Genomic DNA, 136861 nt, shown 5'->3' with positions numbered 1-136861 from the left:
CTGCCATAGCGATATATCATCACAGCTCAAATTTGAACATCTTGCATTAGCTTTGATTGGTTTTGAAAGAAAGCACTTTTAGTTTAAACAACAGAGAGAAAAATACAGCAAATCGATCATCTTTTTAACAGCTCACCTTCACGCATCATTCCTGCCCTCAGGCATTTCTGAAAGCGACAGGCCTGACATGATTTCCTCCGTCTCTTTGTTATCTCACACTCGTTCACCACCGGACAGCTGTACTCAATGTTCCCTGCAACATCGACACACAAACACAAGATCAGTGTTAGATGAGTAATTTTCAGATTGTGGAGAAATCTGCATGCAATTATTCAGGGATACCAAATTAGGTTTTCAATCTCTTATTAATTAGCAGTAGTTAGCATCAGTGAGCAGCAAAAGTCATGAGCACATTTCAGTGTAAATTTCCTCTTCGTTTTGCTGTACATTGTGGAACAAAATCTAACTCTAACGTTCTCTAACAATGTTTTATTTTTAGATTGATGACAGGAAATGTCTTTTTATACTTTAGGTATTTAAGACAAAATGGCACTTAATAGAGTATAGGTGTGTGTGTGTGTGTGTGTGTGTGTGTGTGTATTACCCAATATTCTCACACATAAAGGATTAGCATTTTTTTTCTTTAATCAATGGGCTTTGCTTAAAAGAGGACAAAAACCGGATTAAGGCGTCTGCTCTCCAGCTGCAACGTTTCAAATCAATATATTGATAATTCCCTTATGCAGTATTAAGACTTCAGTGGCCAATTATGGCATTTTCTCAGGCACACATCTATGTTTTTGGAAATTCAGAAGTTGATTTTGCCAACAGCAGTGTTTTTATTGATTGTTAGAAAGATGGAGATCAGATATTAAAGGAGAGAAGTCTGCAAATGGGACAATTGTGTGATCATAACAGCATATTGAGTCTTCACACGCAAATCAATTCGATCTGGTCATCGCGCTGGCTAATGCACTAATTTAGTTAGATATTGTCAGTTAATTAATTAAGAACTGTTGGAGATGTGTGTCAAACCCTCTGTTCTGCCCCAGGGCATCTCATTTTGAGTCCCAGTCTATCAAATTTATTCAGCCACTGTTAATATGTAAGTTTCCAAACTTTTTGTCTGTCTGTCTTTCTCTGTCTGTCTGTCTGACTCTCTGGCCGGAGAAATGTAACTTAGCTCATCTGTTTAATTTCAGTAATAAAATAATTCAGTAATTACAGTAAAACTGATGTTAAAAATGTGAAACTGGAAGGAAATGCTCAGGATTAAAAACTCAATATTACCTTGAATGGTTCTCTTAAAAAAGGCCTTGCAGGCTTCGCAGGATGCCACACCATAATGGTATCCGGATGCAAAGTCTCCACACACCAGACATAGACGCTTGGGCCCATGGCTAAATGAAGGGACATAGTCTCGGTTTAGGATGGAGCCTGTCTGAGACTGTAGTTGTAGCTCTTCATTGTGTTTAGCAGTGAAGTGTGCAGCATCGAGAGATTGGGAAAAGACACTATAACCACTGCTGTCTGATGTGCAGCTCAGGCTGAACGGTGTTAAATTTGGGGATTCTGATTTAATGCTTGGCTCTTGTGGAGAAGGCGGGTCATCAGAGGATGAGGGTTCCAAGAGACTGTGAACGACACAAATTGTTGTGTTATTAAAAGAACATCAATGGTTCCCTGCTGGATGTTAGGTGAGCATTCAATACAAAGTGCAATCACAGTGTATTTATAATATGTATGTTGATTTTTCTGACAATTTTTGTCTGCCTGTCTAAAGTCTCTCTCTGTCTCTCTGTATTTCCAGCCTTCTGTCTATCTGTCTAATTGACCAATTGTTTGTTTGTCTTTCTATAATTCTTTTACATCTATCTATCTATCTATCTATCTATCTATCTATCTATCTATCTATCTATCTATCTATCTATCTATCTATCTATCTATCTATCTATCTATCTATCTATCTATCTAACTGTCTAGCTGCTTATAAATCCATTCATTCATCTATCATATATTCTGTTTATCCTACCCGTGTGTCTATATATACTGCCACTAAAGGAGCTCTACTGATCTATTTACAGAGATCCATCACATATGTTTCTTTTCTTTTTCTTTTTTAAGGGTCAAATGAATAAAAGGTTTGGAGTAATGAAACTATTTTTAACAAGTTGGCAAATTAAGTGAACTATATTGGTATAACTGGAATTATTTAACTATAAGTTAAGTTATTATTTAAATAAGTGAACAGGTACTTTTCCATAGTCAGGTATCTTTTTTCTTTATTTAGATATTGATTTTTTTTATTTTAAAATATATTTTCTTTTTTCTTTTCTGTTCTTTTCCTTCAGCTATAACTGTTGGCAGTTATATCATATTTTATAAAACATACATTGGAATTGTGATTTTTTGCAATTTTCTTTCTTTCTTTCTTTCTTTCTTTCTTTCTTTCTTTCTTTTAAAGCAAGCACTATAGATGTTGTAAACTAAACTTTTTTGCAACCCATTTTTTAACATTTTCTTTAAAAAACTAGAAGGAAATAGAAACATATATATATATATATATATATATATATATATATATATATATATATATATATATATATATATATATATTTCTTCACATAAGGTAACAAAATTTTGTATATTTCTGGTTATTTACATTTCGGTTTTAACGGCACTACACACGAAAAAAATGAAAGATTATAACAAAGTAAAATATTAAATAAATATAAATACATTTATTATAGTATAATTTATAATATAATTTATATATATCATAAATTAATTAACAGTATAATTATAAATAAAAAAGTATAAACTAAGTTCATGAGTACTTTTGACATCACAAGACAATTTCCAATAACTGTAATAATTAGTATGCACTACATAAAAAAAAGTTGAATAAGATAACATACATTATATAATGTAGACTGATAATAAATTGTGAAATGTCGGGTTAATATTTCCCCATGCAATCAAATGTCTCAAGTACATCTGATTAGTTTAACAACATACCTGTTCTGTTGATGAAGAAACTGGAAGTTGTTGCTTAAACAAAAGTCCTGCAACTCCATCTTGTAAATTCAGTCAGGATATACAAAATTAGACCAGGATTCACAAAATGAGAGGTGGAGGATAATGTAAAATAAAAAAAATTAGAAGTACAGAGAGAAACAGAAATAGAAAGATGTAGAGAGAGCAGTGCTGACACTGAAGCTTCAGGCCTATTTAACTACTGAGTAGAGAGGGAGGAGTTTAACACACTAATCCAGATACAGGTGGGTCAAACCCTGCTGATGGGTTCTTCTGCCTGACATATCAACACACTGGACACACACACACACACACACACACACACATAGATAGATAGATAGATAGATAGATAGATAGATAGATAGATAGATAGATAGACAGACAGACAGACAGACAGACAGACAGACAGACAAATAGATAGATAGATAATAGACAAGAAATAACTCACAAGTTTAAATCCAAGTATTTGATAACTGATATGATAATACTTTGAATATATTATGACTTTTTGTTAGAACATTCTTGACACCCATAGAATCTAACAGTTGAAATTAATTTTCCTCTTATTTTTTTTAATTGGGAAATAATTTCACATTACACAGTGAAAAAAAGTTAAACTTTTGTAAATGTGTATTTGTAAAACACCGACTGACAGGAGGATAATCAGACTGACCGGTGTGTGTGGAGGAGGTGCAAGCCATCTTGAAGATCAATTTACTGTCTTGCGTATTACCAGTTTCCAGACTTTGAAAATTGTCTGGTGATTTAAATTATAACACATTTATTACTTATTCAGATATGTAAAGACTTCATCCTTTTTTGGTGCAAGTGGTGTTACTGAAGCAATAAGCATTTAATGCTTGTTAGCTACTTTAACCTGAAAGCTGGTTTGAAGCCTAAACAAACAAAATTTAGATGCATGTCTTGACTGACTGATTTAGTTGGGGGTAAGGATAGACTGTACATTTTGTTTGTCTATTACCATATTGGTGCAGTTCTGTATGTTTTTGCACATGAACTTGTCTTATAAGCTCCTCTGTGTGTGTGTGTGTGTGTGTGTGTGTGTGGGCTGACAGATTTATTACAGTTTTACTCATGTTGTGTGTAAATACATTTCCTTTGTTTAAGCTACTATGAAATGTTTATTTTAAGTAACCTGCTTTAAAAGGCCCAGATCTCCATATTTGGAAATTCTGCTTCATGCTTTCTTCAGGTTTTCATATGTATTTATCTGTTATTAATTTTTGCTTATATAATGCTATATATGCATATAATTATTTGATTAGATTTGGTTTGATTTGTGTGTTGCTCCCCCAGGATACGGACATCTATCTTACTGGACAAACTTGAAATGAGCATCATGTGTCCTGAGAGTGTCCTCATAATTTTGTTCACTATGGGTGTCTGAAAAAAAGTGAATGAGGTCTACACATTCAAAAGAATGATTTATTCAAAGCAGGGAAGTGACCTTTTTTGTTTATGCAGAGAGAGAGAGAGAGAGAGAGAGAGAGAGAGGGACTGTGAAGTGAGTTACAGGCAATTTTGCCAGCTAAATTAACTGATCCTTACTCTGATGTACACACCCCCACTGTACACTTGAATTAGCTTGCTTGCAAACATCCATGCTGTCTTCATTAATTCTAATAGCATATTATTACATTTTATCATCTTTATCATCATAAGTTTCACATTTTATCTTTGAAGAGAATAAAAATGTAGAGACCCTGACACAATTAGTCATATCTCACTTTAGGTATTATGTGCGTGTGTGTGTGTGTGTCTGTGTGTGTGTGTGTGTGTGTGTGTGCAGTGACAGAATTATTACAGTTTTAGTTAAATGAGGGACTCATGTTGTGTGTAAATAGATACATTTCCATCACCTTTTGTTTTAGCCACTAATAAGAAACCAGTCTGATCACCAATCAACCAGCAACATTGTGGCACTTCCTCCATCCTGCTCTTACTGCTGCTTACATTTACAACACAGTGCAGAGTCAACTTTCACCTTATACACAACCATGAAAAAGCTAAAGGATACACTCCATTACCAGTTCCAGCTCAGTATGTTCCATCACATCAGTTTTAATGTTCTAAGCCAAAGCTGGAGCATACCTGTTTCAGTATAATGGTATTGCATCATACCAAAACATCTGAATCATTAAAACCACCTGTCTAATACTGCGCATGTCCCCAGTGTGCCACCCAAACAGCTCTGACCAGTCAATGCATGGACTATAGAAGACCTCTGAAGATGTGCTGTGGTGTCTGTCAACAAGACGTTAGCAGCAGATCCTTTAAGTCCTGTTAAGTTGTGAGGTGGACCTCCATGGACTGGACAGCACATCCTAAAGATGATTAATCGGACTGAGATCTGGGAAATTTAGAGGCCAACACTTGGAAAAAAGCTACAGACTGGAAGAGTAGGAAAACAACTCTACACTGACCACAAAGGATGACCTGAATGTGACCACCAACTCTTTCAAATGTCATGCAACAACCATACGATGATCATCTAATGACCCTCAAGCATGACAAATGGGACAGCTGGGATTAAGGATGGTTTAAAACAAGCTCCTAATGGAAGGGGAGAAATCGTGCAAATAGCTAGAAAGCTAGAAAAATACCCTTTATTAATGAGAAGCAAAGAAAAGTCAGGTTGAGGTTTGTATAAGTCCATAAGGATTGGACTAAAGAGGACTGGAGTGAGGTCATTTAGCTTGATGAGTCCAAGTTTCAGCTTTGTTTAACAGCTGATTGTCTTATGGTTAGACAGAGACCTGAAGAGGCCTACTAGCCACTGTGATTAATGAAAGAAGCGTGAATTAAGCCACATTATCCTGGAAGAAAATATACATCTGCTCGAACAATGTTCCTCAATTCTGAAGATTTTTTGTTTTAAATGTACAGCAGGACAATGCTCCATGCTAAACAGCAAGGTCATTCAAGGTGTGGATAATTGAGACTATGTCATGGCCAGCCCAGTCTCCAGCCCTAAACCGCACTGAAAACATCTGGAATGTGATCAAGAGGAAGTTGGATGGTTGCAAGCCAACAAACAAAGCTGCACTGCTTGAATTTTTAAGTAGCAATAAATGCTCTAAATTGAAATATTTTTATTTGGAATATGAAAGGGCATTTTTTATCTGAAGTGCATAGGATAAAATGAAATTTTTTTTTAATTAATTAAGTTACTTTTACTCAAACACATACCTATACATAAATCCAAAGAAAGTGATCATTTTAAAGTGTTTTTTTATTTTTCCAGAGCTTTATATATGTACTAAACTGTATATATACTAAACAATGCTTAATCTTTTACAAAAACATGTTTTTTCCCTACAGTAACTCACTTCTAAATATTTTTCTTGTAAATTTTATTACTGATGATTATGCAACTGAACAGATTAGATATTAGCGTGCTTCATCTGGCTCATCACACTCTGTGCATGCCAAAGTGTCACCTCAGCAAATCTGCTGCATCACAGATAATCACCGGAATGAACATACTGACACACTGACACAGACACAGACACACACACCTCCATACTCTCTCTACTTACTCTTAGGGACCCTAAATAATGTCCACTGCCCCACTCAATTCAGGTTCATTTTATAAACATTATTTAAATAGATATGTTGAGTTCCCACGTGGTCCAGCAGCAATATTTCACTGCTGCGGCCTGGGTCTGGGAACTGACCAAGCCAGGCCCAAGCCCAGATAAACTGTGAGGGTTGCGTTGAAAGGGCATCCCCTGTAAAACAAATCAAATATGGATAAAGACTGGATGACCTGCTTTGGTGACCCTGAACACAAGGATATCAACAATGTTGAAATATGTATGCTAATGTTTTGTTTTAAACATGATGATATTATCATCAGGTATATTATTTACATTATTAAGTCTTTATTATTTATAATAAAGGGCTGCAGGTTCCACTTATGTCCTTCTACTCTGTTTCTGCCCAACTTGAGCTAATTATTTCAGTCATAATGATTGATCTCATCATATGAGATCAGGGTCAGTTGTTATGGGGGTTGATTACATGTATATAATATACATAAATACACACACAAAACAGAGTAACACTGACCCCGTTTTGGAGTGTTACAAAACAGATTCAGTTCTGACCCACTGAAGGGCCAATCTCTCTCTCTCTCTCTCTCTCTCTCTCTCTCTCTCTCTCTCAGGTGAGAGGATTATCTAGGCCACTGGCACACACCTGTCTTGCTTGTCTCAGGATTTAATCTGTGAGAAAGCACTTTCTCAGCAGCAGACTGAACCAATTTAGTCTCACACATATACAGATGATAGACTGTATATATATATATATATATATATATATATATATATATATATATATATATATATATATATATATATATATATCAGAATGTGAAATGATTACATAATGAATGGATGAATAAATGTTGTATATTTGGGGAAATCATGGTAATTCTAGGATCAATGAAGATAGCTGCCTTTGCCATATCTTAATTCTAGAGTTATTTCTTTGATTATAGAACACATAATATAATAGTGTTGCACCCCCAGGGTCTGTCATGCACAGTGTAAAATACTGTTATTTAAATAGCGTGGAATGCACATCTGCTTGTATTTTATATTTGAATGCAATCTAATAAAATTTGCAGTCAGATTTAATTAACAATTATTAAAAAATATGTACATTTTGTTTTTAATTTCAGGTCATACAGTAGGTTGGCACAATGGCACAGTGGGTAGATTTGCAACAAGGGGTGTGCAGTAAACTACTTGAATCAATAAACATTTTAACAAATGAACACTGACAGGAGCCTTAGATGAGAAAAGCAAAGTTCAAAATAGAGTACAACATAGCAATGAACCCGAGATCAATTTATCAGGATGTCCCAGAATGATCTGATCTAATCCCCAAAAATCCCCTCAATATATATTATATCACTGAGGCTCCTCCCATAATTTTTCTAAATTCCTTGCTCAAAGTTTTCCCAATATGTTCAGGATTCAGTTTTTTAATTTCCCATTGTTTCTGGTTTGCTTGTTTTCCAGTTTGAATAAGCTTCAGTTTTAGGCCTTCTGCTTTCCAAATATTTTCGACTTCACCTGGAAAATGACTTTCCCCAGCATTCTCATACATGCTGAGCTATTCTTCCATTTTGGATCATTTTAGAATGTATACGTTTTTCTTTTATTCATGACATTTGCACAGTTTACTGACTTAACTGATGTATCTGTATATTTATATGTAAAGTTTTAAGTTCACTTACATAGCTGTGTTTTTGTTTGTGGCTATGTGTGTTTGTGCAGGTGCAATCTTTGTATTCTTTAATGTATGTGTGGTTGTATTACTAATGGTGTGCTTACATGTACCTTTACTCTGTATCAACAATTTTTACACATTATATATTGTATGTCTGCTTTTTCAGCTTCTGCCACTAGAATTTCCTCTTCCCTTGAGCAGGTTATACTGACCCAGCACAACATCTACATCATCCTTTTCCACTGTGACTGTAGCTCATGCTTCAACTCAGACGGAGATAGACTACTCCCCTCTCACTCCTGCCAAGTCCCACTAATTACAGTCCTTCCAGTCCTGTCACCTCTTCATGCACTGACCATCAGCCTTAGATTCAATCTAATCAGCCCAAACCAGGTTACTGTCTTTGTTGAGTTTCTCTGTGTCTGCAAGAGATCATCTGGTTTAATTTACACTGTCCACTTACATGCAAGTAGGCTGACTGGCTATGTTAGATTACCAGCAAGAATGAATGAGCATGCATCTATGGTGCCATGTGATGAACTTGTGTTCCACTGCAGTCCATCTGTGAATTCTCCCGCCTTGTGTTCGGTATCCCTGAAATTGGTGCTGGATCCACTATGACCCTGACCAGGATAAAGCACTTAAGGAAGAGAAATGGTGAAAAAAAAGTCACACAATGACTTCCTGGTACTCCTAGGTTGGAACTCATTGTTATTTGATATCACAGTCTCTGCGATTCTAGATATTTTATCTAAATTAAAAACCAAAATATTTAGTCTTGTTTTTCTCCCTCTTTCCCTTTTAATCTTTAAAAGTTTTTTATTCTCCTTCCTTTTAAATCTCTTTTATTTATGTATACATGCTGTGTATATGCATTATTATTATTATTATTATTATTATTATTATTATTATTATTATTACTGCTGATTTTATATTAGTGATTTTTATATTGTTTTATTATTGGTTCAAATTAGCCTTTAAAATCTCTTTTAATTTTCACTGTATAGCACTCTCAGCACTTTTTTAGCACTTAATTAAAAGTAAAGTCTGTGACTTCAGACAAATTCAGCCCCTCCCTTTAGACTTTAAGCCATGACCCCAAAACACACATGCCCCCTGCGGACGCTACAAAGCCTGAATGCCTTCCTCTATTGATTGGTTGGATGTTGGTGGTCCACATCATTTGTCTTCTCTCCCAATCATTTATTCTGACCAAAGCCTGGGGCAACACAGACACTGGAGTTTTATATCTGAGTAGATATTTCATTGACAGCAGCTGGAATGTCAAGTATGGGATTCCCGGAATAAAGTCTTTATTAGGCTGAAAAAATAGTTAAACATGATCAGAGAGAGATAAAATGCTGTTAATTATTTCCTAAATTTCATCAATAACCTAAATAAAAAAGAAATCTTTATAACACACCTTCATTTAACATTAATGTCCCTCAGTTGCCAACTTTTCTCTTGTGTTTCACTTTGTTTAATTCTCACACTTGTCTAATCATTTTTAATCTCCTCCTTACAAGTCAATACAAAATCAATAGAATCTAAAATAAGACTGCTTCCCATTAGGAGTGAATTGTAAGACAGTTTCAGGATCACACCATGTTGTCACCAATGTCAATATCAATATCAATATCAATATTTATTAAAGACAACACCAGAAATATTTTCTGAAATGCTTTCAATCCAATTCAGGATGTCACAGTGTGATAAGTTCTGCACTGCTATTTCGGTCCTAATGAGGACAGACCTTATGAATCTGATATTCCAACGGATCCCTTACAATAATTCTGCATTTCTTTATGCAGATGAAAGGGTAAAATAAAGGGTTTTTTTTTGTGTCTGCATTTATCATATGTAGTCTTTAAGTTCTATGCCTAGTCTCATGTGTTTTAGTATAATATGATCTTAATACAGCATGTGAATGTGCATACATATAGACATATTCATATTCTACTTTAGTTTAAGGGGGAAGCAATTTAATTTCTTGCTTTATTGGGAATAGTACTAATATGGGAGCAGTGATTAATAATGAATTTAAATATACATTATATACACTTCAACATGATATTCAAAATATATGCATAAAAATCAAAGGGCAGCTGTAGAGATAAAGACAGGCTTTCACGTCTCTGTGGTAGTGAGGTGGTGTGCCCTCTTGCAGGAAGTATATCTGCATAGACTGTACTAAACACTGCTGCCATAATTCAATTCAAGTTTTTAAAAAAGAGCATAGGCTGAAGTGTGTATACATTTTTTGGGCCCCTCTGTACTTTAAATGTGCAGACTGGGCCACAAAGCACGTTTACACAATTGAATATCAAAATAGTGCTGTAAACTCATGGCAAATTCTACACTTTATATAGTGTAAATCTTCCACTGGAGGTTTTTTTATTTGTCCATTTTTTGTGTATTTTGTAAATTCTATAGACCACTGTGTGTCAAATATGATTCAGTTCAAATATATTTGTATATCTCGTTTGACAATAGACGTTGCCCACAAAGCAGATTTACAGAAATGTAAAATTCAGGATATTAATTATAATTATATTATAAATTTATCCCTAATGAGCATGCCGGGCCTCCTGGAGGTCCAGCGGCAGGATCCCGCGGCCTGGGTTTGAGCCGGGCAGGGCACCACCCTAGCCACTGAAGAGTTGACTCTCAGTGCCGGTCCCAAGCCTGGATTAAAATGGGAGGGTTGCAACAGGAAGGACATCCGCCATAAAACCTGTGCCAAATACAAATACAAAAACAGCAGACCCTGCAATTGTGCGGGACAAACGCTAGGACAAAAAAAAAAATCCATAACGAGCATGCCAGAAGTGATCGTGGCAAGGAAAATCTCTGAAAGGAACCAATTTCAAAATGGAAACCATCCTCATCTGAAAATCTCACTTTAAAGTGTCCACTGAGTACACATAAATAACTAATGCTCCTGTATAAATTCATTCACATATACATCACAATTTATGTGAAAGAAATGTTTTCACTGAAAACCCTTTTGAGAAAATGGTCAAAGTAAACTCCACATTTAATACGTCACATTAATCCTAACGTATATACAGTATATACTGTATATGTTCATTGCTCTTCAGTTCAGACCTGTATATCAGATACAGTCAGGATATAACATATAACAGGTTTCAGCAGTTTTTAATCACACAGACTGAAGTTCCTGTTGTTGGCGATCTAACACCATGTTTACTGTTGCTATTGTATAATTTTCCACATTAACAAACCTGGAAATGTGGGAACGACAATTTCAGCGTTTAAATGAATTGGCTACATTCTGGCACTTCAGGTTTATTGTTTCTGTTTGACACATTTGGCCTCCTGTTCTCTATTTGATGGCGTCAGTTATGATGATCAAAGGAACCAAAAACACAAACACCACACGCTCGTGTTCAAACCGCAAACACAAGACTGTTGTGTTAAATAGTACTTGTTCGGAAACACTCAACAAAATCTTCTGTGGTTTGTGTTCTTTAACCACATGTAAGAGACCAATATGATAATAATCCATATGAGCAACACATAATGCTTAATGTGGTATGACTCAAGAATCACGCATAAACAGAAAAACTAAATATGGAAATTATGGAAAATTATGTGGTAGGTTTTATGTAACTAACCATTTTAGTGTGAAAAATGATAAATAAAAAATAAAATAATAATAATAATAATAATAATAATAATAATAATAATAATAATAATGTCATATAAAAATATATAAAAATCTTGAATATTGGCAAATTCAATTATTTCCCTTAAGTAGAGAAATAAATAAATAAATAAATAATTAAATATTAAATATAAAATCATTATATGTAGATTATATGTTTCTTATATTATACTTTTCTAGATTTTTTTTTTTTTTAAATAATTAAGCAAAACTCATTTTTAAGTTTATAATTATATATTTTTTCTTGAAATAGGCTTAATAGTCCTATTGGTTACACAGTACTCTCATAATAGATCTATGTATCTTCCTCTTCTTCTTCTTCTTATTATTATTACGTATCTTATATTATGAATTTACCTTTTTTTAAAGGTATAATCTAATTTCAGATCATTTTTCTGCAGTGTTTAAACACATATAACTCACCCAGCTTCTGTTTACCATTACAGCCTTTACCATATACAAACTGATTATGGAAAATAAAATTTAAAACAATAAAAAAAATTAAAAAACAGAAACAGAAAATGAATAGTGTGCAAGACAAATGTTTTCCAAATTTGGGTTCTGATTATTAGGATTTTTATGAGAGCCAAAAGTTTAATGTAGCCATGACTATTTTCAGACTAGCAAGTAACAAGTAGCCTGAGTCACTTCTGTACTACAACAAGCAACAGGCAAGAACAGCTACTTGTGTTGCCTGTGGGCTGCAATGTCCAGTATGTTTTTTTTTTCTTTTTCTTTTTTTTTATGGAAAAATATTAATGCTTCTGAAAAAAACAAAACAAAAAAAACAAAAAAAAAAACAAATTAAATATTGCACAAATCAGTGTGAAAATTTGTTGGTGTACCAGCTTAGCACATGTTATATGCTATAGGTTTGATATTAGCTTTACTAACAAAGCAAGCTAATTGTACAAGCCATGTACACGCACCAAAGATCTCTGCTTTTCATTTTTCTTCTAAATGTCTCTACAGCCATTTAATAAGGGGCCATTGGTAACAGAATAAGATAAAGCCAAGGTTAGAAGTTTTTTGTTAAAGCATGAGAAGCAGTGTGGGAACACTACTATTAAGTCATGGGTACAGCTTTTTTAATAAAAAAAAACAACATAATTATCTCTTTCTTGTGATTTTAATGATCTTTTTTCTACGTCTTACCGATTTAGTAACTTATAGACCAGATAGACTAGATATAACTTATAGACTAGATGACTCATAATACACAATTCTGCCTTCAAGCTCAGGAAGACGCCTGCTTGAGTCTGATGTGGAGTGACACCAAATGATGAGGTTCAAAATGGACGCTTCTTCTGTTTGTAGCTCTGTGATGTTTGAGTTGGTTTGAAATATTGAACAAATCAGCAAAGCGGTTTAGACTGAGTGTATGGAAATGTACAGGAACGGATTGGAAAAGCACCAATCTAACACTATGCATTTTATTTGTTTCATTTTCTTATTCAGGGTTAATCAGGCACCTGCCTAAAACAAATTTGCCTCCTAGAATATAATTTCTTTAGACCTTTTGTCTCTGGTCTCATTTATTAGTTCAACCTTTCTTTCTGAACTGGTCAGTCAAGTATTTACACCTTGTTATTATCATTTATTAGCCAGAATCCCTCTTGCATGTCAATAATGATGATGATGATTATGATGATGATGATGATGATGATAATAATAATAATAATAATAGTAATAATTATTATTATTATTATTGTGCCAGGATGTTTAAAAGTTTTGTCTTCACAGAGTAGAAAGTGGAATATAATCAGAAATACAACCTTTGTAAATTAGAAGAAACTTTTGTGATAAAAGTATATTTTATGTGTTTGGTCTTAGTGGGAAAGCTGATATTCCGCTGCACCCTGGGATCTGCTGGGATAAACTCTGAGTGATTTAATGAGCTTGTGTGTGGGTGAGTGAAGGAGGTGGATTGGCCTATAAAAGGCTTAAGGGCTGTATTCACATAAACACACAGAGTATTAGGGTTAGGGAGCCTGATAAGCAGGTTAGCAGTTTACTTGCACAACGTCTATGAGAATGAAATGAGTTGATGTTACTTGTTGTCTATTATACACCAATTTGTTTGTAGTTGTCTTGTAATAAATGCTTTGTAATTTGGTTTTACAATACCATGCACTTTATTAGGAACCCCTTTCCATCTACTGTACATATTCATGCCATGGATACAAAGATCAGATTTTTTCCATCCTGTGATGTTTGATGTGAACATGACCTGAATCTGCATGATTTTTAGCGTTGTGCATGCATAAATGTCCAGGTGTACAGGTGTTCCTAATAAAGTGCACAGTTAGTGTAAAATCTATAATATACAGTAGTAAAGTGCACATTACTTCTTCTCTGATTTCAACTATGTTGCTGTTTACGGACAGCGAGTGGACAGGAATTGGACTGTGTTTTAGTTTGGCCGAACTGCACCACACTGGGGAAAGTAAAATGCAGTTCATTAAGGGATTATATTCATTTTTGATCCAAAATCAGTATTTCTTTCCATAAAAAAGTGTTTGAAGAGATAATTTGATATCAGTAACAGTGAAGGTTTTCTTTTCTTTCACATTTTCCTTGCATAACACATAAAAAGCACTAATTTCTGTATATTGCATTTCACGGATTGGTGTGACTGCTTTTATGTTGGAATCTTTTGTATAGTTTACAACTGGGGTGTCCAATCTTATCTGCAATGCACCGGTGTGGGTGCAGGTTTTCATTCCAATCGAGCAGAAGCTACACCTGACCCCACCTGTTGATCTTGGCTTTCAGTAGCCTCAGGTATGGCTTCTGCTCGGTTAAAATGAAAGCCACACACACACACACACACAGACCAGAACACCTAGCAAGTCATTGCTTATTATGGGCATGTAGTGTTTGAAATACTTCTTCTTCTTCTTCTTGCTTGCAGTTTTGCTAATTCAAGAAATTTTCCAAAAAAGAAAAAGAAAAACCCTCAAGATGCAAGTTGCATGACAAATTCTGAAATAAAACTGCAGCAAAATAAAGGATATTTAGGAACAATAATAAACAATTAAAAAAAACAACCCAATGAATAAGAAATTCTGGATAGACTGTATATAATTCCATGCTCCCTCCATACCCCTACCTCCTAGTCCCACCTGACCCCTAAGGACCCTATTTAGTCATGAAATCCATCATCTGGGGTTAGGAAATGTGATACAAGAAACATGAACTGTAATATTAGCAAATTTATTTTCGACACCTCCGAATTAGCCATACCAAAAATATAAGGCAAGACAATGAACAAACATCTGTAAAAAACAATTATCCACTGTAAAATTTCAAAAGGCCACAAATACAGTGCAATGTGTTACACATGGGCGAGTCGCAACCGTACAATCACAAACATTAAGATTTAGATAAGCTTTAGACTTCAGTGACACTGAAATTCATTCTTCTAACATAACACCTAATGACATTCAAATACATGTGCATTCATAACCGCTTTCAGATAAACCCTACTGAACTGTCTTTACTGAATCAGCATCTGTATGACACACAGCCTACCTTTAACAGAGTAAAATATATTGTGCCTAAATGTTTTCTATGTTGCATTTGTGTAACCTCTAGAAAATTAGATATAAAAATAGATAAAAAAAACAATTTACAGCCATAACAGATAAAAACTATACTGTCTATAAAATAATCCAGTAAAATAGGATATAGTTAATAGCTAATGTTTGCTATAAGTGTGTGTGTGTGTGTGTGTGTGTGTGTGTAGTTTGGTTAAGCAGGTATGCAGTAGTTCGGTCTGCGTGATGCGATGAATCCCCTCAGACACACACATCTATACGAACCTTCTGTGTTTACGCACCGTGCATTTATACACTCTGGAAAGGTTGGGTCCTCACACTCATCCACATCTGCAGCACAGCAACACACACACACACACACACACACACGTCATTATTTCTGTTGCATTTAAATGCATTTTAATATTGTGTTTAAATAATAAAATAAATATGATACATTATAAAATAAAATTATAAATGTTTTTAAAACAATTTTTAAAACCCTATTTTTATTTTTTTATGCTTTTTATTTTTCTTATTTTTTGCTACTTTTGGTTTTGGCAATTTTATATATCATTACACAATAATGTATGTATATATATATATATATATATTTTGACTGTAGATTTAAATAACCATAATATAAATAACTGGATTCAGAAACAGTTAGAAATAAGAGCAGTGTTACCTAGACAGGTCATCGAGGAGATATCGAGCTGATATCCATCATAACAGTCACAAGTGTATCCTTCACCTACACGAACACAGCGGCCATTTTCACAGCCCTGCAGTATACCACACTCATCCTCTGGCAAGCCAGCGAATGACTCATAGCGCCCTAAAACACACACACACACACACACACACACACACACACACACAGCTTTTAATACTGGACTATGTGATATCACTTATCTGATGGGCGGACTTGCAAGGAAATATTGAAAAGTTTGAAAAAAGTAAAAAAGTTGTAGTGTTTAAAAAGTGTAGTGTAATTATTAAAAATGGCTTTTATGGTGCTTTTTTAATAATTAAATGCCTTTTTAAATGTTAATATTAAGTAAACTGAATATTACTTAAAACAAATATAGCACAGATAAACATGAAGCAAATTTAATTTAAAACAAATAAATTAAATAAGATAAAAAAAAAAATGATATGAAAGCTGTGTGTACACACTTTCATAGACTCTCTGTGGTCTTTCACTTCCTGGTCTTCTATCAGTGAAGGGTGGGAAAGGGGCGGGGCCTCTCCATGACTCCTCATCTTCCTCACCTTCAGCAAGGGGGCTGGGGACAAAGCGTGAGCCATAGAATCGCTCGTTACGAGGATCTGGTGCGAATGGCGGAGCAGCAGCTGAGTCATAATCTTCCTCCTCATAGTAACGTCTGGGGCTGGAACAAAAAGAATAACTTAATGTAGTGTAATTTTATTAATGAACTAATTATGATTATTATTAAAATTATTACTAATATTAGTAGTAGCAGTAGTTAATGTCACTGCTTGCCTACCCAGGAGGCACGAAGGGGGTATATGAGTCAACAGGGCGTGTCCTCAATCCAGGTCTACGTCCAGTCCCTACACTGTAGTCATCGTAATCGGACGTACGAGGTGCCTCTGGGTAAATGGCGGCACCGTACGGACTTCCATAACCCCCTCCTCCCCCTGGCAGTGGACCAAAACGCTCTGCATACCGAGGAGAATTTGGAGGAGGACCGAAAGTGCTGCACATTGCCTCATATTCCTCTGAAAAAATAAACAGAACACATTTGATGAGCCAACTCACAAACACACACACACACACACACACACACACACACATGCCATGTGCTTAGCTGAATACAATCATCTGCATAACCAAATTTCAGAAAAATCTGTTTTAGTTAGTGCTTTGAATCACAACACAGGATGTTTACTGATATGATTCTCATGACCAACTCATTAAAGTGAATGAACTGAAACATTTGTCTTATACTTAATAATATAAATAAAAATAAAAAAAATAGTTTCATTCACTTCTAAACATCTGAAACACCACTATCAAAAAAATGTAGTGCAAATACAATGAGAATTTATGCAATTGTGTGTGTGTGTGTGTGTGTGTGTGTGTGTGCTTACCCTCATCTCTGCGGGGACACAGAGCACACTGAAGCCCCCATGCTTCACCGTATAAACAGCAACACTCTGTAAACGTCACTTGGATTCCTCTCAGGAGTCTCTGACACACCAGATCAGCTGTTATATGCTGCCAGCAGAACGACAGATTCTCATCTAGAGAGAAAGAGAGCAGACAGCATTAATATAGAAGCACAATAAATAAAAAGATTGCAAAAGGGGGTGGCACAGTAGAGCAGAGGGAATGATTGACAACTCATAGCTCCTGGGTAATGCTTTTAAACCCCGAGCTCAGTCAGGGACTGATTATTATCAGTTCAAAAACCCTACTGGAGAGTAAATATAGTATTAAAAAAAATGCTCATTTAAGTATATCATAAAGAGTTAGGTCTTTAGTTGTTGTTTGATGACAGACAGTGACTCAGTTGTTCTAAAGGAAGTTCATTCCACCACCTAGACACCTGAACAGAGAAGGTATGTTGGTGCTGGTCTGTTTTTCTGCTTTGTAGGTGAACATTAGTGGTTTAAATCTGATGCAGGCAGCAACAGGAAGCAGGAGGAAGCACAGCAATTGGGTAATGCGGGAGAACTTGGCAAGGTTGAAAACAAGTCATGCAGTTGTGTTGCGAATTAGTTGCAGAGGTTTAATGGTGCACAGATGCAGATCTGAGTTGTAGTAGTCCAGTATCTAAATGATGACAACAAGCACCTTTGTCCTCACCTCACATCAACTGGCCTGAAGGTTAGCCCTATATGTGAATATATGTATGCATGATGCCATGTGATGTACTGGTGTTTCTCTCTCTCTCTCTCTCTCTCTCTCTCTCTCTCTCTCTTTATTTCCAGCTTGCCCAGAGTGTTCCAAACATCCATTTGATTTTGATCAGGGTAAAGCAGTTACTGAAGATGAATGAGCATATGAATGAAATTTCTGTCTTTGTCTAATGTCGTGCTGTGAAAGTTCAAAGAAACTGGAGTATCTACAGGAAATGGCCAAGTAAGTGGGAAGAACTTGTAGAAGTAGTAGTTACTAAGTAGAGAATGTTGTAAAACTCAACATTACAGCTTACCCACTGCCCAACAGCACCTTCAGCAAGAGACCAAAGAGTAATAGAGACCAATTGCCTTCAAATCTTTACACAAACAAAAGGACCAACTTTTCACCTTTCTACAGCTATGTCATACCAAATCAATTTATTATTATTATTATTATTATTATTATTATTATTATTATTATTATTTGTGCATTGTTATTTATAATGCCTTTAGAAATGTGGCAGATTTTATTTCACAAAAAAAAATATGAATGAAAAATGAACTATTCAAAACTGTAATAGTAATAAATAAAATAAATAAAAAAAATAAAAATAAATAAATAAATAAATCATAACTGTCAGTCCCTTCCGGAATTTTACGATTTTGTGATCGCAGAAATGAATGCAAACTCTGAGATATTTAAAAGAAGAATCCTGTGCATGCAATTCAAGTAGTTTTCCACAAAAAGCACACAAAACTCCACACAAAAAAAAACCTCAAATCATTTTTGCCTGCAAAATTCAGCTCCAAACAAACTGCAGGAGGGACTGAATAATAAACTGGTAATTTCCCCTAATTGCTCTGTGTTAATGTCAGACTTGCAATATTCCCTAATCATGACCTAAAATATTTCTGACTTGTAATAATGTCAAACTGGTAATACTCCCCTACTTGTAATATTTAATAATTATACTTCACAATGTTTTAATCTTCTCATAGGTAATATTACTAAACAACAACAAAAGACCTAATTGTTCATGTTTAAATATACCATCTTTTTTAATTCTAAGTTTAACAATTTGACAGCCCTTTAAGTATTCGGACATACACTATATTGCCAAAAGCATTCGCTCACCCATCCAAATAATCAGAATCAGGTGTTCCAATCACTTCCATGGCCACAGGTGTATAAAATCAAGCACCTAGGCATGCAGACTGTTTTTACAAACATTTGTGAAAGAATGGGTCGCTCTCAGGAGCTCAGTGAATTCCAGCGTGGAACTGTGATAGGATGCCACCTGTGCAACAAATCCAGTCGTGAAATTTCCTCACTCCTAAATATTCCACAGTCAACTGTCAGCTGTATTATAAGAACGTGGAAGTGTTTGGGAACGACAGCAACTCAGCCACGAGGTGGTAGGCCACGTAAACTGACGGAGCGGGGTCAGCGGATGCTGAGGCGCATAGTGCGAAGAGGTCGCCAACTTTCTGCAGAGTCAATCGCTACAGACCTCCAAACTTCATGTGGCCTTCAGATTAGCTCAAGAACAGTGCGCAGAGAGCTTCATGGAATGGGTTTCCATGGCCGAGCAGCTGCATCCAAGCCATACATCACCAAGTGCAATGCAAAGCGTCGGATGCAGTGGTGTAAAGCACGCCGCCACTGGACTCTAGCGCAGTGGAGACGCGTTCTCTGGAGTGACGAATCGCGCTTCTCCATCTGGCAATCTGATGGACGAGTCTGGGTTTGGCGGCTGCCAGGAGAACGGTACTTGTCTGACTGCATTATGCCAAGTGTAAAGTTTGGTGGAGGGGGGATTATGGTGTGGGGTTGTTTTTCAGGAGCTGGGCTTGGCCCCTTAGTTCCAGTGAAAGGAACTCTGAATGCTTCAGCATACCAAGACATTTTGGACAATTCCATGCTCCCAACAGTTTGGAGCTGGCCCCTTCCTCTTCCAACATGACTGTGCACCAGTGCACAAAGCAAGGTCCATAAAGACATGGATGACAGAGTCTGGTGTGGATGAACTTGACTGGCCTGCACAGAGTCCTGACCTCAACCCGATAGAACACCTTTGGGATGAATTAGAGCAGAGACTGAGAGCCAGGCCTTCTCGTCCAACATCAGTGTGTGACCTCACAAATGCGCTTCTGGAAGAATGGTCAAAAATTCCCATAAACACACTCCTAAACCTTGTGGACAGCCTTTCCAGAAGAGCTGAAGCTGTTATAGCTGCAAAGGGTGGACCGACGTCATATTGAACCCTATGGATTAGGAATGGGATGTCACTTATGTTCATATGCGAGTCAAGGCAGGTGAGCGAATACTTTTGGCAATATAGTGTATATGTCTTTAACTTAACTGAAATAAAATGAGCAAAAAGCAGGGAACATAGAATTGATCGGGTTGGTAATTAATGCTATTAGCTTTTGCTTGTTTTGTTCATATGGTGAACAGCACAGCACAGATTTACAGTAAAATACTTAATGCAATCATATGAATGAACATCAGTGTGTCTTACCCACAGTGAGGCCTGAACTGTTGACACAGGAGCGCTGTGTGTCATCCAGCACTAGAGGTGGCTCACACGTGCAGTAGTATGAACCGAGTGTGTTCACACACACACCGCCTGGACACATATCCTCACTCTCACACTCATTATTATCTACAAACAAAGAGACACATACAATATTCATATTCAGGTTCATATTCATATTATTTTCTCTTTGGTAATGTACTCAATAAAGCCTCTTCTTAAAATACCACATCAGTTTTTCAATTTCAATGTAAATTTTTGCAGATAGTTACTAGCTGGAATGTCAAAACTATCTGAGAATTATCCTCAAAACCACAAAATGTTAAATGACAAAAGGACAGAAAAGAAAAACAAAAGAAAAAAGAAAGCAGTAGAATTGATTAGACCCACTACAACCAGTACAACCAGTGTGTATGATTAACCCCAGCACATGCCAAAATGCAGGGAAATGATGTGGATGGATACCAGTATTAAATCACCCACCATAGCCATAATTAGGTTCCGTTTTTGTTTTAATATTTTTATTATATGCTGCATTTCTAAACTGATCTTATTGGCTGTGAGTGATTTATTTAATGATCTACAGTCAGTAGGCTTTCAGGTATCAAAATGTATAGTGTTATGCCAATTAATAATACATATTCTGTCTTTATATTGAAAGCAGATTTAGATAGAAACAGCACATATATACTGTATATATAATTTCTTTTAGTGTTCACTTGACTGTATTATCCAGGAATGAAATCTCTGCAGGTGAAAGAAAGCATTGCGGTACGAAGGAGAGTCAAACACAAATGAGTCATGCCTTGACTAATATATATTTCTCATACAATCTGGATCTCAAAGACATGAACTGCTGCATGAAAAGAGGGGAAAAAACACAAAAGAGGAAGAAACTGAGTAAGAACAAAGTTTAGATTTAGAATGTGTCAGAATGCATATGGTAGATTTTATAGAGACAGGAAATAATATCAGTGTGTGCCATAAGCACAGAGAATTCTTACCTATACACTCCAATAAGTCCATGTCGTAGTAGTTTCCACTGGGGCAGTAACACGAGTAACCAGGGATGTTGTTTACACACACACCACCCTTACACACATCCGGGTCGAAGAGTTTACACTCGTCCACGTCTGCCGTGATGCCACAACACACCAATCAGCAACAACAAGCACAACAATGCAAACACATATACACAGGGCTTTGTGTTGGAAGAGTTACTATTTACAATATAAAGTGTGTGTGTGTGTGTGTGTGTGTGTATTACCCCTATAGCCAAAGGCCCCTACTGCAGAAGTCACATAGCCACGTCCACTCGGACACATTGCTTGGAATTCAGCTGAGGAAAATATCAAACAGGTGTGTACAAACGCTTACTTGCCAGTTTATTAGGTAAACCTACAACATAGGTCACTTTGTAAGGCTACAGTTACTGACTATAGTCATGTAATAGTGTGTGTTGTGCTGGTCCAAGTGTATTCATAAATACAGTACATGTGTACAGTGAGGAGAATAAGTATACAGACACTGCATACATAATATCCACTTCAAACGTACAAATGTACACACAAAACCCCTTTTAACTTCTGGCTTATACATATGAATATAAAGTATGTATTCATAAACATAATCAGTGAATGGAAAATAGTGTACAGATGTCACAAATGACCAACATTAGTACACTGATGCAAAATGAGTGTAAATAGAGCTTGTAGATGACTACTTTAATTATATTTTAAGAAAAAAATTAGTAAATAATCTGCCATGTTCACATTCATTACACAAATCTAGGGTGTGTTTCAGTTTGTGCATTCACTTTACATGGCCGTCAATGAGGACTGGCTTCATGTATGATCAGTCTGGGCTGGAAAGAAATCCACCCCAGCATATACCATTCTTTGTATTTGTTCGAGGTGCTGTTAAGCCACCCCTGATTATTATCAAACAAGTTGTGTTTGTGTGTGTTTGCTTACAGGTTCCAGTTTGTGGGCAGAGAGTGTACTGGCACTTGCGTCCCCAGGCTCGCCCCACAGTGCAGCAGCACTCCTGTACAGTCGTATTAGAAGACAGGACTGAACACTGATCCCTCTGATCCACGTTAAAGTAACACTCTATTTGCTCTCCTGGCTGAGGAAGTGATGATGACTCTGACCCTGACCCTGACCGTGACACACACAAAAACAAACAAGGAGATCAGGCACATACATACATACATAGGTGAGTTTCCGATCCACAATTATCTGATCATGGTGCTATGTTTCATTTTGAATTCTATAATAATTCTCATATAATCTATACACACATCAAGCTGCTACATAATCAGTCTGGTTTAGATCATATTCAGACACTGCAGCATGTGATATCTATATTTATTTATATTCACTTTCCTCACTTCCCTCCACTATTCTTATTATCATCTTGCTGTAACACTTTAGTTTCTCCATTAAGGATGACTACAATTCTAATTAATTCAATATTCAGTACAGAGGAAGTGCTCTGTATACAGTTGCTACAGTACAACACCACTGTTTTTGTTAAACTGTAATAATGAGAGCTAATGTGTATGATAAAATAGCACTTAATGAAGAACTGGTTCTGGATACTGAAAATAATAATAAAATTAATTTGTAGCATTTAACCTCAAGTGCCTCCTCATTGATTTTACTGCACCCTCTTAGGCAATGAGCTGTTAAGAGGAGAATACACCTATCAGCCATAACAGTAAAACCACTGAAAAGTGAAGTGATCATACAGTGGTACATGCCAAGGGGTGGGGTATATGAGACAGAAGTCAGTTCTCAAAGTTGATGTTTGGAAGCAGAAAAAATGGGCAAGGGTAAGAATCTGAGTGACACGAGCCAAATTGTGATGGCTAGATGACTGAAAACAGCAGGTCTAATGGTACAGCCTAGTGTACATTGACTAGTACCTACTAAAAGTGGCCCAAGTAAGGGCAACTGGTAAACTGGCAACACTGTCAGTAGATTAGATTAGATTAGATTAGATTAGATTAGATTAGATTAGATTAGATTAGATTAGATTAGATTAGATTCAACTTTACTGTCATTGTGCAGAGTACATGTACAGAGCCAATGAAATGCAGTTAGCATCCAACCAGAAGTGCATAATTTACAAAAAGATGTACAACTATAGGGGTGATATGTACAGGAGAATGGATGAATCATGGTGCCCAAGACTCATTAAACATGAAGAGTGAAGGTTAGATTGTCTGGTCGGATCCCACAAAAGGGGTACTGTGGCACAAATTGCTGAAAGAGTTAATGCTGGCTATGATAGAAAGGTGTCAGTACACACAATGCATCACAACTTACTGTATATAGGACTGGTTCAGAGTTCCCTTATTCACCCCATGCGGATGTTACTTTGACACATAAGTACACCAAGTACACCCCTTCAAGGCAACATTATTCCCTAATGACATGGAGAAAGAATTCACAGTGTTGTCGTGGCCTCTAGATTCCCCAGATCTCAATCTGATCAAGCATCTGTGGAATGTGCTAGACAAACATATCAAATCATTGGAGACCCCACTCACAATTTACAGGATGTAAATGATATGATACTAACGCAATACTAAAGCTTCATGCTTGGAGTGTGAGGTCCATGCATTGATGTATCAGAGTTGTTTTGGTAGCGCAAAGGGACCTACACAATATTAGACAGGTGGTTTTAATGTTATGGCTGATCAGTATTTATTTTTGAAATAAAAATAAGTTGAATAGCTGGGAGTGTTCAGTGTGGAGCAGTAATGTACATTCCCTGGACAGCTGGCCATTCTTTCTGTAGATATATGATGTATTTCAGACCTTAGTTATTAGTGGGCACTCTAATGAAGGCTCATTGGGTTACTGATCATAAGGGTTTAGCCTCTCTGCTTCAGGGGTGCAATAACATGGCTGACCCTGGACTCTGACCCCAAGTTCCTAAAAAAGCTGGGATATATGAAGAAAAATATTTCATTCTACTGTAATATACTGTTTATGTGACAAATAAAGGCTTCTTTGATTTAAGTGGCTGTTTTTTCAGGAAGGTACACTAGGGGGTAGTAACGTATTAAAGCCAGCCCTTGTGTGTGTGTGTGTGTGTGTGTGTGTGTTACCTGTAGTTACACACTGTCGTGTAAGTGGGTCAAATTCTTCGTGCCGTTTCTCACATTCACACATGAATGAACCTTCAACATTCCAACAGCGTGCCGCTCCGCACACACCCACCATCACTACACACTCATTAATGTCTGCACACACACACACACACACACTCTATAACACTACTATTCACATTAGCATTACTGTATTATAGTTTGTTATTACACCTCCTTTTACCATGTAATAATTATAAATAATGGTAATGAAAAGGCATATATAAGTGAGCACAAGATTTACAAATGTTTATGTGTGTAACCTACCCACACAGGATCGTCCGTCTGCCGTTGTCTCGTACCCCTGGTCACAGATACACTGATATGTTCCAATCAGGTTTCGACAGAACATGTGCTGGCCACACACACTCTCGTTTGCACACTCGTTAATGTCTGAGAGACGGAGAAAGGGTCAGTGTGACTAAATTCCACAAAAACACTAGCACATACTGTAATTCTGCAGTGTGTGCATGTGTGTGTGTGTGTGTGTGTGTGTGTACTCGCAAACCTTATAACGTGGGGACGTTGACCTGAATACACAGGACCTGTGTGAATGTGTGTGTGTGTGTGTGTGTGTGTTTAATCTTACCCACACACTCTCCCGTAGCTGTGATGCTGTATCCTGGTTCACAGGTGATGAAGCAGCGAAACGAGCCAATGGTGTTCTCACAGCGCTGAGAACCACACACACTCCCACCAGAGTCCACACACTCATCCACATCTGAAACACACACACACCCAGAGGATTCAGAGATTTTCTTTGTATGCACACAACACACTTGATTTGTATTTGGTTATATCCACAAAACTCCATAAATGTCCAGATCTCACAGCCAAGATGTCGATGAGCGAAAGTCAAAAATAGATCTGTTCATAGAAAGAAGTGACATTTAATTTCACTCACATTTATTCCAATTAAAATATTATTTACAGAAGAGACACAGAGAAACCGCTATGCTCTTTCTTTCTTTCTCTCTTTCTTTCTTTCTGATAAAGTTTTATACAATGCCATTTCATCTTAATTGAGTGACCAATTTGTATTTGTTTTCTCATCAGTACCAGGTCTCCCAGAATACACTACTGCTACATTTGCAATCACTAGACACACACACACACACCTGACAATTACCAAGTCTTACTGTGTTTGTTTACCTCGCTACTACATTTTGTCTGTCTTATTTATACTGTTTGTGCTTTGCCTGACCCTCGTCTGTTTACTGACTTTGACCTTGCCCTTCATTTTGTCCACCTGACTGTGGGTTAATAAACTATACACACCTGTATCTGAATCTGTCTCACCTCACATTCTGAGACAATCTAAATTTCAGTAATCCATGCAAATGATAGTCTGAAGTCAATCGCTCAAACATTTTTCCAGAAATAAGAAGACCAAATTTCTTGTGTGAATACTTTACAAATTAGTATAATTTAGTATAAAATACTGAACAATTTACAAATTAGCTGGATAAATGAGGACCAGTGTGTGCAGATCCAGGTGACACTATGTGTTCTCTTAGAATTTCCTGTCACTGCATGCTATCCATAATATTTTTAATTTGCAAGGAAAACTATAATACTCAAGTGACTCAACAGCTAAGGCTCTAGGTTATAGATCAGAAGGTTGGGGTTCAAGCCCCAGCACCTCCAAGCTGCCACTTTTGGGCCCTTAAGCAAGGCCCTTAACCCTTTCTGCCCCAAGGGAGCAGTATCATGGCTGACCCTGCGTGGACCCCAGCTTCCTAACAAGCTGGAATTTGTGAAGAAAAGGATTTCACTGTATATTTTACAAATAAAGGCTTCTTTTTCTTCTAAGCTAGCATAAACAGTGTTCATTATAACAGTAATTTTACTGAGTTGAATAACAAGCCACCCCCTTTTAATTGTATAAGAACTCCAATAATCATAATACTTGTAACATAAGTATGTTAGTGTCTAAATAAGTTTAAACAAATAGTTTACCGCTGCCTGTTGATATTTAATGTTAATGTTCTGTCCCTAAAACTAAAACTAGCTAGCTACCTACCATAAATGGTGTGTTAATGACTGTTCATCTGACTTTCTGAATGTCTAGCTCAAAAATTGGCCTCAGCCGTATACCAAGCACACACTAGGGGCAGTCATGTGATTGGACACATTTGTAAATGGACACAGTGGAGAGACCACTATATATCCAAGAAAGTGTTTGTGTGTGTGTGTGTGTGTGTGTGTGTGTGAGAGAGAGAGAGAGAGAGAGAGAGAGAGAGAGAGAGTTACCCAGACAGGCTGTTTTTTCTGGATTGGCAGTGAAACCAGCTTTGCAGTCACATGTAAATGAACCATCAGTGTTTGTGCAGCGTCCATCCTCACACACTCCATCCCGGGTACACTCATCCACATCTGGACACACACACACAAAATATTTTGCCGCCAATTTTTAGATTTTGCATACAGTAACACATATCATGCATCATAAAGATGTCTTTAATTATTGACTATATTAAATGTTTTGGCCATATTGTCCCACCCCCTTATATACAAGGCCTCTGAACAGTACATAAAACGCTGGGATTATTTCTAGTTAAAACTGTGAGAAATGATGTTAATTAGATGTAATAATATCAGTACATGCCCAGGCAGAGCATTAAACACATACTGAACACGTACCAATACAGAGCGTTCCATTGGTACTTGTGTGGTAACCCTGAGAGCACACACACATGTAAGAACCATCTGTATTCACACACTCTCCTCTAGGGAAGCAGAATTCCTCCTCCAAACATTCGTTAATGTCTGTTATACCCAATAAAAAAAAACAAAATACATTCATTTCTCTAGCCAGAGTGCAGTGACAGAATCAGTATCAGGTGTTAGAAAGATTAAGATCACGACTGTAGCAGTAATGCTTCAGCTCACGAAACAAGAGAGCTGAACTATGGCTGTGTTAATGGGATAAAACACCAAATTAGATTTAGACAGTCTGTAAATTCAAGCCTTGTAAATACAGACAATCCCATGTCTCTGACCTCGGCACTGGCGTCCAGGTCCTGCAGCACGGAACCCGGGCAAACATTCGCACCTGTAGGATCCGTCAGTGTTCACACACACACTCCTCGGCCCACATATTCCAGAGTTCTCACACTCGTCAACATCTAAAACAGAGATGGGGTAAAATAGACCATTAACACACATGTACATTCATTTGCAATGATTTTAATGGTGTACTGTATGTACGGTTTGACTAATGAAATAAGAAATAAGAACAGTGCATTCATGCTGTTGATGGATTCATTGTGTGTGTTCTCACCTGTACAGGTATTTCCCTGCAGTTTGAATCCAGAGCGACAAACACACATGAAGCTGCCAGGAGTGTTTTCACACCGGCCATTAGAGCATGGGGAAGGAGTGTGACTGCACTCATCCACATCTGCACAGACAAACATACACACCTTATTCGCACTGCTTATAACATTATTATATTATATTATATTATATTATATTATATTATATTATATTATATTATATTATATTATATTATATTATATTATATTATATTATATTATATTATATTATATTATATTATATTATACAGTGCTGTGAAAAGGTTTTTGCCCCCTTCCTTTTTTATTTTTATTTTAATTTTTTGCATATTTGTCACACTTAAAAGATTCAGATCATCAAACAAATTTTAATATTACACAAAGATAATGCACGTAAATACGAAATGCAGTTTTTAAATGATGATTTCATTTATTAAGGGAAAAAAAGCTGTCCAAACCTGCCTGGCACTACGTGAAAAAGTAACTGCCCCCTAAATCTAATAACTGGTTGTGCCACTGCAATCAAGCGTTTGTGATAACTGGCTATGAGTCTTTCACATCGCTGTGGAGGAACTTTGGCCCACTCTACTTTGCAGAATTGTTTTAATTCAGCCACATTGGAGGGTTTTCGAGCATGAATGGACTGTTTAAGGTCCTGCCACAGCATCTCAATCGGATTTATGTCCGGCCTTTGAAACCTTAATTTTGTTTTTCTTGAGCCATTTAGAGGTGGACTTGCTGGTGTGTTTGGGATCATTGTCCTGCTGCATAACCCATGTGCGCTTGAGCTTGAGGTCACAAACTGACAGCCGGACATTCTCCTTCAGGATTTTCTGATAGCGTGCAGAATTCATGGTTCCATCAATTATGGCAAGTCGTCCAGGTCCTGAAGCTGCAAAGTAAAATGTGAGACGAGTCTTTGTGTTCTTTTTGGTCAGCAATGGCTTTTGCCTGGAAACTCTCCCATGGATGACGTTTTTGCCCAGTCTCTTTCTTATTGTTGAATCATGAACACTGACCTTAATTGAGGCAAGTGAGGCCTGCAATTCTTTAGATGTTGTTCTGGGTTCCTTGACCTATGACCTGCTGGATGAGTCGTCCTTGCGCTCTTGGAGTAATTTTGGTAGACCCTGGGAAGGTTCACCACTGTTCCAAGTTTTTTTTGTGGATAATGGCTCTCGACTGTGGTTCACTGGAGTCCCAAAGCCTTAGAAATGGTTTTATAACCCTTTCCAGACTGATACACGTCAACTATTTTGTTTCTCATTTGTTCTTGAATTTCTTTAGATCGCGGCATGATGTGTTGTTCTTTAGGCGTGCTACACTTTGTCAGACAGGTTCAATTTAAGTGATTTCTTGATTCAACAGGTCTGGCAGTAATCAGGCCTGGGTGTGACTAGTGAAATTTAATTTTCATTTTATTTATTTATTTATTTTATTTTTATTTTATATTTTATTTTAGCTTTCTAAAACAACGTTAATCACAGTTCTTTCATGACTTAACAAGTCATGACAATTTTTTTTTTTTTTTTTTTTTACCATAGGGCCAGGTAGGTTTGGACAGCTTTTTTCCCTTAATAAAAGAAATAATAAAAACTGCATTTTGTATTTACTTGCATTATCTTTGTGTTATATAAAAAATTTGTTTTAATTTTAATATACTTTTAATACTTTTACATGTGACAAATATGCAAAAAATTTAAAAAAACAGGAAGGGGGCAAAAACCTTTTCACAGCACTGTATTATATTATATTATATTATATTATATTATATTATATTATATTATATTATATTATATTATATTATATTATATTATATTATATTATATTATATTATATTATATTATATTATATTATATTATATTATATTATATTATATTGAAAAGGCACTCTCGAGTCTCATTTATTCTATCTCATCATGCTGGGATTTGAAAGACATGTAGCCCAGCAGCCTCATGCCTTAACAACTAAATGCTAACTATTAAACTATTAAATACTCTCCAGTCTGATTTATCAAAGCATGCATAAAGCAAGTTTGAGTGTATAGAGCCATGTGTCATACAGTCGCTTTACTATATCACCAATATGCATACTGGCTGCCTAAGTAATAACCTCTGTTATTGGGTGGTGGAACTAGCATTCCATTTGACAACAAATCAGTTTTCTTGCTGCTAAAATGAAACATTCTGGAGGAAGATTTGGCATTTGTACTTAAAATTCAGCAGTGTGTATATGCATCATTTCATACGAGATGAAGGAGAAGCAGTGTGTGATCATTGCCATTGATCATGTGCGCGCTATTGTCTTCACTCCAGTTGGTCATTGCTGCATCAAGTCTCTCCATATTTGGATGAATTTAAACTTTTCTCTACTTTATCGCATTACTGGACACACCTACATTTAGTCGGGAATATGTCACCGGAAGCTGGTAGGATCTCTTTGAAAAAATGAACGGTCTCTGGGTTTCTTTATCACTCTGAGACACTGCATGTTGAAATTACATGTTCAGTTGTGGTGCTTAGAGAGTGACAGCAAGCTTGTAACTAACAAGCTAATACATGTATTTGTACCAAGTTGCTGACATACTGTATATTTCATCAAAATAGCTGGAAAGTGTAATAATTATAGTCAGATTATAGGTTACCTTGACACTGGCCGTTAATGACCTCAAAGCCTGGACTGCATGAAACACACTTGAAAGAGCCAACCGAATTCACACACTTTTGTCCTGGACACTGAAGCTCGTTCTCACACTCGTCCACATCTGAGCATGCAGGGAAGACATACACGTTAATACTATACACTGATCACTTTCTATCTTCAACTACACGGGAAAAAAACTTATGATGAAAACAGAAGCAAACTTAAAGTAGTTTTGGTAATAAATGTATACATGACAAATTATTTATATATTTATACACTACACAGACCAAATATATTTGGACACCTGACCATCACAGCCATATGTGGTTTGTCCCCAAACGATTGTTACAATTGTATACAATGTCTTTGCATGCTGTAGAATTTACTTCTTATTATTCACAATTATATCATAATTCATATTCATATTTAATTCATATATTTTTTTCTTATAGAGCAGGTTTGATTTAGTTTACATGCTAATTAATACAGTCATGTACTTAAGGTGATTGTTATTCGTACATGAATTTATGAGAATCATGTTGTAGTTAAGGTTAACTCTTCATTAGTTCATGATTATTCCAGGCCTTAACTTATCATTAGTTCATATTTAAGTCAGTTTTGAGGTATTAGAGCAGTACTGGTGTACTGTTATTGTGTTACCGTAAGAATAATAGTAATAATAATGATAATAATGGTAATATTAGACTAATTAGCCCTTCCTGAACCATCACAACTAAGGTTATACAAATAATATCACTATCTTGAAACATTACCTATACAAGCATTTGCTTCCAATCTGAATCCAGGTCGACACACACACTGGAAACTTCCGGGGGTATTTTCACAGCGTCCGTTAGCACAGAGTGTGTTCTGAGCACACTCATCCACATCTAACACAAAAAACAACATCAGCATACAAGACAACACACTTTACACCTCGCCCCTGCTGATTACTGGTTATACAACAATACATATATATATATGTATATGTATATATATATATATATATATATATATATATATATATATATATATATATATATAAAATAGTGTTTAGTTAGGGAAGAAGCTCTGAAGGTAGGCAGCATTTTTGTGAGGTCTGATTGAGACAGGTTAAGAAACCTTAAGTTAAAGTTGATTTGTCATTATCTTAATTTTGATCATCAAGTGTAGAGTTTCTTTAAATTTCCTATTTTCCACTGGCTTCTTGTAGCAGCCTGCATGTGATTTAAAACAATGATAACTGCCATACCAACACCCATTTACCTCAAAGCTATCACACCCCACACCGCACTACACTCCCTCTGATCCTCTAGCACGGCTTGACAGATCCCATCATCTCTCAGGGTACAGGGAAGGCATGCATAAAGACCAGGTGTCCAGGTGGTGGAATAAACTTCTCCTAGTTATCTAAACAGTCACTCTTCCTGAAGCACTTAAATTAGTACTTAAAAGAAGTGTTTATGCCTTGTGTGAGTTATACTATGCTATCTCCAATAGTGTTTTTAGACTGATATTACTCTTAGTCTCTGAGCTAATGAATCAGAATGAGGAGATCAAGCGGTTAAGGCTCTGGGTTGTTGATTGGAAGATTGGGGTTCAAACACCAGCACTATCAAGCTACCACTGTTGGGTCCTTGAGCAAGGCCCTTAACCCTCTCTACTCCAGAGGCACTGTGCCATGTCTGACCCTGTGCTGACCCCAACCTCCAAAGTTGTGATATGCGAAGAAAGAATTTCATTCTGCTTTAATGTATATGTGACAAATAAAGACTTCAATTCTATTTAGGGCGTCTACCGAATGCCATAAATGTAAATTATTTCATTGCCATTGCATGATTACGTTTGCAGTTGCTTGGATTTGAGCGGCACCCCTGCTAACAGGTAGCAACAATCGTTGGACATGGATGTGGATTATGTCCAAACAGGCATTAGTTTGCTAACTAGCTAAGGTAGTTGATGCAGAGCTGCTAGTTAACTAATGAAAGTTGATAAACGTCACATGCAGAATGTGCTGGAAGTGATAAATCCAATATTGTGATTAAACATGCCAAACACTGTTGCTGACCTGTGCATTGTCCATTCTGAAAGCTGAATCCAGCTCCACAGGATGTGCACTGGTACGAACCTGGAGTGTTCACGCACACCTGACCACGACACTGCAGACGGTTCTCGCACTCATTTATATCTACACACACACACACACAAATATGTATGGTAGGCATCTCTCTCTCTCTCTCTCTCTCTCTCTCTTTGAATGAGTATTTTACCTGTGCATGTGTTGTCTTGAAGCTTGTATCCTGTATGACACACACATCTGTAGCTGCCAAGTGTGTTCTCACAGCGGCCATTGTCACATGGGGCAGGAACCTGACGGCACTCATCGACATCTAAGAGAACAGATTATATGAATATTATTCAAATGCTACAACTAAATGAATACCTGAATAAAGAAATTCAGAGACAAATGTATTTACCTGTGCATCTTCTGTTGATTAATTCAAACCCGGGATCACATGACACACATCTATATGAACCCAGAGTATTAATACATCCCTGACCAGGGCACTGCAGAGGGTCCTCACATTCATTCACATCTAATACAAACACAGATGCATATGTGTATACAGTACCATCAGATGCCATTTATATTTTGGGGGCAATCAAAGTTCTCTAAAATGAAATGACTGGTTTTTGGAAATCTGTCAAAACTTGTATTTCCAAGGACATCACAAAAACAAGCATTCCACCCCTGGGGCACTTTGTTATGTTAGCATATTTTAGCTAGTGTTTTTCTCATTAGTATTACATTATTTTTAAACTACTCAATGATTTAAAATATGTGTTAAATACCACTAGCAGCTCTAATAATTAAAGCTAAAAGTATAGAGATAAAGGGTTTTTTTTTTTTCGACAGAAAGATTTCAATCAGATAGATAGATAGATAGATAGATAGATAGATAGATAGATAGATAGATAGATAGATAGATAGATAGATAGAGACTAATTTTACAAAACATGGATTCAAACTAAATTCTTCAAAACTACACATATATCATGTTACCATAACATGTTTCCTGTATAAAGCCAAATTTCAGATTTTATTTGGGATTTTGATGGTACTCATTCAGGTCCGTGGGGTTTCTTCCTCAGACACACTTTTTCCAGTTCAGTCTTTAAACTTTCTATGGGATTCAGAGCAGGGTTCTGTTATGGCCACTTCAAAACTTTCACTTTCCCATCTTTAAGCGATTTTGTTACAGCTTTGGAAGTATGTTTAAGATCACTGTCCTATTGAAAGACCAAGCTTTCAACTTTACAGCTGATATCTTGGGCTGTAGCTTCAGTATTTCAAGACAATCCTCTGGTCATCAATTTTCTCTTCAGTATCTATTCCTGTAAAACATTCCCACAACATGGTGCTACCACCCCCATGCTTTACAGTTGGAAAGTTGTTCATCTGATTAAAAGCCTCACCATTTTTTCCACCATGTATAGCGCTAAGTACTATTTTTGTTTCATACAAGAGAACATCCCCAGCAAACGTCACCCTTCCACTGGGGCTGTGCCATTCTTAGAAAAGGAGCATCTCTTAATAGTTGGCATCTTAGACATCTCTTAAATGTCTTAGAGTTTAATTAAACCTTTTGAACAAAAGCTCATTCAAGCCTGGGAGTTCATTTGTGACCATTGCATACAACTGAATGTACAGATGCTTGTGGTACCTTAATTTGTTTGGAAATTGATCCAAATGAGGAAAAAGAGTTGTGGAGGTCGACAGCCATTTTGAGAGAACTTGGCAGGGTTGCTTAAATTTTCCCATGGTATTAAAATGGCACTGGCTCTGTTCCCATTTAACTCCAAACTATGACCACTAGCCAATCAGAAGTTCTTAAAATCTCATCATCCAGACTTGTTAGAGATACAGCCAACATTTCATCCACTGGAATCCTGATATAGTGCATTAAAGCTGAAATAAAATTGTCTCTAATTGATTGATTTAAACTTACCCGTGAACAAAGTAGATGCCCTAAATGATTTGCCAAAAAGAAATGTTTGCTATCATGAAATGTGTGATATACATTACAAATGAAGAGCCAATGATTATAAAAATTCAGAATGTAATTCAGACAGTCTGTGCTGTACCTGTGCAGATGCTACCCTGTTGCTTGAACCCTTTATTACACACACATCTGTAGCTGCCAGGTGTGTTCTCACAGCGGCCACTAGAGCAAAGCGATGGACGCTGACGACATTCATCAATATCTGTGTGACATGAGAAAATAAGCAATAAGGCTAATGTCAAAAATGTAATGAATTGTTAAGTAGTTGGTAGAAAAAGGAAACATGTGGATTGTAAGGTTGAAATCAGGCAGATTTTTACTTGTTAAATATGCAAGATGTCCACAGCACATATTCTGCTGTCATTTAGAGTGTCGCTTGTGCACATCTGCAGAAATTAACATGTGACACTGTGTGCTAAATGATTTAAAAAAGTAATATTGGTATCTCAAACTGTGTAATTACACTACTGAATACTAATATTAATGTTTCTTATTACAGTGTTTAAAAACATTTAAACCTAATAAAAGGTTTGTTTTGTGTGTCACTCTGGGTTTTCTAAATTACTAAAAACTTTTAAATGTAAGGTTAGAGTTTTCGAGACACAACTGAGACACAGCCCACTGAACAGAGCTAGTAGGTTGCTTAAGGTTTGTGTGTTTTTAAAAAGTTGCTTAATCCTGCATTGTGGTGCCAAAAGTGTGCAGTGTTGGAATAATGCAGTATTAGAATGTTATGGCGAGATGTTAAGGACTGACACCCAATCAGAAACTGTACAGCGAGTGCCTCATTTCACATGAAAACCAGGATGTAGCAACAATTAATAAAAACGGCTCGGTAGCGCCAGACAGCTAAACCCAGAATGTCATGAAAGTGTGTGTGGATAAAGTATAAGCAGTGTGAAACATGAAACCAGACAACCCAGGATTCCATTTATCTGGGGTTTACACTGACCCAGAGTTAACTATCTCAAACGTGAAAGCCATAATGAGAAACTGGAGACCTTGTAACTCAACATTTTTTCATTTTCAGTGTAAAGTTTTCTTTACCCCTGAATGAATAACTTGACTGTGCATTGATTTAACACACCTGAGCACTGGCCGTTAAGGAGACCAAATCCAGGTTTGCAGGACACACAGTTGTAGGAACCTTGAGTGTTTATGCACTCCTTCCCTGGACAGCGGAGTGAGTCATCACACTCATCGATGTCTGAAACACACAGATCTTGCAGATGACCTGAACTCTATAACATTATGAGCTGCACATCTTTAGAGGTTCATATATGTCATTGTTGTTCAACAGAAATCGGTGGTGTGAGACACTGGGATTAACTGGGAGTAAGAATTAAAGTAGCAGAGATGCAGAAGGTGAGTTTACCCGTGCAGGTGTTGTTCTGCAGTTTGTATCCTGTCCTGCACAAACACCTGAAGCTGCCGAGTGTGTTCTCACAGCGCCCATTAGTGCAAGGGTTCGGGATCAGGCGACACTCATCAATATCTGTAATATATTAAAAATGTGATTGATTATCATTATAGTATTTTGAGATGGAATAGGTTGTCACTAAAAAGTAGAACATTAGTAAATGTGGAAACAGTGTGCCATTCCTGTAAAGAGAAAGTGGCCGCGATTTGAAGGATAAGCTGAACAAGCACTCATCTGCAATGCTTGTAGATCATCATTTTATCCACAATTCCAGTCCTACTTTCTTCTACTTGGAGCCCTACATTTCTTTATCTAGCTTTAGAATGCTTTATGCAAAAAAAAGGTTCTTTTGGCTAAAGTTTCATTATGCATGCATTTACTTTTTTTTTTGCTATATTTTGTAATTGTCATTTACGTTGCTTGTTTGCACTGTAGAATAAATTCTGAATTCAATATATATTGCATGCCATATTTTATGCTTGATTACTACTATTATAACAAGAAATTACTCAAGAATGAATTAACCCACAAAAATTTCCAAATCAAACCGTTTCGCATGCTACAAAGGATCCTGTAGGGTTCTTTTGATTGAATCTTTAAATAGAGATCTATATAGAACCTTTCAGGGGTTCCATATATGAAGTGCCAAATAGAGCTCTTTAAGGGTTGTATATAGATTCTTTTCTTTTCTTTGCAGGTCTGAATTTGCATTTTTGGTATACTCACTATACACACTTAATTTAACAACTCTGAATATGACTCTAACAGAGAAAAATGTTGGCAGAGAAAGGTTTAGATGAAATTGTTAAAGAAAAATTGGCAGGAATCTGTAGTTTAGCTCAATAAAATACCAACCCTATGTTCCAGTACTTGTTTTAACACACCCAACTTCTCTTATCTATATGCCCTCCAAAAAATGCAGATAAAAAACATGTTTAAAAACATGTCAACTCCTTGTAGTGCCAAGCTGAAGTTTGTTTCATTGCTAGTACACACCTGTGTTACATTTCGAGTCATAAGACATACTGTAGACAGTATTAGAAATTGAAGATGCTGTTAACACTTGCTGACCTGTGCAAAGGTTTTGCTGGGCATTAGTCCTGTAACCTGAAGGACACACACACTGAAAACTTCCCAATGTGTTCTCACAGTAACCAGCCAAACACGGCCTTGGAGACAACAAACATTCATTTATATCTGTGAAAACATAAACAGATACATTTCCTTTCATTTTATTAAGAATGTAATGATAACATTGATACACAATGCGTGATAGTTTTAAATTCAACTAAATTCATTTCATTTTTTTTCATTTGTATTGTACTTTTAAGAAAAGACAAAACAGCTTTACGGAAAGATATAAATTTAGCATATAAATCTATATAATCAATTATTATTAAAAATTATTATACATTTTTAGGCTGGTTAAAAATTACCAATGGCATACTGCACAAAAAAGGCAGAAAGTTGGTTTTCAAAAAATAAAATAAAATAAAATAAAATAAAATAAAATAAAATAAAATAAAATAAAATAAAATAAAATAAAATAAAATAAAATAAAAAATGTAATTAAATAATATTTAAAGTAATATATACTCTACTATGTGAAACATAGGAGGATTTTAGGAGTTTTAGCTTCCTTAGGTCTATCTGTCAGGCTAATTATCTGATTAGTAGAGTAGAGTAGTAGAGAGTACTTCATTAATCCCCAAGAGGACATTTAGTGTCACAAAACCCACAACACAAGAGCAACATTGAGGACAAAGTTTGAGTGCACGATTAATTCGCAAATGTCACAAATAAGAAAAAGTATTTATACAATAGCTTTTAGGTTATTTGCAGACAGAAACTGTAGGGAAAAATATATAGTCTGGTAGTTTAAAACTGTACATTAAATATGTATGATGAGCAGTTTGTAAGTGTGTGACTAAAGTATTTTTAATTAAAGACTAAAGTGTTTTTAATTAAGCCATAAATAAAATGATGGTGTAAGAATGTGCAGTGACACTGTGTAAAAATTTCATGCAATATGCAGCGTAGGAGCAAAATAGATACTACGGCTCAAGTAGATACTCTATATTGCCAAAAGTATTCGCTCACCTGCCTTGACTCGCATATGAACTTAAGTGACATCCTATTCCTAATCCATAGGGTTCAATATGACGTCGGTCCACCCTTTGCAGCTATAACAGCTTCAACTCTTCTGGGAAGGCTGTCCACAAGGTTTAGGAGTGTGTTTATGGGAATTTTTGACCATTCTTCCAGAAGCGCATTTGTGAGGTCACACACTGATGTTGGACGAGAAGGCCTGGCTCTCAGTCTCCGCTCTAATTCATCCCAAAGGTGTTCTATCGGGTTGAGGTCAGGACTCTGTGCAGGCCAGTCAAGTTCATCCACACCAGACTCTGTCATCCATGTCTTTATGGACCTTGCTTTGTGCACTGGTGCACAGTCATGTTGGAAGAGGAAGGGGCCAGCTCCAAACTGTTCCCACAAAGTTGGGAGCATGGAATTGTCCAAAATGTCTTGGTATGCTGAAGCATTCAGAGTTCCTTTCACTGGAACTAAGGGGCCAAGCCCAGCTCCTGAAAAACAACCCCACACCATAATCCCCCCTCCACCAAACTTTACACTTGGCACAATGCAGTCAGACAAGTACCGTTCTCTTGGCAACCGCCAAACCCAGATTCGTCCATCAGATTGCCAGATGGAGAAGCGCGATTCGTCACTCCAGAGAACGCGTCTCCACTGCTCTAGAGTCCAGTGGCGGCGTGCTTTACACCACTGCATCCGACGCTTTGCATTGCACTTGGTGATGTATGGCTTGGATGCAGCTGCTCGGCCATGGAAACCCATTCCATGAAGCTCTCTGCGCACTGTTCTTGAGCTAATCTGAAGGCCACATGAAGTTTGGAGGTCTGTAGCGATTGACTCTGCAGAAAGTTGGCGACCTCTTCGCACTATGCACCTCAGCATCCGCTGACCCCGCTCCGTCAGTTTACGTGGCCTACCACTTGGTGGCTGAGTTGCTGTCGTTCCCAAACACTTCCACGTTCTTATAATACAGCTGACAGTTGACTGTGGAATATTTAGGAGCGAGGAAATTTCACGACTGGATTTGTTGCACAGGTGGCATCCTATCACAGTTCCACGCTGGAATTCACTGAGCTCCTGAGAGCGACCCATTCTTTCACAAATGTTTGTAAAAACAGTCTGCATGCCTAGGTGCTTGATTTTATACACCTGTGGCCATGGAAGTGATTGGAACACCTGATTCTGATTATTTGGATGGGTGAGCGAATACTTTTGGCAATATAGTGTATGTCCATTGTCTCCAACATCCACATAGTTCCCCAGCTTCATTAGTGACACATTGTAGAGTCAGATAGCAGTAGGCAAGAATGACTTCCTGTACCTTTCTTTGTTACATCAAAGCTACCATAGTCTACTGGTGGCTATTGCCAGTGATCCTCTCATCCACAGTTTCCAGTTTGCAGATTAGAAAGATGGCTATTTGCTGGTTACTAATTAAATTACAATAACATAGTTACAAAAATAAATGTGATGTAGTATCTACAGTGCATTCAGAAAGTATTCACATTTCCACATTTGGTTATGTTACAGCCTTATTCCAAAATGGACTCAATTAATTATTTTCGTCAAAATTCTACAAACAACACCCCATAATGACAATGTGAAAGAAGTTTGTTTGAAATCTTATTAAAAATAAAAAAAAACGAAAAAATCACGTGTACATAAGTTTTCACAGACTTTGCCATGACACTCAAAATTGAGCTCAGGTGCATCCTGTTTCCACTGATCATCCTTGACATGTTTCTACAACTTGATTGGAGTCCACCTGTGGTAAATTCAGTTGATTAGACATGATTTGGAAAGGCACACACGAGTCTATATAAGGTCCCACAGTTAACAGTGCATGTCAGAGCACAAACCAAGCCATGAAGTCCAAGGAATTGTATGTAGACCTCCGAAACAGGACTGTATCAAGACACAGATCTACGGAAGGGTAGAGAAAAATTTCTGCAGCATTGAATGTCCCAATGAGCACAGTGACCTCCATCATCCGTAAATGGAAGAAGTTTGGAACCACCAGGACTCGCCAAACTGAGCGATCGGGGAGAATGGCCTTAGTCAGGGAGATGCTCCAGTGTTTCTCTGTGGAGAGAGGAGAACCTTCCAGAAGAACAAGCATCTTTGCAGCACTCCAACAATCAGGCTTGTATGGTAGAGTGGCCAGACTCTTCAGTAAAAGGCACATGACAGTCCACTTGGAGATTGCTAAAAGGCACCTGAAGGACTCTCAGACCATGAGAAACAAAATTCTGATGAAACAAAGAACTCATTGGCCTGAATGGCAAGCATCATGTCTGGAGGAAACCAGGCACCGCTCATCACCTGGCCAATACCATCCCTACAGTGAAGCATGGTGGTGGCAGCATCATGCTGTGGGGATGTTTTTCAGGGGGCAGGAACTGGGAGACAAGTGAGGATCAAGAGAAAGATGAATGCAGCAATGTACAGAGACATCCTTGATGAAAACCTGCTCCAGAGTGCTCTGGACCTTAGACTGGGGCGACGGTTCATCTTCTAACAGGAGTGGCTACGGGACAACTCTTTGAATGTCCTTGAATGGCCCAGCCAGAGCCCAGATTGACCATCTCCTGAGAGATCTGAAAATGGCTGTGCACCGACGCTCCCCATCCAACCTGATGGAGCTTGAGAGGTCCTGCAAAGAAGAATGGGAGAAACCACCCAAAAATAGGTGTGCCAAGCTTGTAGCATCATACTCAGAAAGACTTGAGGCTGTAATTGGTGTCAAAGGTGCTTCAATATTGAGCAAAGACTAAGGTTCATCTGATTTTTTTTCTTTCGTTTTTTTAATTTTAATAAATTTGCAAAGATTTCAAACAAACTTCTTTTTATTTTGTCATTATGGGGTATTGTTTGTAGAATTTTGAGAAAAATAATGAATTCAATTCATTTTGGAATAAAGCTGTAACATAACAAAATGTGGAAAAAGTGAAAAGAAAAGAAAACATCAAAACTTTTGTTACTGTAGTCAATATAATAGCAAACTGTTGACTAGTAGGGTCATTAGTGGATACACGGTTATTGTATCTGGCTTGGCTCAAATGAAATCTAGTGTTTGGGATATAGACTTCAAGGACAAAAGACCAGCTGAGGAGGCTTAAAGGTTTGGATCCCATGACCTTCAGGGTCAAAAGGTTATCGAGCCAGACAAAATAAAACTCTAAAGGTGATTATCTGGATGGTAAATATAAAGCTTCTTGAAAACAAAAGCAAATTGTTTGCTGAGGCCAATGTGCGAAAGCATGACCAAAGTCTTCGAACCATTCTAAAGGAACTCTGACCTTTAGGAGCTTTAAAAGGTCCATGGGAAAATGTAGTAAAGCCTAAAGAATATAAAATGGTCAAATGCAGAGATTCTTGAGAAAAACAACAAGAGCATTTCTTCATAGAATTGAATTTCTTCATGAATTTTAGTTTAGATTATAGCTTTATAGCCGAACCATCAGTTATCACAAACAATTCCAGCATTTTTATTCAAGTGTTATTTATTATCTATTAGGAATCCATTATGTAGTGCCAAGACAGATCCAGTGTTAAAATCCTAAACTGAATGTTCTGTTCTCACAGAATTATATTGAAATCAGTAAGTGCATACAGAACATCCTGCACTGCAAAAAACACCATCTTTATTTGTTTATCAGCGCCGATATCAGGGTCATGCAGTTATCCTGCATCAGATGAATTTCCACTTAGGTCTTGCTTGAACATAATTTACAAGATAAGTGCTTGCATGAATTATATGATTAATAATAATAATAATCATCATCATCATCATTTTTACCCCACTGTAAAGGTATACTTGGAAGATTATATAATATATAATATATAATATATATATATATATATATATATATATATATATATATATATATATATATATTACAGTACATAGTCATGGAATTACTCAATGCTTTAAAATATGTTGTAATGTATTTTACATCCACACACACACACACACACACACACACACACACACATACACACACACATACACACACACATTCACACTCTCTCTCTCTCTCTCTCTCTCTCTCTCTTTCTAAATATATTACAAAATGTTCACTATATATTTCTGTGTAATATATACACTATATTGCCAAAAGTATTCGCTCACCTGCCTTGACTCGCATATGAACTTAAGTGACATCCCATTCCTAATCCATAGGGTTCAATATGACGTCGGTCCACCCTTTGCAGCTATAACAGCTTCAACTCTTCTGGAAAGGCTGTCCACAAGGTTTAGGAGAGTGTTTATGGGAATTTTTGACCATTCTTCCAGAAGCGCATTTGTGAGGTCAGGCACTGATGTTGGACGAGAAGGCCTGGCTCTCAGTCTCCGCTCTAATTCATCCCAAATGTGTTCTATCGGGTTGAGGTCAGGACTCTGTGCAGGCCAGTCAAGTTCATCCACACCAGACTCTGTCATCCATGTCTTTATGGACCTTGCTTTGTGCACTGGTGCACAGTCATGTTGGAAGAGGAAGGGGCCAGCTCCAAACTGTTCCCACAAAGTTGGGAGCATGGAATTGTCCAAAATGTCTTGGTATGCTGAAGCATTCAGAGTTCCTTTCACTGGAACTAAGGGGCCAAGCCCAGCTCCTGAAAAACAACCCCACACCATAATCCCCCCTCCACCAAACTTTACACTTGGCACAATGCAGTCAGACAAGTACCGTTCTCCTGGCAACCGCCAAACCCAGACTCGTCCATCAGATTGCCAGATGGAGAAGCGCGATTCGTCACTCCAGAGAACGCGTCTCCACTGCTCTAGAGTCCAGTGGCGGCGTGCTTTACACCACTGCATCTGACGCTTTGCATTGCACTTGGTGATGTATGGCTTGGATGCAGCTGCTCGGCCATGGAAACCCATTCCATGAAGCTCTCTGCGCACTGTTCTTGAGCTAATCTGAAGGCCACATGAAGTTTGGAGGTCTGTAGCGATTGACTCTGCAGAAAGTTGGCGACCTCTTCGCACTATGCGCCTCAGCATCCGCTGACCCCGCTCCGTCAGTTTACGTGGCCTACCACTTCGTGGCTGAGTTGCTGTCGTTCCCAAACACTTCCACGTTCTTATAATACAGCTGACAGTTGACTGTGGAATATTTAGGAGCGAGGAAATTTCACCACTGGATTTGTTGCACAGGTGGCATCCTATCACAGTTCCACGCTGGAATTCACTGAGCTCCTGAGAGCGACCCATTCTTTCACAAATGTTTGTAAAAACAGTCTGCATTCCTAGGTGCTTGATTTTATACACCTGTGGCCATGGAAGTGATTGGAACACCTGATTCTGATTATTTGGATGGGTGAGCGAATACTTTTGGCAATATAGTGTATTTTAACATATTTTCATTTTATTTTTTTTTCTTTGCCATTTTTTGACCAGAGAGGGCGCCATTTTTCAGCTTTAACCACATGAGCGAGAACACACTCATTGAGTCTGCAGTTTTGAGAAGATTAGAATACACATGGAGAAAGTTTCTTACCTTGGCAATGACCTGCTTGAGAATTGAGGATGAAGCCAGGATTACATACACACGTGTGTTTCCCTCCAGGCATATCGAAACACCGACCCGGCCCACAAACCTGAGGGTTAGCCTCACACACACGCTTGTCTGCAAAACACACAGAAACAATACAGTGAATATAGTAGCAGTGATGTCTGGTTAAATAGAATGGCTAAAATCTAATATTTAACAGTTGTGCTAGAATGAAACTATTAGGGTTGCGCAATGCATTATGTCTTGTCGATGGCATAATACGAATGCGGGCCAAACAATTACACACACACACACACACACAGCCAGACAGCTTACTGTTCTATCTTCCTTTGTGTTATTTATATTTTGATTGGACAAAGTTTGTATGGTCTATCTACTTTTATTTTTATTTCATTAATATTAGTAGGACAGATTTTTTTAAACTACTCGTACTGCATAGAGCACTGTTGCCCTCAGGCCACTAATCCCTGAGGATACAAGGAAGCCATTCAGAGGATTATATGTCCAGGATTACAACATTTAATGCTTTGCAGTCCAAACATAGAGCTACATTAACATGCCATATTTTCAGTCCAGGGAGATCCTGTGTTTGTGATTGTTTAGGTCTCTTTATCTGGCAACACAGCCTCTGTGTGTCACTTCAATCATGCTGAAATCTCTCCAACACTTTGCCCGCTTTCACACGATATGTGTGTCATATATGTCATAAAAGGCAGAACAGGATCCTGATGCAAATGTTGAGGATGCATATTTCTCCAAACCCAACACTATAGCGATGACATCACACCGGAAGACATTCATCAAAAGGCATGTCTTAGGTTTCCTCTGGACACATGTGGACCCCCTAGAATTAGATATGGGCATGGAGGTTGCACAGATCCTATTCTCACCTGCACTGTGAAAGCCATGTGTTTCAATTTTCAAGTGCCTTTAACAACATCCAGCCGACTCTAATAGGAGAGAAGCTGCTTGTAGCACAAATTGAGAAAACCCTGATTTTGTGGATTAGAGACTACCTGACCAATAAACCTCAATAAACCAGCTAACCATTTTCCATTGCAGGCATTAGTTAGCTATGTCAGATCGAAGTGCTGTTGTACAGTGGGTATAGAAAAGAAGCTTTTCAAAATAATCACACTTTGCCATCAGAGTCCAGACTTAAACCCCATTGAAAATTTGTGGAATGACCTGAAGACTGCAGTCCACCAATGGCCAACGTCAAATTTAACTGAACTTGAGCAGTTCTGCAAAGAAGACTGGGCAAATATTGCAAAGTCTAGATATGCAAAGTTGGTAGAGACGTATCCCAACAGACTAAAGGATGTAATTAAAGCAAAAGTTTATCCAACAAAATACAGACACAAGGGAGTGACCCTTATTCCAACTCAGCGATTATGTATTTTAATTTTGTAATTTTTTTTGATCTGTTGCTGTTTTATTTTTCCCTTGGATGTTATAATTTGCTCTGAGTAAATGCAGCTGGATAAAACAAAAAATTTTGCTCTGAGTAAATGCAGCTGGATAAAACAAAAACCTGTTAGAAATAGTCTTACTACATGTTTTTCAGGAGAAAGCCCTGCTTAGCTATGATAGGTAAAGATTAAGAAGCCTATATCCTGTATCATGGATTATACAGCAGGAAGCTATTAGCATTGAGGCTAAAATCAAGTATGCAGCATGTCTCACACTCCATACCTGCATCCTAGTGAGCCAGTCCATACAAGGTAACTTGGCAAGAAAACTCTTCCCAGCAATGCTCTTTCTTTCTTTCTTTCTTTCTTTCTTTCTTTCTTTCTTTCTTTCTTTCTTTCTGTCTTTCTTTCTTTCTTTTAATAGGCTGAGATTATATGTATTAGCAGAACATTGCAGTAAACGATACAACGTTCACTCAAATTCACTATAAATAGAATGATTAGGGTTACTCTCTCAACTCAAGTCCACATTTTTTGGCTTGCTTAAAACACTGGCACCATCTCAGTCTCTTTACATATCAAAGGAATGAACTAAAACCGTATTCCATATTGTGTCCACATTTCACTGAATAAAAAAAAATTTGCTTGCTGGCTCCGTTATAGTCTGTGCGGTTTTCTGTACAGTATCTGCTTACAGATACCGTTCTCATTTTCAGAAAGGATGACATTAGAAACCATTTAACGTTGCAAACGAATGAGGGTTCAGTTATTCCGTGTACAAAACCTGCTAGTATAAATATTGTTTCTTCACCAAAAAATGAAAAGTACATACATCTTTCCCTTCTCAAGATATGCTTGATGTCTGAGGTTTGCTATTCTCTGACAGTTTTTCACCAAAGCCACATGGCTAATGCAAAAGAAAAATAATAAATAAATAAATTTAAAAAAAGCATAGCTACACTAACACACATTTGCTTAAACTATAAAAAAATAAACTAAAACTTGGAAAGAAAATGGGAAAATTATATTGTGCATAATCATAGTGGCAAAGGTGAAACAAGAGAAAAAAGGAATTAAACAAGAAACTAGGAATGATTATGATTTAAGATGAAGCATGATTTGGAATAAGGTTCTGACCTGTTCTGGGTGGAGGTGGACGAGCCGTCGAGGGAACTGGGAGAGGTCCGATTTCAGAATGATGCTGTCTGATAATCGATGGCCTGCCTGTGTGGGTCCTAATAACAACTGAACAACATGTATCATGCTTATTATAAATTGCATTTATTTGTTTTACATTTTGAAACAAGAATTTTATATGCAAAACAGATGTTTGGATTTCGAGCTGATATTAGTCAAACTATTAAATATAAATGAGTCCATATTCTATTTTTCAATAATTATTTCCATCCATGCCAAGGAGTCCAAGAGAGCAAAACTGGCCATGCATTGAGGGAGGAAAAAAGGAAGGAAGGGGTGGCATATCCTCTCTCCTCTATCAGAATGACACTAGGCAAAAATGGGCATTTGTGTGTTCTCCTTTCAGTGGGTTATACATAACATTTGTAAATCTGGCAGAGATGTTTTGTTTGGTTATGTACACTGACCAGGCATAACATTATGACAACCGGCCTAATATTGTGTTAGTCCCCCTATTGCTGCCAAAACAGCCCTGATCCGTCATGCAGTGTGTATTCTGACACCTTTCTATCAGAACCAGCATTCACTTCCTCAGCAATTTGAGCAACAGTAACTCAGTGAGCTCAATGAGCCTTGGCCGCCCATGACCCTGTCACCGGTTCACCACTGTTCCTTCCTTAGACCACTTTTGATAGATACTGACCACTGCAGCCCGGGAACACCCTACAAGATCTGCAGTTTTGGAGATACTCTGATCCAGTCGTCTAGCCATCACAATTTGGTCCTTGTCAAACTTGTCCATTTTTCCTGCTTCTAACAAATCAACTTTGAGAACAAAATGTTCACTTGCTGCCTAATGTATCCCACCCACTAACAGGTGCCATGATGAGGAGATAATCAGTGTTATTCACTTCACCTGACACTGCTCACAATGTTATGGCTGATCGGTGTATGTATGTGTGTTTTATTAGTTTAGATAAATAATAAAGGAGGCTAATGATAACAGTACTTTTTGTTGTTTTGATGACATTCTTAGCAACAAGCTAACTCACTTTGAGGATAATTAAAATGAATTCAGTCAGTTTTAATGTTGTTGGTACTCACAGGGACGTTCTCTGCTCGGCTGGCTAGTTGAAGGAGCAAGCCCTCCTGTTTGTCTGTGCTGACTCAGCTGTGGTTCACTCTGAATGATGAAAACCTCTGATGTATGCGGCTGTCTCTGACCAGTACTGGATTGCTGAATCCTGACATTATGGCTGATAGTTGGAGATTGGGGTCTTGTAGGTCTTTGGTTATGTGGTGATTCATTTCTTGTTGTTGATTGTAATAACGATGTGTCGTATCTAGTCACTGTCGAAGTGCGATTCGGCTGAGAAACCAGAGCAGGGCCGTGCTGTTCGACAACCCTCTGATTCAATTTCAAGGTGTTGGGTGAGTAATGGTAGCCAGGACCAGCAGGACAAATCTCCTTAAATTCAACTGTGGACACAGATTGTTCGGCAAATGAACGGAAATAATCTTGACTATTTTTTCTTTCTTTAATTGAATTATACCCAAAACTATTAAGTTGGATGAAAAATCAAGAAAAATCAGAAACGAAAACATCAGAAGAATGAAATATATGCAGATAATTTGCATAAACTGAGCCCCTGAAACCCAGGAAATGAATGTATCCAAGTGCTTAAACTGTCTCTCATTAACTTTAACCCAGATAACTTAAGTTTGTATATTGCACTAAATGTACTTTGTTCATCTTATCCCCAAATGTAGTCAATCGGTTTCTTTTGTTTTGAACTAGAAGCTAGTGATGCTAACTATTAATAAAAGCCTTCAGTGAAGTGTTGTGCATGTCTACATATTTTTTACATGCTTCCCTTAAATCAGATTAAATACGAAACAACGTTGTTTATAAATTTCAGACAAATATACAGTATGTATATACTTGATTATGGATTCCGATTTCGAAACTGAATAGAAGTCATTTGGATGATTGTTATAGTTGAAAATGCCTTATAATTCTTAAATTTTTTCAGACAATGTCCTGTGAGACAAATGTTTAACTTGCAAGGTGATTTTTAAACCAGTAGCTAAAAGCTTCCTTAACATTTTAGCTATGTAAGCGTCTTAGCTTCAGTGAAAAAAAACATCGAAGCAAATTTCAAATAGCAAACATGTCTTGAGCTGGTTACCGACATCTGGTGTAAGAGAGGAACTGTGTACTTTCATTCTACACTGTATTCACATTCAGGTTTAAACTGATATTGATGTGTTTGTAGATTTCCAATCTGGAAATCGTCTGTTCGGTAACTAACAACAAATGTACGTTTATTGTGCAACATATGAGACAATGCATTTTACATTTACAACCTGACAGGTGTTTGTATCCATAGTGACTTATTTACATTACAGCGCCGAGATGAGGTTTAAACAATCATATCCAATTTCCTCTTGCCATGATTAAACCATTTGGAGGCATGGTAATGATGAGAGACAGTAAGTATACACAATGCTACACAAAAGCTATAAATCACTTGCCTGCTAGCTACATTTGAGGTAAGAGATATCGTGCATATATGTCATTTTTGGCCAAACTGGACTTTTAAACCTCTACAGAAGAGATTTACTGAAAACAGCTGCAGTTTTCAAGAGAATTATAACCTGTCACAATATTAGATTCTGTCAAACAGGCAAAAATGTGCAACATGTTTAAAGAATACAACATAATTTCATCTAAAGGTGAGTGAATTAAGAAGGAAAACCCTACATATCCCAGCACCCCACACTCTAATCTGTCTCACTACAGCATTTTTGGATGAAAATGTGAGCACTACAACATTACCAGCATTCTATATTCAAAAAACATGTGCGCCTGTTTCTAATCTCTCTGCACTAAGCTGTGGACAAAATTACATATGTTACTTGTAGTATTTTATTCCTGAAATATCGCAAAATGTGTGCCATAGAGATTTTTTTTTTAAATAATGTTTAAAATTGCAACAATGGGCTTCAATGGTTATTTCCGCATACAATACCATTCGCAATAACATTGTAAAATAGTTCACCTGGGTGCGTCACACTGCACTATTGCAACTAGTAACACTTTTTTGAAGAACACACAAGGTTCTTCATATTTACTATATACTGCCAGTTTGCACACGTGTACTGTACTGTAATGTAGATACTGATCTAAATATATCTAAATATGGTTAAATCCACAACTGTGTTCAATTTAATTAAGTTTTCTTCTTTCTTCTCAGTCTTATATTTTTGTGCATAAATATATATATATATATATATATATATATACTACCGCTCAAAAGTTTGGGATCACTCAAAAATTGTACTGTGTGTAAGGAAAATTGTGTGTAAGGAAACACACACGAAATTAGACTGAAATTAGAAAATATGGCAAAAGAACAGGACATGCTGACATGTCAGAGTTAGAAATAATGTTTTTTGATGGAAATGATGAATGTTTTCTTCAAACTTTGCCTTCATTAAAAAAAAACACCTTTTGCCATCATTTTATATTTTTGTGTGTGTTGTATCTTGTAACTGTCTAAGTTCCAGTAACACAGGAATTTCCCTCATGGCATCAATAAAGTATCTATCTATCTATCTATCTATCTATCTATCTATCTATCTATCTATCTATCTATCTATCTATCTATCTATCTGTCTGTCTGTCTGTCTGTCTGTCTGTCTGTGTCTGTCTGTCTGTCTGTCTGTCTGTCTGTCTGTCTGTCTGTCTATCTATCTATCACACACTTACCACCACGTTATTATGAATATCTGTATACCTGCACATGCATGCAGTTATATAATCAATCATGTAGCAGCAATGTAGCACAATGCAAATAATCATGCAGATACAAGTTTCAGTCAATGTCCACAACATATATCAGAATAAAGAAAAAGTGGGATTTCTTTGATTGTGGAGTAGGTGTTGCTATCAGATGGGCTGGTTTGAGTATTTCAGAAACTGCTGATCTCAAGCAGCAGTCTCTAGAGTCTACACAAAAGGGTGTGAAAAAATAACTGAGTAAGGGAAAGTAATGTGGCTGGAAATGCCTTGTTGATAAGAGGAAAATGGTCAGATTGGTTCAAACTATCTGGAAACAGTAAATCAAATGATCAAGTTTGGTGACCAGAAAAGCACCTCAGCATGTACAAAACTTTAAACAAACTCACCAACCTGGACAGTTAAGAAAAAAGAAATCAATTGTTCTTTCTCAGTCTTCAGCTGTCCAGTTTGACTGATTCTGTGCCCATGATAGCTTAAAATTCTTGTTCTTGGCTGCCAGGAATGGAACCTGATGTGGTCTTCTGCTGTTGTAACTCATCTAGGTGTGATGTGTTGTTCTTTATGAGATGCACCCGTGGTTGTAAAAAGTGCTTATTTGAGTTCTTGTCAGCTCAGACCAGTCTGGTCATTCTCCTCTGATCTATCTCATCATAAAGGTGTTTCAGCCTGCAAACCCTTTTGCAAACCCTTTAGCCTGCAAACCCTTTTCAAACCAATCTGTGTAAACTAGAAACTGCTGTGTGTAAAATTGTTGCAGTATCTAAAATACTTGAATTAGCCCTGACAACAATATCTATGCTATATCACACTTTTTCCCCTATTCTAATGTTTCATGTGAACATAAGCTGGATCTCTTTAACTGTATCTGCATGAGTTTATGCATTGTGCTGGTGCCAAATGATTGGCTGATTAGATAACAACATTAATGGTGTACAGGTTTTTCTAATAAAGTGAACAGTGAGTGTACATTTTCACACAAAATGATTTATTATCTTTATTGTTAAAGAACTGAGCATTTATATCTCCCCATTTTTACTGGTGCATGTAAATGGATAATAACTAAATATTCACAAAATAAAACAAGTGACTCACCAGATCCAAAATATGGGCAGGCCTCACACTTCCTACCCCAGGCTTTACCGACACGACTGCAGCAGCAGATCTGCTTGGTGATGTTCTTCAGAATGGGCATAGAGCAGAAGCCCTGAGAGACAATACGGAAACACTGATCCTTCTCCTCTGAGATCACCTTCTGGGCTGTGCAGAGGGGTAAAAAATGTCATCCCACGCAACATAAAGGCAAAATAATATGACTCAAGCTTGAAATGTTGTAACAGACTGCGTAAACAGAGACACGGATTCAAACATGCAAGCATTCTTCTCATGCCAGTCCATTAAGATTTAGAGATACATAAAGTGATTAAACGATCTTTTCATAAATAACATCTCAGCTCAATGTCTACAGGTTGTATGTTACATGTGTGAGAAGATTTTAACTTTTGTACTTTATGCTGTCTTTGTATGTTCTCAAAGAAGATTATACGGTGTGTGTGTTTTTTTTTTTAAAAGTACTAGAAATCCTGATTGATTATTATCACATTTCTTATAGTTAGACCACTCAAGTAGGACCTAATGTATTATGTCAGCTGGAAAAGTCAGCGATAAAAGCCCCCAAATTATTGTGCTTCTATTCAAATACTAACCCTAATGTTTAATAAAATATTTTAGTAAAGTCATTTTACAATGGAGGGGATCTATGATGATTTGGAGAACCCACTTTTCCTTGAATAATAAGAAAAATGACCTCTCCTTAAAGCTACACAATATATGGTTTCTTAGCTCTTATTGTCATTATTACACTGTCAGTAAGGTTGATTGATTGTGATGGTGTGTAATAGAGTATTATTTAGCCTCAGACTCTAGAGATGATTTCCTTTGTGTTTGGATGAATCATAGTGTTCACGTCATCCAATACATCTGTCTGAACATAATAATAATAACAGGCAGAACATAACAATCCAAGACAAAATGAACTAATGTTCTACTTTTAGAAGTATTTTATACCTGGTGTAACAAACCATTTGGCAAAATGACCAGATGTGTCTATTGTTACTGCTGTTTCTTTAGGCTGTTTAATGGGCTGTTATTTCATGCAGTAAGTAAAACCTAGACAAAAACATATAGAACACAAATATACTTTTAAAACTGACAAGTAAACATATATTTGAGCAAATAAGTAAAAAATGGATCTAAATACCTGATAAAATTACAATACATTGATCAGCCATAACATTAAACCTCTGACAGGGGACGTGAATCACAATGATTATCTTGTAACAGTGGGATATGTCAAGTGGTAGGATATATTAGGCAGCAAATGCACAGTCAGCTCTCAAAGTTGATGTGTTGGAAGCAGAAAAATGGGCAAGTGTATAGATTGGGTGAAACTGAGAAGCACCAAATTGTGATGGCTTGACGACTGGCTCAGAAAATCTCTAAAATTGCAGCTCTATGGGGTTTATCCAGTATGAGGTGGTTCGTACCTACCAAAAGTTGCCTAAGGAAGGACAACTGTTGAGCCAGCAAAAGGGTCATGGGCACCAAGATTCACTGACGCTTGTGAGGAATGAAAGCTAGCCCATTTGGTCTGATCCCACAGAAGAGCTAGTGTAGCACAAATTTCTAAAAAAGGTTCATTCTGGCTATGAACAGTCGCTAGTCCACTGCTAGCTGCATATGGGGCGGTGTAGCAGGACTTAAAACAGGTCAGAGGTCTTGTGGAGTCCATGCCTCAAAGGGTCAGAGCTGTTTTATTGGCACAAGGGATACATACTACTATTATGAATATTTCGCAGTTTTTAATGCTATGGCTGATTGGTGTATTGTCTCTATATTCTTCTTAATTATTGGTTCTTACTTTTTTTGTGATTTATGTGATAGCTACACATTTCTACACAACAGTGTTGCACTGTTGCGCAAGCGTTCCCATTTGTGGCAGAAAATATGGGTTAACTACTATTCATATACATTTGAATACCATATATTTTAAATTGAAATTAGAATGCAACTCTAAATTCATAGCACACACCATTTTTTGCCTCCACTTAATAACCTTAACTGACATCCATGGAATGTTCTCTTGATCAATTTGTGATCATTTTGAGTCTAAAAGTCTTCAAACATCAACAATGTGCATTAACCATGTCTTAACAAATCAGATATCACAACATAATCGCAATATGAGCCCAGTATCTTTAGGCCATAATGTGCAGCCACACATTTCACAGTACTTTGAATCCTACTTGTATACTTATCTGATTGGCTTAGTAGAACAGAATTGACAATCAACCAATATCTGACACAACATTTTTAAAAACACGCACATGCACATGCATGGAAGCATAAACACCAACGTACATACATATATCTATACACAAAACGCATTAACAGCATTCCAACAAAGCGAAAAATGCCCATTGAAGCTCCCAGACGTGCACTTGAACAAAAAAGGCAGCTGGAATAGTGTAGAGGTCAGAGATCCAAGGCATCAGTAAAGCACAAGAAAGGCAGCAGCTCAGCGATGCCTTGTTACAAACATCAGAGCACAGTCAGAGCATCATACAGCTAAATCCGCTTTTAGCACTTCAACATTCAGGCTTCGTCTGTCTGTCTCTCCAGACATTCATTTCTAAGGATTATACTGACTGTTGGGATTCATTTATGTTACATTTGTAAAGAACATGGAGTCACATCCAAAAGTCTGAGTGCACTACCAGGAAGTGTGCTTACTTAATCAGCTATGAGAATCCTTCAGCCAATCCTTTATTATTAAATTTTCATTATTTAAATGTAACTAACCATCTCCAACATTTAACAACACCTAATGTATTAGACTGCTGTTGAATTTTTGTTTCTGATTGGACATAAGGTTTTAATTATATAACAGCATGTCTTGTCTATAATTCAAGCCATTTCTATTAATCTGCTCAATTTAATACATTATTATTTCTTTAATTAACAAATGATTTGCATGACAATACATATATACATAATCAGTAACATAAGAAACGGAAGGATGGAAGGAGTCCTGAGTGTCAGTGCTATCAATTAGACACAGGACTTTTCAGCACTGAGGCTTTTGAGCTTTTCCAGTTTTTTTACAAGCTGTGTTTTTGATTTATTAACTTGGAAAGAGAAAACAAAACAGGCTTGTGAAGGAACAATTGTTCATAGCTATTATTCTATAAATTTCCAGAATGTTCTACAACATTGTGACTATCATTGGGTTAAAATATGTCATAGTATTTTCTTTGTTACATATTGATTCTATAGTGAACTCCTGTATGAGCTGTGCAGCACTGTTCCTACTTCTTTTGACCAATCAGAACACTGTGCTTGACTCTCACTCACTATCACTAACTGCTGTATCCAGGCCATGATGATAAAATTTTATTATATTTTTACATGTATTCATTTTATACAGCCATTCATCAATCCATTTTTTGTAACCCATATTCTGTGCAAGGTTGCAGGGAGCATGGAGCCTACTCCAGGAGACTTGGGGCATAAGGTAGAGTGCCAACCCATCACAGGGCACAATCACACACACTCATGATAATTTAGAAATGCCACTGAGTCTACACTCCATGTCTTTGGACTGGGGAAGAAACCGGAGTACCTGGAGGAAACCCCCAAGGTGGGTTCCTTGAAGTATCGAACCCCCAGCCCTGGAGGTGTGGAACCCACCAGATGTTGGATTCATATTATGTTGAATAAACAATTAAGTATGTAGAAAGAAATATTCATAAATCATTGTATTTGTCCTGAGATACCTCACAATGGGTTGCACAGTATTATTGTCAATAGAATAGCCTTACTTACTCAAACGTTAATTACATACAATCCTTCCTGACTTACTTTTTTAGTTAATAAAATGTTTATAATGTTTATTCCATGTTGGTAGTGTACTCAGACATCTGGACCTGACCCTGCATAGAGTGAATCTTCAGCATTGCCAATGTTCCAGCATATTCCCTGTACTTACAGATACAGAGGCCATGTGAGGCGTCCAATAAGAAACCAGGTTTGCAAACACAGCTGTAGCTCCCACGGGTGTTCACACACTTGCCGTTCTCACAGAAACCCGGCTGCAAGCACTCGTTAATATCTACACCAGGGGAGGAAGATGAGAGGTGGGTGTGTGGATGTCTGTGGGTGTGTCTTTGTTTGTCATGTTGTTTCCATCCAACTGATTTTAATATGGATTTTCTGTGAGTTTGTTCACTAAAATGGAACCAGAATCCCATACACATGCATAAATGTTGAGTTTCTTCTTTTTTAAGGTAGTGGTGTGGATATGTGATAAATTATACATGTATTAAACCCAAGCAGAGTGTATGTTATAAATGATACCATAAATAAATACATGTTACAGTCCCTCCATGTTCCTGTCCTTTTGCATTAACAGCTGGAGTTTGTTGTATATGAACTAGAGTTGAGAGGATGATAATATCCGTAGCATGCACAAAGCCATGGCACATATACAATACTTCATGACTGGTGAAAGACAGAGGCCCTTCAGTAGGATTCCATACTAACATTATAAACAATACCAGGTTTTAAATGCCTCTGAACTAATAAACAATTGGGCTTTGGAATGTCAAAAAAGGGGCTTTGACAAAGTATTAGTTAAGGGTTTTTTTTGCCTAAAACATTTCAATTATTTTCACTTGAATTTATTTTAACATTATAGGTGGAAAAATATCTGGCATGATGAATCTTGGTTTAATATTTTACATTACAAAAACCTGCCATATTCACACACTGTGTAGACTTTTTGTATACCCACTGAAGGTTAATATACAAAATACAATGCAGTAATGTTGTTGGAGATCAATGAAGGCTATTAACCACCACTTTGTAGCTATGTGGGTCTTGTACTCATTCATTTGTAAACTATCCATGGGCACTGTTTAAAAGAATATGCCCTCAAAGCACACACCATCTCTGGAAAGATGACTGGAAATGTACATAGTGTATTCAGATCATTACCCCACTCTGGGACTGGGAGTACCACCACCAACAATAAAACTGATTTCATCCATATGCTGTTGCTTGGTATTCTTCTGGAATTGTAATGCATGCCCTTTCTTCACAAAAAATCGTATTAAACTCTCACAGCACATGTATAATCTTGTTTGCAGCACGCAACAAAAACTGACCCTTCCAAAATGGTAGAACAATACAAATGATGACATCTCCAAATCCTTGCGTGCACCATTAAAACACTGAAAACTCAAAACACTCTGATTTTGAAATGGTTAACTCCTCTTTAATGTTCATTTATGCACTATTTCCAATCACCACTGCTTTAATAGAAACACCTGTATACCTGCTCATTTATGTAGCTATCCATACAGACAACAATGTGGTGGCATCAGTGCATAAAATCATGCAGATACAGATTCAGTTAATGTTCACATCAAGCATCAGAATAGGGGAAACATCACTTGTTGATGAGAAGGTTCAGATGAAAATGACCGAACTGGGAGCATATAGTAACCCAAAGAAGCATTCTTTACATCCATAGTGTGCATTAAAGCATCAAAATGCACATCAAAAATTGGGGTGGATGGGGAAATAGAAGAAGGCTATATTAGGTTCCACTTCTGGCAACCAAGAGCTACCAGTGATAGCCATGGGTTTGAGTTACTATAGCTTACCTGTTAGCTCAGACAAGTCTGTTCATTCTCCTCTGATCTTTCTCACCAACAAAGTGTATTCAGTTTGGGTTTTTGTTTTTCGCCCCATCCTCTGTAAAAACTAGAGACTATTGTGTGTGAAAATCCCAGGAGACCAGCTGTTTCTGAAATACTCAAACCAGCTCATCTGGCAAAAACACCCATGCCACAATCAAAGTAACCACACTTGTTCTTTTTTATTTTGACGTTTGATGTGGACATTAAGAAAGCTCTTGATTTGTACCTGCAGGAGTATATGTATTGTGCTGCTGTCACATGATTGACTGATTACAAAACTGCAGGAGTGTGCAAGTGTACAGGTGTTTTTAATAAAGGGGACAGTGGGAGTATATTGGTGTTCGAATCTCTATTGTTAACAGAATGCAAAGTTCACAAAAGCTTATAACGTTGAAAATATATTAATATTATGTGATTTGCAAAGTCCTCCCTCAACGTTTTATTTTATACTGTTAAATTACTGCTATAACATTTAAAGACCTTTTTACTTTTATAAATTTTTATAGTTACATAATAAAACAGCTGAGATTTAAAATGGACTCATGGACACACACACACACACATACACACACACACACACATACACACACACACACACACACACATACACACACATGTGCACAGAGAGACCAGGCTTCTTATTTGTTGGGAATAAACTGTTCTCCGAAGAAGAGTGAGTCACAGACAGTTTGTCTCCAGCTCAGAGATAAGTCATAACCCCCAACATCCCCACCCTTCAAACCACACACACACACACACACACACACACACACACAGCTTTTAATACTGGATTATGTGATATCACTTATCTGATGGGCAGATTTGCAAGGAACATCACACAGAGATAATTAAACCACCTACAAGTTTCCTCTCTCTCTCTCTCTCTCTCTCTCTCTCTCTCACAATGTTACTGTCTTAATATTTATGTTCTCAAAGACTAAAAGTCTTGAAGTAAAAGATTCAGTTCTAAATGCTCCAGTAAAATTGAATATTTTAAATATTTTTAAAGATAACGTGTTAAGACGGTACGTAATAGTAGATAATAGATTAGTAGAATAGTAGATTTTTTTATAGTTCTTATTTCTTTTTTAAGCTATGCTATCATAATGTGATGGTACTTATCACTGCCATTCAATGAATCCTTATAGAAGTTAAATCTGTGTAACTGCTCAAACGATGCTTATGAAAACATGTGTGCATCACGCAGCAGTTGGAAGTTTATGCATTTATCCTGCACATCACTGATCTCCCTTTATTGAACAAACTCAAATTCTAAAATCTGATTGGATGAGCCAAGTTCAAAGCAGTGAAAAGTACCAATGCTGATACCTCTGGAAAGTATCAGTCTCATTAGATAACCCAGAGCTAACTGTTGTATAATTAAGCAATATCACATGAGAAGAAGACAAGGTAGAAAAGAAGAGGAAAGCTTTTATCTGTCTCATATACTTGACAGTACGGCGAAATTCTTCACTTTGCTTTATCCTAGCTTCTTAGTAGTTCAGCTGGAGGTCATCACAGTCATGCCAATAGTAAGTATAACAACGTGACTATGAGCGTGATGTTGCTTTAACATGACAGATTTATAAATAATATTAAATAACTGACATTTCAGACACAGTATGGCCAAGTCATGTGTTTATAGTGCTCTGCAACCAATAGGCAGATAGAATAGAAAATAGACCTGGTGAAATTTCTTCATTTTCATCTTCTGATGAGCTTTCGTGTTTTAAGTCAGAAGACATTTACCGTTCGTGTCCGCTGATGATATCACTAACTACCTCATTTTCTGTGTCGAACCCAGGCAAGCAGAATGGTACACACAGTGAAACGTTCCAATAATACTAAATATAAGCTTTTGGAACACCACTAGTCTGAACAAATTAGTGGACCAGAAATAAATGTCATAAAATCCATGATGTATGCACACCTGCGACTACATCACTACAATTAAAGTCTGTATTTTTGCACCGAAGCTTTACACCTTGCAATTGCTCTGTCCATAGAATGCAACACTTGCCCGTTATGTTGCTTAGCAACCAAACCTTGTCATTAATATATTACATTGCATAGCCACTCATAGACTATTATTTTTATCACACTAAGAGGGTTTTAGGCATGCGCTTACCTATGATAAAATCACACTAACACACAAACACACACACATACACGCTTGTAGCTTTTGGCTTCATTAAATTGTCGTACAATTCACCTACTAATAATAATGTAATAATGTAACATACACATTCTGTTATAAATATTAGCGATTAGATATTAAATATTAGTGATATTAAAAGTGATTAGTGTACATACCCACACACTGTGTACCATTAACCCTCTCAAAGCCCTTGGGACAGCTTCTTTCTCCACTTGTGCCACTTCCTATAAAGAAAACACACATTTACTGTCATCTCTTGCTTATAAATAGGCCTAGATTGTATTTTCTCAATTTAATTTCATCATTAAATAGCATTTTCATAGTTTTTACTCATAAGACTCATAGTTTTCTGCCTTTGTTGTGGTCTGACAGCTGTAAATCTCGTAGAATTTTTTTAAACCCTCAAAGCATATCAGCAAAAAAGAGTAGCACAGCACACAATAGTAATTCAAATAGAAACACACACACACACACACACACACACACACACCGCAATGTCAACACTGACAACAGAGAGCCTCCTTTTTAGGGGAGCTCAGCATGAGTCAAAGATTTTTTTTTTTTTTTTTAATATCGAAGTTCAGAGGTTTTCCATTACCGGTCTGCATATTTCTTCTGTAGTTAGGTTAACACAAATGAATTGGTGAATCATTAGTGAAGTGTGATGGTGTCTTTGATTATTGGTCTTAATGTCAGACTTTTGGCTTCAGCGTCTATAATATCTAAATTTTATATTTATATACATGTTTCCCAGCTTTAAAAGCAGAGAGTTGATGAACACACTTCTCTACAGAGATCAAAGACATTTCATGCTGGTTTTGTAAATGAAGAAGATGCCAAGAGGAGACAGAGAGGTCTTCCTCTCTGATCATTTCTCTGAGGATTTAAGATTGATCTTCTACTCCCTCTTACATGCTGCTTTATAAAATCATCCAACATACTATTGAAAATCTCAGATCTTAATATTTAGTCACTACATAAACAATATTTTTCAATAATCTTTTATCCGTACTGTATTTTGAACTGTACCCTTTTTCCTTTATAGCTTGCAGTCAACAGCTGTTCATTTCTGTACAAGGATATCATACATCATACACTACAACCCGGGTTACGTTGCAGGATTCCTTTAGTTACCTCCTGCTCCACATGGTTTACTCTGTTATGAAGAATATCATGTTTTCATATAGCTACATAAATTAGCTGTCTGATGGAATCAGCCTCAGGCTCTTAGAGAACAAAGACATTGTTATTTTACTCCAACATACTTGAAGATCTAAATAAAATAGCTTTTGGAGCTTGTATTTATATATACAACAATTCAAGTCAACACTTATACCTTACTCATGGACTTACAATGTATACAACTACAGTATATGTGAATAGAATGGTGAAGGGGTCCTGTACAAGGTGACAGAGGCAATTCAGAGATCTACACCAGTCAGCCATAACAGTAGAACCAATAGCATTATACTGTGTAGGTCTCACAGACCATACATGTTTTGCTGCCATAGCCAGCATTAATGTTTTTTAGCTATTTTTTGCTACAGTAGCTCCTCTGTGCAATCAGACAAGACAGACTAGCCATTGGTCCCAGTGTGCATCAGTGAACCTTGGTTGCCCATGACACTGTTGCTGGTTCACTGGTTGTTCTCTCTTAGACCACTGTTTGTAGGTACTAACCACTGCATACTGGGAACACCCCACAAGACCTGATGTTTTGGAGATAATCTCACCCAGTCGTCTAACCATCATATTTTGTGCTCGTCAAAGTCACTCAGATCATTACTCTTGCCAATTTTTCCTGCTTTCCTGCACATTTACTTTGAGAACTGACTGGGGTATATGAAGAAAAAATCAATGCTATTCACTTCACCTGTCAGTGGTTTTCATATTATAGTTTATATGGTGTATGACCACGACTGTTAAAGCATCTGTTGCCACCTGGAAATAATAATAAAAAAAGTCCTTCATTCCAGTGATATGCAGAAGCTCAACCAGTATTTTCTCATTTCCTCTGTATTCCCAGATGTGGATGCTCATTCTGTATCTGCAGTTCATTTAGTTTAATGCTTCTGAGACACTGCATTTTCCCTATCAGCATAAATAATGCATCATTCATCCATTTATCCATGTAAATTACCGTATAACTGTATTGCATTTTGTATTTTTGTAATAAGTGAATTTAAAATCGTTTTTCAGTGTATTCAGAACTGAAATTTAATAAACCCTACTTTCACATAAAAACTAAAACCTTTTCCGATTTTCTCTTTGTATAGAAAATGGAATTTACTCATGTGGTTTAGATTGCAGTGTGTATCGCAAACCATAATGAAGCTGCACCGAAACTCAAAGCAGAACATCATGCTCAGAATTAAAAGCCATGCTAAATAGTTTTCCAGGTTTTCATATTCTCATCGGGTCTGTGCATTAGTCAGATATCCCTTGGGTCAGACTTCATAATACATGATGTTCTTGCTTAATCATGCTGGCCCAGCCTGAACATTGTGCAAAGGAGAATTATGCAACTATTTAATTAACATGATCAACTTTGACAGAATGCTTCTGTAGTTGTTCCTCCTGATCAGTGTTGTGTTACAGTAAAGCCGTAACGTTTTTCTTAAAAGTGCCCCTTTCATCCTGGTGTTGATTAATATAAACAATCTTGATGGAAACTAATTGGAAAGAGTCTCAAATGTTCTTCCCATGCTCAGGGATCTTCCTGATTACAGGTGTGGATGTGTTGGAAAAATATATTCTTTGTACTGTGCGACTTTTAGTAAAAGTTCAGCTTGGGTAACTCTTGTGTTACTTCTCTGCTTGTTTTGTTTGTTTTACCATGTGTGTTTTGTTTCAGTTCATGACATGTCTCCGCCCCTGTATTGTCACTGGTTCTTACCCTTGTGTGTCATGATTAGTCGCACCTGTTTCCAGTTTTCTTCCTGAGTTGTGTACGTATTGAAACCTTTGTGTGTCTCGTACCCATCTCAAAGTATTTGCACAGTGTCCTCATGTCATTACCGAGCCTTTTGTTTTTGTAGTGTTTACCCTGGTTTTTGATCCTAGCTCCATTCTCTGTTTTTCCTTCTGCCTGCCTCCGAAACCCTGTTTTTTACTTTGCCTTTTGCCTGACGTTTTGGAACTCTTTGCAACTCTCATCAAGGGGCATGTAGCAATAGCAATATATCTCTCAACTTGTTCATCAACCTCAGAATTTGCCTAGACCATCTCAGTGCAGAGAGATGGAGCACCATGTACTTTACAGAGAGAATAAACATCTGTGCTAAACCTGTGCAGATTGGTCATGCCACTTGCAGCACAACAGGACAACAGAAAGTTAAGAAAGGAGAGGGTACCTCTGCTGTATTGAGGGACTCATCTCATAAAGAACTGTACGATGCATCTTAGCCATGTAGTAATACTGTGAATGCATGCAGTTTCATCATTCCAAAATCATTCTTCTTACTTGGTGGTGATACATCATTCAGACATCATTCCATCTTTCAGCACTCATCACCACCAGAGCTGCAGGGAACCTTCTTAATTTCAGGACATTGTAAACCCTGCAAGTGCTCAATCCATAGGACCAATCAATCCCTAGACAACCCCATAGGTGAGGCACTCATCACCAACCAAACCATCTCCAAGCCAGTCCCTTTCACAATGTGACGACTATGTTCTTATTGGCTAAATCCCACAAATATCACAGACTGCAATGGTAAAAGAGAACATAACTCTTCATAATCCTTCTTAAAGAAAGATACTAATATAGCTTTCTGAATTTCAAGAAACTTGCATCTAACAGATTCTCATTAAAGCTTCCACCTTCTCAGAAAGCCCATAGTCAACCCAGCAATCCACAGAAATTCCTGCGTTATTCCAAGTTAAAGAATATTTAGAGTAGCAAAGACTGCTTCTAGTCCCTCTCACCACACTGTAGAGCTCTTGTCCAACACAACCCTCCCACCCTAGCCCCTTTTTCAAGCTATGCACCAAGCCATGAAGGGTATATATAATGGAAGCAATAGAACAAGTCAGCCTTAGCAAGAATTTTCTTCATCTGTGAAAAGGATTGGCATTGATGCACTGATTACCATAGTAGCATTGTCATTATCCCTATCCTGTGGTCCCTACAGTCCTTGAATAACTAAAGAATTCAACCAGATTTAATAATCTGGATTGTCTCAGGATAAGAGAAGATGACAAGTGGAAACTTGCTTTCACTTCTGGCCACTCTGAATATGTGGTCATGCTGTGTGGACTTATAAATGCAACATCTAGCCTTCAAAGCACTCAAACAAGCTTTCACCATAACTACCATCCTCAATCATCCTAATCCTATATTTCCTTTAATAGTGGAGGTCAACACCTTGGAGAAGGGAATAGCAACATTGTACCATGTTTCTTTCTTCCCTCTCCCCAACTGGAATTAGAACATAATATTACTGTTCTAACTGTTCATAACATAACTGTGAGCTCATAGTTGTAAAGTTAGTTCTGGAGAGGTGGTGGCACCGGCTGGTTTTTGTCATATTAACCAATCACACCAACTTAAAATACCTGAAGTAGAATATCTTGACAAGAAAGTCAGGCCTCTTTTTCTACTGCATACTACTACATTATATGAAAACTAAGCAGATGCACTTTCAAATACATACACTACAGGTCCTAAACCAGAACCTTCCTCCCAAAATAAAAGCTCTACATGAATTCCCACCAGATAAGACAAATGTATCTTATGATTTTCATGCCTTCTTTTTTTGTCCCACAAGTGAATAAAAACTGGTCATCCAGGACTGAGTATGACTCAGTAACTAGTCAAAACTAATTAATAGTGGGTATCCACTAACACTACTTACCTTTAAACTTGAAGAATTCAAGAATGACTTCCAGAATGCACTGAAATCCATTCAGCTGCTTTTCATCTCGCCTTTTAGATTTTTCCCTTACTTCTATTTCTGCAATAAACACCTACTGCAATTGCATCCAAATGTTTATATGTGATGACAGCCAATCACAATCGTAACTGTGTGATGTCATTGCAGTAGATCACCTAATATCAGCTAGCCTATTACGAGACTTGGCTAGTACTCTCTGGCTACAGCTTAGCAGACTGATCATATGAAGCTCCTGAAGGAACATGAAAGTGCAAGTGACATTTAAGTAGCTGGCTAGGTTGGCTAATATTCCTGAACTATTCTGTGGTGTAATTAAAACCATTCTGTTCTAAGCAGTACATGGGGCAGAAGTAGTAATAACAATGTATGCTTGCTGGTAATAAAAATAAAACTTAAGTAACTATTTTATTGACCCACTTGACTGGAACTCAGTTCATTAGCAACAGCTGACACTTTTAATTTCCAATCAGTTAATTTCTTTTTCCATTTTAGGTATTTGGCAGACACCCTTATCCAGAGTGACTTACATTTTATCCCATTTTTATACAACTGATGGTTGGGCTTTGCTAGGGCCCAGTAGTGACAGCTTAGTGGACCTGGAATTTGAACTCTCAACCTTACAATTAGTAGTTTAACGTCTTAACCACTAAGCTACGACATCCACCTCAAAACCACTCAAGGGTGTTGTTGATTGACTCTATAGCTTAAAGAAAATGAATAATTATGCACAAACTTTTATTTATGTATGCTTTGAAATCCAGCAAAGCTTTACATATATAATGATTCAGCTTAAGTAACTGCTTTATTCTGGTCTGCTTGTAAGGTGGGAATTCACCCTGGATGGTATGCCAGTCCATCTCAGGGCACCATGTATACACACATTCGTAATCATTCACACATAGGGGCAAGTTAATATAGCTATTCCACCAACTGGCATGTTTTGGGGAGGTGGGAAGAAACCAGTCAACAGGGAGGAAACCCTCACAGACAGATCTCACTCAAGCTAAATTAAGCTAGGAACCATGGAGCTGTGAGGCAGTAATGTTTCCTGCTGCTGCACAGCCATGATATCTGCCTATATATTTAGGCATTGGCAAAAAGACATCTCAACTTTATTTATCTTGATGGATTTGGATTCATTGTACAACAACTAAGACATCAACATTTTAATAGATGCATTTCATTCTTGGTGCATGTGTAGGCCTGGAGCATACTGATAAAATTTCATTAAAAAGATCTATTGTCCAGAGTTTCCAAAACTGGGAGGAAAAACAGTTTTGCAGACATGTAAGCTGGCCTCCAATGTTAAAAAAAACTGTCAAAGAATCAGCTTATTTGCAAAGGCCACAGCACTACCAGGGTTGTCTGTCATGCTGTAAAATCTGGACACCACACCCAGTGCTAGTGGCTTCTACTCAGACTTGTACTCAATGACATAACCCACAGTCCTTCTCAATCTAAATAGTCTCAACACTAGCATAGTGAAGGTGTTGTGTGTTTCTGGACGGGGGCTGTACACGTTCGAGCTGAGATCATTTGACAGAACTTACATGCATACACAAACACAAAAAGCCCAGCTCTGTTCTACAACCGAGGAGTAGTTGGCGAAAGAAACAATGTCCAGTAGAACACACAAACAAAATCGTAAAGATGATGACTCACTTTTGCTGTTAATTACGTCTCTGCTACTACAGAGTGATAAGCGCAGATTGATGTTAGCAGGACATATGCAATACAGAGAGCATTTAAGCATTTACATCAGTTTATTTGGAACAGTAAGGACTGTGGACATTGCGTTGAAAGTGTTTTGCGAGGCTAATACCAAACCTCACTAGTAACATAAGTCAGATTAAACGTTTATGGTGGGACAAATATGCTTTAATATCGTAGCCACATACAAATAAGGAGAAATGCTAATTTGCATGATGAGAGGATATTATTCTGTTTATGTGTGTGTATGTATCCTAGGCTTACCTGATATCGGAGGGCAAAGTGTACACTCTTTTATTCCCCATGCTATACCATCTCCCCTGCAGCATGTTTCCTGACTGCGGAGCCCAGGCAATGGAGAACTACACTGTGGAAGACAAACAGCAGGTTTATTAGGGATGATCAAAACTGCACTTTACACAAATCTGACTTGGTATTTGTAAATATATAAATATATAATAATATTAAATATAATATATAATATAAATATGGCCACATTAAAATATGGCCAGACAACCCAGAGCCATAACCACCTGAGCCACCACTGCCCCTTATAGGCCCCTTTAAAGGACATTTTCTTCATAAATGGTGAAAAATATGGCCAGTCATGTCATATTGTACCTCAAAGTACACTAGGTTTACATTACATAGTAGCACATGGTATAAGATGGTGGTACTAGGGCAAGTATTAGCACAGTATCAGATGGATACCGGTGTCTGTACTGATGCATCACTACACTTAAGTTATGAGGGTGGCTGCATTAGGGTCCATCCTAAATCACATGCTACCTTTTTTTTTATCAAGTTACACCCTAAACATCATAGTACTTACTATAGCATGATCCAGCGGTGTCCAATCTTATCCACAAAGGGCTGGTGTGGGTGCAGCTTTTCATTCCAACCAAGCAGAAGCCACATTTGATTGGAATGAAAACCTGCACCCACACCAGCCCTTTGCGGGTAAGATTGGACACCCCTGGCATAATCAATAATAGGGTAGTGCAGATGGTGTATTTTGTCATGTCCTTTAGTAAGGTAATGGGGAAGGGCTTGAAGCCACTGTGGTTAATAGTTTTCCTAGTACAGCAGCCACCTTGTCATCGTCACAAATGTTTTAAAACACAGAAGGATTCCTTTATTAACTTTTTATTTACATGTGTAACACATAAAACATCAATCTGCTTTTGCAAAGATACTGCATGTCAATGTCATCAGTCTAACCTTATAAGACATGATGTGTGTTTTCTAAACTCTTGTTGACCTGTTGAATGTGAAGACTTGTTGCAAGTGTGTTTCTCACCTGTCCATTGCGAACGTCTCTGAAGCAATATTTAAATCCAGAAGCCTCTGTGTAGATAGAGTCTCCTCTGAAAGTTTGGGCCTGGACAAGAGTGGGTGGAGCCTCTGCTCTGTCTGCCAGAAATGTGCTGCTATGTTCGCTGTTGCCACGGGAACCTGAGAGGCTTACTGATCGTGCTACCGTGTCCGAGCTTGAACTTGAAGTGACCTTCACCACCTGGTGGATCTTCACCGTTGCTTCAGGAGGATGTTGCACTCGAACTGTCACTAGAGGAGACCCTGATCACACACACACACACACACCATAATAGAAAAGCTCCTTTTTTTTTACATTAAAAATACCTTTTTTTATTTTTATATTACATTATTTTTTATTACTTGATTTTACTTTTACTTTTATTGTTATTATTCCTAATCATTGTTTACTGCAATGTTCTGCTAATACATATAGAAAGAAAGAAAGAAAGAAAGAAAGAAAGAAAGAAAGAAAGAAAGAAAGAAAGAAAGAAAGAAAGAAAGAAAGAAAGAAAGAAAGAAAGAAAGAAAGAAAGAAATTTTGAGCATTGTTTTGTATTCTACTTTATCATGTCAGCCCTAATAATCATCAAGTAGTAAATAAAGAAAATCCAGCTGAACAATCTGAAGCCCAAAGGTCATCATTTTTTTATATTTATTCCCTGAGGAGTGATGACGACTGAAGAAAACAATCTAAGATTAATTTTGAAACACCACATTGAATATTATTTCCATCCCACACTGTTAGTTAACTATTTACATTTTTAACTAAAAGGCCAGCTCAGATTTCATTCCAGACATTAACACTGGTAGGAAGAAACCCACAATATTTTTTTTTTGCAATATTATGTCATACTGATAACAGTTATTTCTTTCTAAAACGTTCATGACTTTTAAGAATACAGTTTCATCCCTACTATACATGCATTCATTAATAAAAATATGCTTGGTTAAATAAACTGTTTAACAAAATGCTGTTTATAACACCAAACAGCCTACTGAGATCTACTGTGCTCCCTAGAGTGTATCCATGAGCCAAATATGTGAAAATAATTCAGTTGTGCAAGATGTCAGTGTAAACAACACAGACTCATGGACGGAGCAAGAAAGCCCTGAGCATGGGAAGGGTTTTTGGGACTCCAATTCCATCAATATGGTTTATATTGAGATTTATTGCTCTAAAAAGGTAATGGGGTGACCTGGGGCAAGAGAACCTAGCGCTGCTAAGTAGTGAAGATTAGAAGAAGGTTAAACAAGAGATTAAGACGTAATATAATCATTGCCTGTTCTCTTTAGCCATATGGAGTTTGTTATGAGTATGCAAGTGTGTGTAGCCCAGTGTAGCCTTTATAGCCCAGTTATGAAATCGAGTTATATAAAGGGTTATCAGTGAAGTACAAAGTCAAGTAATGCTATGATTTCCACATTTTGCTAAATTTTACATATTAAAATATACAAACATAGACAATTCTCAATCCATTATTGTTGTTATAAGGCAGTATGGATAGTGATAGATGAGCGTCCTGGAGAGAAATGTTAAAAATGTTTTAAACTATGTTAGAAAGCACTTGAGTGGTGCAACCCTTTACGCTATCATCATGAGATTGCAAGACCAGGACTCCTTGCCAAACTTTACTCATTTTGTGTAGGAGAGCAGCATTTGCTATGTGAATCTGGAATGACTGACAGTTGTGCTAGTGTCCAAGTATCACCTCCAGCCCCCGACCCACCTCTCATGCTAGTAATAATGTGTCTCTTCTTGATTTTCCTGCTTGATAAATATGGCATACAATCACACACACTTACACACCCTTTCACACTATGGACAATTTATAGATGCCGATCTGCATACAGCACATCTCTTTGGATTGAAGGAGAAAAATGGAGTATTAAGAGAAAATCATGGGAGAACAGATAGACTTTCTTACTAATTACTTTATTCATTCCAGTGGGAAATTTAGCGTTGACTAATTGTAGGTCTGTTTAAGTTCTTTTGTGAAATAACTAGCAGTATGTGGACCTCTATAATGTAAACTCCATGTAAAATTTTCTACATCTACATCTTAACTAAAATAGATGAAAATCCACTTTGTAACTGTCTTAACCTTTATATTGTTACAATAAAGAAAATGAAAGCTTGAAAGAAGTAGATTGAAAACCTAGGAATTGGTGTAATAATCTTATATTGGGTTTATTGTATTGTCTTATAATAGGAAGTACTGTCATTTATATTTGCCAAATATATTTATATGCCATATATATTCTACCATTTGTAAAAGGACAATATTGAAAATATCCTGCAACTAGTAGCTGTTGAAACCTAGCTAGATATTAGGAATTGGCAATTGATCAAATTGGGAAAAAATGGGGTTAAAAACTGTGTATTGGGGGTGTATGTGTGTCTCTGTGTTAAATGTTGGACAAATCTATGATAACTGACTTGGATTTGACTGTACATTGAGACACAGTCAGTTTCCCCCAGTATCTATTCAATCTAAATGCAGTTAGTTCACCTTACCATTGGTTTGGTTCTGCTGTCGAGACTGTAAGGGAAGGACGTACTCCGAACGCATCAGCCTCTGACTGGCTGGCAAAGTACTGCTTGACGACTGTTTCTCGATCTCGTTGGAAGAGGTGGAGGATGGAGATGCAGGGATATGACAAAACTTTCCAGTAAAGTTGGTGGGACAGAGACATCGATCTTTCTGAATGCACACACCTCCATTTTTACACAACATGGGACATAGAACTAGAGAGAAAGATAGAGAGAGAGCACTTAGATACATATTATTGAATCAAAGTCATTCCAGAGGTGTCACATACTGTACACTGAGTAGACACTTTATAAGGAACACCTACACGTGTTATTACAGGACAGGACAAGTAAAGTTCTTGGACAATTGATGTCTGGACCATAATACACAGTAATCGGTGGAATCTAATGACTTCACTATGTGTGTGAGCTGTTTAGGCTCAACATTCTGTATGTTATTTAATGTATTCCATGTTATTTAATGTATAAAGAATTAATTAAATAGAAATGTGTCCCAGCATTTGAGCAAATTTCTATTTTATTTGCATTTGCAGACTTGAAAGATATTCTCTTCTCGGTAACAATGGACAGTGCATTTACACTGCAAAAAAAAATCACATCTTACCCAATGATAATATCTGATATTTTATCATGCTATAATCTAATATGATCATATATGATTATTAAGCTTAATTCTAGGCATATATCACTAGTTTAAAGTTGTGAATGGTCTTATTGTTCTAACAGACAGATAATGATGCCAAAACAATTGATGCCTAAAATTAGCAAAATAATCTGTCAATAAAATAAGATTTAAAGCTAAAAAATAGTAAAATATGTCTAGGAATAGACAAAAATAAAATGGTTTAATAAGAATAGACACATTTGACGATATTCAAGATATTTTAACCTGCTGCCATTGTTTTTGCAATGTAGAAATCATGACTTTTCCATATTTGTACTATGTACAATAAAACAAAATCAAATAGTAGTAGGTTTGTTGAAAGGATGTTCATCATGAGCATCATAGTCTTGCAGCAAGTCTACAATATCGGGGTTTTATTTGTCATCAAACAAGTACGCAGCTATATGCAACGCTGAGAAATCCAGAGTAACAATCATTCACATAAAACCCACAAATCACCATATATGGTAAACACTCCTTTTTAAAAAGCTCATTTGACTGTTCATGGCATTGCTTGTTTCAGATGACAAGGAGCATGTCCAAATGTCAAGCAAGTAAACTGCATCAACAGTGAAGTAGAAATCCTGTTGCATATCTTCTTCTTCTTCTTCTTCTTCTTCTTCTTCTTCTTCTTTTGGCTGCTACCTGTTTGGGGTTGCCACAGTGGATCATTTGGTCCACACGTTTTGATTTTGGTACAGGTTTTATGCCCTTCCTGACGCAACTCTCCCATTTAATCCGGGCTTGGGAATGGTACTGAGAGTTAACTCTTCAGTGGCTGGGTTAGCGCTCTGTGAATCGGACCCAGGCTGCGGCAATGATAGTGTGGGATCCTGCCACCGGACCACCAGGAGAATAGAATTTCTGTTGTATATATTAGAATTAAATTAATTATTTATTAGGAACTTTTGTCTGATACATGTTATTGACAGTAAGTGGGATGGAAGCATCACATAATCAGTTTGCTTGTGATTACACATTTGTACCACTAAGGACCACATACACATGGTCAGGAGCCTCCTTAAAAACTCGATGAATCAAAATGATGCATGTAGGATGTTGGTAAATGACACTTCAGACCTTCAGCTTTATAAAACTCGAAGCTAACACTACAATGTACTGAAAAGTGCAATGTTTTTTTTGTTTTTTTTGTTGTTTTTTTCCAAATAAAACATTGGGCAGGCTTTGCAAGAAAAAGAGGAGATCCACCCAAAACCCGACTTTAACCAAGGATTAGTTTGTGTGTGTGTGTGTACAAAAGCATCTGTGGTGAAATCCCAAAACATTCTATTAGCTATTTTGCATTCACTCTTGCATATGTACACATACACACACACACACACACATGTATAAGCAAGGCCCAGGTGAAAGCTTGAACATTTTCCAAGGTCCACAATTATCCATCATTTTTATGACAGATCTGTCTCTGAGGAGATCATGCCTGGTCCTCCAAGTGTGTGTGTGTGTGTGTGTGTGTTTCAGCACAAGGCACAAGGTTAGTAAAGAAAATTTTAAAAAAGCGAGAGAAAATAAATTGATATATGTGTATATGATTGTGTAGAATCCAAAAAACCCAAGATTTATCACACGCAAACAACAGCTTCACTCCCTATCTCATGACATCACTATGATCTCATACGGTTTAAGGAACAAGACCTGATTGTTTGCTGAGTCAGATCAGTTGTGCAGTGTGTGTGTGTGTGTGTGTGTGTGTGTGAGAGAGAGAGAGAGAGAGAGAGAGAGTGAGAGAGTGAGAGAGCAAGTGTTTATCTTTAGAGAGAGAGAGAGGAGAATTTTAACCTGATGTGTCTGTTATTACTTTATATAGTGCACAGTTTATTATGGGATTTGCTTTTCATATAACATTTGAAAGAAAATTTTTGGACCAAAGAATGTAAATGTTCAATATCTTTCCATTAGATCCTGCACTATTTCCCCATTTAAACGTAAGCAAATGTGTGATATTGACCATGTTAACTGCTGACAAGCTCGGATTTTCCTCCTGTCTAATCTCTTCTGTTGAACCATGTATTCAGACACCAGTCAGATGGATTTAATTTAAAATGAATCAAAAGGTTTTGCACAAGTTGGTAAAGTCCATGCCAGCTCGAGCACACGCTGTCAATAAAGCAAAAAGGGAGACCAAATATTAAGAAGGTCAGAAATCCATGTGAATATATTAAAGATGCTACTCACGTTGTTGTCAAAGAAAAGAAATGAAAAATAAAAGCAACAAACAAAAGCCTCAGACTTTTGGACCCCACTGTAGATAAATGTTTGCTACATGAGAAGGTTATATCTTTCAGTTATATTATTTTACCAAATATGTAATTCTTAACTCATGCACATAGAAAACAGTGTGTATAGAAGGGAAATTATTTTGAATCATACACTCTGGAGGCAGTGGTGGTTCAAGTGGTTAAGGCTCTGGATTGTTGATCATAGGATCAGGGTTAAAGCCCCAGCACCATCAATTTCCAATGTTGGGCTATTGAGCAAGATCCTTAACCCTCTCTGCTCCAGGGGTGCTGTATCATAGCTGCCCGTGTGCTCTGACTCCAACATCTTCAGCTGGGATATGTGAAGTAAAGATTTCCACTGTGCTGTAATGTATGTGTGGTGATAATAAAGGCTTCTTGCCCTCAGTAAGGCTTCTTGGTGTTGCCTAACCACCCTTGCAAGTCGCTCAGGTTTGCTGACTGTGAAGTGGTTGAACGCTTTATGTCCCTGGAAGCCTTCATGTGTGTCACCTTCTGGCTCTCTTTGTCTTCTTGGCTCTCATTGTCTTTAAACATCACATGATCACTAGCATACTCAATATCTTTCTCTCTCGCTCTGTCTTTCTCTGTCAAGCTATACGTCTCACTCCCGAGCTCCCAGTGTTCTGAGTTTCCAGTGTGACCACTGGCTCTAATTCTGGTCGGAGTCTCGTCACTTGGTGGTGCTCACTGATGCTGTGGATGGATCTGTGTGGACAGCCTGTGACCAGGGGACGGCTGTGGACAGAGCCATCACACAGTCACATTATTTACTGTCCAGTGTCACCCAAATGAGGATGGGTTCCCTTCTGAGCCTGGTTCTTCTCAAGGTTTCTTCCTCATATCATCACAGGGAGTTTTTCCTTGCCGCCGCTGCAGCAGGCTTGCTCATTAGGGATAAAATAGGGATAAAATAGTAACTTTAACTTAAACTTTATATTTTTTTCCACTTCTCTGTTTCTATACTTATGTAAAGCTGCTTTGAGACAATGTCCATTGTCAAAAGCACTATACAAATAAATTGAATTGAATTGTCTCCCAGTTGAAAATGGGATCCCTTTTAAGTCGGATTTCCTCTCAAGGTTTCTTCCTCATATCATTTAAGGAAGTTTTTCCTTGCCATCGTCACCTCAGGCTTGCTCATTAGGTATACAGTTAAATTTAAAATGTAGAATTTATATTGTTTCTGTAAAGCTGCATCGGGACAATGTCCACTGTTAAAAGCACTACACATTTAAAATGGAATTGGATTGAATATCCACTAGCACAGCCCACTCTATCAGCCCTGCACTGGACTTCATAATTTTTTATTCACACTGGACTGTCTGTCCTTCTACTGTATTACTGTATTATCAATATCTCTCACTACATCACTTTCTGACTGCATACAATGTTTACAGTTTACTGAAATTTTTACTTATAGCACATTAATAATCTTGTATGGTTTTTTGTCTGTGTTCAATGTTTACAGTTAGCTACTTCTTGTACTGTATAAGAGCTACTCATCATGTCTGGATTGGTGGTACACAAGAACTGTAGCACAAGAACTTTACTGTATTTAGATCCATCAAGCATTCTTTATGCACATGACATTAAACCTGAAGCTGAAACTGAGTCTGAAATTTATTCGGCAGCTCACTGTGACTGATCAGCTGATTGAGTTACTGATTGATGCTCACAGTGGATTAGAGGGAAAAAAATCTGCACTCGATTCAACAATGCAATCCAATAGGAGGATTGTAAAGACCTGAAATGAACAGATTCATGCTGTACAGTGTGTGTGTGTGTGTGTGTGTGTGTGTGTGAACAAGTGTGCTATGTAGGTTTTATCTCTTCTCGGCCTACTTGCAGCATGTGTTTTTAATTTAGCTGAAAACACCCCCTCCCATAGTTTTTCCTTCTTCGATTCAAGCATTAATACAGTGCAGTGTGTGTGTGTGTGTGTGTGACAGTGAGACAGTGAGACAGAAAGCATATGTAGATGTCCCCAGAAACACACAATACTCATTTCTGTGTACTTTTATTCATGTGTGTGTGTGTGTGTGTGTGTAAGAAAATAGTGTGATTTATCTTTTTAGGATGCATAAACATTGCTAGAAGGAAATGATGTCAGCAAGAACATATGGACATCTTCTTTCTGATTTGTTAGTGAAATGTTGACACAATGACACTGTGTGTGTGTGTGTGTGTGTGTGTTTTCATAAGGGTCAAATCTTCATCACTACTGCATACATAGTAACTTTTGCAAAGTTTAAAAGTGCCATGCAAAAGATTTGCAATTCTGTGTATACTTTTCTGGCTCAGAAATGAGTTCAGCTGGAAAGCAGATGCTAAACTTCACCCTTTTTCCTCAAAGGCATACATACACTGTATGGCCAAAAGTGTTAGGCACCTAACCCTCTAACTAGAAACTAGAATGTCCCTTTTCAGATTTAATCCCCCCTTTGCTGCTATAACTGCCTCCAGACTTCTGGAAAGCCTTCCTGCTAGAGTTTGGATTGTGGCTGTGGGGATTTGTGCTCATTCAACTACAAGAGTATTAATGAACTCAAGTACTGATGCCTGGGGTTCAGTCAGGGCTTTCAGATCATTCCAAAGGTGTTCAGTGGGGTTGAGGTCAGGGCTTTGTGCAGGACACTCCAACCTAAGGGGATGTGATGGCTTAGTGGTTAAGGTGTTGGATTACTGTTCAGAAAGGTTGAGTTTGAATCCCAAGTCCACCAAGCTACCTTTGCTGGGCAACTTGAGCAAAACCCTTAATGCTCAGTTGTATAAAATGAGATAAAAAATGTATGTCACTCTGGATAAGGGTGTCTGCTAGAATGGCATAAATAAAGTGAACTTTGGCTAAGGGAGCTTGCGTTGTATACAGGAGTATTGTCATGCTGGAACAGATTCGAATGAAGGGAAATTATAAAGCTACAGCATACATAGACCTTCTAACAATTGTGTGCTTCCATCTTTGGGGCCCAGATGGCCCATATATGGGTGTGATGGTCATACCCAAACTGGTGTCAGATCATGTTTGTCAGATTCCATGTCTATTATATTTTGCCCTTAGGGCTCTAAAAATTACAAAAATTTTGAAAAACGCCAACAAATAATGACACTGTGGCGAAAAGAACATGATTTATAGCATCTCTCCTTAATCCAAGTTTTTTAAAACTATTTTTGTTTAATCAGTTATCCAACAAAAATATAAAACTCCATCATTCTTCACTTTTCTAAGGCCAATTGGCTGAGTGCACTGGGTGTAACAGCTATTCTGAATAACCTGCATAAAAGACTAAGCGACATTAACACAGTTGTCTGATTAATAGCTACGTAAATGCATCAATAGTGACTGTATCCAATCTGCTGTGCACAATTTCACAACATCTCCAGGTTTCTAGATTAAACTAACCAAGAGCAGAAAATATTCCACCCTCTCTCTCTCTTTCTTACCTGACCTCTTATGTCTGGCTTTATGTCCCAGCATGTCCCAAGGCCTGTGTTACATTTTGGCAGTCATAGCTAGACCCCAGTTGTGCTCTGTTCATGATGTATACCATTTTAAATCACTGTGGCATACAGGAACAGCATCCATACTAATCTGTTCTGTCTGGTGTGCTGTATGTGTAATCCTGCACTGCTGCTAGTCTCTCATCCTGTCACACTTGACACTTGCATCATTATATAGTAGGTGAAAAACTATATTCCAAAGAAGCAGTATGTCCAAATTTTCAGCATTTAAAAAACAGTAGGCACAAAACACCCTAATGCTTTTGATAAGCCTCTGGAGCCAATGTTCACTGCGCTATCCCATAAGGCAACCGGTGTGTAAGAGCTGTTAGAATCCAAAATTGTAGAAGGCAGTGTGTCAGCTCTTTTTAAGTGTAAATGCGATAAGAATTAAAAGTTGTTCCTTGTTGTTAAAATGTGCAGTCACTATGAAGGCATAAATCACATGACAGTACCAATAGAGCAGATGTATATAGTTTGTCCAGATTGTATTCATGCTACACATGTAGACTGATCAGGATGTTCTGTATCAAGGTACTGATTAGAATAGTGTTTTAGACTTGCTGTGATTCCTCTCACCCTGCATCATTCATCCTGATACCGCTTCTGTGATTTTGGGCTCACTATCTGCTACTGTGGATGGCCCTATAAAGATAATATTGCACTTCCTAAAAAAACAGCTTATCTCCAAGTCTGGTCAGTGGATAATCTCATGTGGATACTGCAAACTGCTGCTGTTTTCATTTTTTTTTTACAGCTACTCATAGTAAACATCCTGAATGTCTGTCTGTCTGCCTGTCTGTTTGTCTGTCTGCCTGCCTGCCTGTCTGCTTGTCTGTCTATTTGTCTAACTGCCTGCCCGCCTGCCTGTCTGTCTGTCTGTCTGCCTGCCTGCCTGTCTGTCTGTCTGTTTGTCTGTCTGTACTTAACTACATGCAGCTTGCTGGTTTCAGATAAAGAATTTACACACAAGATGTAAATATATACACAAGATGGAATTAATGTCACAATAAATAAAAATTTTAGTCTTTCTTTAAAAACAAATAGTATGGATGGAGACCACTTGTATTCACCTTCAAATGCAACTTTATTCTCTATATAGAAGTGTGTGTGTGTGTTTAGGTGTCTTGAGTTTGGAACAGCTGGAACCAGACTGCTGTATGTTTATGCATGTGTGTGTTTGTTTAATTGAGTTAACTAATCATTCCCAAAAACCTCATAAAGTTATCATACATGCACACAGATGTTTGTGTGTATGTGTGTATGTGCACAAGTTTGTGTGTGTTTGTGTGTGTGTGTGTTTGTGTGTGTGACTTAAGCAGAAAACACCTGGAACCAGACTGCTGTGCTGTTAGATCTGTTCCGAAGTTTGGTTCGGTTAATTTTTTTAGTTATACAAAAGTATGTGCAATAGTTACATACCGTGTGTGTGTGTGTGTGTGTGTAAAAGTCTGTGTGCCTGTGTGTGAGAGACTTAAGCAGAAAACACCTGGAACCAGACTTCTGTGCTTTTGGAGCTGTTTCTGTTTTGTTCAGTTCGAGCTGTTGTAAGTTTTGTTCCATTAATTTGTTTATTCAAACAAAAGCATGTGTAATAGGTGCATATGGTGAGTGTGTGTGTGTGTACTTACACACTCTAAAGCCGGACGTGTGTGTCGCATCCTCATTGCTGTACAATGTGGTAATGTTGCCTCTCTCGCAGTAGTTGATGCAGTGTCCATTGGAGCAGCGCTGCCTGCAGATGGTTGGCGTGAAGAGAACTTTAATCCTCTCGGCTGCTGGAGACACATGCAGCAGTGCCGCCACACAACACAGCAGCACAATCAGTGTCCGAAACATTGTCGCACACACCCACAAACACTCACACTCTCACACACCGAGAATAGAACAGCTGAGGAGCCTGAGTGAAGTCCATGCGTCCTCTCAGCCTCTCTTTGCCTTTCTGCTTGTCGTCTTACAGTTGCAAAAAGGCAAAAAAAAAAAAACTTACACTCTCTAAAAGAATAGTCTCAGGCAGGGTTACTAACACACACACACCTGTGTGTGTGTTTAGAAGCAATTAAAAAAAACTCAAGCTGCCTGTTGAGAAAGTTTAATCATCCCAGTAATTGGAAAAAGAAATTGGTCCAAATCCAATGTGTAGTGAAGATGAGATCCATCACGCACTGGAGTGAAGCTCGGACACACACACTGCTGTGCATAAGCAGAACTTTCCGCGTCATATGAGAGGAGAGTGGGCGGTAAAAGAGGGAGGAAAATGAGAGAGGGAGTCAGAGGGAAATAGAGAGGAAGGGGAGAGAGAGAGAGAGAGAGAGAGAGAGAGAGAGAGAGAGGTACTGCTGGCACTGTATATGTGGGTGAGCACTGTTTGGAAGTGTGTGTGTGTGTGTGTGTGTGTGTGTAAGCAAAGCTGTACTTTTGTTCCACTCTGCACTTTCGCTTGCTCTTCTTGCTCCTTGCCTGGCTGCAAGTAAGCGCTTAATAAACACCACAAAGTGACTTAATGTAATGAAACTCCGCCCACAAATGATCATGTCAGATAGCCATTTCAACTTGTTATCATGCCATAAAGTCCAGTATAGCACAGAGTTTAACATACACAGCCTCATATCTCTGAGTTTCTGCCTTCTAACAATGTTTTATGTTTTTTGTTACATTACTTCTGTAAATCGCAATGCAAAGTGCTGTAAATGTAAATATACACCGATCAGGGATAACATTTTGAGCACCTGCCTAATATTATGTTGGTCTCCCTTTTGCCGTCAAAACAGCTCTGAACCGTCATGTTCTGTGTATTCTGACACCTTTCTATCAGAACCGGCATTAACTTCTTCAGCAATTTGAGCAACAGTAGCTCGTCTGTTGGATCGGATCACACGGGCCAGCCTTCGCTCCCCATGTGCATCAATGAGCCTTGGCCGCCCATGACCCTGTCACCGGTTCACCACTGTTCCTTCCTTGGACCACTTTTGACAGATACTGACCACTGCAGAACGGGAACACCCCACAAGAGCTGCAGTTTTGGAGATGCTCTGATCCAGTCGTCTAACCATCACAATTTGGCCCTTGTCAAACTCGCTCAAATCCTTACGCTTGTCCATTTTTCCTTTGCATTTGTTTGCCAAACAAGACCAGATCGCTAACTCACCTAGGCATCTAGATATCTCCCCCTTTCATCTTATCAGCAAACCATGTTGAGTACATTTTAGACAGCAGCTCACTTGCTTTAAGTTCACCATTCACTCTATAGGACCAAATATTTCCCACCTCTCCACCTCTAAGACAGTAATTGTTAATGATGATGAAAAACTTTAACCATCTATTTAGCTGATAATACCCATCAGCACATCAGAGAAACAGGAAACACTCAAAAAACTGTTCTTGCTCATTCAAGAAGCTTGCACAGTACATTCACAGACATTTAGAGTAATGTTGCTATTGTTTGCTCATTGAAACCTTTTGTATGTGATCTATCTCTCTATATGTTAGTGTCATATCCTGTAGCTCTGCCTCCTATTACAATATCACATAAACTTAATGGCCAACAGTGTGTTGACACCTGACCATCACACCCATATGTGCTTTATGAACATCCCATTCCAAAACCACAGGCATGAATATGGAGTTGGTCTATGACAGTCTCCTCTCTTCTCAGAAGGCTTTCCAATGAATTTTGGCATGAGGCTGTGGGGGATTGCCCATTCAGCCACAAAAGAATTAGTGAAATCAGGCACTGATGTCAGGCAAAAAGTTCTAGCGTGCAGTTGGCATTCTGATTCATACCAAAGGTGTGCAATTAGGTTGAGGTCAGGGTTTTGTGCAGGCTCTTCCACACCACACCCTGGCAAATCATGGTTTTTAAACCTTGATTTGGGGCATTGTTCTACTGGAACATATTTAGGGCAAACCACAAATCTCTTCTGAGCTTCCAACAACGTGGCAACAGTTTGGGGAAGACCCATAAACACCGATCAGGCATAACATTATGACCACTGACAGGTGAAGTGAATAACACTGATTATCTCCTCATCATGGCACCTGTTAGTGGGTGGGATATATTAGGCAGCAAGTGAATTTTGTCCATTTTGTCCTCAAAGTTCATGTGTTAGAAGCAGGAAAAATGGGCAAGTGTAAGGATTTGAGCGAGTTTGACAAGGGCCAAATTGTGATGGCTAGACGACTGGATCAGAGCATCTCCAAAACTGCAGCTCTTGTGGGGTGTTCCCGGTCTGCAGTGGTCAGTATCAATCAAAAGTGGTCCAAGTAGAACAAATCAAATGTGGAACAGTAGTGAACCGGTGACAGGGTCATGGGCAGCCAAGGCTCATTGATGCATGTGGGGAGTGAAGGCTGGCCCGTGTGATCCGATCAAACAGACGAGCTGAAGAAGTTAATGCTGGTTCTGATAGAAATGTGTCAGAATACACCGCGCCTAATGGTCAGGGCTGTTTTGGCAGCAAATGGGGATCAAAACAATATTAGGCAGGTGGCCATAATGTTATACCTGGTAAGTGTTTAGGTTTGTTAGTCAGATATCCACATACTTTTGGCCATATAGTGTTGTTATCCTCTCATTAGCCTTATGATGTGGCTTTACTCACAATTATGGATCATTCTATCATTTCTTGTCTGCTTAATGATTCTTGACGTTTTCCAACCTTAAATATAAATTACAGCGTACAAAAAAAAATCCATATTTCTGTCCCAGACTTCTGAAGCTTTTTCTTATTTACCAAGTTTAATATTTTAAAGTAGGAGATTCTCGGGGCACTTATTTATCTCTTACACCTGTGATCCTGCATACTGAGATTCCCAAGACTGCCAAATCTGATGGAACAATAAATCTGGAGTGCGACAACAGGGAGGATTCAGCTCTGTCTGCATTTATGTGGATGATCTATGGACCATTTTATCCCAAACTGGCCCCTGTTGTACAGCAGTAACTCTAAATTTCAAGGGACACATAAGGACATACGGGCAGGTCCAAATGTCTGAGTACACTACCATGAACTGTTCTTATTGTATTACTTAGCATTTTTTAAAACTTTTTTCCTAACAAGATAGGATTATTTTCATTAAACAGTAGGTTAACACACTATACATTAGCAGACATGCTAACAGTAATATACAGTTGGTATAGAAAAGAATCACCCCCTTTAAAATAGCCTGAAATAATGGGAAGAAAGTTCACCTTCCAACATGACACTGACCCAGAGCACACAGCAAAATGGACCACACAGTGGTTGACGGATAAAAAGGTGAATATCCTTGTATGGCATAGTCAGAGTCCAGGCTTAAACCCCACTGAAAATCTGTGGAATGACCTGAAGACTGCAGTCCACCAACGATCACCATAAAATTTAACTGAACTTGAGCAAAGTAGAGTGGGGAATTATTGCAAAGGCTAGAAGTTGGTAGAGATGGATCCCAACAAATCAAAGGCTGTAAATAAAGTAAAAGGTGATGCAACAAAATACTGACACACTAATTCAGTCATTCTGGTTGTTTTTTCATTTTGTAATTATTTCTGACCTGTTGCCACCTTCATTTCAGGCTGCAAAGCAACAAAATGTGATTATTTTGAAGGGGGTAATTCTTTTCTATACCCACTGTATAAAACAGAAGCATTCTGATTGAGTTAATATTACTATTAACTGTTCATAACAAAAAGTAAAATAAAGTTAGGAGAAATTGTTATAGTTTTAGTGAAATAATGGCTAAAGTTAATATTTAATGAAGAACATTGGTGTTTGTTTGATGGAAAATGTCAGGGTTGAACATGGCTTGACGTGAATTGGGGTGTCTGATGAAGAATATTGGTGCCTGATGATGTTTAAAGGAGAATGCTTGTACCTGAAAGGAGACTGTTGGTGTGTTTGATGGATAATGTTGGTGTCTGATGAGAAATAATAGTGTTTGATGGAGAATGTTGATACCTCATGGGTAGTGATGGTGTTTACTGGAGAATTTTGGTATGTGATGGGAAAGTATTGGTGAGTTTGATAGATAATGGTAAATGTTGGTAACTGATGGTGAATAGCCATGTTTGATGGATAACATTGGTGCCTGGTGGGAAGTAATGGTGTTTGATGAAAATGTTAGTACATGTTGGAGATAACTGGTGTATTTCATGGTGATGGTAACTGATGAGAAGAAATAAGGCTTAATGAAGACATGATGGGAAGTAATGGTGTTTGATGCAGCATTTTGGTGCGTGATTGTATGTTAGTGGTTGTGGGGAATAATTGTATTTGTGGAAAAGGTCAGATAACGTTTTTATTTGGTTATTAACGGTGTTCTGGATTTTTTAAAAATGTTTTTTTGGACACTATTCGTGTTTTATGAGCCATAATGGTGGGGTTAATAGAAAGTATTTCGGTGTGTCAGTGTTGATGTTCACAATTAAGTGTATATTACTTTATGTGTAAAAATAAAATGGTGGTGGGTTCGATGTAAAAAAATAAAATAAAATAAATAATAATGAAATGTGTCCTTAAAAGGAAATGTGGATTGATGGTGTGTTAAGTGTGTTGGTTTTGAGTGTAATATCTATGTGTATTAGAGAACACTGGATTGCAGTATAGTTGGAGGAGAGGGGGGTTTGAGTTCCTGGTTGTTGATTTAGTGATGTCACAAGTCTGGGTTTATTTTTTTAAACACTAATGCAGGGCTGTACTTACACAAGCTCTCATATGTAGACACAGGGGCCTAAATCCCATCTTGAATAGGAAGATAATGAAAAAATTAACCTGACATCTGTTCTATATAACATTTTTGGTAAATACCGTATGCCTAGTTTATACTTTATTTTTGCAGCAGTACATATCATACTCTGTTTCCCCCAAGCTATATCTATGCCATCATTATGCTCTTATTTAATATACACTTAGTAAATACTTTATTAGTTACACCTAGCTTGTAGTCACACTTATTGGTTTAAGTGAAATCATAAATCTTTATATAAAAAAAACAAAACAAAAAAAGCCCTCATCTTCCTAAAGGTTTGAGTCAAAAAATCAAAATCCACAAAAGACAACCAACAAAATAACTCTTGCTACTTAAGGAAGCAAAAAATAAGCATGATACGTCTGGTTAAATCCAACCAGGGTAAAAAAGTATAAAGGTCTTACACCATGCAATTTTTGGTAACAAGATCAGAGTGCATAGACACAGTTTGAACATAATCATGGCCAGAATCAACATTGTGTCACACAAGCATCCTCATTTGGCAAAGGAGCGGTGACACGAAAAGGCCAGACTGAGTGTTTCTTTATCCAGGGAATCTGCAGTGACATTCCTCTCTTTGCATTAGAAGTATCTTGATATCAGTCTATTTGTCACTAAATATTTGTGAAGGGTTTTGTTTTTGTGCAGATCAGAGAAGAGTAAGTAAAGGCTTTTCTTATCTTCAAGAATGTTCTGGGGGCTGAAATTCCATCTCGCCATTACAAAATCTTACCTAATGTGGAAATAAGTACCTAGTGTATTATAGTCTACGGTCAAGGACTGGGGTAAAATATATGACTATCTATCTATCTATCTATCTATCTGTCTGTCTGTCTGTCTGTCTGTCTGTCTGTCTGTCTGTCTGTCTGTCTGTCTGTCTGTCTGTCTGTCTGTCTGTCTATCTAAAGTTATATTTAGCATTTTCTGAAAAGATAATAATCCCCAGATCCATCATCCTTTGAGTCACTTTGTTCAGTAATTCTGGCTGCAGGTTGACGTTTGGCAGCATGTTCAGAGTAAAAATGATGGTTTTCTGTAGCTTTTGGCAGTGTTTATGCTCACTAGCAGGCACCATTGAAGAACAGAGTCGTTTACTAGAACCATACTCAACTACCGCACCAAAATCTCTACAAAAAGCTCTGCACGTTACCTGATTTAAACCCTGTCTCTCTTAATGTGGAACAATTGTAAAAATGCATTGTCCAACATAAACTTTATGTGCCAGGCTCTGCTTTTCTAATGAGCATAAAATCATATTCTATTGCAGAGATGATGGTAAGGCTCATTTTAGATGGGTGTAAGAAGATGAAATAAAAGCGTTCATTAAAAAGGGACTGGGATTTGGAAATGTGAAGAAGAACGGTGATGGTAGTGGTGTAGTATTCACCCCAGTTTCTTTTTCCTATTACAAACATACGCCAGACGTCAGGATGAATGGGCCTCCATTTTTATCAGGATTGTTTACCAGCTTTGAAACTTTAAAAAAGATTGTTTTGGAAATTGTATTGCACTACAATGTAAGACACTGCCTATAACAGTGGGCCATAGTTGAGACGGAAAATAAATGAAGACATATACAGAATCTCCAGGCCGAGTAACAAATACATGACATTTGGTGCTCGTGATACCAATACTGGATGCCTCTGAGCTGCGTTCCTGGCAGGAGAAAGAAAAAGTAATGGTGCCCTTCTATTTTGGAAACTCCATCTTTCAATTATTTCCATCAGTACTGCTTCATTCAAATGTTCAGACAATGGATTTTTCATATGAAAAATAAAAATGAAAAATTAAATGGGGTCTTTATACAATGAATAGAGTGTGAAGCTCTGTTTTTCCCCCCCTAGCTTACATAGTGGCCAGGATAAACACACACGTGTTAATGTACTTATCCTGCCTTTATGTCCTACACAGAAATTTGTGAATACAAGTTCACTGGTGGGGTTTATAATGTGGTGTATGTTTGTTAAAAAAGTTTCTTTTCATCAAAGACAAGAAGTATATTTAGTCTTACCAAAAGAAGAACTGAAGATATATCACCATGTAATACCGTCTGCTGTAGTTGTCACATTTATATGGGTCAATATGGATCATACTCAGAAAGTTGGGGCTTATAGTAAAATCTGAGCTCCTGAGATAATTACTACATTGTTCAAGTTTGTACAAATGTGTTTACATCATAATTATGATCGTTTTTTATAGCTATGATAGAGTGACCCTGGATTGAACAATGAAGCACTTTATAAATGACTTCTGTTAAGCTGTTTGTTGTTCTATCTTTTATGTACTTACAACAAATAGCCGCAGTGTATGAAGTCGGTACTTCACATTGAAAATCCTGACATTTCAATAGCGCCACCTGAAGTATGTGACAGCCAATACAAAACCACAAAAAGTAAGCAAGCTTTCATGCTTGTGAAGGAGGTTTCATATTCGTGCAACACACACAGAGGTCGTCCGAACATTAAGCATGCTACAACCTTTAGTCTGAAAGCCTCCCCAGTGTCTTTCACAGAACACCTCTTTGCCATGCAATGATAATAATAATACTAACTTTACAGTCTGCTTCTGACCTCATGGAAGAGACTAGCACATTAACAAGCCAAATTCATCACATCCAAAGTCATTACTCCACCTCCACCCTCAGCCAAGGCAAACAATGGCAGGAATCCCCTACAATGCTATCTGAGTAAACACTAGTACAAAAATGTACCCAGCGATAACCTTATCTCACTCCAGAAGTTTTCAATAAAGCAGGAAGTGTGCCAAATTATTAACACAATCTGTTCCAAACAAATCTGGCTTTGTTTGGAAAATGCCATGTTCTGCACTGATATCCAGCTTTAGGTATGTGGGCATTTATCAAATCAGCTAGTGTCACACGATGTTATGAAAACAAAACTTCTCTGTAGTTAAACAACTTTAATGGAAGAGGTTAAACAGCATAAATGCCTGACGTCTCCGTGTTAGCGTTAGGGTACAATGGTTTTAAAAAGTCTACACACCTCAGTTAAAATAGCAAATTTTTATAATGTAAAGTAATTAAAGAAAGATTTCAGGACATTTCCAACTTTAATGTAAATACGGCACTGAAACCCAAAGTGACACATTTCAGATTCAACCAATCATCATGCTCATGTGAAATAGTAGTCCACACTTGTCTTCAACTGAAGTGACTCTAATTTTGACATCTCCTTGGTTACTCCAAGAGCCTTGATCTACAAAGAGCTTACAAAACATCAACAGGATCTCACTGTTTAGAGGTATTGCTCAGGCTACAAAACAATTTCCAAGGCATTAGATACACCATAAAACGCAATGAAGGCAGTCATCAACAAGTGGAGAAAATGGAGCACCAAAGGGACATCACCAAGGACAGGACGTCCCTCCAAAATTTACAAAAGTTAAAATCTTTCCACGGAAGCTGCCAAGAGACTAACAGCAACGTTAAAGAAGCTGCAGGAATATCTGACAAGTACTGATTACACCCTGCATGTGACACAAAATAAACATCCAAACGTAATTAATTTTAAGTTGGAATTAACCAATTCCAAAACATATTATAATTTCATAATTCCAAAAGGTATTCTTGAAACAAAAGCAACACATGATACTCATGGTGAAGCCTGGTGATGGCAGCATCATGCTTTAAGGCTGGGGCTCAAATCTTAATAGATACAAATACCAGTTAATTTTAGCACACAACCTTCAGGTGGCTGCTAGAAAGCAGAAGATAAAAAGGAATTTCACCTAATAGCAGGGCAATGAGCCAAACCACAGATCCAACTCAACAAAAAAATTGCTTCTGAGAGGGAAGAAAAATACTATTATTTTAGAATGGTGCAGCCTGAGCCCAGACCTGAATCCAACAGAAAATCTATGAGGGGGACTGTATGGCCTTGCACAGGAGATGCCCGTTGAATTTGATGGAGCTAGAACATTCAGCAGTGTGCACACTTACACATTTAAGGGATTATCTTTTATATATTATAAGTCTTTTAGTTCCATCTTTTTTTCTGAAATGTGTCACTTTGGTTTTCCACTAGCATTGTACAGGTTGTAATTCTTATAATCCAGACGATTATCAAAAATGTACCTATGTATCTATTAGGAACTTCTTCCTATCCATTGTATATGATGACTAGGGTTAGATTATGGTTTGATTTTTGGTTAAAATGATCGTAGAAAATAGATGGAAATGTACATACCCAAAAGTAGATGAGTAACTCTACAAAATGCAATGATGCTTGAATGGGAATATCAGAGTTTGGTGAATAATTTGGTTTGTCTGTTTTCATGTTATTTATAAAAATGTGGACATTTGATGTAGAACGTTTCAAATAACAATAAAACTTACAGTGATAATGTTAAATGAAAATCTGTGAAGATTTCTAATAGACAAATGCATGCTGATGGTATATGTTGTTCCTGGAGAATGCAGATATAGACATGTTAATGTTGGTGAATGCAATGTATGATTCAGATAGGGGTTTTGTTTTTAAAAATGCTTATAGGAAGTGTCTGCTGTGGGCTATGAATGATTGATGGTGCTGTGTAATGCTCTGTGATGATTGGTGTTTGTTGATTTTTTGTGATGCTGAGGAAGACAAACTGACCTGGAGTGTATATGAGCGTATACTGGCCATGTTGGGTGTAAAAGGCCTTAGTGCTGGTCTTTTCTTCAGTGCAGTTGCAGGACTGTAATCTATTTCTCTCGGCCTCAATGTGTTTTAGCAGGATGTTAGCAATTTTATTCCCTCCTACTGCTCTGACTAGAGCTTTTCTCATCAGCATCGCCTGGGCCTCTTTGAGACTGGAACAGAGTCAGTCAGTCAGTCACACACACACACACACACACACACACAATTTTAGAATGAGGGCCTGGCAAAATGTATATTGAAAAAAAAAGGAGTGTGTAGTAAAGAAGACCACAAGCTGAATGGAAATATGTAAAACATATAGGGATTTAACACACTGACACAATCTGTATTAAAACTCAATGTGGGTGTGGCCTAAGATGACCTAAACCTTTAAAATCTACTCATTCAGTCATTATTTTTGTTTGTTTTTTATCTAGTTGATTCTATTTCCTACGTGTAGCCTGATTTAAACCACCATATTTACTCAGGCAATTACTAAGGACGAACTGCATCACTATAAATGTTCACATGTGCTCAATGAATGTAGCCTTTCAATGTAGTGCAAGCTACATATCTGACCACTTGTTTAGGTCCACAAGCTTCATATCTGACTGCTCGTCCAGATGGAAGTAAACAACCATCACATGACTTTTTTTCAGCATCCTTCTATTTATATATTTTCAGAAGCATATCATCTTTTTAATCTGAAGAATTTATTCATATTCAGTTACATCTTTAGTATAGATATAATAAGATGTCAGCATTGCATAAAAGTGTGTGTGTGTGTGTGTGTGGTCCAGTTTGTTCATGACTGTGTAGAAACTCTGGATGAAAACACTCACACAAAGTTCAACACAGAAGTAGACTGTATTCTAAGAAATGTAATAAATTCATCCTGAGTATGTTTAGACTATTACTTCAGTTACACTGTGAAATGGTTTCCATCTCAGCTGTACATGTACACATGGACAGAGATACACTTAATGCCATTACGTCATTTTTTGGTGAATAAAGCCAAATGTTGTTAACCTGCTGTATTACTCAGAGAGTAAATATGAGGCATGGCAAGGTAAACTCATGAGAAGGAACATGACATCAGGTCTGAAGCTGTACAGTCTAAGTACACTGTAAAAAAAAACACCTTCTTTATGCAAACAAATATGCTGATGTCATTTATTACTCGGGGCAAATAAATAACAGAACGGGAATAATCACATTACACACTTTACCGTAGTGTATACACAAAAAAGGTGGATCACGGAGACACAGGACATGTTTTGAGGGAGGCCCCTTGTTAATGTGAGCATGACATAAGACATTTGGCTTAGACCCAACATACACCCCACAGCACATCTGGATTTTCACTGAGCCTTACCAAAATGAACAAAATGAATGAAATCCGACTCTGTCTTCTGATATGGTAAAATAATCCAGTTATAGTTCTTCTGCCCAATCTTTATTTCTCATACCATTTAAACATTTACCTAATTTATAGTTGTTGTTACACTGCAAATAAATTATCTATATATTAGCAACTTAAGATGTCTTGAATAAAGGAAGAATTGTCTAATACAACATTTCTCATTATGAGATTATTACATAATAAATATATCAGACAATCAAGCCTATTTATAGACATACTACTGAATTGAAATACCATCTTCATTTCTATTAACAAACACTTGCATTAAAATCAGTTTTAAAAATCAGAGAAAGTTGGTGTTTGATGGCAGAACATTGTGATGTCAAGAGTATTTGAGTGCATGTGGCAAGAGAGCACTGCTGGTAAATGTTGATGTTAAGTTGTGTTTGTTTGAGAATGTCAGACTTTCATGGTGACTGTTGATGCTTTCCGTTTTCTTGGCGAATATTTGTAGTTGTTGGTGTTCGATGGTGAGTGTTGCCATAGATGTTGTTAGGTGTTTCTTGAGAAATGTTCATGCTTGATGGAAGCTGAATCTTTGATGGTGTTAGGTGGAGAATGATGGTGTTTGTTGATGAATGTTGCTGTTTCTTGGAGAATGTTGGTGTTTGATTGAGCATGTTGCACTTTGATGGTATTTAATGGAGAACGTTGCTGTTTGATGGTGTTTACTGGAGAATGTTGGTGTTTGATTGAGCATGTTGCACTTTGATGGTATTTAATGGAGAACGTTGCTGTTTGATGGTGTTTACTGGAGAATGTTGGTGTTTGATGGAGAATGTTGCTGTTTGATGGTGTTTACTGGAGAATGTTGGTGTTTGATGGAGAATGTTGCTGTTTGATGGTGTTTACTGGAGAATGTTGGTGTTTGATGGAGAATGTTGCTGTTTGATGGTGTTTACTGGAGAATGTTGGTGTTTGATGGAGAATGTTGCTGGTTGATGGTGTTTACTGGAGAATGTTGGTGTTTGATGGAGAATGTTGCTGGTTGATGGTGTTTACTGGAGAATGTTGGTGTTTGATGAAGCCGGGTACTGTTTGATGTTGTTTACTGGAGAATGTTGGTGTTTGATGGAGAATGTTGCTGTTTGATGGTGTTTACTGGAGAATGTTGGTGTTTGATGTTGTTTACTGGAGAATGTTGGTGTTTGATGGAGAATGTTGCTGTTTGATGGTGTTTACTGGAGAATGTTGGTGTTTGATGGAGAATGTTGCTGTTTGATGTTGTTTACTGGAGAATGTTGGTGTTTGATTGAGCATGTTGCACTTTGATGGTATTTAATGGAGAACGTTGCTGTTTGATGTTGTTTACTGGAGAATGTTGGTGTTTGATTGAGCATGTTGCACTTTGATGGTATTTAATGGAGAACGTTGCTGTTTGATGTTGTTTACTGGAGAATGTTGGTGTTTGATTGAGCATGTTGCACTTTGATGGTATTTAATGGAGAACGTTGCTGTTTGATGGTGTTTACTGGAGAATGTTGGTGTTTGATGGAGAATGTTGCTGTTTGATGGTGTTTACTGGAGAATGTTGGTGTTTGATTGAGCATGTTGCACTTTGATGGTATTTAATGGAGAACGTTGCTGTTTGATGGTGTTTACTGGAGAATGTTGGTGTTTGATGGAGAATGTTGCTGTTTGATGGTGTTTACTGGAGAATGTTGGTGTTTGATGGAGAACGTTGCTGTTTGATGGTGTTTACTGGAGAATGTTGGTGTTTGATTGAGCATGTTGCACTTTGATGGTATTTAATGGAGAACGTTGCTGTTTGATGGTGTTTACTGGAGAATGTTGGTGTTTGATGGAGAATGTTGCTGGTTGATGGTGTTTACTGGAGAATGTTGGTGTTTGATGGAGAATGTTGCTGTTTGATGGTGTTTACTGGAGAATGTTGGTGTTTGATGGAGAATGTTGCTAGTTGATGGTGTTTACTGGAGAATGTTGGTGTTTGATGGAGAATGTTGCTGGTTGATGGTGTTTACTGGAGAATGTTGGTGTTTGATGAAGCCCAGTACTGTTTCATGTTGTTTACTTGAGAATGTTGGTGTTTGATGGAGAATGTTGCTGTTTGATGTTGTTTACTTGAGAATGTTGCTGTTTGATGGAGAATGTTGCTAGTTGATGGTGTTTACTGGAGAATGTTGGTGTTTGATGGAGAATGTTGCTGGTTGATGGTGTTTACTGGAGAATGTTGGTGTTTGATGAAGCCCAGTACTGTTTCATGTTGTTTACTTGAGAATGTTGGTGTTTGATGGAGAATGTTGCTGGTTGATAGTGTTTGATGGAGAATGTTGCTGTTTGATGTTGTTTACTTGAGAATGTTGCTGTTTAATGGAGAATGTTGCTGTTTGATGTTGTGTACTTGAGAATGTTGCTGTTTGATGGAGAATGTTGCTGTTTGATGGTGTTTACTGGAGAATGTTGGTGTTTGATGGAGAATGTTGCTGTTTGATGGTGTTTACTGGAGAATGTTGGTGTTTGATGGAGAATGTTGCTAGTTGATGGTGTTTACTGGAGAATGTTGGCGTTTGATGGAGAATGTTGCTGGTTGATGGTGTTTACTGGAGAATGTTGGTGTTTGATGAAGCCCAGTACTGTTTCATGTTGTTTACTTGAGAATGTTGGTGTTTGATGGAGAATGTTGCTGGTTGATAGTGTTTGATGGAGAATGTTGCTGTTTGATGTTGTTTACTTGAGAATGTTGCTGTTTAATGGAGAATGTTGCTGTTTGATGTTGTGTACTTGAGAATGTTGCTGTTTGATGGAGAATGTTGCTGTTTGATGTTGTGTACTTGAGAATGTTGGTGTTTGATGGAGAATGTTGCTGGTTGATGGTGTTTACTGGAGAATGTTGGTGTTTAATGGAGAATGTTGCTGGTTGATGGTGTTTCCTATAGCTTATTGGTGTTTGATAAAGCATGTTGCTGTTTGTTGGTATTTACTGGAGAAAGTTGTTGCTTGATGAAGCCTGTTCTTGTTTGATGGTAGTTACTGGAGAATATTGGTGCTTGATGGAGCATGTTGCTGTTTCTTGGTGTTTGAGGGAGCATGTTGCTGTTTAGTGGTATTTACTGGAGAATATTTGTGCTTGATGGAGCATGTTGCTGTTTCTTGGTGTTTACTGGAGAATATTTGTGCTTGATTGAGCATGTTGCTGTTTCTTGGTGTTTGAGGGAGCATGTTGCTGTTTAGTGGTGTTTACTGGAGAATATTGGTGTTTGATGGAGCATGTTGCTGTTTGGTGGTGTTTACTGGACAGTGTTGATGTTTGATGGAGGCATGTTGGTGCTTGATGGAGAATATAGGTGCTTGATGGAGCCTGTTACTGTTTGATGGTGTTTGGTGAAGAATGTTGGTGCTTGTTGGAGCATGTTGCTGTTTGACGACATTGTATTGCACATGTTAATGCTTGTTGGTGTTTGGGTTTGAAGGTGTTTAATGGCAATTGTTGGTGTTTCATGGTGATTCAGAGTTTCATATTGAGGTTTGAATTTTTTGTTGGAAGATGTTGCTGTTTGATGGTCAGGATCTGGTGTTGATGTGTGTTCATGTTTATGCAACATCCTTTAATTTGTTAGAGATGTATCATGTTAATGCTTGATGGTATTTTGTGGAGAATGTTGCTTTTCAAGAATAATGTCCTTGTTTGTGTTGGTGGTGTTTGAGGTAATGTTTCTCAAAATAAGTTTGGATTTATGGGATTTGAAGAATGTTGGTGTTAGTTAGAGAATGTCACCCTTAATTGGTGGTTTAAGGTGAATGATGGCAAATGATGATGTTTGTTATAAATATAGGTGTATATAGGTGTGTGTTTTATTTAATGATTTGGCTTATTTAATGAAGTGAATATATATATGATGGTATAATGCCAATTATTCATCTTGATTCCAACCTAGACAAACTTTCAAAAGTTTAAATAATGCACTATACATTAATTACTTTTTTCACATTTAATCTACAGTAATTGCCAGTTAACAATTTTGGTTATTTTTTGTCTCTGGGTTATGTGTATGCTTGAATTTTTATTTGATAAGCATTCCTGGGTGTCTTTGAGAACTGTGAGGCAAAATAAAAGCAGCTCTACCATGCATGCACAAAATAAGGATAGATAATTGCATAAAGATACCAAATTTGCTTCATATTTTATCATGTATTAGCCATTAAATACTGGAAAACATGTTTATGAAATATGAAGACAGTGAAATTTGTTAGTCAGAGAATCAGAGTAAATTATGTCAAACCTGTTTCCAGTTGCTTATTAATGATACATATTAATAGTTAAATGTCTTCTAGTATATTTACATTTTGTACAAAACTATATTCCAAAATGCATTAATACCTCATAGAATTACACACTATGACACATCACTTTAGGTGACCTTATTATTTAGAAAAAAAAAATTCTTCAAATGTGAGGAAGTAGGAAGTGGAGATTTCTTTTGTTTATTTTGTACTCATTCAACCTGTTTGGTGGTTCATTGTCAAAATTTATTCCCATTACGTAAAGACTTTCCTTCCTTATATTAACACACTCAAATACACCAGGCTTCACTCAACACAACTTCCGTTGGTAGCCCAGTTTAATGTGGAAATTGAAACAAAAGAAATTTATGCTGTATGTAAAAGTTTGGAAACCCCTCACCATATGGCATATATAATATTGAAAACAAATGAATTAACAAATTAATACACAGTTACTTTATACTTGAACTTAAAAAAAATGACCAAAAAATGTAACTGTGGCATATGCAAAGGTTTGCGGGATATGCAATACCGTACTATGTCAGTACTTAGTAGCACCCTCATTGGCAAATACTGCAAATGCTTTTTGTAGCCAGCTTGGACTTTTTATTCCTGTTTAAGAAATTTTCCCACTCTTTCTTGTAGAACACTTCTTGGGTTTCTGATATTTTTGGCAGTCTTGCATGTGCAGTTTGTTTAAGATCTACATACATATTTCAAATGATGTCACAGTTAAGAGATTGTGAGGACCATTCCAAAAGCATCAGTTTGTGTTTCAGAAAATAGAACATTTTAGATTTTGAGGCAACGATCTAATCATTATGCTGTTGGATAAGCCTACCTCCTATTTTCACATTCAGTTTCTAGACTGGCTATGTCACTGTGGGAGTGGGGGCGTGGTCAAGGCATGGTTTGTGAATGCAGGGTGGAAGCGAGGGAAGTAAGTGGTAAGGATCTCACACCTGTGCTGAACTGTATTCACGTATTATTGACTGAACTCTATTTCAGTGAGCAGTGATAAAAGGGAAACAGAGAGTCAAGCAAACACCTCACCTTCACCTTGCATGCTGCACCCAACGCCTCACACTGAACCAGGTTTTGGTAAATTGATGTCTAATTACAGCCCAAATCCACCAAAGTGTGGTATGTACCCCCTTGGACAATCATCAGTATGCTGTATTTTCCCAGGATGGCCTGTCATGCATTTTCAGATCCAAACCCCCAACTTCATAACGTGGCACTAGACCTGGATGTGCCCAGCTTCCTTGTAACAGCAGACCAACTCAGGCCTCACTCCTACACTTGTGATGCCAGGTTCATGCTCCTGTGGGTGAAAGGAAACAGACAGGGGGGAGAAGGAGGGGAAGCCTGGGTTCTGGAAACTGATCTCGGGGAAATTGGCCCTCATTTTTATGAAGCAGTGATAGGTGGAGCTAGGGAGAAATGGGGACAGAGAGCTATTGGGCCACAAGCTTGGCTTCCCCTGGATAGTAGCGTCAGAAGGCAAACTCCCACCATCCCTACTTGTCACCCGTGACACATACAGCCCTATCAATGCCTCAGCATGGTCGTGCAGCCCCATCTTGCTGAGAAGTTAGTCTTCCTCCTGGGCTTGGAGCAGGGCCTGGAAGTGCTGCTCCTGCTCCGTCTTCAACTCCAAGAAAGCCTGATGTTGCATTTGGTTGATGCGCGCCAGGGTCTTGACTGTTTTGTGTGCTTGAAACAACAAATAACTGCAACATTCATTAATCAAATTCGGCACAAGTGTGTGCTCCTTATACTCACTTTCCTTTGGCTCCACAGTCATGTTTGCTTTCAGAATTTTCTGATATTTACTGAAATCCATTTCATTTTGGTCATTATCCATCTTTTTTTTTTTTTTTACACCTTCAGGTTCTTTCATTTACCTGTGCACTGTTTTCTGTGCCAATGCCTGCCACATTGTAATAGTAAATGTAAACGTGTTTTTTCCTTCAAATGCTATTTTTTTCCCCAAAATATGTTTGGTGATTGTAACCAGGACCAGTTTTATTCTTCAGTCCTTCCAAAGTCCAAAATACCTAAGTATTATCTAGATATTTATCTAGATATTGTGTTTACATTTATATTTGCATTGAGGGCACCAATAATATTCCTTCTGATGACTCTTCCATGCAGGCTATGTTTGTTCAAGCAGTAGAACTGTGCATTTCTGTATCAGTTAAACCTTACTGCAGGTCTTTGATTTTATATGAAAGTTTTTCTATGCCTTTCTGGACAGTTTTATCTATATGTTTGTTTGGTCTTCCAGATATTGCCTGAATTTAGACAGTTCTTCCAACTGCCTTTCTTACTGATATTTTGCATGGTGGAAATTGCAAGTTGGAAGCATTTGCTATATTTCTATGGCCTACCCCATCCCTGTAGGCATGAATTAGCTTTACTTTCAGACTCTCAATAAACTGCTTAAAGAAGATAATGTTTTTTGAGTTTTAGTGCAAGCTAAATGGAATGATAATGTTAATCTTGAACTGCCTAATGAGGCTGTATGAGTTGATTAAAGGCATAGAAAGTTATACAACTCTATGTTTGCCTGTAAAAATGGTTTTATCCTTTTCTAAATCTCATTAATGCTATGTTTTATTCAAAAGCAGTGAGGATGGATGGGAATTATAAGACCATCAGAGATGGAGTGACAAATTTTTTTAGTGTAAACACAGTATGTAGAGAAATTACAATAAAACTCCACTGGATTTAACTTTTACTTTTACTTTCCATAATCAGGCATCTAGAATAAGATTCAAGTCAAAACTTGACTTGCTTATATAAGGCTGATTGTATATAGGGATGATTGCATTCTAATCTTATGTGGGGCTTTGTTGGGGCTGGATGTTATCCTTCAGATTTCCACAATTCAGTGAAAGATACAGCTAAGGACATAGCCAGGATAACTTCAGAACTGATTCCATCATGTGTGTATTTGGCTTGCGCTCTTTAATGATGTCATTTTTTCATCTCCAAATATTTAGCAGAAAACCCTTTTTCTGGCTAGAATTTTGGCAAAAAAACATTTCACCATTTTGAAATTCATGTAATATTGTGAAATATTTAGATGAAGTCCCAACTCAATTCCATCATCAGTACAGTTTTAACGAAAGGAAAACAATGTACTTCTATCTTTTTAAAAATATTTGGATAAATCTTCATACAAGTTATAAACTCTATTTTTTTTACCCTAGCTCTATATACACACAGACAAACAAGATAAAAAATCTCATATGGAGAATATATTTTATAGAGAACTAACATTACCTTCTTGACACACAAGGTTAATAGATGGTGTCTCTTAACAGCTAAAACATGATAGTCACTGCTTTTAGACCATAGCACACTGTTTTGAATATAGTATTGAAGAATGATGGAGTCATTTTGTATGACTTGACATTTTAAATGCACTCTATTCAATTCATTTAATTTTACATGCACTAATAATAATAATAATAATAATAATAATAAATAACTATAGAAAGGAAGGTAGGACAAAAGATAAAGATTTACACTTTGGATTTGACATTTGAACTAAAAAAAACCCACATCATTTAATTTATTTATTTATTTATTTATTTATTTATTGGATTTGATTTGATTTTTTCATACTTTTACTATTATGTGAATGCAGCAGGCCAGACTTCAAAGTAAGCAAGAGCTTCACAGAGTGAGCCAAGTTTTTTGTGTGATAATCTAATCTTGTTGAAAGATGGAGAGATGTAACGGTAAATTCTATTTTTCCTTACAAAATCTGTGAGATGAATGAAATATCTAGTAACGCCTTTATTCTTATGAGGTTTACTTTATGGCTGAGGTTTATTCTGAAACCTTGAGGGATTTTGTAAGACAGCAAGAAAAAGTTCACGACAAGTTATACCATTATTAATACAGCCAATTAATGCTTTGCATTAAAAAAACAAAACCAGGAAAGATACATATGTTCCATATGCACACAAAGAGTGGGGAGAAGAGAGAGAGATAGAAAGAGAATACAGAATAAGAGAATAAGAGTGCCTCCTATAGTCAAGTACTTGGTAACACATCCATAATTAAACTCACTGCATGATGAATAAAGTCATTTTTTAAAGAAATGATTTATTAAATATATTGAGCTATTCAATATCCCATTTGACCCGGGGCACAAGGTAGTGTATTTATATAATTTATATCGACCAAATAAATAAGAGGTATATTCTCTTACCTTAGAGGCTTCCAGTGTACAGAATATTTCTCCATGGATATCGAGTATGTTGTGGCTGATGTGGGCGGCACTGGGGGTGTGGATTTGTATGTGGGTGTGGCTTCTGGCACATCTACAGGTGTGGGTGTAATTGAAGATGAAGAGATGGTTTGGTTCTTTTTACAGTGCCGAGAATCTAAGCGGCACTGACATACACTTCGCTTTCTGCACACAGAACTGTTATAACAACGAGGAGAACATTTTGCTGCAGAGAGAGAGAGAGAGAGAGAGAGAGAGAGAGAGACAGACAGGCAGAGAGAGAAGCTTGTTAGATTGATATAAATACCCTAGTTGCTACTGCAGGTATATGTACCTGTACTTTGCAATGACAATATCTATCTATCTATCTATCTATCTATCTATCTATCTATCTATCTATCTATCTATCTATCTATCTATCTATCTATCTATCTATCTATCTATCTATCTATCTATCTATCTATCTATCTATCTATCTATCTCTTTCCATTGCCTTTGCATAAGTATTTGCCCCTTTGCTTCTTTTCCTCTCTGAGTTTGTAATATAAGCATTAAAAGTGCTCACAAATAATACAATATATTGGTAATACACACTTTGTATTTCATATGCAAAACCTCACACAGAGTCACAGAGCTGAATGCATGATTTGCCAATGTCACTCAGCTCAGCAAAGCTGAATAATTATTGATTTTCTGGAATATTTTTTCACCTGATTGTTTTGAAAAAAAACCACATGAAGCCACATGAAGCCACATGAACCACATGAAGTTATACTTGTTTTGGGAAGTGTTTTGGTTCTTAAATTTAGTTCTGGATTAAATGGTTTAAAAGATTAGATGTAGTCACACCATCCAGGCCGAGACAGCTGCATGTACAGTTTTAGAGCATTTTTCCAAGCTAATGGTTCCAAAATTAACAAACAGGCAGTAAGATAAACAATGTTCAGGTAATGCACAGTGAGCATTACTTCTCAAAGTTTGTATGAATTTTTACACTGTGTGTGTGTGTGTGTGTGTGGTGGGGCAAGAGGTGTGTGTGTGATTACTCCAGAGACTGTGAACTTTCAGGTGATGCATGGAGCTGTGGATTGTATTCATGGTGGCCATGTTTGTAACACCATGGTGTGTTCTAAGAGCGGAGTTGACATGACAGATGTAAATATGAACTACAGTCATGTTAGGGAGCATTTATGTCTTAAGGGATAATCCATATACTCAAAACATATTAATGTGTAGATGAACAGAATATAAATAAAATAGCTTTTACTGTTTATGAAAATAATAAATATACAAATTGTAATTTGATTTTCTTAAAATTTTAATGATAAATCACTCACGTTTTGTGCATTTTTGAGTCTTGGGATGAACAGTCCAGCCAGGACAGCATCTTGTTCCACACACATTTGGCCTGCGGAAAAATAGAATGATTGTGAAATTTTTATTGGATTTGTAGCTGATTATGGAAATAGACTCAGTTTTGACAATTTGCTTTGATGGAAATGTTTTTGGTGTTGTATTAATTATTTGTACAGCATATTCTGCTGCAGATTCTGACATTTCAGAATGAGTATGAGATTCTGAAATGGTTTTTTTTAGACTCTGTTTATTGAAATGTACAGAATGTTATCCCTTATCCAAATGTAGTAAATCTGCTGTAGTACAGATGTTTGGTGACTGAAGATTTTGCACTGAAGCTATAAGCTTAACGTAGCTAACAGGTAAAGGATGCTCCTCCAGTTTAGCAGCATGAAAACTGCAGGGAGAAATCATAAAATATGTATAAATGAACAGTGCTGACCGTGCTAAAAGCATTCTTTATTTAAACATTGAACATAAACAGAAGATTTTTGAATTTTTAAAAGGTAGAGAGAGCTGCAATCCTGAGTCCAGCAGTGGAAGTATGTGGTGCCAGGGGCATGATCAAGTGTTGGCTATGGACAGGGAGGAGGCACCAGCCCCACCAGCTGCATAGTGTAGTCAAGTGATGAATTTAACCAGTTCAATCAGCTCAATGATTTGTTCTGTGTCCCACTTCCCTGGCAACATTATCTGGTGACACTGGTGGCCAATCTTGGGGAGTTGCAGCAACCAGAAGTATTGGACAGTACTCCTCAATCTGGGCAAATGTGATGCATGACTGCCCACTATATGGTGGAATACTCCCACTGTGTCCATGGCAGCAGCTCCTGGCCAGTGAGCTGGGCTTCTACCATTGCAAAGACAAGAGTCACAGAGCTCATTCCTTCTCTGGGCACACAGTTGCTGCCGCTCAAAGAGCTCCAGCAAGGCCTCTGGGTCATACATGATTGCCATCTTAGTTAGCTTTATGTGTGGCAAGGGAACACAGCTGGAAATGTGGTGGTCTGTTGCAGCTTCTGGACTGTCCACCAGCTCTCAGCTGGCTTTGAAGGGCAGCTGCTGTTCATTGCACAGGTTGAGGAGTGCTTGTTAGGTTTGTGGGAGGATGGCAAGGGACTTTACAATCTTGCCAAGTCAGGAGGCTTTAATGGGGGTGTATGAGTCTTCCCCAAATCCCAAGTTTTGGCACCACTTTAAGATCCCAGGGTTTGAAGGGGCGGAGGAAGACTCAGTAGGCAGGCCGAATTTTAGCTGAGCTTTGGGCTCAATAACCCAACAAAAAAATACAAAATCTTACTCTTGCTGGATATGGAATTCATCTAAAGCCTCTTATACATCAAGTTGCTGATTATTACAATGTTTACAATCACAGTGATTACAATCTTGTTTTTAAATTATTCAGTTACATTTTGCTGTTATAGTTTACATTATAGCAGCTATTAAGAATTGAGCAGAATCACCAGAGCTTTGGTATAAAATTTAATAAAATCATAAGAGACTCTAAGTGTTTTAGAATCTTTCACTAGCAGTGTGAATCCACTAAGGTTCAGTTATACCACTGCATAGGGCATAAGGCAAGGACTTACATATTTACTTTTATATATGTATTGTACTATACTACACACAACACACTACACACGCGCACACACACACACAAACTAACACAATAATGCAGTAAATAGTGTACAAAAGAATGATGTCTACACCAGTTCAGTTCAAAATAAATATATCAATGTGCATGGAAAAAGCATCACCTCAAATTAATTTAAGGATATAAGCATGAACTCCTAAGTGTGACATTAACACTCCACACTGACCCCTCACCCAACGCTGAACTCTACAAAAGGATGAATAAGAAGTGATGAATAAGAATGAGGGGCCACCGTCCATTCAGAGCAGAGCTACACTATTAACACCACTTTTTTTTACCAAGTGAGTAAACAGTGAGTAAACAAGATTAAACAGGAGGTCCTCAACTTGGCCTCCCTCTGTTTGTCTAGTTGGTTTCTGAGAGAAAGGCAATTAGCATGCTAACACGAACTCGAGAGTTCAAAAAAGGTGAAACAGTAAAACCTTCCGCCAACTACACATGAACTAGAAGCTTCAGCTGCTTGGATTTGTGAATTGGTTACAGTCTTGTGGTTTTATTGTGGGTCTGCCATGGTGTGTTACCTTTGACCTCAGCATTGTAGGCATAGCAAATTTGGCAGATGTCTTAAAGAAAGACAGCTAAAAGGAACGTGGTGAGGACGAAGGATAAAATACAATATGTAACAGCAAAGACAAGAAATAGAGTAGAAATAGAATAGTTTTTGTCTAAAGAACTAGACAAGAGAGAGGGACATTGAACACAAAACTGACCCTTATTGTGTTACAGTTAATGAGATTAATTAGGGCTAAACTTCATTTTGCTACACAATCATATAATTAGAAAAACTTGTTTTGTGTGTTCAAACATTTAGAACAGAGCCTAAAATTGGTTATCATATGACCTAATTTTGTAAAAATCCTAATTACATAGGTATGTTGTCTAAGGATTTGAGTTATCACCTAACTGCTGGGCTAATGTTAGCATGCTGATAGGTTTATAGTCATCTTAAAGGCTTAGACATTTTGATTTCTTTGCCTTTCCACTTGAACGTGTTAGACCCAAATTAGGAAGTGTTAGTGACAAAAGCTGTTAGCTGAAATATTCCCAAACACCAGAATGCTAAAATGATCACACACCACAAAATTGAGCTAATTTAGAACTAAAGCAACATTTCCTGTCAGGATCTGATTCTTGAGCAGAGTGCTAGCAAATTACGCGCTCAGTAATTGAGGAAGATGGACGCTATTACAATTAACAGAGTTATACAGAGTCAGAAACCATATATATATATGTGTGTGTAAGTCTTTTTGTGACACAAAAGGGTTTATAATCATTTACACATACAGTTTGTGCGATGTTGAACAGGAGTGTGTGTTATCTTTATTAGCATCACAGCTCCAGTGAATAGATTGATTCAGAAATTGATTTAGAGTCTTGTCTTGAATGAAGGTTAGTTATAAATGAAGATAAAGGCTTTAAAAGCTCTTGTTCATGGCTTTTTGTGGGGGAGTTTTAGCCTTTCGCCTTTATGGAATGAGAAAACTGTAGTCATTTTCTTTTAACTATAGTATGTTTGATCCTCTTTAAAAGCATCTGAAAAACTTCATATACAATGGAGTCAGTGAGTCTGAAACCACTAGTGAAAATACCCGTTTTGCATTCCTTTAAAACTTAATACAACACTTTTCATTACAAGTTATATTACCGACAACAACTTGAATAGAATCTTTGAAAGATTTACATGAGGTTTTTAGTATTAGTGCACTGACCATAAGAAAGCCTTATGGTAAATTTTTAACTCTTGCATTAATGTTAGCATTCCCCCCACCCTCTATATTTATACCATGTTCAACTGAAACATATGTAGAAGTAATTTATTTCTGAAACCATATTGGGGTTCCCGAATCAATCAATTCTTTTGATTGTCATGATAACTCAGATAAAAAAATACTAAAGGCACCCCTCTGCCAAGTAACACCCGAATATTGCCCTGCAACACAACACTTGACTACTGTTATTTGACTGGGAGAGCACAGGTAGCTATAAAGATGAAGAGAACTGCAGCTCAGCAGACTATTTTTCATTGCTGATCAGAAAAAAATAAATTAATAAACATGTACTCAGATGTTGATAGTATATTATGATGCAAGCTAGCTAATGACACTCCACGTATATTGTAGCTAGCTAGCTAATTCATTGCAATTTATTATATCCGTAATTATCAAGTTAATAACTTAATGAAATGTGTGTTAGCTAAATGTTAGTTCCTGTTATTATAAACAACAACAAGGTCATTCACACTGGATGTCACATAGCGTCACGCAGTCTTCGACTGAAAGATATCAGAACTCAATCTGTTGTCCGTTGTCCCACATTTGGAGGTGACATAAAGCTTCGACAGAATGAACATATTCAGTTTGACCATCCTCAAATCAAGGCTAGGTGACTCCTCCATCTATGCTTCCATTCTTTAGAATAATAGTGCGTTCGTTACAGATCAAAAAAATTAATTGAATGCACATGAATGGCACCACAAATTCGTAATTACAAGCGGGAAACTGGATTTTCTATGAGTTTCCAAGTTAAAGGTGTGTCAGTAAGAAAACATGATGGAATGAAATGAATGCACTGTTTGCAGCTGATGGTACAATTGTTAAAATTGTTCATTTACTGGTTCAGAAGCTGATTCCAGTTATTGTCATTGTTGCGAAGTAACAAGCCTTGCTGTATTTTTTGGAGTTAATTAAAGGAAGATATGCCTCCAACTTGCTCCAAAACAAAGTGACCTGGACACACCTGATGTCGTAATTATGACTTCCCAAATCGAAAATTCAAACGCACCTTATTTCCACTTGTACTGTTGTAAGTGGATTTCTTTAATTGATATGCTTTAGACATTTAGAGAGATTAGACTGATAGATAGACAGATGTATAGATGAATAAATGGATAGATAAGCAGTAATGTCACTACAAATATAACAAAGCAGATTTTTAAACTGTGTTTATTTTATTACATTTAATTTTAAAAATAGCATACACAGTGTTTTAACCAAATCTATACGTGTGATAAGATTCTACACTATCTTTCAGATTTCTCAAATTACACAGTAAATTACACAAACCTGCTGGACTTGAATTCTGCTATTTTAGGACACGCTTAAGTTGAAATGATATATTTTGAGGCACTGATAACTTTTGCAAAATTCAGTCAGATAAAATTAGGTCAGATAATACAGTATATATTGAATATATTTTACTACAAATATACATTTCTGGGTAAAGGCAAGGCGCTATAATAGAATTTCATTAAATGACACACTCACCCACTTAAATCAATCTGTATTCTTGTTCTGTTCGTGCTGGAATGGTTGTGCTTCAGTCCTCTCATGTGTTTAAGACCTGTGGAATTAAAGTCTGAGTTGCTCTCAGTGTGTGAGTCTCCAGGTGATATTAATCCAACGGGTAGCTTTTTTGTTTCCGAAAGACAGATGTATATGGGAAACACACATCCAAATGCACAAATAAACAAATTCCTCCAGTGTACCATGATGTATCCAAACCCTGGATGCTTTGTGCACAGATGTGAAACTAAAAGAATTAGATTTAAATGATGTTATTTGTCATTTCCGTACATATAATCCTTGAAAGAGGATTATATCAGATGAGGAATATACTGAGGCTCCCAGCCATGTGCTGAAGTTGCTAAGACTCCTACAGGAGTGTGAATGGGTTAAAAGGATAAAAGAAGAAGAAAAAAAAAACACACAGTCAATGGCACTCTGTAGGCATAAAGAAACAACCAATCGTTTTTAAGCATGTCATACAAGACCACGCCTCCTCTCACCATTGCTCCCACTCTTGCTTTTCACACACCCTCCTTCACTTCCTCTTGGTTGGGGACTTTTCTGCATTTTTAAGGGATACTTTATTATATTATCAACTTGAGTGAAGTTTGTTAGATGAGGGATCAAGCTGAAGACTTGCAGAGATGTAATGTAAACTGTTTAACCAGAAACTGTGTGCTCAAATTGCATATCATTCTTCTAATTTCTCCATCAGGGCAGCATGATGGTGCAGTGGGTGGTGTTACTGCCTCACAGCTCCTTTATCCATGGTTAGATCCTTTTACGGTTCATGGTCCTTCATTGGTTTTCTCCCACCTCTCAGGATGTATCCCTGGCTTACTCCCAGTATTTCCAGTATACACATTTACCACATTCCAGACCAGTGATAAGTCTTCACTTATGATGAAGGAATAAACAGCAGATGGAATTGCATTACTTTACTTTAATACAAATGTGGAATCACGGGTTAGCTGTAACTTAATCATATTACATTACACATGAGCTTCATGCTTAATAAATCAGTTTAAATTACCTGCCAATTATTATATTTGATATCTGATATATGTAAGTATCCACTCACCATTCACTTCAGTATTAACACCTGTACATCTGTTCATTTATGCAGTTATCTAATCAGCCCATTATGTGGCAGCAATACAATGCATACACTCATGCAGATACAGGCCCAAAGCTTCAGTTAATGTTGACATTAAACATTAGAATAGGGAAAAATGTGAGCTCTGAGACTTTAACTGTGGTATGGTTCTCGGCATGATGCCAGAGACTCTCAGAGAATGCTGTAAAAAAACAAACAAACAAGAAATCTTAGAGTTAGTGATAGTCCTGTGGGTGGAAATGCTTGGTTAATAAGAAAGGACGGAGGAACTTTACCAGCTTGGGTGATGAACAGCCAAGAACAGGAATCTGAAGCTATCATGGGTGGAAAGAGGACAGCTGACGATCACCAAGAAATATCACCTGATCTTTTTCCAGTATTCAACTGTGCAGTTTGGGTGAGCCTGTCACAACAATAGTCTTACATTCTTGTTCTTGGCCTACAGGAGTGGAACCTGATGCTGGACCACACCACCAACCAGTTCAGGGAAATTACTGATGGTAGACCAACACCTTACTGAGAGAGAGAGAGAGAGAGAGAGAGAGAGAGAGACCGATGGAGATTGACTGCATTGCATTTCAGTTATAGGTAGACACTAGTAAAAGTTCAACATAGTGCCTAAAGTTTTCAGAGAGCCGGGGGTGCTTCTCATTTCCTTTCCTTGCTTCCCTTCATTTCCTGACTTCTTAGTTTCTCACTCTGAGGATGCTGAGAAAGGAAGCAAAAAAAGGAAATAAGGACAGAAGGTATTGATAACAAACGTATTCAGCAGCTGAGATGTTCTTGCTCTAAAGCATATTGCCCAAATGTATTAACTAGAGCATGTTTCATACAAATGTCATTCAACAGCTATGCAAGAGTACATGCTTGTAGGGGAATATTTTACAGGAGATATTACGGATTGAGATGGATCCTTCTGTCTTCTGTTCATCCTTGATGACTTCCTTGATAACACCTTTTTAATTACTGTGATTTTACATCTAAATTTTGGATGGATATCTGTAATTGGTTGTCAAACACTATTTTTCCTTTAGCTCTACAGGATATCTTGTTTTTCATGATTAAGTTGACCCCCAAATTTCTGACCCATAAACATGGTAATCTTGTTGGGTAAATATCATATTCACACATTAAAAAACAAAGTAGTGAGACAAAATCCTTATGTTCTTATGAAATATTTGCTTTGTTGGCTAGTATATGTTATGAAGTTGGGATGTTCCCTGTCTTATGATGGAAGTGTCTAATAAAACTGAGAGAGAGAGAGAGAGAGAGAGAGGGTGCTTCCAAAATGACTAAATATTGCCATCTAGAGGTAACGCAACGTTAATGCACAATTTTATTACAGTGGAATCAATTTAGTTCCTTTACTTCTTATTCTTACTTGAAAAAAAAAACCCTTATCTAGCTTTGTGCTCCCTAGTGAGTACCTTGACCTCCAATCATACCATAAAGCAACTATCAAGCCAGTCAGAAAATTACATTAATTAGCCTTTCATTCTGCACCAAGACAGCAAGTAAATATTCTGCAAATACAGCTGTCATGTGCATCATGAAGTAATTAGTGATGGCAATCTTGATACCAAACCTCATTTAAACTTTATTTAAAACCGTTATATTTGTTCTGCCATAAACACGAGGGTTGTTTAAGGAAGTGGCTCACAACCAAATATGCTTGCTTTACAGTTTAGTTAGGCCAGTATAAGCCTTGCAAAATTTAATTTGCAAGGTGCATCAATGAGACTTGGTTGCCCATGACCCTGTCGCCGGTTCACCACTGTTCCTTCCTTGGACCACTTTTGACAGATACTGACCACTGCAGACCAGGAACACCCCACAAGAGCTGCAGTTTTGGAGAAGCTCTGATCCAGTCGTCTAGCCATCACAATTTGGCCCTTGTCAGACTCGCTCAAATCCTTACACTTGTCCATTTTTCCTGCTTCTAACACATCAACTTTGAGGACAGTGTTCACTTGCTGCCTAATATATCCCACCCACTAACAGATGCCATGATATTTTTTTTTTATTTGTGACTGTTGCGGCAGGATACTTCTTTAAAACTACCACCAGTGAAGATCCATATTCTTCTTCATGTACATTTTCTTCATGACGTCACGAGACGCTTCAACAGCAATCTGTCTCCTAACAAGGGGGTCTCATATGATTAGCTTGAAAACATCTTCATTGCTTCAGAATGCTTCAGTTTGCTGCCAAGTCTACCAGCTGCCAACCAAACCAAGCCAAACGAAAACACACCCATATTAATGATGCTTGAGATTTGCTCTGCCAGTACCATAAATTTAAAAAAAAAGGATTTTTTTGGTTTATTGGGTAATATACAAAATCACTTTAGGTTCCTAATAGTTTTTACTGTAAAAAAAAAAAAAAAAAGAAGAAGTAGTTTTTACACTTCACAATCACAAACACAACTTATTAGCTGGAACCCTAAACCCTGGGTGGTGGTAGCTCAAGTGGTTAAGGCTGTGGGTCATTGACCAGAAGATCAGCGTTCAAGCCCCAGCACTGCCAAGCTGCCACTGCTGGGCCCTTGACCCACCCTGCTCCAGGGGTGCCATATCATGGCTAACCCTGCGGTCTGACTCCAACCCCCAAGGATGGGATATGCGAAGAAAGAATTCCACTGTGCAGTAATGTATATGTGACAAATAAAAACAACTCAACTTAAAGGTCACAGCGTGAGCCACTAGGAGCTGCACTTCATACCTTTGACCACCAGATGCCACGCGCACTTTTGATGAGAATAATTACTCTTTTTGGTGCATTCTTCGGAAAGCTTCAGTTTGCCATCATTAATGTGCTCTTATCACGCCATGCCTTTGATGCCTTTTGCTTTTGTACATGACATTTAGTGTGATTCCTGGATAAAATGCTAAGCCCGCATAAAATACTCTCATGAATGCAGCAGCACCACGAACGTTTTGGCAACAGAACAGAGCGCGTGCTCAGCAGCAGCAGCAGCAGCAGCTCCTCTACGCATGCGCGACAAACGTGTTTGTCCACCTGACAAAGATGGCGGACAGATGAGAAATCATGGTGATGTCTCCGAATTTTCACCATATTTGCGGAAACGTAAGAGAGCACAGTTCTGCTGCAGAACATATTTAGCCCTCTATGACCCTCAAAAGCAGGTAAGAGCCAAATGAAATTGTTTGCGGCACGTCAATGCGTCAGCAGTGTCTCATGTTCCAGTGTCTCCTTTTGGCTTTAAAGATAGCTATTTAGATTATTTTTTTACCCACCCGTTTTCGAGAAGATTCCACCTCCAACGATGGGATTGGCTTTCCGTCAATTCGGTTTAGCTGATATCCAATCATATTATAGAGTGTGCAATGGAATTAGCCAATCGTAGACAAGGAGGAAGAATTTGTTGCAAAATGGGTGCGAACCTGTTTGGGAGCTAGTTTAGATTAGTGACTCGCTTCCCCAGTATTTAAATACCACCTGGGAAAATTACAATATTAGGTAGCGGGCTGAATTATGTTCTGAATAGTTAATCATGTTTAACTACCAAGACATTTGAGATATCCTTGGTTAGCTAATGGTAAGGCTGATTTTCTCACTAGTTAGCTAAGGAGCTACTATGTTGTGTTTAAGTAACATACGCAGCTATAGCAGTAGCTGATTGTCATTCACATATGTTGGTAGTGTACAGCGATATCATACAATTTTAATTAAGAAAATTACTCAGTTAGTACTGTAAATAATATGAGGGGGAAGAGAAGGGGTGGTAATAACTAACTAGCTAACCTGTTGTCTTTAAGTTTTACAAGTGTCCATTGTGTCATTGAATCCGTTTTAGCTTCCAGACTTCCTTTGTCATATAATGATATCCTTGTTATTTCCCTTCTCTCCTCGTCGTCATGAAATTATGATTCGGATTTAATTTCTCATAATAAATACCAGTCAGTAATCCATGATCATATCAGCAAAATGGATTACACGCGGTATGCATGTGACATTTACTACTGTATCATGATGTCATGATGAAAATGAACCAGTTTTTAAATCTTATTTGTTGGTTCAGAGTTGTAGGCATAAAACTGTATGTTTACAAAATACGATGTGTTTATAATTTTTGGCACATGGTTTAAAAAAACAAAACAAAAAAAACCTTAGGTACTCTCCCAATTTGCCTCCAATCAAATGCTTTCTAGGAACTCATTTGCCCCGCCCATTAAACAGACTGGGCGGGACAAACTGCTAAACAGGCGTCATTATCAGCCTTGGCACGTGCACCAACAAATTAGCTAGCTAACTGTTATAAGTGTTATATATTTAACTTTTATATACAGGGGTTGGACAATGAAACTGAAACGCCTGGTTTTAGACCACAATAATTCATTAGTATGGTGTAGGGCCTCCTTTTGCGGCCAATACAGCATCAGTTCGTCTTGGGAATGACAGATACAAGTCCTGCACAGTGGCCAGAGGGATTTTGAGCCATTCTTCTTGCAGAATAGTGGCCAGGTCACTACGTGATGCTGGTGGAGGAAAACGTTTCCTGACTCGCTCCTCCAAAACACCCCAAAGTGGCTCAATAATATTTAGATCTAGTGACTGTGCAGGCCATGGGAGATCAAGTTCACTTTCATGTTCATCAAACCACTCTGTCACCAGTCTTGCTGTGTGTATTGGTGCATTATCATCCTGATACACGGCACCGCCTTCAGGATACAATGTTTGAACCATTGGGTGCACATGGTCCTCCAGAATGGTTCGGTAGTCCTTGGCAGTGACGCGCCCATCTAGCACAAGTATTGAGCCTAGGGAATGCCATGATATTGCAGCCCAAACCATCACTGATCCACCCCCATGCTTCACTCTGGGCATGTAACAGTCTGGGTGGTACGCTTCTTTGGGGCTTCTCCACACCGTAACTCTCCTGGATGTGGGAAAGACAGTGAAGGTGGACTCATCAGAGAACAATACATGTTTCACATTGTCCACAGCCCAAGATTTTCGCTGCTGGCACCATTGAAACCGACGTTTGGCATTGGCACGAGTGACCAAAGGTTTGGCTATAGCAGCCCGGCCATGTACATTGACCCTGTGGAGCTCCCGGCGGACAGTTTTGGTGGAAACAGGACAGTTGAGGTGCACATTTAATTCTGCAGTGAGTTGGGCAGCTGTGGTTTTATGTTTTTTGGATGTGGTTCGTCCTTCTTGGTGGTATGCTGACATTACCCTGGATACCGTGGCTCTTGATACATTACAAAGACTTGCTGTCTTAGTCACAGATGCGCCAGCGAGACGTGCACCAACAATTTGTCCTCTTTTGAACTCTGATATGTCACCCATAATGTTGTATGCATTGCAATATTTTAAGCAAAACTGTGCTATTACTCTGCTAATTAAACCTTCACACTCTGCTCTTACTGGTGGAATGTGCAATCAATGAAGATTGGCCACCAGGCTGGTCAAATTTAGCCATGAAACCTCCAACACTAAATTGGCCAGTGTTTCAGTTTCATTGTCCACCCTCTGTATGTATGTGTGTATATGTGTGTGTGTGTATATATATATATATATATATATATATATATATATATATATATATATATATATATATATATATATATATAGTTAAATATGTTTAAAAAAAAAACAGTCCATGAATAGTAAATGCTGCAGATTTAACAAGACAATTTGTCTGTATGTTGACTGCTCAGAAACAAACATTTGTACATACAATACACTATATTGCCAAAAGGTTTTGGGACACCCCTCCAAATGATTGAATTCAGGTGTTGTTTTTTGAGGGGTTGGGCTCGGCCCCTTAGTCCCAATGAAAGGAACTCTTAATGCTTCAGCATACCAAGACATTTTGGACAGTTTCATGCTTAGAACTTTGTGGGAACAGTTTGGGGATGACCCCTTCCTGTTCCAACATGACTGCACACCAGTGTACAAAGCAAGGTCCATAAAGACATGGATGAGTGAGTTTGGTGTGGATGAACTTGACTGACCTGCACAGAGTCCTGACCTCAACCTGATAGAACACCTTTGGGATGAATTAGAGCAGAGACTGTGAGCCAGGCTGAAACTGGGATGTCTGCCTTTACATGCACATGAATGTAATATGGAGTTGTTCCGCCCTTTGTAACTATAACAGCTTCAACTCTTCTGGGAAGGCTTTCCACAAGGTTTAGGAGTGTGTTTATGGGACTTTTTGACTATTCCTCTAGAAGCACATTTAAGAGGTCAGACACCGATGTTGGACGAGAAGGCCTGGCCTACAATCTCCGCTCTAATTCAAGTTCCTCCATACCAAACTTATGAACCTTGCTTTGTGCACTGGTGTGCAGTCATGTTGGAATAGGAAGGGGTCATCCCCAAACTATTCCCACAGAGTTGGGAGCATGAAATTGTCCAAAATGTGTTGGTATCCTGAAACATTGAGTTCCTTTCACTGGAACTAAGGGGCCACGGCAAGCCCAACCCCTGAAAAACATCTGAATTCGATGATTTTTAGGGGTGTCCCAACACTATACTGTAAATGACAATACACTGTAAATGTAAATGGCAATATACTGTAAATGACAGTTAAAGTTAGGTAGTGTGCTTTGTATTTTTGACACTGTGATTTACCGTCCCTCAGTAATCCTTTTGTTGACAAAGCTGCCCAAAGCTGAAAAGTAGGAATTGAATGAGGCATAGCTGGTATCTGTGTAGTTGTAGTTGGCAGATATCATTATTCTCCTTCCAAACAATCTCTTGTGAGTTGGTGTTTATATATGTATGATTACACTCGTTCCCCCTCCAAAATCTTGACTTTGGCTCAAATGTATGTGACTATTGCAAGCTACATTAACTGTAAAGGTCTATATGCTGCAGTGCAGAGTTTATTATACAGCTAATGTGTGTGTGTGTATAAAACAGCTAATAAGTGAGCACTTGGACCCATCAAGACACGTTTTAAGTTGTTTCTCTATGCAATTGGATTTTATGACCTCACCCGGCCTCCTAAAACCACAGCCTTTTTGATTCATCTAGATCGCCATATCTTGAATTTTATTGGTTGATGTGGAGATCAGTCAAGCAGTTAGCATTTCATGAGCACCATAAGATCGAACTGCATAGATGTAGATTATTACGAGGGTAAGACATTCTTCTGCACAGAACTGTGTTAATGTCACCTCAGTGTTTGTGTGTGTGGGTGAGTGAGAGGTTGGGTGTGTATTGGTGTGGTTGGTCAGCTGTGTCTATTTTGGTAAATCATCTGGGATTAGTGGTGCCTGCCTGGGTGTTAGAGTTTATTTGCAGACATTTCAATGTCCTGAGAGACGTGAAGACTTTTGCAGTTGTCATACAGTGGTCCTGTCAAAGGTGGACATTTTTGGCCTAACCATCTTCCTCTTCTGCCACATGTTCTACAAGATCTGTAAATGAAGAACATGTGAGCCGCTGTGTTATGTCTGATAGCCAAACAATGTAGCGTTGAAATAGAATTGAAAAGGAAATGTCCACCCTGAACCACATTAAATAAAATGTCTTTTATTTGAAAATAATTTGACTGCATACAGACTCACCCTGTACTGTCGAATTTGTGTTAAATGAAACTGTAAACAAATTGCAGGTATCGCTCTACGTCACTGACATCGCAGAGGGACACTGGTAGTGCTGTTAAAAGTTTATTAGGAGAAAAATGTTCAGGATTTAGGGAGAAGTGTCCAGGTTTTTATCAGATTAATAAGAATTCCAGTTTCGAAGTAGTAGAGATAATAAATGGTGGACTCTGGATAGATTCTGAATGCAGTGCAACTATGAGCAAGATCTGGATGATAATGAAGGCGTGACACACACTTTGTGAAACAAAACCCAAAGCAGTGGAACAAACTAGTTCTGATTGGTCGGATACAGGCAAACAAAACTCTCTTCACTTTTTACAGAGCAGTGCCTTGCACATCGCAGTCAAATGGTGTCTAGATGCTGCTTCATATCTATCTGCATTACTGAAGTCTTCACAGAAGTGACTCATGCATGTTATGAGCACTGACACACCCCCAACCACGACCCCCAACAACTTGGAAGGCTATTTTCTTCTTTGCTACGGATAACACAACAGCTGTTTTGTAAAAAAAATAAATAATAATAAAATAAAATATATATTTAAAATGTTGCTTTATCAGACTACAGCACTTTCCACAATGCTACTGTTCATCTCAGCATCAATAATTGACATTTTTAATGCATGACTTCTGCTTTGGATGCAGTGGCAAATGCTGATGACTGACAGGTTTACAGAAATCTAACTCGTGGTGATATCTATCACTGCTTTTCAGACAAAGCTAAGTTTCCATCCATGTTTTGACTTTAACTTGACACATAAGTCATTTCCAACTAAAGCACCTTCTCCTTCCCACGTGTTCAACGTCACCTACAGGGAAACCAGCATAAAGTATTAATGAAAATGGGAGCTGTTATAACCCGGGAAGCCTTTGTGACCTTTCTTTCCCCCCATATAATAATCTAATAGAGCTTCAAAGAGTACAGATCACAAACCTCATGCTATATTGCAATCAGTGGGAAAGATATTGTGCAAGATTCCAGAGGTAAAGGTTTTTTTCGCATCTGGTGGTTCCATCCAGCGTATTGGATTTCTCTAAATGCACTATCCGAAAATTTACATAACAACACATGGTTAGAAACTAACCTAGTGACGTCTGAGGGATCAGAGATGACGCACGTTTAGAAGTGGATTCAGACTTGCCGAGGTCTGACCAGGTTCTCTGAATCTTTCAATTATACACAGGAACATATATTAAATATTTTAGTAATAAGTTTATATAAACATCCAAGTGTAGATGTTCTTGTCATGTTTGAATTATGCAATCACATTAAGTGGTCACCATTAGCATCCAGACACTTGATTTTAGCGAACTACTGTATAAACATCACAAATTTGTGCGATTGTTAATCGTGTTTGTGGATCTGTTCCAAACACACCACCATTGCTGTTGATCTTCATTTTCAAATTTACAATAACACTTCAAAATGATCTTGCGTTGCCTGAAAGTCGAGTGCGCCTCTGCCATTTTCTTTGGCTCTCTTCTGACGGTCAAATGATTATGATGACTAGTGACATCTTTTAGAGGAAATATAACACTACACAATGCTTCCATAATTCAATTCGAGATTTTAAAAAGGGCATTGATAACTGTTGAAGTGTGTGATTTTTTTGGCCCCTCGTGTTTTGTGCACTGTAGAGGGTCAAAAGACCAAAATCCTTCCTTTGTGGAAATTCTTTACTAGTATATTTTAACATGCAACAGTTTAGGGATGATTGAGGACCATTCTATCTGTCAATTTTTCAAGATAATCTGATGAGATTTCACCCCATGCTTCCTGGAGCATCTCCCACAAGATGGATTGGTTTGATGGAGTCTTCCGCTGTAGCTGAAATCAAGCTGAAATATGCAAGTGATCCCAAATTTTTGAGCGGTAGTGTATGCATGACACCATTTTGTAGTATAAATAGTGTGAGTAGTGTGTTCACACTGAAAATTACAACAAGAAGAGGGACCAGGATGATGCTCTTATTCACCCGGAATAATGAAGTGTGGAATGTTGGACACACGCACCCGCAGCTTGTCTTGCGTAATAAAATTCAAGATGGCCGACGACACTCCGGTGGACAAGACATCTTACAGATGTTTTTCAGATTAGCCCATGTGGGGTGATGATTATTTATTTTTCAACAATTTAAACATACATATGTTCTGCTAAAGCCAGCAGCATCGCATTACATGCACTTGACGTTTGCCATCACCTGGGAAGCAGGTTATACTTCCATTTCATTAAAGCACTTGTTTCATTTCAGGCAATACATAATGCATAGTGTAAGTGTGTAGTGTGTTGTATGTCATTTGGGAAGTTAAGTTAAGGTAGTGACAATGCATGCATGGAGCTTATGTACTCTGTGAAGCAGGAATTAACTTTAAAGTGGTAATCTAGCATGCAGGGAAGGGTCTTGGATAACATGGAGGTGACGGGACAATCAGATGAACTGTGAATGTTTCTTATTGGCACAGAATGAGTAGAGAGAACTGTTACAGGAAATGCTCATGTATTTGTGCTCTTTGTTTTGTAGATTTGAGATCTAAACCATGCTGAAGTGGTTTGGCTCGGACGATGCCGGCTCTTCGCCTGGAGTAAGTACCAAAATCAGATATAGTGAAGTCAAAGTCATGTAGTGTCATTAACTTAAAATGAATATAATGATGTAGCATGTGGTTATGTGCAGTGTGCTGTGTCTTTATGAATAATTTATAGTGTGCTATTTTGCTTTAGTGGTTAAAATTTTATGTAATATCAAATCGGATTTATTCAAATCGTTAACTGTATTAAAGTACTTTGCAAATTTGTCAGATTCAGCGCTAAGCTTGCGCTCTACGAGGCCTGCATGTTTTGCTGTCGCTGGTTCGACTGATGAAAGTGAAGCTGATTCAGTGAGACACAGATTACATCCTGCTCCAGTAAACCCTATCTGGTCCACTGAATAATACAAGCAGCAGAGCTCACTTTTATTACTTGTCATCTATCACATGCTTATGTATAAAATTATTTCTCCAGCAAAACATTTATGAATCAAAAAAATGCAAGTCATGTGTGTTTTATTTATTTATTTATTTTACTGTTTTACTAGCGAGTGAAGCTATTTTAAGGGTTGGGGATTTCATAATTAAAGTCTTAGTGTGGGAATACGATTTGTTCAGTGTATTTGTGGATGAATGATTTTAGCAAAATGCAATCCAGAAAACTTGATGGAGCCGGAAGTGCAGAAATGCTAAGTCATTTCCGGGGTTTTAGAACTGACTCTATAAATACGTTTTACTTTAACACAGCAACCAACACAGGATAGCAAAAAATAAAGAGAAAAGAAATTAAAAGAAAAGAACAAAATAAAAACAGAAAATAATGATATAAATTGATTATTATAATATATTATTTTTTATTATTTTTTATTTTATTATTATCATTATTATTTATTCTATCTCTTATTTTGTAGTTTTGTTGATCTTAAGTTTGGAATGTTGGACAGTTCTATGTTCAGATTCAGATTGTAATCAATGTTTGCCAAGCACTTATTCGTCCTGTATCATATTTATTCGTATGGTTTGGTGATATTTAGGTTTGGGTGATCAGACATGCCATATAGTATATAGTCAAGACACCTTCACTTGATGTTGTGAGTTGGTGTTTATATATGTATGATTACGCTCGTTTCCCCTACAAAATCTTGACTTTGGCTCAAATGTATGTGACTATTGCAAGCTACATTAACTGTAAAGGTCTATATGCTGCAGTGCAGAGTTTATTATACAGCTAATGTGTGTGTGTGTATAAAACAGCTAATAAGTGAGCACTTGGACCCATCAAGACACGTTTTAAGTTGTTTCTCTATGCAATTGGATTTTACTACCTCAAGTTAGACAACTTTCTCTTTCCCTGCTCTTACAGTCACAGGGGAAAAAAAAGACACAATAATAAATATTCATTAATCCAAAGATTGTTGGTAAAAAGTCAACAAAAATCCTACACAGCCGAAACCAAACTCGGTTTAAACTGGTGGATCTTATTTACCCGGCCTCCTAAAACCACAGCCTTTTTGATTCATCTAGATCGCCATATCTTGAATTTTATTGGTTGTTGTGGAGATCAGTCAAGCAGTTAGCATTTCATGAGCACCGTAAGATCGAACTGCATAGATGTAGATTATTACGAGGGTAAGACATTCTTCTGCACAGAACTGTGTTAATGTCACCTCAGTGTTTGTGTGTGTGGGTGAGTGAGAGGTTGGGTGTGTATTGGTGTGGTTGGTCAGCTGTGTCTATTTTGGTAAATCATCTGGGATTAGTGGTGCCTGCCTGGGTGTTAGAGTTTATTTGCAGACATTTCAATGTCCTGAGAGACGTGAAGACTTTTGCAGTTGTCATACAGTGGTCCTGTCAAAGGTGGACATTTTTGGCCTAACCATCTTCCTCTTCTGCCACATGTTCTACAAGATCTGTAAATGAAGAACATGTGGGCCGCTGTTATGTCTGATAGCCAAACAATGTAGAATTGAAATAGAATTGAAAAGGAAATGTCCACCCTGAACCACATTAAATAAAATGTCTTTTATTTGAAAATAATTTGACTGCATACAGACTCACCCTGAACTGTCGAATTTGTGTTAAATGAAACAACTGTAAACAAATTGCAGGTACCGCTCTACGTCACTGACATCGCAGAGGGACACTGGTAGTGCTGTTAAAAGTTTATTAGGAGAAAAATGTTCAGGATTTAGGGAGAAGTGTCCAGGTTTTTATCAGATTAATAAGAATTCCAGTTTCGAAGTAGTAGAGATAATAAATGGTGGACTCTGGATAGATTCTGAATGCAGTGCAACTATGAGCAAGATCTGGATGATAATGAAATATTATTATATAATATTGTTATTATTATTATTATTATTATTTTGTAGTTTTGTTGATCTTATTAAGTTTGGAATGTTGGACAGTTCTATGCTCAGATTCAGATCGTAATCAATGTTTGCCAAGCTCTTATTCATCCTGTATCATATTTATTCGTATGGTTTGGTGATATTATTTAGGTTTGGGTGATCAGACATGCCATATAATATATAGTCAAGACACCTTAAAGCACTGCAATATTTTTCTCAGTACGCAAGAAGTACCAAGATGGGGCCGGATATTGTTGTCCAGCATTCCTGGGAAAATTGTGAACATGATCTCAAGACGTCGTATCGTCCAGATTTATTTATTAGTAAATAGATTGTCCACTTCACTTGATTAGATAGCAGTACAGTTTGAATTGACCTCAGTCTCTTTACTCTTGTCCTCCAGAGTAATATTGAATAATTAGGCTGCATGTGAGTGTGATTAGTGAAGAATGCATTCAACACAAATCCCTCTGTCTTGCCTTGTGTTTTTATAATTTATTCTCCCTCCCTCTCTCTCTCTCTCTCTCTCAGGCCGGCGAAGGTGCTGTTAAGCCTTCTTTCTCTGAGGAGACGGAGCGTTTGGCTCAGATGGAGCAGCTCGTGTCTCAGTTGAAGGAGATGATCAGAGAAAAGGACGCAGCTCTGCACACTAAAGATGAACAGCTCAAGGTGATCAGATCTAGATTACTACATGAAAATAAATAGAAACATAAATTTGAGTTGAAGTCCAGATACAGTGAGTGTGCCATCTTGTTATTAAAATAACATAGTGTAAATGTTATATTATTGGAAATTAGTTATGTCATATATTAATTGGAAAGTAATTAACAACAGGGCAGCATGATGCCTTTGCAATACTGAGGTTGATTGTTTTCATACAACAACACAAAGCAAAGGCTTGTATTTAAGGGACGTGGTTAAGACATTGGCCCTCTGAACGGAAGGTTGTGGGTTCGACTCCCATGACCTCCAAACCGTCACTGCTAGGCACTTAAGTCCACCCTTAATCCTTTAACTGCTCATTTGTATAAATGAGAGAAATGGCGTAAACATCAATGCATTTTGTTCTTCTTATAGCACAGCCATTAAGTATTTTTACTACAAATACTTCCATGTTTTTCCTGTTTAAGCTACATTCATGCATACTGTGATTTTTATCCCTGTAAGTCACCAATCGCTGTACTGTGATGTCGCCGGGTTGCCATAGTAACGTTGTTTATTATCATTTGATGGCTCTGATAGCATTCCACTTGATGATAAAAAAAAATTCTAGCTGCTCAAAGGAAACATTCTGGTTTTGGCTTTTGTGTATAAAATTCACATACTCCCATTGGTAGTGGCTGGAAGAAGTCACTACTTATTATCGCATCATAATTCAGGAAAATCGTAAAGGAACTGATGGGAATGTAATACTGGATGTATAAATTACGTACTATGTAGTTTACTGTTCCAGAGCCAGTTTGTAGTAAGCATCAAGCTTCCACTCCACATGGTATGATATGATCTCAATATGGATTCGTAAGGCAACATTTCATTAGTTGACATCATTGAATCTGCTCTGATATGATTCGATTTTGTAACCTCTGGTTTGATATTTGAGGGTTTTTTTTTTTACCCAGAAACTAGAGTAGGTCTGCTATGAATGCCTGAGTCATGATTATGTAGAAAAGGAAGTTGTTAAGGACCAGAGTTAACAGGACATCCCCTTGTTGGAATATTAACATGTTATATTAAAAAAAAAAAAATGAAATAAATTTTTACACACACATTGTCTGTCATTTATTTGCTAACAATCCATTCATGGTAAAAAAAAAAAAAAAATTATAATGAATAATTATTGATTTATAATATTCATCTTAATTTATTTCATTTTCTGTTGTTGCCTTTTAAAGCCTTTGATCATTATACAAACGTTGGGTAGTATTTTATATCAGTGCACCTTATTACAAACAAGATTCACTGTTTAATGCGAAGCTAGCCAGAATCATACTAAATCTGTGTACTATGTGTGCTGTTTTCCCTGTAGCATACAATGTGTGTGTCATTTTGCGATTTAATGTGATGTCATGTCTTTGTCAGTCTTCACATTATTCCACACAACCTTCCCGTTTTGCCCGGAAAGTCAGTCATCATTCTAGTGGAATGCAGAGCAAAGTACAAGCTAAACAAAGCAATAATAGAGCATTATGTTTATCTGCAGACTTCTCAGCAGTCTGGTTAATCTTTCAGTGCTGTGAGAGAATAACCAGAGTGAATTGCACACATACCACAGTGTAGCAGAGATGTGCATCTTGGTTGTTCATCCAGCCTTAGCCTGAGAAAATGTGAGAAAAGTATGAGTTTGACTCCAAAGACCTTCCCCTCATTCTATCATCCTTTTAGAATATTAAGCTTCAGTTTATATTACACACAACTCAGCTCTGTAAAAGGAAAGCTGTTTCAGAACATAGGAATGACTTCTGGGTATACGAAGAAGACATTTCACACATGGAACAGTCCATGAGGTGGCCAAAGACATGAGGACACTAGTGTAAGATTTCTTAACATCTAAACACTTAAATGAAATTCTCCTGCTTAATACATTCAACAGGCAGAAAAGGAGGCGTGCGAAGCGAAGCTGTCTAAGATGCGGCTCCAGAACAAAGCAAAGGTCACGTCTCTAAACTCACAGCTGGAGGAGCTGAGGAAACGGCAGGGGGAGCCACCACAACTCAAAAGGGTAACGGTGCTAATTAACACTTCTTGCCACATTTTATTTCCCACTAAAATGTTGTGACAGAGCTGAGCTTATTCCTGTAAATAGAGCTTTTATTGGCTATATAATGCCTTAGTGGTATCTCTGGAGTCATCGGAGAGTTTCTCATCACAGACAAATCAATAAGGATCTGGTGCGGCTCTATAGTGCATACCTTGGCTCTGTCCTACACCATAAATAGTGGGAGTAGTGTGTTCACACTGAAACTTCCAAGAAGAATTGAACTTAGCCAGATGATGATTGATTGAAATGAGAAAACATGTTGGACGCTTCATGCACTCAACACTCACTGCTTTGCCTGACTAGTGAAAGAGGGGCGGGGCTACCAGGCACTGACACTGGATGAGAGAACATTTTCAAGATGGCTGACAACACTCTTGTGGCAGATAGCTTTTAAAATTTATTTTACAACATTTTAAATATATTCACTGCATCACTTTACACGCATCTGATGCCATTTGCCATCGACTGAGAAGTAGCTTATACTTCCATAGTGCATAGTGTGTAGTACATCATGTGGGACACAGATCAATATCTCACTTATTCCTCACTTTATTGTCTGTGTACCCATTTTCATTTCTGTACGAAGTGAGCCAGGCAATAATAGTTTTATCCTGCATTCATACTGACCTAATGCTGACCTAATCACTGTGGAAGTGAAGTCATCCACTGGAAAGATGCTCTATGAGATTGTTTGCTGGAAGAATGCAAAGTCATGTGCAGTCATTTACACAGCTCAAAAGAAGTTTTAATATATAATATAAAATATTTGTTGTTATTATTTATTTGCTGATCTCATTACTGTCAGTAAGGCCATGCTCATATTTGCTGAAACACTGATGGTTTTTGATAACCGATGTGTGTAGAGTGGAAGTGGAGAATCAGGGGAATCGGAGCACACCGGAGCCAGCAGAGGAAAAATTTTGTTGCTTAAAAAGAAAGTGGAAGACCTCGAGCAGCAACTTGCACAAAGAAATCAGGAACTGAACCTGAAGGTACAGTAGCTTTTTTCCCTTTAATTTAGAGGGGGAAAAATGATGGTACATTTTGCCTTATGTTGCTCCTGTGCATTAGACAAAGGAGCTGGAAGGCCAGAGAGAGCGCGGTGCCGAGATGGACGCCATGTTGGTGGAAAAAGACAAACGCCTGGCTGAGAAAGAAGACTATATCATTCACTTACAAATGGGCTTAGGTGGAGAGAAATCAGATAAAACAGTGGAGCAAATAGCACCGGTCAACAAGGTGAGGAAAAACTCCCTTTTATTTCATCACATCAGAAATAAACATTAAATATCTTGCAGGATTTAATATGTCAATTCACTATTCACTTCAGCTGAAGATGTTGTAATGTGAATGTATTGTAACAATTTGAAACTAATATTATTATTATCGTTTGAATAATTTTAGGAAGCAGCACTGCAGGAGCTGGAGATGCTGGTGCAAAACCTGACGAAAAAAGTTGGAGATGGAGAAGAGAAGTACAGCCTCCTAAAGGAGCAGAACGACAGTTTCAGAGAGCTGCTGGTCACGGAGAGAGCTCAGTTTGAGGAGAAGGAGAACATGTACAAACAAAACGTGAGCTGCACTTTTCCGTCTGTGGTTGAATTTCATTAAACTGACTACTGAGTGCTCTATTAATCACAGCACTTTACTGTGGGAGAGGAAGAGATGGCAAAGAATCATTCATCCGTTGCTTTACATGTCCATCCATCTATTTATCAGTTCATCCATCCATCTGTTTATCCATGAGGATATTCAACCATTATTAACCATTCATGCAGTCTAGTATTTGCCATCCATCCATCCATCCATCCATCATGCACAAATAATGCCATCTATCTCTTAATCCATTCATTCATCGATCCATCCATCCACCAATATCATCCATCTATCCATCCCATTCATTATGTACCAATAATGTCATTCATCTATTCATCCATCCATCCATCTATTCATCCTTTATTTTCACCATTCCGTTTGATATAAATCATCCAATCTATCAAGATATTTGGTAGCTTAGTGGTTAAGGAGATTAAGGACTACTTAACAGAAGCTTGTGAGTTTACATCCCAGGTCCCTCTTTTGCTCAGTTGTATTAAATGAGATTAAAATGTAAGTCAATCCAGATGTGTGTTTGCCACTATTTTTTTAAGCACTCCTATTTTTGCCTTCCATCCCTTTGTCCATTCATTCACCATATTCATTCAGGCTGTCCTATCTTTGTCATCCATCAATTACCCTATCCATCCATACTTTCATTCAAGCAAACCTGTCTTTGCCATCAAGCCATTAAGCACCGTTCATTCATTTAATCTAATCTAATCCAATCCAATAAATAGTGCATGATGGATGGCTGGATGGATGGATGAATGGACAGATAGAAAAATTATCCATTCATCCATCCATCATGCACTATTTATTTAGTTAATAACCTGATCTGTTTATTCACGACAAATTCAGCAATAGCATAAACATAGGAAACTTTGTGTTTTTTTTGGGTTTTTTTATAATTACAGATCCAGACATTTAAGGACATCATTTTACAAAAGGACAACAGGTTAACGGAGATGAGCCAACTGCATGAGCAAGAGCTTTTTAAACTTGCAGCAAAGTCAGACGCTAGTGCGGATCTTGAGCAGGTAAGACAAGGATGCTTGGAGAATACCTCCCTTTGATATACAGATTCTTTTCATTATTATGGATTTTTTTTAGATATTTAACGTTATAAGGTACATCAGTACTGAACTGATTACGGTGTTATATTTTGATTTTATAAAAATAAGGCATGGGATTTTTTATTCCAAGTGATGTTTTTTAGCATGTATTGTGTCTAGGTTTTAATAAATACATGAGCTCTAGAAATGCATTCAAACCACATCAGCAAGTCTACATGACCTACTAAAGAACTGGTGTGATTTGAGGCCCATGGTTACAGAGACTAAAGCGTAAAACTAAAAAGTAGTGACTTTTTTTCATTCGATTAAAGGTCAGATTTGTAAGAAATGAATGCTTATTTACCATAAGGCATAACATTATGACCACCTGTCTAATATTGTGGTGGTCCCCTTTTGCCACCAAAACAGCCCTGACCCATCATGCACTGTGTATTCTGACATCTTTCTGTCAGAACCAGCATTAACTTCTTCACCAATTTGAGTAACAGTAGCTCGTCTGTTGGATCGGATCACAGGGGTCAGCCTTTGCTCCCCACGTGCATCAATGAGCCTTGGCCGCCCATGACCCTGTCACCGGTTCACCACTGTTCCTTCCTTGGGCCACTTTTGACAGATACTGACCACTGCAGACCGGGAACACCCCACAGAGCCGCAGTTCTGGAGATGCTCTGATCCAGTCGTCTAGCCATCACAATTTGGCCCTTCATCAAACTCGCTCAAATCCTTACGCTTGCCCATTTTTCCTGCTTCTAACACATCAACTTTGAGGACAATATGTTCACTTGCTGCCCAATATATCCCACCCACTAACAGGTGCCATGATGAGGAGATCATCAGTGTTATTCACTTCACCTGCCTGTGGTCATAATGTTATGCCTGATCAGTGTAGATACACAATGTTTTAAAAATTAATTTATCATAATAAAGTGTTTTTTCGGGTTGCTAAAATAGAACATTGGTGATATCCAGGTCACTGCAGCCTGCGACAGATTTCAGTGCACTGAGGGTGCATGTGTGTGTTGGTTTTAATCCTGCTTCTCTTCCATATCATCCATACAGCTTTTGAAGGCTCTTAAACAGAAACTGCACGAAAAGGAAGAGGTCCTTCTAGGAAAAACTCAGGTGATCGATGTCCTTCAAGGAGAAGTGGATGGAAGAGATCGGCAAATCCAGGTGAGGGAAAAAATAAATGATCAATTCAATCACATTTCCATTCAAATGTTAATATAATTTAAGAAAAATGGCTTCTTCACTAAAGCAGGCATCTGAAGATAGGGTGAATTTTTCTCTACACTTAGTCCAAAGTCTCCCCAAGCAAATTCGTCTGTCTGACTGTTTTCTTTGTATCCAGGACTTGAACGAGCGCTTGAGACGCTTACAGAGTGAGAAAGAAAACCTCCAATCTAAAATGGACGCCGAGAAACACATCATGCGCACTCAGGTTCGAGACCTCATGCAGAAACATCAAGAGGAGCTGAAGAGAGTGACAGAGAAATATGAGCATGAGATGTCGGAGAAGCAGATGATGTCGATGTCCTCCACTTCAGTCACTACGTCTCTAGACTTGCCTGTTGACCCATCAATAAACCAGAGACTCTCAGATCTTGAAGGTATTTATTTATTTAGTTATTTTTAATTAGTAGGATGTTGTTGTTATTAGCATGTATTATACAGGTCATTTCCTGCCCCAGCCCAAACCACACAGCCTATTAGCTGTCATATGGATACTCTCGACCGCTCCCTTTCAACCACTTTGTTGAGCTTTTCAGTATCTCAAACAAACCTGTTCATGCAGTTTGCTGGCTCTGTTATTTATACAAAATATGAAGAATGTCACTTAACTAGTAGCACGTGTATCTTTTTCCCACTCTGCTTCGGATCTGAGTAGTACATTTTCCCATGTTTGATGATGTAAAAATTTTCAGGTGATAAATTCCAGTTTGATTTATATCTTTATTAATTCTTAAATTACGGGTTTATTTTGCTATTTCATGCGTACAAATGGGACTGTATGTACTGGAGAGCTATAAATTAGACCTGTAGTACAGCTGACACTAAACTGGTAGCTGTGAGCTTTTCTTACTTGTCCCCTAAATAACTACACCATTGTATTCCAAAGCTGAATAAGATTTCAGGTGTCAGACTCTAAAGCTTTCTTATCCGAGTCAATACATTTGAGACAATACAATAATATCATATCACTGATATTGTGACATCTTTATATTATTTTAAAGATTAAATAATAATAATAATATGTAATTGACCTGAAAAAGCTGAAAGATTAAATAATAATAATAATAATAATTATTATTATTATTATTATTTAATCTTTCAGCTTTTTCAGGTCAATTACATATTATTATTATTATTATTATTATTATAATAATAATAATAATAATAATAATAATAATATGTAATTGACCTGAAAAAGCTGATCAAATTTTGAACATATTTGAAAAATCGTAAAATGTTTTTAAAACGTCTTTTTTTAAAAAAAAATATTTTTTATTTGCTTATAAAAAAATATTTATTTATTTGCTTATATTTATCATCCCCTCTGGGTTTTTAATGGAGATTCCATGTTTTCTTTGTGGTCATTTTTTGTGTTTTTGCTGGAGCAAAAACCCCCCCCAACCCAACTTTGCAGTGTAACTTGGAGAGAGATTTTTTTTAACCGAAAAACTACTTGACCTGATTTAATGTTTATTTTTGTGATCGCAAACTCATAAAACCCTGGAGGGACACACCTCTTAGTAATAAAGAAATTTCACACTTCTAAATGTAACTCCGGTGAGCAAACCTACCTACTATACTGTGTTGCATATCAGCTATTTTATGAATACCTTTGAGAATCATGATACAATATTTTTATATATTTTTTTTTAAATATTTATCTATCATTTCTATTTTTATTTTTTATTTTGTCCACCTCTAGCTGAAAGATTTCCTTTTCCTTTTTTTCCCCCGGCTCCTGTTTAAAACAAGATGATGTTCCTAAGCATTGTCTGTTTAAGAAAACACACATTTGGTCAAACCATGCTGCTCAAGACAATCAAAACCGGTTCATCTTGAACAGGACAGTTATAAGGATGTTAATCAACGGCTAAAATATCAAATTGAACACATTAGACAAACTTTTTTTTCTTTTTCTTATAATAATAGTAACCACTTAAAATAAATAAATAATGCCTTTCATGTTTCATAATTGCATAATTGTCCTGCATTTTTGTATGTTCTTATTTTTTTATAAGCCCAAGTCAAGCTCAAAGCAGAAGAGGCCAGCAAGTCAGAGGCAAAGTTCTTGAAGATGAAAGCCTGGTCCAAATCCCGCATCCGGCAGCTAGAAGATGAGCTGAAGAAAGCGCAGGTTAGCTGTCTGGATCTGACGTGTATCACTGTAAAAGAATATATAAAAAAAAAAAAGAGTTGTAATTCAGATAAAGGGTGTGATGATTGGTTTGTTAAGTCCTGGTTTTGTGACCAAGAATGTAAGAAAAGCTTGAAGTGATTTAGAAATAAACAGAGTAAATATAAATATGAAGTGTATATACATTTAATAAATGTGTATTGCATGCAAATTTAAATGCATGATGTTTTTGTAATGTGATATTAGTTGTGTAAAGGTGCTATAGTAAATACTGACTCTCTTCTTTTTGTTCTGTGTGTTTGATCTGCCAGTGTGAAAACGCCGCCCCTGACGTAGCTGCACTTCGTGCCCGTGTCAGCGAGCTGGAAGAGGAGAGAGAAGAGCTGCTGTGTAAACTCGAGCAATACGATGAGCTCAAGGCCAAAAACGGTACGAAGCAAAAAGAAATAAAACAGCATATTGTATTATAAAACACCTCAACAAAACATCTGCCACTTCTAATTATTCATATCATTATTGCAAAAAAAAAGGCTATATTAGTCTTGTGTGTGAGAGTGAGACTGAGATGCAGAACACACAAAATGTTTATTTGTGTTTGAGTCACGTGCAATATGCCTTATTGTTTAAAAACTTTGTTCATTATGTTGCCCTAGCCAGAGGTGGACAGTAAAGAAGTACATTTACTTGAGTACTGTACTTAAGTACACTTTTTGAGTATCTGTACTTTACTTTTGTGTTATTTTTTCTGGATACTTGTTACTTTAACTTCACTCCATTTGAAAGACAAATATTCTACTTTTTACTCCACTACATTTCTGTCCAGGTCATCGAGTAGAAAGTAGTTACGCTATTCAGAGGATGATTTTTTTCACTCTTGTAGCATCACCTGTCATAAAGTCCAGTGGTTTACCGTAATTTTTTGAACTCGATTGATCAATTGCTGGCAAAACGGACGAAGATACGCTTTGTATATTATACACCACCAACACATTGGTAATGATGTTAGTTAACGCAAAAACATATTCTGCGTCCAAATTCTCATACTATGAAATTGTAAAAAATAGTCCTAAATAGTATTCAAAATTAGAATTAGTATGCCCTAAATCGTAGTATACTGAAAAGAGTATTCCAAAAATTCCTGGATGGTCCACTACTTCCAGTAGAAATTCCAAGTGCAGAACGACGCACACTCTAATGGATAATATTGCCCACAACGCATTGCACACAGGAGGGAGGAGCCTTGAGAATGGTGTAAATGAATATTAAAACAATGTAAATGAAATGTGGAAATATATATAACTCTTTGTTAAAGCAGTGTTGCTGTAGACTGAGAGACCATTTAAAAGCTCAGGAAACCTTTGCAGGTGTTTTGAGGTAATTAGCTGATTAGGGTGCGACACCATGACTTTCCAATATTGAACTTTTTCACAATATTCTAATTTTCTGAGACACAGAATTTTGGGCTTTCCTTATCTGTAAGCCATAATCATCACAATTTCAAGAAGTAAAGGCTTGAAATATTTCACTCTATGTGTAATGAATCTATATAATATATGGGTTTCACTTTCTGAACTGAGTGACAAAAAATATTGACCTTTTTCATGATATTCTAATTTTTTGAGATGTACCTGTACTTTTTTGTTGGGGGTGGTAGGAGTGTTAAACAAAAATGAAAATGATTATACCCGTCTTTTTTGTCAATTCAGTTGTTTAATTTCTATAGGTTTTGTAACATTCTAAAAGCTTTTAATTCAACAGATACTACAAACTGGTCAGTATATTCACAAGGTTGCTACAAAAGGTACTCTGAGTATTGCGTACAACAGTGCAACAAAAAACAATGCGTTGACATTTACTTTTTACTTTCGATACTTAAGTACTTTTAAAAACTAGTACTTCTGTACTTTTACTTAAGTAAAAACCTGTCTTTACAACTTTTACTTGTAATGGAGTAATGTTTGACCAGTAGTATCTGTACTTTTACTCAAGTAAGGAAGTTGTGTACTTTGTCCACCTCTGGCCCTAGCGTTACAGTTTAGTATAATACCGATCAAGCAAAACATTATGATCACCTGCCTAATATAGTGTTGGTCCTCCTGCCAAAACAGCCCTGACCTGTCGAGGCATAGACTCCACTAGATCCCTGAGGGTGTGCTGTGATGTCTGGCACCAAGATGTTAGCAGCACATCCTTCAAGTCCTGTGAGTTGCGAGAGGCCCCACCTCACAACTTAGAGGACATAAGGGAAACTTTTGATAGATACTGAACACTGCAGACCAGGAACACCCCACAAATGATGCTCTGATCCAGTTGTCTAGCCATCACAATTTGGCCCTTATCCAACTCGCTCAAATCCTTACACTTGCCCATATTTCCTGCATCAACTTTGAGGACAAAATGTTGACTTGCTGCCTAATATGTCCCACCCATTAACAGGTGCCATGATGAGGAGATAATGTTGCCTGATCAGTGTAATGCTTATATACTCTTTTGAAGTCTCTAAATTTCATGTATTTTAAATGTTAGAAGTTGAGTACATGGTTATGTGATTTGCATGAATTTATCATAAATAAATACACAATGAATATATGTGTATAGTTATATGCATGTAAAGTGGTTATGTTCTGTTTGTAGATGTTTTAGAGGCCAAGCTGGTGGTGTATGAGGAGCAGCAGAGAAAAATGCAGGCCGATCTGGAGCAGGTCACCAAGAGAGCTGCCTCCCAGGTCAGATATTTTATTTTGACATTGTACAGCATGTACGCTTGTGAGCAGTTATATATTAAGGTGCAGATGTTAACCTTCAACAGACCATGTCAACTAACAGAACAGAATTCAGCTTTTAACAACAAACACTGGAGGTGTCCTACTATCCGATGACGGATTGCTAAATGATATAGCTATGTTTAAGTGTCTACAATCACTAGGCATCCCTACTACTGGTCACCATAGCAGTAATGATTCTCAGTGGGTGGCGCAGCTAGCTTTCCACTTGACCACAAATCAGTTTTCTGGAATGAAACATTCAGGAGGGAGATTTGGCATTTGTACATAAAATTCAGCAGTGTATATATGCATCATATCAAATATGAGATGAAGGATAAGCAGTGTGTGATCTTTGCCAGCTGTCTTCACTCCCATCGAAAGTCGCTGCACCAAGTCGCTCCATGTTTGGATAACGTTTTTCACGTCGCTGAACACACCCACATCTAGTCGCCAACGGTTGCTGTCACTCATTTTGTGAATCTGATCATAAGGATTAGCTAAGGAAACTGCTGACTGCTAATCTCTTCTGCAGGCGAGTGAATCTGGGAGCATGGACGATGCTCAGAGTCAGGTGATGGAGTGGCAGGATATGATGACGATGGTAGCTGAAGCTGAAGCAGCAAGAAATCAGATCCGAGAAGAGAAAAACGTGCTGGAAATCCGAATGAGCCACATCGAGGAGGAACGAGAGGGTGAGAAAAAGGAGAGGGGATAATAATAATAATAATAATAATAATAATAATAATAATAATAATAATAATAATAATAATAATAATGGTTTCTGCCTGAGATGCTCTACTTGTTCTCTGTTACTTTATGCTCTTTTTTTTTGTACTTCCTAGTATTTGCTTTAATCTTCCTATTTTTTTTAACTGAATTACATGACCTTCATTTATTTGGCAGATATTTTTATCCATGAGGGAGGATACAATCTAAGCATTATCATTAAATATTCAAACCATCAAGAGGTCTTATACATTGTGAACATCTTTTTTTTTTTTTCACCCCCTCCATTTTAAAGCATGGTCCCTTATTTATGTTTTCATTTTCTCTCCACCGTCAACGAGCCAAGCATTGGCCCTGTGCCTCGTCATGCCTCGCGCCCTTCATCTCCCCCGTCCCTCTCTCCCTCCCTCTTTGTGATTGGTTCAGCCAAAGAGAAACAGTTTCCCGTCAGTTTTGTGCATGCAGGTTTCACTCAGCATCTGTCTTGCTGCTGTACTGCTTCCTGTTTCCCATCATCCTTTTTTTACACATCAGTTGTGGAAACAGGAGCAGTACAGTCGAGGCCGATGTCTGACATCATCATTTCCTTTATTTCATCTTCCTTTTTTCCCCAAAACATGTTTTAATTTGTGTTTATTTTCTGGATCTGATGACCTCTTGTTGACCAGGCCCAGCTCCACTCTCACCTGCTGTTTAACACCCTAGATGCACTATATGCTTTTTTGGTGATGGTGTTCTAATTGTTTCTGAATAGGCATGTGCAGATATACAGTATAGTCACAGTGAAAGCCAATGGCTTCTTTAAGAAGGAACCTACACTGCTGTTATCTCCCACTGAAAAAAATTTACTTAATTATAACGCATACATCGGTTACATGTGATAGAACTGAGTATCATTCACACAATTCATTATTATGCATTCAATTTGAGCGTGTGTTTTCAAAGCCCTGAATTTCACTATGTAACTCGTTTACATTACTACAACGTAAATTAATCACCCTCACTCTACATCTTTCAATCTGGCCTCCTGCTGGTCCAGATCCTGCGCTGTCATTGCCTCAGCCCGGGTTCGATTCCCCAGCAAGGAGCTAACCCAGACACTGAAGAGTTAAAATGGGAGGGTCTTTTTGAAACATGCAGACCGAATGATCCATTCAGTATAAGTAACGAAGCCACGTTTTGGTGAGAAACATCATATTTTTTCCTGAAATCTGACTGACCGCATATTTTTTTTCAGTACAGTGAACCCTTAATGCTCTCATTATCAGCACATGCCTATTTATAACAAAAACATGTATAATATATAAAAATATCAAAATTGAATGGGTTATGGCAAACTTGCCAAGTCTCATATTTTATTTTTTGCTTATTCTATTGATTAAGCTAAATTCCCTGTTCACATCTTTGCACATTATTGGTTTGCCCCTTTTTTTTGGTACCATGAATCATCTAAAAAAAATTTTTCATTTCAATGGATTGAGATTGTTTGTGCTGGAGCCTGGAGTTGTGAAATACACATTATTAACACACACACTCGGTTCCTTTTATTTTTAACCACCTCTTCCATGTACTAATTCTAACATCGCCATCTTTTAATACTGTATTCAGTTCTGTTCCCCTGATTTTAACTCTCACTCTGATCTGACCCACAACAAAGCAACCGGTGATATTCTGTGGTCAAATTCCAACCCTAATCTCACTAATGATGCTGTCTTCTTTTCAGAGAACTGCTCTGTGAAATCTTGATTTAAGAGACGCTCCAAAAGTCTGAATTTGAGGAGGAGAAAAAAAACTGTGATAGATTCCAGTTTTCTGAAATGTGTTGATCTGGTTATGATGATGCATTGCTGAAAAACAAGAGTCATCTGAATATATGCTTCAGACTTTTGGACATTATGACATTCTCTACTGCATGTTTCTTAATCTTTCATGCATCTGTAAACTCGCTTGACAATTTTATTGGGAAGTCTAGCCTTATATCTACACTCAGTGGCTATGATTTCAGTAATAAATGCACTTTGAAGGTACTGACTATTGACAAATTTCTACTGGACAGCACTGCAGCATTACATAGCTAATCCAGACTCATTAGAATGTATATCCTGGTTGAGTGTCTATGACATTTTGCCCATCAACTATCACCTATCTCTTGCCTGTGACAGCAGGAGGGGCCAGAGGGGCTAACAGGTGGTAGTGACTAAGAGCACATAGTAAAATATTGCATTAGGTTGGCAAGTTGTTGTGTCTCCTACACATATAACTTTTGAGCCTGAGACATTAGTTGTCATGGTGGCAATCAATCCAAACAAAGTCAATATGCCAGTACTTTAATTTTAGCATAGAACAGAGGAAATATTTGGAAGTAGATCTGGGGTGTGTCTCATTCAGCTCCCTGGGTATATTGTGTACACAGGTTTTGGCACTGGTTGGGATGCTAGACTCAAACAAGCCATAACTGGAACTTTAAAATCACTAACTAGTAATCATTTGAGAGCTACATGAGCAATAACAAGCTACTGACGCTTGTAAGTGAAGTTGGCTGAGAGTAAGGGAACAAAGTGAGCCCCCTGGGTTTTGTCATGCATTGTGGGATTTGTTTGTTTCAGTGCACTGGAAGGATTTTGTGATTGTGACAGTCCTTAAAATGGCTGACTCCCTGATTAGTGCCCTGACTAGTAAACTATGGAGCTGATTAAAGATGCACCCTTTTGGTCAGATGAAAACACAGATTCATGCCAAATTTGGCAAATGCTCATAACACTACTATTGAAGATCGTTCTGAAGATTATTGTGTGCTAGAAAAGAGATGAAACAATTGTGTATGTTCCACTCTTTCCAACTCCACTCATATCTCCTGTCTCAAGTGATGAGTCAAGAGACCGGAGGCTTTGGTCTGGCATTTATACTAAGAGCCTGGAAAAGATTAAGCCTGGAGCCATCTAGCTTATGTAGTGGAGGGAGAAAGGAGGTGGCATAGATCAGACAGAAGGCAGAGTCAGAATGTATCAATACCTTTTGGCAAGATGCAAGAAATAGGAAATGTGTTACATTTAAGATAGAGAGTCTGAGAAAAATATAAAGTTTACCTAGAATTAAAGGGAATTAATGAAACCTGAACAAGAAGAGCGACCACATTAAGCATGGATATAGGACAGCTTTCTTGGCAGTGGAACGGCAAAAATGCATCACCACTGCACTGGCTAGATTAGGGGTGTTCAGTCTTATCCACAATGGGCAGGCATTGGTCCAGTTTTTCATTCCAGTCAAGCAGAAACCAAACCCTATGAAACAGGTGGAATCAGGTATGACTCCTGCTTGATTGGAATAAAAAATATTTTAAACAATGGCTCTTTGCGGAATAGAGATCCCTGAAACGGTAGTGAGAGCTGATCTGGTGGTAGTGTTTGTGTACTGCTAGGTAAATCCAGACTGCAACATATGAGTCACAGTCAGTAAGTATGAACCTGCAGAATGTCCAGATAAAATAGCCAACGAGTGTCACGAGCTTCCTAATAAACTGTCAACTGACCCCTTGCCTCTTTTTGGGTTTTCTCTATCACAATGTCCGATTTCTATAATCCTGTTCTATTTTTTCCCCCTCCACATCACTTCCTTTCATTAATCTTTTCAATCTACATTTTTAGCCAAACTTCACTGTTGCCACAAAACAGATGGGGATATGTTTTGTGCTGATTATTCAAATTACTATTCGATCAGATGTCAACGTAAAGCACGCTTTCCAAAACCCGATAGCTTTGCCCTTTCACAAAGCAGAATCTGGGAGGAATTTTCCCAATGCAATCAAAACCACATTCCCTTAGCCAGTTTGTTGCTTCTGGACAACACACTTCATCCTGCTGCCTCTCTCTCATTCATTCTTATGAAAGAGATTCATGAAGCATGGCTTTCATTTAACTTTTTTTTTTCTTTTAAATGCATTGGCATGTACAGAGAGGTCCATGCAAGTACAAGCGCGGTACTAAGAGTTGTTTATATTTGATCAGTTATCAACAATGTATTTGTTGTGCATTATGCTCTGTGTAATTATCTACATGAATGTCTAGGATCTAGAAGTCCAGGTCATGTTAAACTTTTCACTTGTGCTCTGTAGTGCATCTGTGAGACCTCTTATGGTAGTTTACTGAGTGCAAAAAAAGGGGCTTTTCACCCTGGGTTATTGTTCTAAACCCCAAATTTTTACCCTAGGTGGAGACATGTTTCTTATTCTGTCTCTGAGTCAGTGTTGGCACTCTTTAGAGGAAAGAATAAAAAATTGGGTCACTTGGTATAAAGAGGAAGCAGGAGATTTTTCTTTAAAAAAAAAAAATGTTGTGTGAAATGTCAGATAAAAAATAGCTAGGATTAATTGTTAACCCCAGGTAAAGTTTACAATTTCATGTGTGAAAAGTCCTTTAGTTTCTCTGAGGTACTAGGACATCATCCTAGGAAATCAGTTGTTTGCCACTAGACTTCTAGGTCAAGTATAGAGAATAATAATGTTATATGTGGGTAACTGCAGCACCTCTGTAGGAGCCTGTTGTTATTCCTAACGAATGAAGGATTTCATGCTTTGATTATATCATAAATTCTTAACTAATTCAAAGGGAAATGTCATGTGTTTGTTAAACAGCTCTTGGTCACGCGCTCGCACTATACACGTCCTCTTGTACTGCTTCCTGGTGGTTTATAGCTTTGTGTGATTGCAGGAGCTTCTGTGTGTTCATGCATGTGATATATTTCTAGTTCTTCATTTCAATTCTTTATCTAGTTCCCTTTATAACTCCCCCCCCCCCCATGTCACACAGTTCATCATGCTATCAGTCACCTCCTTTCATTTGTCAGTTGCTTTTTCTTTCATTCCTTCGTGCAAATGCTATTAAACCCTTCATAACTTCCTGTGGCACAAAACTGATTGAGGATGACTGGTTCTTTCCTGGCTGCTCCGATCCAGCACTGGCCAATCGGCAGCGGGAGTTGGAGGAGGAGTTGGCTCAGGCCCGAGGGCTTCGTCCACAAAAGGGCAAGAAGATGGGAAGCTCCGGCCCCCGCAACCTGCAGGTACGAGCTGTTTCTCAATGCTGGTACAGTCTGGTCGGGAGAGATTCAGCTTAAAACTGAGGAATAAACACAGCTGGAGGCAGGTTTTGATAAGAAAATTGGCTGCAGCTGTTTATTAATTCCAGTTCCACTTAATAAATTAAAGCATGCAGATTCAATACATAATTACACAGATCAACCATAACATTAAAACTATCTGCCTAATATTGTGCAAGTTTCCTTTTGCCACCAAAATTGCTCTGACCCCTCACCACAAGACCTCTCAGAGCATGACCTTTTTCAGCAATTTGTGCTACAGTAGCTCTTCTGTGGTATCGGACCGGACTGGCTAATATTCACTCTCCATGTGAATTTGCATATCATGTCTTTCCCAAACCATGTTTAGTAGATACTAACCACTGCATACCAGAAGACTTTTGCAATACTCTGAGCCAGTTGTCTTACCATCACAATTTGGCCCTTGTCAAAGTCTCTCAGATGCTTGCGCATTTATCATGCTTACAACACATCAACTTCAAGAACTGACTGTTCACTTGCTGACACATACACAGATCAGGCGTAACATTATGACCACTGACAGGTGAAGTGAATAACACTGATTATCTCCTCAGCATGGCACCTGTTAGTGGGTGGGATATATTAGGCAGCAAGTCAACATTTTGTCCTCAAAGTTGATGTGTTAGAAGCAGGAAAAACGGGCAAGCGTAAGGATTTGAGCAAGTTTGACAAGGGCCAAATTGTGATGACTAGACAACTGGATCAGAGCATCTCCAAAACTGCAGCTCTTGTGGGGTGTTCCCGGTCTGCAGTGGTCAGTATCTATCAAAAGTATCCTTTAAGTCCTGTAAGTTGCGAAGTGGGGCCCCATCTGCTGCTAACATCTTGGTGCCAGGTACCACAGCACACCTTCAGTGATCTAGAGGCCATGCATTGACAGATCAGGGGTGTTTTGGCAGTAAAAGGGGGACCAACACAATATTAGGCAGGTGGTCATAATGTTATGCCTGATCGGTGTATATATCCCACCTCTTAACAAGGGATAATCAGTGCTATTCTCTACACGTCAGTGGTTTTACTGTTATGGCTGATTGGTGTGAATAATTAACTTAATAATGATGAATGTGTGTTTCACCTTCTGATAGACTTGTGCTATTGTTTTTGAGGATGAAGGCATATAATTAATTGTTATTCATAATTCAATAGAATTATTTATCATTATGTGCTTTACATATTTGATTACATATGTTCAAGTGAGTAACTGTTTGCACTTTCAGGAGGACTTTGAGTTCAACAACAGGTCACCTTTCCCCGATTCCCACAATCCCTCTGGCAGTATCACTCCGATGGAAGGGGAGAACATGGGAGGTTGGTGGCCCGAATTCACTGCCTCAAACACAGGTGTGAAGCACACTAGACAGTTCAGCCTGGCATGCACCCTCCTCATAGGTTAACATCCCCATATACTGTTTATTTATTTATTTTTTGCATAAGACTCTTTACAAGTGCTCATGTTCATAAAGCATTATAATTGCTTGTATTTTTTTTTCCTAGTGCTGAAATGGATATCAGGCTGTTATTTTTTTTTATCAGAAATGAGATGAAGTGGTCTTTTTTTTGTACTCGGGAACTTTAGGGCCTGTATTAGGCATGTGATAAGATTAATCACAGTATCTCCTGCCTTATTATTTTTATGTATCTTGTTGTTTTTTTTTCGACTCAATCCCTTTTGCATAAGAAAGCTACAGCAATGTTAACAAGCTACTTCTGTTAGTAGACAAGTTGGAATGAGATTTTGCCTTTTTTTTAAGCTGAGAAGCATTTTCCAGTAAGGGAAATGAACTAGAAAGCAGATTGAGACACTCTTGATTACTGTAACGTTAACAGAGGGGGAGTTGACTACTGTGCTCACTGTAACCCTGACAGCAAATGAATGCAAATATTCAGTGAATGAGTTTTCTCATATAATGAATTTCAACTCATCATCTAGTGAACACCCTTCTGTGTGGGTGTATTGATGATCAGTAATATCTATTAAGGTTCAGCAAATATGTGAAAATTATAAGCACAGATGTTGTT

The 136861-nt window shown here is 37.6% G+C and overlaps 4 protein-coding genes across 10 annotated transcripts in view; 1 reads left to right on the top strand and 3 right to left on the bottom strand.

Annotated features, from left to right (window-relative positions):
- The window catches only part of esrrd (estrogen-related receptor delta), an 8287-nt gene extending 4870 nt beyond the window's left edge, over positions 1–3417 (bottom strand). Inside the window, exons 1-3 of the mRNA XM_058387183.1 lie at positions 3019–3417; positions 1291–1634; positions 137–253 (exon numbers count right to left, since the gene is read on the bottom strand). Coding sequence (XP_058243166.1) covers positions 137–253; positions 1291–1634; positions 3019–3077 — 520 coding nt within the window. The 5' untranslated portion in view covers positions 3078–3417. The remainder of the gene's footprint in view (positions 1–136; positions 254–1290; positions 1635–3018) is intronic.
- An 11766-nt stretch (positions 3418–15183) lies between these two features.
- LOC131351762 (latent-transforming growth factor beta-binding protein 4-like) lies at positions 15184–78498 on the bottom strand. Of its 4 annotated transcripts, XM_058387305.1 has the most exons (35): positions 77923–78497; positions 69833–70063; positions 67301–67578; positions 66265–66367; positions 59551–59619; positions 55524–55646; positions 51572–51736; positions 47779–48153; positions 46675–46782; positions 44111–44239; positions 37584–37709; positions 36468–36587; positions 36180–36299; positions 35175–35294; positions 33506–33625; positions 33299–33418; positions 33097–33216; positions 31802–31918; positions 31030–31149; positions 28373–28492; positions 28092–28217; positions 27733–27858; positions 27343–27465; positions 25679–25810; positions 25357–25482; positions 25051–25185; positions 22904–23089; positions 22198–22269; positions 21935–22063; positions 20916–21059; positions 17641–17793; positions 17034–17268; positions 16702–16916; positions 16211–16360; positions 15184–15873 (listed from the first exon to the last, which is right to left on the bottom strand). In XM_058387305.1, exons 1-35 carry the CDS (start codon positions 78128–78130, stop codon positions 15737–15739), a joined length of 5181 nt encoding a protein of 1726 aa, XP_058243288.1. In that variant the 5' UTR covers positions 78131–78497; the 3' UTR covers positions 15184–15736. The 4 variants fall into 4 exon arrangements, with proteins under 4 accessions (XP_058243288.1, XP_058243291.1, XP_058243290.1 ...); XM_058387308.1 differs by lacking the exon at positions 25051–25185 and having other exon boundaries at positions 77923–78498; XM_058387307.1 differs by lacking the exon at positions 27733–27858.
- Positions 78499–86722: 8224 nt separating this feature from the next.
- On the bottom strand, positions 86723–104302 carry LOC131352073 (latent-transforming growth factor beta-binding protein 1-like). The gene is made up of 5 exons (XM_058387943.1): positions 103839–104302; positions 98903–98973; positions 97548–97791; positions 87631–87827; positions 86723–86733 (listed from the first exon to the last, which is right to left on the bottom strand). Exons 1-5 carry the CDS (start codon positions 104060–104062, stop codon positions 86723–86725), a joined length of 747 nt encoding a protein of 248 aa, XP_058243926.1. The 5' UTR covers positions 104063–104302.
- A 3686-nt stretch (positions 104303–107988) lies between these two features.
- Positions 107989–136861, top strand: part of si:ch211-220f16.2 (golgin subfamily B member 1) — a 55473-nt gene continuing 26600 nt past the window's right edge. For 2 of the 4 annotated variants that reach the window (XM_058387838.1, XM_058387835.1), the window contains exons 1-16: positions 107989–108122; positions 115085–115145; positions 117971–118108; positions 120030–120158; positions 121061–121189; positions 121269–121436; positions 121602–121769; positions 122711–122833; positions 123929–124042; positions 124221–124479; positions 126121–126236; positions 126548–126665; positions 128871–128962; positions 129534–129693; positions 134679–134785; positions 136060–136183. In XM_058387838.1, the coding sequence (XP_058243821.1) occupies positions 115101–115145; positions 117971–118108; positions 120030–120158; positions 121061–121189; positions 121269–121436; positions 121602–121769; positions 122711–122833; positions 123929–124042; positions 124221–124479; positions 126121–126236; positions 126548–126665; positions 128871–128962; positions 129534–129693; positions 134679–134785; positions 136060–136183 (1990 nt within the window). In that variant the 5' untranslated portion in view covers positions 107989–108122; positions 115085–115100. Of the gene's footprint in view, positions 108123–108404; positions 108536–115084; positions 115146–117970; positions 118109–120029; positions 120159–121060; positions 121190–121268; positions 121437–121601; positions 121770–122710; positions 122834–123928; positions 124043–124220; positions 124480–126120; positions 126237–126547; positions 126666–128870; positions 128963–129533; positions 129694–134678; positions 134786–136059; positions 136184–136861 lie in introns of those variants that run through there. The other 2 variants (XM_058387837.1, XM_058387836.1) reach the window with 2 other exon arrangements.

The sequence above is a fragment of the Hemibagrus wyckioides genome, linkage group LG04 (assembly GCF_019097595.1).
Source record: "Hemibagrus wyckioides isolate EC202008001 linkage group LG04, SWU_Hwy_1.0, whole genome shotgun sequence".
In the NCBI taxonomy this organism is placed as follows: Eukaryota; Metazoa; Chordata; class Actinopteri; order Siluriformes; family Bagridae; genus Hemibagrus; species Hemibagrus wyckioides.
Note: the sequence above shows the minus strand (reverse complement) of the source record. Positions and strands in the feature narration are given on the sequence as shown.

Excerpts from the sequence above, each read along its gene's own strand:
- LOC131352073 (XM_058387943.1), bottom strand. The coding sequence starts at position 104,062 with ATGGTACACTGGAGGAATTTGTTTATTTGTGCATTTGGATGTGTGTTT. Across the intron at positions 98,974-103,838 it reads ATACAGATTGATTTAAGTGG|GCCAAATGTGTGTGGAACAA; the intron begins GTGAGTGTGTCA and ends ATTTTTCCGCAG. Across the intron at positions 97,792-98,902 it reads GACTCAAAAATGCACAAAAC|CAAAATGTTCTCCTCGTTGT; the intron begins GTGAGTGATTTA and ends CTCTCTCTGCAG.
- LOC131351762 (XM_058387305.1), bottom strand. The coding sequence starts at position 78,130 with ATGTTTCGGACACTGATTGTGCTGCTGTGTTGTGTGGCGGCACTGCTG. Across the intron at positions 33,217-33,298 it reads TCAAGACAACACATGCACAG|ATATAAATGAGTGCGAGAAC; the intron begins GTAAAATACTCA and ends GTGTGTGTGTAG. Across the intron at positions 16,917-17,033 it reads ACCCCCTTCGTGCCTCCTGG|CCCCAGACGTTACTATGAGG; the intron begins GTAGGCAAGCAG and ends TTTTTGTTCCAG.